The sequence below is a fragment of the Primulina tabacum genome, chromosome 2, assembly GCF_025594145.1.
Source record: "Primulina tabacum isolate GXHZ01 chromosome 2, ASM2559414v2, whole genome shotgun sequence".
In the NCBI taxonomy this organism is placed as follows: domain Eukaryota; kingdom Viridiplantae; phylum Streptophyta; class Magnoliopsida; order Lamiales; family Gesneriaceae; genus Primulina; species Primulina tabacum.
In genome coordinates this window covers 19998301-20142479 of record NC_134551.1, presented here as the reverse complement: position 1 = coordinate 20142479, position 144179 = coordinate 19998301, and positions in this window count along the sequence as shown.

Genomic DNA, 144179 nt, shown 5'->3' with positions numbered 1-144179 from the left:
ACAGTGCGCTGCTGACAATATTTGTTGTTTCAACTTTGAAACATCTAGCACTACAATACGGTTATTCACATACAGGACAAAATCATGTACCTGATATTCAGACTGATGTCTTGATCTAACCATCTGAATTGACTGCTGTATATTCTGATCTGTTCTTTGAGCTTCTTTGATTTTCATAATCAAATCTGGCTCAACTTGAATCGTGGCAGGTCTTAATGGTCTACTATCTGTGTCAAATGCTAAACCAAACAAACAACAATCTTCAACTAAATTCGAAACACCTATCGTCGATAAGGATAGGGCACAAACCTTTCGACTCAGTGCATCTGCTGCTGCATTTAATTTCTCTGGATAGTCCTTGATCTCGCAATCAAAATCTTTCAGTAGATCAAGCCATCTACGCTGCCTCATGTTCAACTCTGACTGAGAAAACAAATACTTCAGGCTTTTATGGTCAGAGTAAATCTCTAATTTCTCACCATAAAGATAATGACGTCAAATCTTTAAGGCAAATACGATAGCCGCCAATTCAAGATCATGAATGGGGTATCGAATCTCGTGTGGCTTCAGCTGTCTAGAGGCATATGCGATCACATGACATCGCTGCATAAGAACACATCCCAGCCCTCTGTGAGATGCATCACAATATACAACGAAATCGCCAGTACCTGAAGGAATCATCAAGACAGGTGCACTGGTCAGCCTCTTCTTCAATTCTAAGAAGCTAGACTCACAATCCTCAGACCACACAAATGGTGCATTCTTCTGTGTCAACTGGGTAATCGGCTTTGCAATACTGGAGAAATCTTTGATGAATCGTCTATAGTACTCTGCTAGACCCATGAAACTGCGTATCTCAGGCACCGAAGTCGGTCTCGGCCAACTGATCACAGCTTCCACTTTACTCGGATCCACGGAAATACCATCTCCAGATATGATATGACCCAAGAAGACAACCTGTCTCAGCCAAAACTGTAATAACCAAGCCTGGTGTACGGTACGGTTTAAGTTTTCTTAAGTTTATTGACTACTTGGTCAAGTTTAGGTATAGTTTGGATGTCAAGAGTTTCGATTTATGATTTATAGTATGGTTGGTTATAGATTATGTGTAGTGCTTTTGTAGCGGCGTTACGATTAAATTCATGATAATTCGTATGTTGAGCCAATTGGTATGAGGCCAATTGAAATGGTTAGATAAGACATAGAGGTGTAACTTTCTTATTTTGAGTTTTGTTCAAATCATTGTGGAAGGTAAGCCAAAAGTGCCCCGAAGTGTTTCGTGTGTTTCGACGTTCCTCCAGTGACACATGTTGGGAGAATGGGCATAACGTTTTACTCAGACGTCCAATTGATCTGAAATTTTGAGGGATTCAAGAGAAGACATAGAGCTACAACTTTGTAGTTTACCACTTTTCCAAATTATGAAGGGAAGAGGCGTTTCAGAAGCGATCTTTGGAGTGGCAGTGCGCAGAGTGCGCGCCCGAGCGGGAATAAATGTCCGCCCGGGCGAGCCTACTTCGAAAATTTTGGATTTCTGGCCTAGAGTTCTGCGCTCGGGGGGAAAAAGATGTCCGCCCGAGCGGCCAGCTATTTTTTAAAAGCGTGTTTTTGGAGTTTTAAGTGCTTATATACAAGTGTTGCTCCATTTCTCTCATTTCTCACCTCTCATTTTCGGATTTCTCTCCTTGGGAAGGCTAGGGTTCCTTATTTCTTTCACTTCCTATCTTCGATTCAAGCTTTTAGTTGGTGATTTGAGTTAAGATCGAAGTTCTCCTTGGTGCTAGGAAGCTAAGGTAAGCTTTTGGTGTTGTTATTTCTTGGTTTTGGAAGAGAGATGATATGGGTTTGTTGTTTATGTTGGTTTTATGGATTATTTGGCATGGGTTCTTGATTATAGAGTTGATGATGGTGTTATATACATGGTTTATTGTTGTAGGTTTTGTACCAAGATTATAGATTCAAGGTGTTCTTGTGGTTTGTAAGTGGAATTTCATTCTTGTGCTCACATGATTATATATGTATTGTGTTTCAAAGGTTTTATTGTGTTATTCCCTTCATTTGATTCACTATTATGTATTGATACCTTTGTTGTATATTGTGGAGGCAATTGATGTCTTAACTTTGAGAAGGGAATACAAAAGAGAAAGAATATCAAAGTGTTTGATGAAATATCCCAAAGAAAGAGTTTAAATGTTTTATGGATTGATAGATACATAGTCAGAGATTGCTTGCAATTAGTTGATCAACGACCATAGGCTTATATCCCTCAGAGTTGTCGATTTATATCGATGGGAAAAGAGCACCACAGACAGAGTTACTATTGATATCAATCTACCGTAGTAAAGAGAAATACCATCTCATTGTTATGATGTTGCTACGATATACATGTTTCAGAGTTGATGGTATTTTATATTTTCAAAGCCATGTTTTACAGAATATACTATGTATCATTGCTATGTAAGAGTTCCACTTGCTGAGTTTTATACTCATTTCAGTTATTTCATGTGATGCAGATAAGAGCGACGGACCAGGACGTTGATTGTGGCCCGGAGTCATATGCATACGAAGTTGGAAGGAAGATGTTATTTTGCAAGTATTTTTAGATCATGATCATAGGAATGATATTTTGTATTTTGTTATATCATTTGAATGATCATTTATTTACTTTTAAACATCTTATGGTGATGTATTTTAAAACCTTCCTTCATTTTATAAGAAAATTTTAAATTCCGCTGCTATTTTTATTGTTAACGGGTCGAGGTGTCACATTTAGTGGTATCAGAGCACCGTTCTTCGGACCAATGCATATGACTTCGTCTACTTTCAACTATCCGTGTATGTTTTCTTTTGCATCTATTCATTGTTATTTATTGATTTGTCTTTTGTGAGCACATTGTAGAGTATGCCTCCTAAGCGTAAGGCGTCAGAGGGTGAGGATAGTTCTTCCTCGAGAGTTGTCGACGAGTTCGGCAAGTTGCTTAAAGAGCAGGCCAAAGTCCATAGCGAGATTATTCAGCAGCTGCTTCGATTGCAAGGAACAGGACAGGGTAGAGGCCCAGTGAGAGGCCAAGTAGCTCAGGCAGTTGGCACTGATGCCGTCTTTTCTGCTTTTAAGAGAATGGATCCACCGGAATTCGCAGGTAGCACTGATCCGTTAGTGGCTGTCGAGTGGGTCAAGGCGCTTGAAGCAATCTTCGACCATCTTCAGAATGAGGATAAAGACAGGATCAGCTGTGCAGTATTCATGTTGATAAAGGCTGCACGTATCTGGTGGAATGCCACTAAGGTTGGTGTCGATGTTTCAGCTTTGAAGTGGCAAGAGTTCACAGACCTGTTCTATGACAAGTACTTTCCCGACGCACTTCGAGCTAGGAAGGTGACTGAGTTTCTGGAGCTTCGACAGGGAGGCATGAACGTTGATGAGTACATTCTCAAGTTCGAGGAGGGTTGTTTATTTGCTCCGTATATTGCTTCAAATGACAAAGATAAAGGTGCTCATTTCATTCGAGGCCTTAGAGCTGAGATCAGGAGAGATATCAACATGTCCAAGACTGTGACTTTCAAAGAGATTGTGTCTAAGCGTTGTTGGCCGAACAAGACGAGAAGGATATCGCCAAAGAGAGGCAGGAGAGGCATCAAGCTGTTGCTCAGAGAGGCCAGGGCTCGAATCAAAGAGGCAAGGATCGTTTCAAAGGGAAGGGCAAGATGGAATCGAGTCCTAGACCACCGCCAGTTCCAGTTGATCCTGAGAAGCCGCTGTGTCCTAAATGCAGCAGACATCATCGAGGAGAGTGCAGATTTGGCACTCATATGTGTTATCGTTGTGGCACGGCTGGCCACATTGCTAAAGATTGTCCAAGGGGAGCGAGCAAGGATAAGGTGCAGGGTCGCATCTTTACGATGACCAAGGAAGGTATAAACCATGATTCTTCTGTGATCTCTAGTACTATTTTAATTTCAGGCAGAGTAGCTACGACATTGATTGATACTGGTGCTACTCATTCTTTTATGTCTGAATTGTTTTTGAGATCTTTGGGTATAGTTCCTTCTGTTCTTTCCCTCCAGTTCAATGCTGTTTTGCCTTCGGGAGATGTGTTGTGCCCGACATCGATTGTGTATGCGTGCTCTGTTCAAATTCATGGGCGTATGGTTTTTGCTGATTTGATTGTCATCCCGATGGTTGCATTTGATGTTATTCTTGGCATGGATTGGCTATCAACCTATCGTGCAATGATTGATTGCGTTGCTAAGACGGTGACTTTTGCAGATGATGGCAATAGGGAAGGTATGCTCGCCAGTGCAGGTACTTTGCTGGTCCTTCTTTTTATTTCTTGTCTTGAGGCTGAGAAGTTTCTGTGTAGAGATTGTGATGTGTTTCTGGCTTCGATTGTGGATATGGATAGAATGGTTAAGTTGAATATTGATGATATTGATGTTGTGAGAGAGTTCGCTGATGTGTTTGAGGATGATGTGCCGGGTTTGCCGCCGGACAGGGATGTTGAGTTTGTGATTGATCTAGCTCCAGGTACGGTTCCTATTTCTAAGGCTCCGTATAGGATGGCTCCTACCGAGATGAAGGAGTTGAAGATGCAGTTGCAGGATCTTTTAGACAAAGGGTTTTATTCGACCGAGTTCTTCGCCTTGGGGAGCTCCGGTTCTTTTTGTCAAGAAGAAAGATGGGTCGTTGCGACTGTGTATCGACTATAGGGAGCTCAACAAAGTGACTATCAAGAACAAGTATCCGTTGCCACGGATAGATGATTTGTTTGACCAACTTCAAGGTGCTACTGTATTTTCGAAGATTGATCTTCGGTCTGGCTACTATCAGTTGGGTTAGGGAATCTGATATCCCTAAGACAGCGTTCCGGACCAGGTATGGTCACTATGAGTTTCTTGTGATGTCTTTTGGTCTGACCAATGCTCCTTCAGTTTTCATGGATCTGATGAACCGTGTGTTCAAGCCGTATTTGGATAGCTTCGTCATTGTCTTCATCGACGACATTTTGATTTATTCCAAGACCAGACAGCTTCATGCAGAACATCTCAGAGTTGTTCTTCAGTTGTTGAGAGAGAAGAGGCTGTATGCTAAGTTGAAGAAGTGTGAGTTCTGGTTGGAGCAGATTTCTTTTCTAGGCCATGTTGTTTCGAAGGATGGTATAGCTGTTGATCCAGCAAAGATTGAGGCGATTCAGAAGTGGCCTATTCCTACCACTGTCTCAGAGGTACGCAGTTTTCTTGGGTTGGCAGGTTATTATCGTCGTTTCATCTCAGATTTTTCTAAGATTGCCCTGCCGTTAACCAATCTGACGAGGAAGACTGTGAAGTTCGAGTGGTCCAATGATTGCCAGAGTGCATTTCAAGAGTTGAAGGACAAGTTGACGACAGCTCCTATTCTTTCATTGCCCAGTGGTTCAGAGGATTTTGTTGTGTACATCGATGCATCGAAGAAGGGTCTTGGTGCAGTGTTGATGCAGCGTGGTAAGGTCATTGCCTATGCTTCTCTCCAGTTGAAAGACTATGAGAAGAATTATCCGACGCATGATTTGGAGCTAGCAGCTGTGGTTTTCGCCTTGAAGATTTGAAGACATTACTTATATGGCGAAAAAGTGTGAAATTTTCACGGACCACAAGAGCTTGAAGTATCTGTTTTCCCAGAAAGAGCTCAACATGCGACAGAGGAGGTGGTTAGAGCTTGTCAAAGACTATGATGTGACGATCAGTTATCACCCGGGGAAGGCGAATGTAGTCGCTGATGCTTTGAGCCGTAAATCGAGTTCTTCCTTGAGTTCGATGATTCAGAAGCCGTTGTTGTTGGACTTGCAGCGAGAGGAGATTTCTTTGGTAGTCCCTGGAACCATTGCTCGCCTTTCAGCGTTGGTCATTCGGGCTACATTGACGGACAGGATCCGTAGAGAGCAGACTGTTGATGTTCAATTGACAGAGATGAGAGCTAGAGCAGAGGAGAAAGGTAACTCAGAGTTTGGGGTGAATGGAGATGGTTTGGTGACTTTCAGAGGCCGTATTTGTGTTCCCGCTGGTGATGATATTCGGCGAGACGTCTTGACAGAGGCACATACCGCACCATATTCGATACATCCAGGCAGCACCAAGATGTATCAGGATCTTCGTAGACTCTACTGGTGGCCAGGTATGAAGAAAGACATTGCCATGTTTGTTTCTCAGTGTCTAACTTGTCAGCAGGTGAAGATTGAGCACCAGAGACCTGCTGGGACATTGCTATCTTTGCCGATTCCTCAGTGGAAATGGGAGCATATTACGATGGATTTCGTGACTGGTCTTCCCAAAACGCAGAAAGGTTTTAACTCTATTTGGGTTATTGTCGATCGATTGACCAAGTCAGCGCATTTTCTCCCAGTCAAGACGACGTATTCCATGAACCAGTATGCCGAGGATTATATAGCAGAGATTGTTAGACTTCACGGTGTCCCTGTGTCGATTGTGTCTGATCGTGACCCTAGATTTACCTCAGAGTTTTGGAAGAGTTTGCACAGAACTATGGGTTCACGGTTAGCTTTCAGTACAGCATATCACCCTCAGAGCGACGGTCAATCAGAGAGAGTTATTCAGATTCTAGAGGATATGCTCAGAGCTTGCACTATTGATTATTCTGGTAGCTGGGATTCTAAATTGCCTCTTGTGGAGTTCACGTACAATAACAGTTACCAGGCGACGATTGGGATGGCACCGTACGAAGCACTTTATGGCAGGAAGTGTAGATCTCCCTTGTATTGGGATGAGATTGGTGAGAGGAGGATGTTGGGTCCAGATTTTGTCCAACAGACTGCTGATGTAGTTGCTGTTATTAGAGACAGGATGAAGACAGCGCAGTCGAGACAGAAGAGCTATGCAGATGTGCGTCGTAGGCCGTTGCAGTTTGAGGTTGGCGACCATGTGTTTTTGTAGATAGCACCTCTTAAGGGTGTGATGCGGTTTGGCAAGAAGGGAAAGTTGAGTCCGAGATTTATTGGTCCATTTGAGATCTTGGATAGAGTTGGTGATCGAGCTTACAGATTAGCCCTACCGCCAGATCTTGACAGAGTCCATAATGTTTTTCACGTATCGATGCTCAGGAAGTATATTGCGAATCCTTCCCATGTTCTTCGCCACGAGCCATTGGACTTGACGCCGAATTTGACGTACCAAGAGATTCCGGTTCAGATACTGGACCGCAAGGTTAAAGTTTTGAGGAACAAAGATATCGGCATCGTTAAAGTCCTTTGGAGGAATCATTTGATTGAAGAGGCCACGTGGGAACCAGAGGATGAGATGAGAGAGAAGTATCCTGAGTTGTTCGTGCAGTAACGTCAATTTCGAGGACGAAATTCCTCTAAGGAGGGGAGATTGTAATAGCCAAGCCTGGCGTTACGATTAAATTCATGATAATTCGTATGTTGAGCCAATTGGTATGAGGCCAATTGTAGTGGTTAGATAAGACATAGAGGTGTAACTTTCTTATTTTGAGTTTTGTTCAAATCATTGTGGAAGGTAAGCCAAAAGTTGCCCGAAGTGTTTCGTGTGTTTCGACGTTCCTCCAGTGACACATGTTGGGAGAATGGGCATAACGTTTTACTCAGACGTCCAATTGATCTGACATTTTGAGGGATTCAAGACAAGACATAGAGCTACAACTTTGTAGTTTACCACTTTTCCAAATTATGAAGGGAAGAGGCGTTTCAGAAGCGATCTTTGGAGTGGCAGTGCGCAGAGTGCTCGCCCGAGCGGGAATAAATGTCCGCCCGGGCGAGCCTACTTCGAAATTTTGGATTTCTGGCCGAGAGTTCTGCGCTCGGGGGGAAAAAGATGTCCGCCCGAGCGGCCAGCTATTTTTTAAAAGCGTGTTTTTGGAGTTTTAAGTGCTTATATACAAGTGTTGCTCCATTTCTCTCATTTCTCACCTCTCATTTTCGGATTTCTCTCCTTGGGAAGGCTAGGGTTCCTTATTTCTTTCACTTCCTATCTTCGATTCAAGCTTTTAGTTGGTGATTTGAGTTAAGATCGAAGTTCTCCTTGGTGCTAGGAAGCTAAGGTAAGCTTTGGTGTTGTTATTTCTTGGTTTGGAAGAGAGATGATATGGGTTTGTTTGTTTATGTTGGTTTTATGGATTATTTGGCATGGGTTCTTGATTATAGAGTTGATGATGGTGTTATATACATGGTTATTGTTGTAGGTTTGTACCAAGATTATAGATTCAAGGTGTTCTTGTGGTTTGTAAGTGGAATTTCATTCTTGTGCTCACATGATTATATATGTATTGTGTTTCAAAGGTTTTATTGTGTTATTCCCTTCATTTGATTCACTATTATGTATTGATACCTTTGTTGTATATTGTGGAGGCAATTGATGTCTCAACTTTGAGAAGGGAATACAAAAGAGAAAGAATATCAAAGTGTTTGATGAAATGTCCCAAAGAAAGAGTTTAAATGTTTTATGGATTGATAGATACATAGTCAGAGATTGCATGCAATTAGTTGATCAACGACCATAGGCTTATATCCCTCAGAGTTGTCGATTTATATCGATGGGATAAGAGCACCACAGACAGAGTTACAATTGATATCAATCCACCATAGTAAAGAGAAATACCATCTCATTGTTATGCTATTGCTACGATATACATGTTTCAGAGTTGATGGTATTTTATGTTTTCAAAGCCATGTTTTACAGAATATACTATGTATCATTGCTATGTAAGAGTTCCACTTGCTGAGTTTTATACTCATTTCAGTTATTTCATGTGATGCAGATAAGAGCGACGGACCAGGACGTTGATTGTGGCCCGGAGTCATATGCGTACGAAGTTGGAAGGAAGATGTTATTTTGCAAGTATTTTTGGATCATGATCATAGGAATGATTTTGTATTTTGTTATATCATTTGAATGATCATTTATTTACTTTTAAACATCTTATGGTGATGTATTTTGAAACCTTCCTTCATTTTATAAGAAAATTTTAAATTCCGCTGCTATTTTTATTGTTAACGGGTCGAGGTGTCACAAAAACTCACACTTTGACAGTTTCGCATATAATCTTTAATTTCTTAGTGTTTGCAACACAATTCTTAAATGATTGGCATGCTCATTCAGATTCTTAGAGTACACCAAAATATCATCAATAAAAACAATCACAAACTCATCTACATACCTCTGAAAGACACGGTTCATTAGTCCCATGAACACCGCTGGAGCATTCGTTAAACCAAAAGGCATGACAATAAATTCGTAATGTCCATACCTGGTTCGGAATGCTGTCTTTGGTATATCAATATCTCGTACTCGCAGCTGGTGATATCCAGATCTCAGATCGATCTTGGAATAGATAGATGATCCCTGCAACTGATCAAATAAGTCGTCGATACGAGGCAAAGGATATTTGTTCTTTATCGTTGCCTTGTTCAGCTGCCTGTAATCTATACACAATCTCATAGAACCGTCTTTCTTGCGCACGAATAGCACTGGAGCACCCCAAGGAGATACACTGGGTCTGATATATCCCTTGGCTAGAAGATCTTCTAATTGTGCTTTCAATTCTTTCAACTCTATAGGCGCCATCCTATACGGAGCTCTAGATATAGGAACGGTACCTGAAATAAGATCAATACTAAAATCTACCTCTCGAGCTGGAGGTAACCCTGGAATCTCGTCAGGAAATACATCTGCAAACTCCCGTACTACTGGCAAATCCGCCAATGCCGGGCTCGATTTCAGTAAATCTACTGAATAAATAAGGAACCATTCTGCTCCTTGTTGCAACAATCTACTCAAAGTCAGAGCAGATACTAAGAGAATCCGAGATCTGGAACCCTTACCGTAGAATTTCCACTCTTCTGTCATTTCAGGTCTGAATCTGACAATCTTGTGAAAACAATCTACGGTAGCTCTGTACTTAGTCAACATGTCAATCCCGGCAATACAATCAAAATCAGATAAACCATGTACAACACATTCTAAATCAATCTCATGCCCTTCAAACTGTAGTAAGCAATGTCTAACTGAAGTCACAGATATCAGACCACTTCCCAACGGAGAAGAAATAGACACTACAGTAGACAATGACTCTACAGGCAATGCATGTGTCAATGCAAAACGTTCTGATATGAATGTATGTGATGCACCTGTATCTATCAATACATATGCAGGATAACCGCAAAGAAAACAGTTACCTGCAATTACATCGTCTGGTGCATCTTGGGCTTGCTCTTCCGTCAATGCAAACACCTGAGCTTGTTGTCTGGGAGGTTGGCTCATTGTCTGGCCACCTCTGGCTCTAGGCTAGGACTGTGTAGGCGGCGGTTGGAAGGAATGAACAGACGAAGATTGCCTTACGGGCTGAGTCACTGATATTGATGACCCTGCACTCTGAAATCTCTGGGCACCTCTCTGGGGACAGACTCTGGCGAAATGTCCCTGTTTCTTACATATGTTACATCTGCCCATCACTCCTTGACACTGCTCTGTGGCATGTCGGCCCCCACAAGTAGTGCAATACACACCTGTCACATCTGTACTCTGGCCAGGACCTCTCTGTCTTGACCCACTGGAGCTCGACGAACTGCTCCCTGATCTCTTAAACTGCTTACCCTTAACTTTCAAAAAATCCTTCTTGCCACTACTACTGCTTCCACTATCAAATCGAGGAGGAGGTGGTGGAAACTGTGCGGCAGGCTGTGGCGGTCTCTGACCCTGAACACTATAGGAAGCTCCTCGCTGCCTAATCAAGCCAGCCTCTGCTCCGCTCCCTTCGCTCGATTCAGCGCATCAGAAAAGGTATTAGGTCGTCCCGTGTTCACCAAAGTAAAATATCCGGGTTCAAAACCATTTATGAATTGATCGACGACCGCCTCGTCATTTCCTGCCACGTGTGGCGCAAATCGGAGCAAAGAAAAAAACTTGGCAACACACTCTTCTATGTTCCACTGCCCCTGTCTCAAGTTGGCAAATTCGTTTCGATACGACACTGGAAAGAAACGTTGATAAAATTCATCTTTAAATACTTTCCAATTAATATCGATACCTCTAGAGCTCGTTTCGCTGTAAGCCACCAACTTTTTGCCACTTCGTGTAATTGATGCCCAATCAACTTCACTCTCCGTTCGTCTGTATAAGCCAGAGATTCAAACAACATCTCTATATCGTCTAACCAGCTCTCACAATCCACTGCATTTTCTGTGCCCTTCAAGGTAGGTGGATGGAATGATTGAAATCTCTTCAACAAAGTCTCCATCGGTGTCGCAGTAACATCCATCTGAGTACCTGACGTACTACCTTGTTCTAGCACTTGATCTGCAGCTGGTTGTGGTATTCTTCTAGGCGGCATATCTGATTATCAAACAGATTAGGATACAATCTATACAATCTGTCTCAGCCCTCCTCTGATCATATACCTCTGATCCAGAATCGGTTCTGATTCAGTCTTTACAAGTATATGCTGTAAATCAACTCAGATACAATACAACATATAATAAGGAAAGCATTAAATCATGCTAGCACATCAAAAGCAAGGAATAAGACTCGATCTACCCCGCTTATTCTATTCTATCTCAGTCTACAGAACCTACTGCTCTGATACCACCTGTTGTGGGGACCCGGGTTCTAACTCAATTCTTTTCAGGATTAATCGGATCCTTGTTCAAAAATACGGGTCAAAATTTTGCTTTTAACATTAAATCAAATGTTTACAACTCAAGCACAAGATAATTCTATATTCATTTCATTACAACAAACATAATATACATGCCTCGTTTTATTCATATTCTATATTCATTTCATTGCTGCACTGAGGTCCTCGGGTGCCACTACTGCCGACCCAAGCTGGCTCACTGGTCCCCGCCCTCGGCCCTGGCTCATCAGTACCTACAACAATCAAGTCTAGTGAGCCTAAAGACTCAGCATGCATATATCGTAGGTAACGAGTAAATACTGAAGTAAAATATGCATGGGATAAAATATCATGTCATGAGGCATGCTGAAAATAATCTGTACTGAGCAATTATAATACGTGCATAACTGAACTGATAATCACAGTAAAAATGTTTGCTCCTTGGAGCCCTGTACTGAAATAACTGGTAAAATTTTCTGTTGAGATTATGTTTTACGCCTGTGGCCACTGCACTAAGCTGAACTGATCGGTAACTGGCTACCGGGGAGGCTGAAACTGAACTGAGCTGGCCGGTCACTGGCGACCGGGTGGTACCATACTGAACTGATCGCTCACTGGCGACCGTATAAAATAACATTCCAACATAGTGAATGAACCACAAGCATATCGCATAAATCTCAAAAATAATCATTTTCTATTTAATGCACGTAAAATAATTAACTGGCATAATGAAAATTTCCCGTAATTTTACCAACTGGATTGGATTGGATCGTCCCCAAGCTCGCTGCAACTTAACTGTGCCATGAAAAACATGCAAATGTTAAACTTGACCAACTATGCAATTTACGTTCAAAAGATGCGACTATGACGCCTAATGACTTCGCATTTAATCATGACCCGAGCCAACCTGAACCGACCCTGAACCGACGTATAGTCATGATTAAAATACGCTGAAAAATCATAAAATAATGTTCCTAAAATGATAGGGTCGAATCTAGGTGGAATGGAGGCCAAAACACAAAACGCTCTTTCGAGAGTCAATTTGGCACATCGCACCGTAAATTCTCGTACGACCTCAAAATGAACCGAATCACAAACGGTCGAAAACATGACCTTCCCAACTCAAAGGGGCACTGTCCAGTCCAAGGCCATAGGCTAAAAGCCAACCGAGTACTCGAACGACGCCTTTGAACAGCAGCATACTTGCTGTCAAAAAAAAAAAAATACAGCAGCTGCGCACTTGTTTTCCTTGTGTCGTTTTCGAGGCTATCGGCCATTGGGGCTTGAACCGCCGACCAAACCTCTCACCAACATCCCAAGGAATGATATGAACCATGGCTAAGGGCCCTAGGCCAGCCACAATCTTCACCATTCCAGCAACCAACCGAGAAGTTCCACCGAGAGCGCATTTGATGCGCGTGTGGTGTGATTTGCTTGCTTGTTGTCTCGTGTCGTTCCATTGGCCATTTGATTGACCATGGCACGACCTAGACATCTAGGGGCATGGTATGAACCGTGGCTAAGGGCCATAGGCCAACTAAGATCCATACCAAGCAACAAAGGAACGAACCAAAAGCTGTCCAACCGAAGTAGCCGAAGGGGTATAGGGGCTGTTGTGATGTTTTGATTAAAAAACCGATGAGCCATGGACCCAGCCACCAAAAGGGCGACTTAGTCACGTCTTAGACTTGCTAGGGGAGTGATCTAACCAGGGCTATAAGCCCTAGGGCAGCCAAGATCAAATCAAATCCCCTTGACATAAAACTGAAATTTCGAAAAGCAAAAATGGTAGAATTGAAGTTGCTGTCAAATTCTGAATTTCCAGTGACAAAGGGCTTGAACGAACGGACCAATATGACTCTAATGCATCCTATTACGTGTCTAAGAGTCACCATGGGAGCCTGGAGTCGATCCCTAACCTGAAACTACCAAAACTCAGAAAAACGTGAGGTTGCCAAGGAAGGTGCCGAAAATCTGCAAGTATTTTCTAAAAGTTCTTTGATGAATATTTCGGTTTTCATGATAAAAATCATGCACATGTGATATTAAAAATTCAGTATATGCCTGATTGAGGTTTTGAAAGAAATCTAGATATGCCTTGATTCGTTTGATGGAAAAACGAAAGGATGCGATGACTCGGCGCGGAGGAGACGGAGTGGCTGGCTTCTCTACCTTTCTTGTACTCGATTTCTCTCCCTTATTTTCCTACTGGATTCCCACGGCTCTCAGCTTAAAAAGTTCACTCAGATTTCGAAAAAAAAGAGAGGGGAAAAATGGTTAGGAAAGTCCTCGGAGAAAGGGTGCAAGATATAAGGAATGAATCAAGACTAAGTCCACTCTCCTTTGAAATTTGAATTGTGGTTTGCTATCAAATCTTCTTGGAAGCTTCTAGGAGGGGTGGCCGATTATTAGCTTGTTTTCTAGTCTAGGATATGTCCATTAATTAATTAAATTGTGCTCCCAAAAATCCTAGAATTATCCTACAACTTACATGCAAAGAAATGGTCAAAAGGTTGATGAGTTGGCAATTGAGTTGCCTAGCAACTATGGGGCCGAAATTATGCTAATAAAATGAGTGGGAAGTGTTGGTTATCTAGTCAACTAATAATCCTTGAAAGCCTTATTAATCCTTTAAATAATTTAGTGAGCTAATCCCTTAATTAAATAACTTAAATGAGTTCATTTCTTAATCACCTCAAATAATTAAATTAAATCCTTAAACCTCCCTTTCTAACTTAAATGAACTTAGTTGCATGCTAAATTAACTTCTGGAAATATTTCTCGAATCTTAAATTCTATCTCAAAACTCCAACTCCGGTCCGGCCTCACTGAAATAACTGAAATGCTAAAAATCAAACTACTGAACTGAAATAATAAAATAATTAACTTCAAAGAAATGCATTTAAAATAATCATGCAATGAAGTCAATTAAATTTAAAAATCTAGAATTATGTATGGCTTATACGTAGACTGATTTACGAGTTCTACATCTAGTATGTGATTTGGTTGGGAAACTCAAATTGAATCTCATTTGAGTTGTGTCTTCCCCAAACAAAACATGAATTATACCTTTCGTCGCACAACCTGTGTCGTAGTCAAAGTTTCGAAGACGAATCTGTCAATACCAAATATCTTCTTGTAGCTAGTGATGTGAGGAACTCAAAACCAAAATCGGATTAAAGTTTGGATGTAAAAATCTTGTACAAGCTAGCTTCAAAAGTGAAAGAACTGTCCTTTTCCTTGATCCCTTCTCCCTCTCGATTCTCAGCTGTCCAGGAGAGGAAATGAAGACACATAATATATATATCTTGCATGTTGAGGGGCAAGTGTCATATTTTTCAAGTAACACGTATGACCGCGGGTGCGGTAGTTCATGAACCGCGGCTGCGCTCAAGCTTCGGCGGTCCATCCACATTTACATAAACGTCGACCGCGGGTGCGGTCAGTTCTGCACCGCGGGTGCGGTGTCATTTCTGTAAATAATCTCCAACTCTCTGTCCATCAACCGCGGGTGCACTCTTTCTTGGACCGCGGGGTGCGGTGACCCCACTGTAAAATGGCCAACTTTCTGCCTATCCACCGCGGGTGCGGTGCTTCTTTAGGCGCGGGTTGCGGTCTCTTTCTTCAAGCAACACTTTTATTTTTTTCATTTTAGCCACATACAATCTAGGGCATTACAATCGAGGTATAGTCATTACTTGGAAAATCTTTAAGACTGAATTTTATCAAAGATTTTTCCCAGTATCGTACAGGAAAGACAAGGGAGCAGAGTTTGCTAATCTGAGACAGGGTCAGTTGAACATTGAAGAGTATGTGGCCAAATTCTCTACCTTGTTGCGTTTTACTCCGCACGTTGCTGATAATGATGAAGCTGTTGCTGATCAGTTCATCAATGGGTTGAATCCTGAGATCTTTACATTGGTAAACACTGGAAGACCAAATAATTTTACTGATGCCCTGTATAGAGCAAAAGGAGCTGAAGCTGGCCTGATAAGACAGAAATGAGCTTCGTATGTTCCTCCAGTACCAAAACATCAACCATCTTCCCCTCAGTTCCAACAACCCCCTCCTAGATTTGATAGCGGCAGTAGAGCAGCAGCGGAAAGAAAGATTATTTGAAAGCCCGAGGAAAACAGTTCAAAAGCCAGGAAGTAGTTCATCTAGCTCCAGTGGTTCCCGACAGAGCCAAAGTTATACAGGGGCTTATTGCAGAACATGTGGAGGAAGACATCCCACAGAGCAATGCCAAGGAGTATCTGGTAGTTGCAACATCTACAGACATCAGAGACATTTTGCTAGAGTGTGTCCACATAGAGGTTCCCAGAGATCCCAGGGAGCAGAATCATCTGGATCAGTGGCTCAGATTGATAGACGATCATCTGCTGTTCATTCCATCTAGCCACCGACTACTACTCAGTCACAGCAGAGGCCAGGAGGAAGCCAGACTGTTAGCCAGCCTCCAAGACAGTAGGCCAGAGTATTTTCTTTGACTGAAGAGCAGGCACAGGAAGCACCGGATGATGTTGTTGCAGGTAACTGTTCTTTATGTTGTTATCCTGCTTACGTATTGATTGATACGGGTGCATCCCACACTTTTATTTCTGAGCGATTTGCATTGATTCATGCATTTCCTGTTGAGTCATTATCTGATGTAGTATCTGTCTCTTAACCTTTGGGGAGAGGTCTTATATCAGTGAATTATGTGTAACGTTGTATGCTACAGTATGGCGGGCCTGAGATTGAGTTAGATTGTATTGTACTTGGGTTGTATGATTTTGACTGCATTATTGGTATCGATATGCTGACCAAGTACAGAGCTACCGTAGATTGTTTCCAGAAGATTGTGAAATTCAGACCTGAGATGGCTGATGAATGAAAATTTTACGATAAGGGTTCTAGATCGAGAAATTCCTTTGATATCTGCGTTATCTATGACTCGATTATTACAGAAAGGAGCAGAGGGATTCCTTGTGTATTCAGTAGATATACTGAAATCGAGCCCATCATTGGCTGATTTGCCAGTGGTATGTGAGTTTGCTGATGTCTTCCCATATGAGATTCCGGGTTTGCCTCCAGTCAAAGAGATAGACTTCAGCATTGAATTGGTATCAGGTACAGTTCCGATTTCTAGAGCTCGGTACAGAATGGCACCGATTGAACTGAAAGAATTGAAAGAGCAGTTAGAAGATTTACTGGCCAAAGGTTACATCAGACCAAGTGTTTCTCCTTGGGTTGCTCCAGTACTGTTTGTGAGAAAGAAGGATGGTTCAATGAGACTCTGTATTGACTATCGGTAACTGAACAAGGCTACGGTAAAGAACAAATATCCTTTGCCTCATATTGATGATTTATTTGATCAGTTGTAGGGTTCTTCTGTTTATTCCAAGACCGATCTGAGATCGGGATACATCAGCTGAGAGTCAGAGAATATGATATTTCGAAGATTGCTTTCAGAACCAGGTATGGCCATTATAAGTTTATTGTCATGTCGTTTGGTTTAACCAATGCTCCAGCTGTATTTATTGGTTTGATGAACCGTGTATTTCAGAAATATCTTGACGATTTTGTGATTATCTTTATCGATGATATTCTGATTTATTCCAAGAATATGATTGATCATGCTGAACATTTTAGCAGGATATTACCGTCGATTCATTAAAGATTTCTCGAGCATTGCTAAGCCTATTACACAACTGACTCAGAAGAATGCACCGTTTATTTGGTCAGAAGAATGTGAAGCCAGTTTTCTAAAACTGAAGAAGAGATTGACCGGTGCTCCTGTATTGACTATTCCATCACGTATTAGTGATTTTGTCGTTTATTGTGATGCTTCTCACAGAGGATTGGGTTGTGTTTTGATGCAGCGAGGACTTGTCATTGCCTATGCCTCGAGACAACTGAAGCCACATGAGTCTCGCTACCCAATTCATGATCTTGAATTGGCAGCCATCGTATTTTTGCAAGGAAGATTTGGCGACACTATCTATACGGTGAGAAGTTTGAGATCTATTCTGATCACAAGAGTCTGAAATATCTTTGTTCATAGTCTGAATTGAATATGAACCAACGAAGATGGCTTGATTTATAGAAAGATTTTGATTGTGAAATCAAATACTATCCGGGAAAATCCAATGCAGCAGCTGATACAGTGAGTCGAAAGGTATGTTCCTTATCCTTATCGACGATTGGTGTTTCAAATTTGATAGAAGATTGCTGTCTTTTTGGATTGATATTTGAGACATATTGTCAACCATTGAGACTCTATGCTGTTCAAGTTGAATCGGAGCTGATTTTGAGAATTAAAGAACCTCAGAAAGTTGATCAGAATATTCAGAATTCGATTTCGATGGTCAGAGCAGGGCATCGATCAGAATATCAGGTTTGTGATAGCGTGTTGTATGTGAATAATCGTCTTATTGTGCCAGATGTTTCAGATTTGAAACGACAGATATTTTCAGAAGCGCATAGTAGTCGATTCAGTATTCATCCTGGTGGCAGAAAGATGTATAATGATTTGAAAAGACAGTTTTGGTGGAAACAAATGAAGGCAGATATTGCAGAGTGTGTATCAAAATGTCTGAATTGCCAACAGGTGAAAGCCGAAAGAAAGAAACCAGGAGGTCTGTTAAACAGCTTGTCTATTCCTGAATGGAAATGAGATCACATTTCTATGGATTTTGTGACGAAGCTACCATGATCCTCCCGAGGTTGTGATGCGATTTGGGTCGTGATTGATAGATTGACCAAATCAGCATGTTTTATTCCGTACAAGATTATGTACAGACATGACCAGATGGCAGATATTTATGTCAGAGAAGTGGTCAGATTGCATGGAGTGCCAAAGTCGATATCAGACCGTGATCCTCGGTTTACTTCGTACTTTTGGCACAGTTTGTAGCAAGCTCTAGGTACTAAGTTGCACCTGAGTACCGCATATCACCCACAGACTGACGGACAGTCAGAGCGGACTATCCAGACATTGGAAGATATGCTTAGAGCTGTAGTGCTAGATTTTGGCACTAGTTAGCAAGAATCTTTGCCACTTTGTGAATTTTCGTACAACAACAGCTATCAGACGAGTATAGAGATGGCTCCATTTGAAGCGTTGTACGGCAAAAAGTGCAGATCCCCTCTTTATTGGGATGATATCTCCGAGGTACCTGAGATTGGGCCTGATATGATTCGAGATATGACAGAAAAAATGAAGCTGATTCAGAAAAGAATGAAGACAGCTCAAGACAGATAGGCCAAATATGCTAATGTTCGTCGTCGACCGTTGGTATTTGAGGCAGGAGACGGAGTATTTTTGAAGATTTCTCCTTTCAGAGGTGTTGTCAGATTTGGCAAGAAAGGGAAGTTGTCTCCACGATATATAGGGCCATATGAGATTCTTGAGAAGATAGGAGATCGTGCCTATCGACTCGCCTTACCGCTTTCTTTATCTGGAACACATGATGTCTTTCATGTATCTTTATTGCGGAAGTATCTTCCTGATGCATCTCATATTCTTCAGCTAGACGAAGCAGAACTTGATGAGACGCTGAGTTATTTTGAAAAGCCGATTCAGATTCCTGATCGTAAAGAAAAGCAACTCAGAACGAAGACTATTCCGCTTGTGAAAGTTCAGTGGAGTCGTCATGGCATCGAAGAAGCTACTTGGGAGGCTGAATCAGACATGAGACAGAAATTCCCAGATTTATTTCGTTGATGTGAGTCTCTTTATTTAGCTTCTGTATATCTCCTTCTTGTATCTGATTTGATTGCCTGTGATTTCGGGGACGAAATCAGATTTTAGAGGGGGAGAAATGTAATGCCCGAGATTTTATTATTGTAATCTGAAATGATTAATTGATGATTTGATATGATTATAGATGGAAAGGAACAGACCGGGGAAGACGTGATAATACATGAGATATGTGCGAGGACTGAACCCCTCGCGCATATGCTCGAGGCAGGCAGAGAACCTCACGTATATGCGTGATGTGACCCGCGCATATGCGTGAGCATGGTAGATAACCTCGCGCATATGCACGAAGAGAGGACGCACATATGCGCGAGCAGAGGAACGCTTGATGCCGAGAGCAGTAGGTCTCGCGCATATGCGCCGAAGGAGGTCGCGCATATGCACGAGACGTGAAGAATGAAGAATGATGCCACATGTCTCGAACATGCTAGATATATATATCAAAAACGATTTTGTCCCTCAGAATTCAAGAAAGACACGAGAATAGTTCTAGGGAATTTTGTGTTTCTTCAAATACTAGACTTGTGATTTTACAAGATCCATCCGTTAGAATTTTGATCTGAGTTGATTTTCGAGCTCCTCTCGACAAATTCTTCAGAAGGACGTAAGTTTTAGTACTTTCTGATATGATCTGAAAATATGATATAGAAAAAATCCTGATATTATTGTTATTATCTATTCCTGAGATTGTTATAATTGTATAATTGAAACCAGATCGAAGAACGGATACCGTTTGAATTTTTTATCATTTTCAGATTTGAATTTGATTGAAATTATACAGATTTGATATCAGATTGAGTTTGTTATCGACTATGAGCTATGATTTGTATCTGTTGATTTCTATTGCTGGGTATATCGAGATTGTGCCGTTCTGCCGTTGAAACAAAATTAGATTGAGTTCTGATTATATCCAGTATTGATTGAGTTGTATATTGATATTGTACTCCTCAATATTGTCATTGCCAGATTTAGTATTGACAGATTCGAATTCGAGACTTCGACTCCGTCAGATTGACAAAAGAAAGGTATAAATCAATGTTGAACCGGAAAGATACGACTCGAGTTAGATTCGATTTGAGTTTCCCAAAACCACATACTTTATTTATTGCATTGATGTTTGCAATTCATGAGATTGATATGCTTAGTCTATTGATTTATAGTAAAGCATGTATAAAGTTTGGGCAGATGTGCCTAGTCTTTGGCAGAGCAGTCAAGACACTGACTTTTGGTGTATCGATATTGCTTAGAAGTAGATCAACTTCTATCACTGAGATTTGATACAGAATGCCAAAGTCTGAGTTAGACCGGGATCTCTAGATTAGAGAAGAGTCGAGTCTGAGATTATGAGTCACGAGTTTGATTTACAGTTTTATATCAATTCATGTCTTTCAGATTGTGATACATGTTATTGATAGCTGTTTCATGCTTGTATATATGTTTATATGATTGCATGTATACGTTGTTTATACTGGGAATGTATTTCTCACCAGAGTTATCCGGCTGTTGTTGTGTTTGTATGTGTGCATGACAACAAGTGAGACATGATCAGGGTCAAGAAGAGGGTGAGAGATAAAGATTAGCGTGGAGATCCGGACTTAGAAGTAGATTTGACTTTCAGCACTTGATGTAGTTGTTGAGCACTAGTTGATCTGAACATATGTTGTACAAGACTTGTACTTTACTTTCGATGTTTATATCAGATTGATTATCATATGTTGCGCACTCATGTATTTAAAAAAAAAAGAATAATTTAGACCCAAATTAATTAACTGATCCTAATGATGATTAAGAAAATGAATTAGGTTCGGGTCACCACAGTCGTCTTCACTGGCAAGAAGTGCGCCGACTTAGTGAGTCGATCCACTATAACCCAAATAGCATTGGATCCCCTGACTGACCTCGGCAATCCGACAACGAAGTCCATCGTGATATTCTCCGACTTCCACTCGAGGATAGGGAGTGGCTTAAGCATCCCTGCTGGCCTCTGATGCTCTGCCTTCACCTGTTGACAAGTGAGACATTAAGACACATATCGACGGATATCTCGCTTCATACCTGGCCACCAATACAGAATCTGCAAATCTTTGTACATCTTAGTACCTCCTGGATGAATAGAATACGGAGATGCGTTGTGGAGACCCGGAGGCTAATTCATTTTCTTAATCATTATTAGGATCAATTGTAACAATTAAGTAAACTGTGTCATAATTTTTTTAAAAAAATGTTGAACACTATATGAGTCTACAAAATCTATAATAAAGTAGGCCCATCTTTTAAAAATCACAAGATAAGTTAAATATCTACAACATGATCCATAGTACAAGTCTAGTACAAAAGTAAATCATAACAAACTATTATTCATTCACTACATATCAAGTGATGAAAACAACTCTCTTTCTGGGTCCGAATCTCAACTCTAATCTCAATCTCTCATCATCTTCTCGATCTTGATCCTGTCCCACCTATTGTCATGCACACATACAAACAATACAGCCGGATAACTCCGGTGAGAAATATATTCCCAGTATAAACAATGTTTATATGCAATCATATAAACAAATATAAAAGCATGGAACAGTTATCAATAACATGTATCATAATCTGAAAGACATGAATCGATATAAAACTGTAAACCAAACTCTTGACTCATAATCTCTGACTCGACTCTTCTCTAATTTAGGGATCCCGATCGAATAAGAACGCAACAGTCTCCCACCTGCTCTCTCATCTAGATGGTCGTACGTTCTTATTTCCAGACTTTGGCATTCTATATCGAATCTGTAGAATAGGAGTCGATCTACTCCTAAGCACATCGATATCTCCAAATGCCCAGTGACTTGACTTTGGCATTCTATATCAAATTTGTACAATAGGAGTCGATCTACTCCTACGCACATCGATATCACCAAATGTCCAGTGACTTGGCACCTCTGCCAATGACATGGCACATCTGCCGTAGACTAAATACAAACTTTGCTATAAATCAATAGACTAACCATATCAATCTCATGAATTGCAAACATCAATGCAATACAACAAAGTATGTGATTTTGGGAAACTCAAGTCGAATTTAACTCGAGTCGTATCTTCCCGGTTTAACATTGATTTATACATTTCTTTTGTCGATCTGACGAAGTCGAAGTCTTGAATTTGAACCTGTCAATACTCAATCTGGCAATGACATTCGAAATATACAATATCATCATTCTATTCAAAGCAATACTGGATATGATCAGAACTCAATCTAATTCTGTTTCGACGGCATAACAGCACAATCTCGATATACCCAGAAATACAATATCAACAGATATCAATCTCAACTCATAATCAATCGATAAACACAATCTGCTACCAAATCTGTATATTCTCAATCAATTCAAATCTGAAAATGATAACAATTTCATACGGTATCCGTTCTTCAATATGATTTCGATTATACGATTTCTAATATCTCAAGAACACCAAACATCAATCATATCTAATTTCTCCCCTATCACCATTTCGAATCATGTAAGAAAAGGAAGAACACTTACATCCTGTCGAAGCCTTTGACGAGAGGAATACGTAATTAAAGTCGGATCGAAAATCAGACGGTCGAATCTTGTACAAATCAAATTCCAATATCAAGAACTTGAAAACTTCTCCAGGGAATTGTCTCGTTTCTTTCTCGAATTCTGAGGAAATGAAGTTATTTGATATATATATCATGCATGGTAAGGGACGTGTGGCTCATTCTTGGTTCAGCACGTCTCGCCTATATGCACGAGACCTACTGGTCTAGGCATTCTGAGTTCTTCTGCTCGCGCATATGAGCGCCCTATCTTCACGCATATGCGCGAGACCTACTGTCTCGGCACTTAGGAATTTTCCATGCTCGCGCATATGCGCGCCCTGTCTCGCGCATATGCGCGAGGTTCTCTGTCCTGATCGCCCATATGCGCGCCTCGCGCATATGCGCGAGGTGTTCTGTTCTCGCACATAAATCATGTCTTCTCAAATCGTGCCTCGGAGTGGTCCTTATATAATCACATCATTCATTATCAATAATCTCAGATTAACAGAATAAAAATCTCGGTCATTACATGCGTGTGACTCTCTCAAAATATCCTCTCTGATCGAATCAACACTAGGCACCCACATTCTACCTCTGTATCTCACCATACCATCGGACACTGTGTAAAGTACACTGCCCTTGGCTTCGTCTTTCAGCCTCCATTTCTGCAACTGCTCATCTAAAGGCTGTCCCCTACGGATTCGTTCTAGCAAATTGGATTTGAGTGTCAGATTAGATAGTCTAGGAGCTCTGCCCTTGGGATAAACCTCTAACCCAAACCTCTGGATCTCCGATTGAAGAGGTCTTTGTACTGGCAACTGTGCGATGACTTCAACCTTTCGGCTCAAGGCATCTGCCACAATGTTAGCTTTCCCTGGATGGTAGCTAATCTCGCAATCATAGTCTTTCACCAATTCTAACCAACGTCTCTGTTTTAAATTCAGCTCTTTCTGCATTAAGAAATACTTGAGACTCTTGTGGTCAGTAAATATCTTGCATTTCTCGTCGTACATAGTAGTGTCTCCAAATCTTCAGGGCAAAGACAACGGCGGCTAATTCTAAATCATGAGTCGGATAATTCTTCTCATGCACCTTCAACTGTCTAGAAGCATAAGCTATCACCCGACCATGCTGCATCAACACTGTGCCTAACCCGAGCTTAGATGCATCGGTGTATAGTACAAAATCTCCTTTTCTAGTTGGCATGGCTAACACTGATGCTGAAATGAGAGCTTGATTCAGGTATCAAAGCTCCTCTGACATTCATCGCTCCACTCAAATTTATCATTTTTCTTAGTCAGTGAATTGAGCGGTACTGCTATTGTAACATCCCAGATTCGATGACTGTACTCACTGTATCAAGACGAGTCTTTCCAGTGTGCTTATGTCCTCACTCACACGCACCCTGAGAAACTTACCAGGAGGTCACCCATCCCAAAATTTTCCCAAGTCAAGCACGCTTAACTTTGGAGTTCTTATGTGATGATCTACCGAAAAGAAGATGCATCTTCGTGATATGAGTAGTACCAATCAATTCTGTTATGCCTTCTTCAACTGTACAGTTCATTACATTGAACAGTCTAGGAATCCCTCTCATTCCTGTGTGGAATCGGTTCATTCATGTTGCCTCCACCTAGAAGCCTGCCAGGAGCCGCTCATTGTCCGTGCAACTGATGGTACTGGCGATCACCCCCCGCCCTCTACAGTTGGTATTGAGCCGACCTCTCTTAGTACGGTGTGGTTCGGGGACGAACCAAGCGGAAGCTGGTGGGCATGTAAGGCCCGGGGCCGAAGAGGGCGGGGGGTGATCGCCGGTGCCATCGATTGCACAGACAATTAGCGGCTCCTGGCAGGCTTCTAGGTGGAGGGAACATGAATGAACTGACCCACACGAGAATGAGAGGGATTCCGAGACTGTTCAATGTAATGGACTGTACAGTTGAAGAGGGCTTAAAAGATTTGATTTGTACTACTCATATCACGAATGTGCATCTTCTTTTCGGTAGCTCGTCACATAAGAACTCCAAAGTTAAGCGTGCACGACTTGGGGCAATTTTGGGATGGGTGACCTCTTAGGAAGTTTCCCAGGGTGCGTGTGAGTGAGGACATAAGCACGCTGGAAAGACTCGTTTTGATACAGTGAGGACAGTCGTCAAATCTCGGACGTTACAGCTATAGACGAAAATCCCTGAATAAACTTACGGTAGTAACCGGCTAAACCCAGAAAACTGCGGATCTCTGAAGCATTCTTCGGTTCAACCCAATCCTTAACAGCCGCTACCTTAGCTGGATCCACCTCAATACCGCTGTTAGATATTATGTGACCCAAAAACGCTACCTTCTCCATCCAGAATTCGCACTTACTGAACTTCGCAAATAACTTGTGACTCTGCAGGATCTGCAAAACTATGCTCAAATGTTGGCTGTTCTCCTCATGGCTCTTTGAGTAGATTAGAATATCATCGATGAATACTATGACGAATTGATCAAGGTAAGGTTGAAATACTCGGTTCATGAGGTCCATGAAAATAGCTGGAGCATTCGTCAGTCCAAATGGAATCACTAAGAACTCGTAATAATGCCCATACCTGGTTCTGAAAGCTGTCTTATGAACATCGACGTCCTTCACCTTCAGCTGGTGGCACCCCGATCGAAGATCTATCTTAGAGAACACTGTAGATCCTTGCAACTGATCGAACAAGTCCTCGATCCTTGGAAGTGGGTATTTATTCTTGATCGTTACCTTGTTCAGCTCTCGGTAATCGATACACAGCCACGTGCTCCCATCTTTCTTCTTTACGAAGAGTACTGGTGCACCCCATGGTGAGAAACTAGGGTGGATGAATTCCTTGTCAAGGAGCTCCTGAATCTGCTGTTTGACTTCTAGCATCTCAGCTGGAGCTAAACGGTACGGTGCCTTGGAGATTGGCATTGTGCCTAACATAAGATCAATGGGGAACTCTACCACTCTTTCAGGTGGAAGGCCTGTGAAGTCATCTACAAAGACGTCAGGAAAATCCCTGACCACTGGTACATTAGTTATAGACGGAGTGGGTGCGTCAGGTACGGCAACAACGCTGGCCAAGAAAGCCTGCCACCCTTTGTGAATGAGTCTCCGCGCCTGCATGCAAGAGATCATGCGAGGATAACTCTTCCATCTAGCCGGCTCAAAGAGAAACAGCTCCAAACCCAAAGGTCTTACTAACACCGACCTTTTCTGAAAGTCGATAAAAACTTTGTTATTCGTCAGCCAGTCCATTCCCAGAAAGATATCAAATTCTGGCATCGGCAAAACAATCAAATCGGCATACACTAGGTGGCCCTGCAGTTCCAGATCGATGTTTCTGACCACGCTAGTAGCTGACAATTCTTCCCCTGTTGGGACTGTCATTGAGTAGCTCACGTCGATTCCAATAGACTTGACGTCTAGGTGACTAGCAAACGTCTCCGAAATAAAGGAGTGGGTGGCTCCTGAGTCTATCAGGGCCTTCGTGGCTAGTCTCTTTATGAATATATTTCCTGAGAGACGTTAGCACAACACAAAACTTATCTCCTCAAAATTCTAACCTTAATCTCAGGCATAGAAGAAATTTATTTCGCATGACACCCTAAAATATTACTAGCACACTATTAAACCCAAATGAAATTCCAACACATGCATAGCCAAGTAATACGATGCCTAATTAAATAGTTTACCAGTCAATAACTTTGTGTCTGGGTTTGCCTCCTGAGCATGCATGGCGAACACTCTTCCTTGTGTCGGTTGCCTCCACTGTGGGCACTCCTTCAGCATGTGGTCACTTGCTACGTACTTGAAACATTTACCTGACCCATACAAACACTGTCTCGGGTGCTGGCGGTTGCATTTCGGGCACATCGGGTGCTCTCCCCGCCTCTATGGCGCCTTCTGATGTGGCATAGGACCCTTGCCCTTTGGCGGTCCCTGATAAGGCTTTTTTCCTGGCTGCCCCTGGAACAGCCTCTTAAAATGAGGTCGTTGCTGCTGCTACTGTGGAGCCAGATAGGGCCTCTTGCCCTGCCAATCAGCCTCAATATCCATCTGATCCTGCTCCGCAGCCGAAGCTCTAGACACGGCAACTGCGTAAGTAGTAGGACCAGCTACTCGGAAATCTTGACGCAAGATCGGCCGCAACCCATCCATGAAATGCCTCAACTTTCCCTGGACATCATTAGCTATAAGGAGCACAAATTGACACCCCCTTTAAAACATCCTGACAAACTCTGTAACACTGCTGTCTACCTGTCGCAGTGTCATGAATTCCCTGTTCAGTCTGGATCGTACTTCTTCTGTGAAGTACTTGGACTAGAATACCTCCTTAAAGTCATCCCAAGAAAGGGTCTGCAAGTTCGCTGCCACGGACACACTCTCCAACCACAGTCTGGCATCCCCGGTCAGTAGAAATGTGGCACACCTGACCCTATTTGCATCTTGCAACTCCATAAAGGCAAAAATCCCCTCGATGGATTTAATCCATCCTTCTGCTCTCATCGGGTTAGTGGTCCCCGAGAACTCCTTTGGGCTCATCCGCCTGAAACTCTCGTATACTGCCTCTGGTCTGGGCCTAGCCCCTACATCCACCATCGCCTGGTTCCCCGCAAACTGTGCGAAGAACTGAGTCATTCCTGCAAGCATATGTGCCTGCATATCTGGCGGTGGAGGATGTGGAGCATCTCTACCCTCCTCTCGAGCCTCTCTATCTTCATCCCTAGCTTCCCGGTTATTTATGCGTCTAGGAGGCATACTGTTCCAACAATTTACCCAACACGTAAACCCCATATGCATGAACATGATATCAATAGTATAAGATGCACGTAAATCGAACTTAAAACATGGACATGCTGAAATCATGACTTAATGCTTAGTACATAACATAACTCATAACTTTAAAACTTACAGACTTGAGGTGTGACTTTGTGAGCTTCTTTCGACTAGCAGTAGGCATAACCCTTTACAATAACACCGATCTGATACCAACTGTAATGCCCCAGATTCGACGACTGTCCTCACTGTATCAAGACGGGTCTTTCCACCGTGCTTATGTCCTCACTCACACTCACACGCAACCTGGAAAACTTCCCAAGAGGTCGATTCATCAGATTCACTTGTGTGTCAATTTGTGCAGGATGCTATGAAGGACCCATAGGAAGCTACGCCTCACCATTGAATTGAAGGAGGATGAACTTGATGAAGAAAAATCTGCAAGAATGGCATACTGTAATGCCAACCATCAATGGAAGAATCCAGAAAGGAGATCAAAGAGATTTGACCCCTCAGAAGTCAAGGATTGAGGAACCGCCAACACGTGAGCTAAAACCACGGCCTCCACACCTGAAGTACGTTTACTTAGAGCGTACAAAGCTAGCACCTGACAAGCGCATCACGTCGAGAGAATTCAAAGAAGGTGAAGCGGTTCTGCTATACAACTCCAAGCTGCGCCTGTTCCCTAGCAAGCTCAAGTCAAGGTGGACGGGCCCTTACATGATCACCAAGGTGTTTCCCTCGGGAGACATAACTGTGAGAGATGAAAAAAATGAGCCATTCACAGTCTATGCTCAACGACTGAAGAAATATTTAGGTGGCACAGGGGAACGACAAATTGGAGTCACTCGATTCCAAAACAATCAGAACTGAGGGAAACCTGCAATCTAGCTCTCGACTATAAATCGAGAACTAATTTCTTTCCCTCTCTAATCGTTTTAATTTTCTTTCTTGTACTTTTGTTGAGTTTTACAGTTTCAGTATGACTATCTTCAGCAGGGGGATGCAGCCAGAGTGCCACCACCGGAGGACGACGAGGAGGAACCTTGATCAGGGAAGTTCACTGTTTCCCCTTCTTTGCATTTCCATTTTCTACTGCTTTATGTTTAATTTCTAATTATTGTTTCATTTGGGCATTTATTTTGCATTTGTTTCTGTGACTGCATTAATGTTTGCATTTGTGTGTTTTTTTCTTTGGTGCAATGGGGACATTGCACACACTTAGTATGAGGGGGTCGGTTAGTATGTGTCTCGCATGTGAGTCAGTTGATGGTGAAACAAGTAACTTTGTAGCCAATGATGATTTTGGGCTAAATGAACTGCATGTTGCTTAGTCTTATCACTCGTTATGAATCCCCTGGTGAATTGAAATTTTTTTATGCACATTTAGTGGATTTTGATAATGGTGTCGATGACAGTTAAGTTCAACAATAATCTGTGAGGGGAACTGGAGAAACATAAGACGCGAGTAGAACTTGAATGAATTTCTATTGAAACGAGTGACCGACCAGTTGCATGAACTTGAGTAGAAAATCAAAAGTATACCTCAACTACCCTTCATCCCACTCATGCATAGGACCTAAAAATTCTCCTCTAGGCCAGATAAATAAACATACCCTATATTCCAAGCTCAGGAAGTACGCATGAGAAACCTATGCACCTGAAAAAAAAATTAATAATAATAATAAAGAAGGATGTAAGGTGTAGGGGAGCCAAAAAGGGATGAAATCCTATCCCAATGCTAAAAAGATAGAGATGTAAGGCGTTGAGGAATGTCAGAGAAAATTTCTGACAAAGGCATAGTGAAAATGATCTACGTACTCCCAATCTTTTTGAACCACGTGAGCATTTATGGCTATTAACTCCCTACATTTTGATGTTCAACAATGAAACTCTACCACTTTTTGTGTTTACTGGTTGGTCCAAAATGGAAACAGAACCCAGGAAAGATAAACTTGAGTGGACTTTTTGATTTGGCGACCCACATGATTTTCGAATAAAACTGTCAGAAACACAAGCTAGAAAAATCCACAGCACACACGACCATACTTCTTGGAAAAATACAAATGTTTTGTGAGGTTTTGAAAATGGGTATTAATAGATGTTGTGTTTTGACTAATTGGATGTAGTTCACAAACCCGCTGAGGCAGGAGATGTCAGTTTGCTACTTCGCCATCAATCTAGTTATTTTAATACGTTCACTTTGTGTTTGTTTCATGTTTTGGTTGTAGTCTGTAACCTATTTTGCTTGAGGGCAAACAAAACGTTAGTATGAGGGGGTTGATAGACGTGGTTTTTACATGTTTTATTGCATTAATTTGTGTGTGTTTGCATTGTGCATGCGTACATTTCATTTACATTTTGTTTATTTTAGAGTAAACATTTGCATTTGATCATGTCTCACTTGTGTCTCACAAATTTGCAGGAAAAATGACAGGGAAAATCGAATCTGGAGCAAAGTACGCAAGCCAAGAAGAAAATGGCAGAAAGGCTGGCGCCCGAGCGGTAGAAAATTACCGCCCGGGCGCGAGAGGTGAATAGCTAAGATGATGTCCAGAAAGTATGGCGCTCGGGCGATAATTTTCTACCGCCTGGGCGCGAGATTTATCTTCCGAAGAGCCAAATTACAGAAGATGTGGCGCTCGGAGCGGTAATTTTCTACCGCCCGAGCGCCACCTATTTTTGGAAAAATATCTTTGCCGATTCCTTACCTTAGTCTTGGGATGTGGATGATGTGGGAAGGATTTTTGGAGTTTTTGAATCATTCAGAATTCATTGGAGCAGCCGCCACAAGCTTGAAGAGAACTTTGCGCTTGGAGTGAAGATTCAAAGATTTCCGGGCGTCGTTCTTCGCAATTTTCGTCAAATCTAGTATTTCTTACTTAGTTTTTATTTTTAAACATTGTTGTTTATGTCTATTATGAATTCGAGTATCTAACTTACATATTTTTTGGGATTTAAGGGGATACTACCCCGAACTTTGATTTAAATTAATTCACATATCGATTTCTGATTTATTCTTGATTATATTGTTGCTTTATCGTGTTGTTAAAGCGTAGCTAACTTAAATAAAAATTTTATATTGCGAGTGAGTTCGAGAGAATAACTTGTGATAGGAACGAGTAGTATAATCCGTGGATCAACAATTTACATAGATATATGAAATTGGATACGCGCCGATAGTTATAGTCCTAAGGGTCGAAAACTAAGGGATTTCAAAGATCGACATGCAATTCGCTCTTGATAAATAATTAAAGACATTTAATTACTTCATTGAGTAAAATTAGTTTGGCATAGCTCTAGAGAGAGTGTTCAATTGAATAGGAAATCCTGTCGGAAGCATAGAGTAATTATCGAACGAATTAATAAATTAAGAGGGGTAGGTGAACCGAAATTCCCAACAAATCCATTTTTCATTGAATTTTAAATCAACCATTTTTAATATTATATTTCATTATTTAATTATTGAATCTTTTTTATTTTCATATTTATTCGAGCATAGTAGTACTAAACCAGTCAAACAAATTTTCGTTGCGAAAGATTTGTTAACTGAAAATAATAATTGTCAAATACAGTCTTCAGTGGAACGATACTCGTACTCACGTACATATTACTATTACTTGACATCGTGCACTTGCGATTAATTTTTGAGCATACAAAATCATATTTTTATTAAGTATTCTACAGTGTAAGTTTTGCTCGATCAGTTTTTCAAAATAACTCAGAGTTTCATCAAGTCCTGTCTCGTCTGGCTGAAGAACATGAGAAGTATCAGGAAGATTTTTCCTCAACATAGATACATGAAAGACGTCTTGTATACCAGATAGAGAAGGAGGAATAGCGAGTCGATAGGCACGAGTACCTATCTTCTCAGGAATCTCATACGGCCCAATATAGCGAGGAGACAATTTTCCTCTTTTGCCAAATATGACAATACCTTTGAAAGGAGAAATATTCAAAAATACTCTATCTCCCTTGCTCAAACTCTAATGGTCGACGTCGAATATCTACATATTTGGCCTTTCTATCCTGAGCTGTCTTCATTCTATGCTGAATCAGCTTCACTTTCTCAGTCATATCTCGAATCATATCAGGTCCAAGTTCAGATACCTCATATATCTCATCCTAATAAAGATGGGATCTGCACTTCTTGCCGTACAACACTTCGAATGGAGCCATCTCTATACTCCTCTGATAGCTGTTGTTGTACGAAAATTCACAAAGTGGCAAAGAATCTTGCCAACTAGTGTCAAAGTCGAGCACTACAGCTCTAAACATATCCTCTAATGTCTCGATAGTCCTCTCTGACTGTCTGTCTGTATGAGGATGATATGCAGTACTCAAATATAATTTCGTACCTAGAGCTTGTTGCAAACTGTGCCAAAAGTGTGAAGTAAATCGATGATCACGATCTGATACAATAGACTTAGGCACACCACGCAATCTGACCACTTCTCTGACATAAATATCTTCCATTTGGTCGTGTCTATACGTCATTCTGTAAGGAATAAAACATGCTGATTTTCTTAATCTATCAATAACAACCCAAATCGCATCGCAACCTTGGGAGGATCGTGGTAGCTTCGTAACAAAATCCATGGAAATGTGATCCCATTTCCATTCTGGAATAGATAAGCTATGCAACAGACCTCCTGGTTTCTTCCTTTCTGCTTTCACCTGTTGGCAATTCAAACATCTGGATACAAACTCTTCAATGTCTGATTTCATCTATTTCCACCAAAACTGTTTATTCAGATCATTGTACATTTTTCTGCCACCAGGATGAATACAGAAACGACTATAGTGAGCCACTGTCAAAATCTGCTGTTTTAAATCTGAAATATCTGGTACAACAAGTCGATTATTCACATATAACAGATCATCACGAACCTGATATTCTGATTGATGCCCTGATCTGACCATCAAAATCGAGTTCTGAACATTCTGATCAACTTTCTGTGCTTCTTTAATTCGAAAAATCAACTCTGGTTCAACTTGAATTGTGGGGACCCGAACCTAATTCGTCTTCTTAATCATTTTTAGGATCATTTAATTAATCTGGGTCTAAATTGTTTTTAAAAATACATAAATGCGGAACATAATGAAGTCAGTCTGATATAAATATCAACAGTAAAGTACAAGTCCTGTACAAAGTACATTTGTTTCGAACTAATATTCAGTCACTACATCAAGTACTGAAAACCCATCTACTCTAAGTCCGGATCTCCACGCTAAACTTGAATCTCTCATCCTCTTTGAGACCCTGATCCTGTCCCACCTGTTGTCATGCATACATGCAAACACAACAACAGCCGGATAACTCCGGTGAGAAATACATCCCAGTATAAACAACGTATACATGCAATCATATAAACAGATATAAAAGCATGAAACAAATATCAATAACATGTATCATAATCTGAAAGACATGAATCGATATAAAACTGTAAATCAAACTCTGGACTCAAAATCTCTAACTCGACTCTTTCCTAATCTAGGGATCCCGGTCTAATTCAGACTTTGGCATTCTGTATCGAATCTCCGCAATAGAAGTCGATCCACTTCTACGCAACATCGATACACCAAAAGTCTGGTGTCTTGGCGGTTCCGCCGAAAACTTGGCAAATCAGCCAATAACAAGGCATATCAGCCCACGGACTTTCGCATTCTGTATCGAATCTCCGCAATAGAAGTCGATCCACTCCTACGCAACATCGATACACCAAAAGTCTAGTGTCTTGGCGGTTTTGCCGAATACTTGGCAACTCAGCCAATAATAAGGCACATCAGCCCACGACTAGGCACATCCGCCCGTGACTCAATATATGCTCTACTATAAGTCAATAGACTAAGCATATCAATCTCATGAATTGCAAATATCAATGCAATAAAGTAAAGTATGTGGTTTTGGGAAACTCAAGTCAAATCCAACTCGAGTCGTATCTCCCCGGTTCGACATTGATTTATACCTTTCTTTTTTCGGTCTGACGAAGTCGAAGTCTCGGATTCAAATCTCTGTCCATACTCAATCTGGTAATGACAATGTCGAGGAGTATAATATCAATATACCACTCAATCAATACTGGATATAATCAGAACTCAATCAAATTCTGTTTCAATGGCATAATGACACAATCTCAATATACCCAGCAATACAAATATCAACATATACAAATCTCAACTCATAATCGATAACAACTCAACTTGATATCAAATCTGTATAATCTCAATCAAATCAATTCTGAAAATGATAACAAATTAATACGGTATCCGTTCTTCAATCCGGTTTCAATTATACGATGACAACAATTTCGGGAACAGATTATATCCATTATATCAGAATTTCTTCCATATCATAATTTCAAGTCATATCAAAACATGATAAAAATTACGTCCAGTTGAAGCTCTTGTCGATAGGAACACGGTACTGAAGTCGGATTAAAAATCGGACGGACGGATTTTGCTCACAACTCGAATTCTAGCTCTGAAGAAGTTTGGAGGATTTTGGCTCGATTCTTTCTCTCTTCAGCTGAAGAAATGAAGATTTAAATATATATCAAGCATGTTAAAAGGCAAGTGGATCATTCTTGGTTCAGCACGTCTCACGCATATGCGCAACCCTCCTTGGCGCTTATGCGCGAGACATTCTGTCTCGGCGCGTGTCTTTTCGGCAGCTCGCGCATATGCGCGCCCTCTCCCGTCGCATATGCACGAGGTTCTCTGCCAATCTCGCGCATATGTGCGGGTCCTTGTTGCGCAAATGCGCGATGTTCTCTTCCTAATCCGCGCATATGCGCCCGGCTTGGTCGCGCATGTGCGCGAGGTTCATTCCTCGCACAAAATTCAAGTCTTCTTTCTTTCTTCCTCGGTCTGATCCGTTCCGTCTATAATCACATCAATTAGCAATAAATCATTTCAGATTACAATAACAAAACTCTCGGGCATTACATTTCTCCCCCTCTAAGATCTTTTTTCGTCCCCGAAATCACAGGCAATCAAATCAGATACAATAAGAAATGGAGAATAGAAGTTAAATAAGAAGACTCACATCAGTGAAATAACTCTGGAATTTCTGTCTCATATCTAATTCAGTCTCCCACGTAGCTTCTGCAATGCCTTGACGACTCCACTGAACTTTCACAAGCGTTATAGTATTCGTTCTGAGTTGCTTTTCTTTACGATCAAGAATCTGAATCAGCTTTTCAAAATAACTCTGTGTCTCATTAAGTTCGGCCTCGTCTGGCTGAATAATATGAGGCAAACCCGGAATCTCATCTGGGAAGACATCAGTAAACTCACATACCACTGGCAAATTAGCCAATGATGGGCTAGATTTCAGTACACCAACTGAATACACAAGGAAACCCTCTTCTCTTTTCTGTAATAATCGAGTCATAGATAATGCAGATATCAAAAGAATTTTAGATCTAGAACCCTTACCATAAAATTTCTACTCATCAGCCATATCAGGTCTGAATCTCACAATCTTCTGGAAACAATCTACGGTAGCTCTATACTTGGTCAGCATATCAATACCAATAATGCAGTCAAAATCAGACAACCCAAGTACAATACAATCTAACACAATCTCATGCCCGTCATACTGTAGCATACAATGTTTCACAGCATTCACTGATATCAAACCTTTCCCCAAAGGAGAAGAGACAGATACTACAGCAGATAAAGACTCAACAACCAATGCATGAATCAATGCAAATCGCTCGGAAAGAAATTGTATGAGATGCACCCTTATCAATCAATATATAAGCAGGATAACCACACAATAACAGTTACCTGCAACAACGTCATATGGTGCTTTTTGAGCCTGTTCTTCAGTCAAAGCAGATACTCCGGCCTGCTGTCTCGGAGGCTGGCTAATAGTCTGGCTTCCTCCTGGCCTCGACTGTGACTGAGCAGTAGTCGATGGTGGATGGAAATTGTGAACTGCTGATGATCGTCTATCAATCTGTGCCACTGATCCAGATGATTCTGCTCCCTGGGATCTTCGGGAACCTCTCTGTGGACATACTCTCGTAAAATGTCCCGGCTATTTGCAGATGTTGCAACTACCATATACTCTGTAGCATTGCTCTGTGGGATGTCTCCCTCCACATATGCTAAAATAGACTCCGGTATAACTCTGGCTCTGTCGTGAACCAATTGAGCTGGATGAACCACTACCATACTTCTTAAACTGTCTTCTTCTGGCTTTAAAATGGTCTTTCTTCTTCCCAGTGCTACTATCACCACTCTCAAACTCACCAGATGTCTCAGTGCCCTTCAGAGTCGAGGGTTCAAACAAATGAGAGCTCTTCAGTAGTGTTTCCATCGGTGTTACTGTATCATCCATCGGATTATTCGAGGTACTTCCCTGTTCTGGGATTCTTCGAGGTGGCATGTCTGATTACCAAAAGGATTAGTAACCATATACAACAAATCTGTTTCAGTCCTCCTCTGATCATCTTACTGCTGATCAAGAATCGATTCTGATTCATTCTCAATAACAAATGTTTCCAATCAAATCAGATATTAAGGTAAACATGTATTTCAAAGCAGTAAAACATCACAACATAATGCAATGCAAGCATGGCAAAAGTAGGAAAGAAAACTCAATCTACCCCGCTCACAAGCTTCTATCTCAGTTTAAGGAACCTACTTCTCTGATACCACCTGCTGTGGGGACCCGAACCTAATTCGTCTTCTTAATCATTATTAGTATCATTTAAATAATCTGGGTCTAAATATTTTTTTTAAAATACATAAGTACGGAACACAATGAAGTTAGTCTTATATAAATATCAACAGTAAAGTAGAAGTCCTGGACAAAGTATATTTATTTCAAACTAATATTCAGTCACTACATCAAGTACTGAAAAGCCATCTACTCTAAGTCCGGATCTCCACGCTAAACTTGAATCTCTCATCCTCTTTGGGACCTTGATCATGTCCCACCTGTTGTCATGCACACATACAAACACAACAACAGCCGTATAACTCCGGTGAGAAATACATCCCAGTATATACAACGTATACATGCAATCATATAAACAGATATAAAAGCATGAAACAAATATCAATAACATGTATCATAATCTGAAAGACATGAATCGATATAAAGTTGTAAATCAATCTCTAGACTCATAATCTCTGACTCGACTCTTTCCTAATCTAGGGATCCCGGTCTAATTCAAACTTTGGCATTCTGTATCGAATCTCCGCAATAGAAGTCGATCCACTTCTACGCAACATCGATACACCAAAAGTCTGGTGTCTTGGCGGTTCCGCCGAAGACTTGGCAAATCAGCCAATAACAAGGCATATCATCAGCCCATGGACTTTCGCATTCTGTATCGAATCTCCGCAATAGAAGTCGATCCACTCCTACGCAACATCGATACACCAAAAGTCTAGTGACTTGGCGGTTTTGCCGAATACTTGGCAACTCAGCCAATAAAATAAGGCACATCAGCCGACGACTAGGCACATCCGCCCGTGACTCAATATATGCTCTACTATAAGTCAATAGACTAAGCATATCAATCTCATGAATTGCAAATATCAATGCAATAAAGTAAAGTATGTGGTTTTGGGAAACTCAGGTCAAATCCAACTTGAGTCGTATCTCCCCGGTTCGACATTTATTTATACCTTTCTTTTTTCGGTCTGACGAAGTCGAAGTCTCGGATTCAAATCTGTCCATACTCAATCTGGTAATGACAATGTCGAGGAGTATAATATCAATATACCACTCAATCAATACTGGATATAATCAGAACTCAATCAAATTCTGTTTCAATGGCATAATGACACAATCTCTATATACCCAGCAATACAAATATCAACATATACAAATCTCAACTCATAATCGATAACAACTAAACTTGATATCAAATCTGTATAATCTCAATCAAATCGATTCTGAAAATTATAACAAATTCATATGGTATCCGTTCTTCAATCTGGTTTCAATTATATGATGACAGCAATCTCGGGAACAGATAATATCCGTTATATCAGGATTCCTTCCGTATCATAATTTCAAGTCATATCAAAACATGATAAAACTTACGTCCAGTTGAAGCTCTTGTCTGTAGGAACACGGCACTGAAGTCGAATTAAAAATCGGACGGACGGATTTTGCTCACAACTCGAATTCTAGCTCTGAGGAAGTTTGGAGGATTTTGGCTCGATTCTTTCTTTCTTCAGCTGAAGGAATGAAGATTTACATATATATCATGCATGTTAAGGGTCAAGTGGCTCATTCTTGGTTCAGCACGTCTCGCGCATATGCGCGACCCTCCTCGGCGCGTGTCTTCTCGGCAGCTCGCGCATATGCGCGCCCTCTCCCGGCGCATATGCGCGAGGTTCTTTGCCAATCTCGCGCATATGCTGACTCTTAGAAGAGTTCCATGCTCTACAGTACTGCGGATTCCACCACTGAGGCCGAATACATTGCTGCATCAAATGCAGCAAAGGAGGCTGTTTGGATAAGGAATTTCATCCAAGAGTTGGACGTCGTTCCTATGGAGTTGCTCCTGTCCCGGTGTTGTGTGACAACAAGGGAGCTATAGCTCAAGAAAAGGAGCCAAGGTCTCATCAGAAGTCCAAACATGTATTGAGAAAGTACTACATCCTTCGAGAGATTGTGGAAAGAGGAGAATTCTCGATTGACAAAGTCGGCTCCGCAGATAATGTTGCTGATCCACTAACTATGCCTTTACCTGGACCATTATTCGAGAAGCATCGCAAATCGATGGGTTTGAAGCATATGGGTAGTTAGCTCTAGTGCAAGTGGGAGATTGTTAGAGTAGGCGCCCGTCGAGCCAAGTGTTGGCCGAGTGTTTACAATGAAATTCTATGTATAAACAATCTTTATTTTAATAATATTTGAATTTATTATTTTGGCACTTCTTTATCTGTATACCCATGCTAGTTGCATAGATAAAGTCCTTGAATATACAAATAGTAAAAAGAATATGAGATGCTCATATGATGAGTATCATGAAACTCATATTTGGAATACTGTATATTCTAAACAGTTCCTAGTCGATTCAGCCGCCGCAAAAAAGGATATAGGCCGCTCGAGTTCGAGACTAGTATCTGCGATGTGAGTACCATGTTTCATTGGTAGGGGACATTCTGATGTCCGAGCATGCAGATAGGTGCTCCATGTAGAGTGCACTGAACAACCCTCCATAAAGTACTTTCCAAGTGGTTCTCACTTATCGAGTGGAAAAGTCCTAGTTTATGGTTGTACACCATTAGTCCTTATGACCCGGGACAACATTGAGACTCTATGTGCTAGCATTGCACTTTGACTTGTTTACCGACTCTCAAGGGGTCATCAGGTGGCAAGGTTGGGTGTTTTGTCGAAACATATAGGAGTCGATGCATTGTAGTCGTGGATTAACCGCTTACCTTCGGGTATGGATATCCTATGTGTTCTCATGTATGTGTAGTATGAAATCTCTAATCAGAGTATGGTGGTAATTATGAAAGGGGTTTCATAGATTACACCATCGATGCAACTACGACATGACACATAGTATCGATTCATTGACAACTCTCGATATACCAATGGTTGTCGAATCGGTCGGGATATATGAGTTGAAGGGACCGTACTGTACGCTAACCATAATTGAATGGTTCTTGCAGGCACTATCATTTAATACCTGGGGAATCATATAAGCGATGCTGCTAGGCGTTTAACATGATTAATTGGGTACTATCAGACTTGAGTTCTGACGTTCTTGTTATCAAGGAGTTGATAAGTAAGAATGGAAATTGGGGTATGCTCGTATAAGGACATGTTTAGTCCGAATCACATGGAGATGTGAACCCACGGCTACTTGTATCAATGAACCATTGAAGGCCACACAAGTACTAGCTTTCTAGATCCCGGTTAGAAGTAAAATAGTTCAATGTGTTGAACGGCTTATAAAGGAAGTTCATAAGCGTAAGGATAAATAGAAGTATGACTTCTATGAGGGAAATGTAACTTTTAATTTGTGGAAGTGTTCCTAAATTAAAAGTTAGCCAAACTAATAATGTATTTGAAAATTGTGATTTTCATAAACATTTTTATGGACTAAATTAAATTAATTCAAGTGTTGAATTAATTTAACACTAGTGGACCTAGTAGAGTCCAAATAATTATATTAATTCAAGTGTTGGATTAATTAAATAACATTGGGCCTTGTGGAGCCCAATTAGAAATAATTATTAAACTAGTGGACTTGACTAAAATCAAGTAAAGTTTTAAATGGACTCAAATGTGTTTGAGACATTTAAATAAAGTCCATGGGCTTTGTAATAGTTACAAGTCCAAGTCACATTGCATGCTTTGGAGGTGAAGAGTTGGGGAATACTTTTTATTAAAAAATTGCATAGCATGCTAAAGGTGGTCTATCTACTTTTTCATGGACCAAGAAAACATCTTCCCTTCACTCCTACACATTAAGTTGGCCGAAATTTTGAGGACTTTTTCTCCTCATTTTTTTCTCCATTTTTTTTCTTCAATTGTTGAGGAAACAATACACTTCTCTTTGAAAAATCCTCTTATTTTTCTAGTGCAAAATAAGAGGGGATCTAGCTAGTTGGTGGTGGGCTTAATATTTGAGTAAGGAATGCTCAAAGGAGGAGAGCTTGTAGATTTGTCTTGCCTTTGAAGAGCCAAGTTGTTTACAACTTGGTTGGAGCCATTACATCAATCTTTGAGATTGATAGGTATATCTTCTAAACACACTATGAATGTCATATTTTGTGTTTTTGCATTTGCTACACAACTAGTATTGAGGTGCTCGAAATTTTATGCTAGAAAATATGAATTTCGAAAATTTTGCAGCTTCCGTTGCCTTTCGAGAACCTAAAACCGATCCCCTTTCAAAGGTTGGGTGTTTTGTCGAAACATATAGGAGTCGATGCATTGTAGTCGGAGATTCACCGCTTACCTTCGGGTAAGGATATTTTATGTGATTTCATGTATATGTACTATGAAATCTCTAATCAGAGTATGGTGGTAATTATGAAAGGGGTTTCATAGATTACACCATCGATGCAACTACGACATAACACATAGTATCGATTCTTTGACAGCTCTCGATATACCAATAGTTGTCGAATCGGTCGGGATATATGAGTTGAAGAGACCGTACTGTACGCTAACCATAATTGAATGGTTCTTGCAGCCACTACCATTTGATACCTAGGGAATCATGTAAGCGATACTGCTAGGCGTTTAACATGATTGGTTAGGTACTAGCAGACTTGAGTTCTGACATTCTTATTATCAAGTAGTTTATAAGTAAGAATGAAGCAATTGTGGTATGCTCATATAAGGACATGTTTAGTCCCGAGTCACATGGAGATATGAACCTACAGCTAGTTGTATCAATGAACCATTGAGGGCCACACAAGTGCTAACTTTTTATATTCCGTTGAGAAGTTAAAATAGTTCAATGTGTTGAACGGCTTATAAAGGAGTTTATAAGCGTAAATAAAAATAGAAGTATGACTTCTATAAGGAGAATGTAACTTTTATTTGAGATAGTGTTCCTAAATTAAAAATTTGCAAAATAAATAATGTATTTGAAAATCATGATTTTCATAAACATTATTATGGACTAAATTAAATTAATTCAAGTGTTGAATTAATTAAACACTAGTGGACCTATTAGTGTCCAAATAATTAAATTAATTCAAATGTTGAACTAATTAAATAACATTGGGCCTTGTAGAGCCCAATTAGACATAATTATTAAACTAGTGGGCTTGAGTAAAATAAAGTAAAGTTTAAATGGTCTCAAATGTTTTTGAGACATTTAAATAAAAAGTTCGTGGGCCTTGTAATTGTTACAAGCCCAAGTAAAAAGCATGCAAGGGAGATGAAGGGTTGGAGGCTAGTTTTTCAACATCCAAGGCATGGCATGCACATGCTCACTTTTACTTTTTCATACACCAAGATTAACAATCCACCCTCTATCGTCCAAGGCATATGGCCGAAATTTTAGAGTGATTGTCCCCCCAATTTTTGTTCTTCAATTGTTGAAGAAAAACATTCCCTTCTCAAAGAAAAATGCCTTACATTTTTTAGTGCAAGTGTAAGGTGGATCTTCTTATTGGTGGTGGGCTTGATTTTGAGCAAGGTGTGCTCTTGGAAGCTTGTAGATCAATCTTGCCATTGAAGAGCTTAGTTGTTTGACAACTAAGTTGGAGCCATCATCAATCTTTTAAGATTGATAGGTATATCTTTAAAACACCCTATGTATGATATTTTGTGTTTTATTGTATTTGCTACACACTATAGTGTTAAAGATGCTTGGTTCTTGTATGAAAATATTTTTGAAACTTCCGTTGTGCAAGCAAGCATCGTAAACGATCCTCTTTCAAGTGGTATAATGAGCTATGGTCACTATTTTGTGTAGCATATACAGGATATTATATTGAGGTCAATTTCTAACCGCATGAGACAATCAAAACGACAAATCGAAGGCCGGTTTTTGGGGCGGTTTTGGGCAGCAAGTTGCTGCCCATTTCGGGCAGCTTGGGCTGCCCGAACAGCCCCTTGCTTTTAACAAAAAAAAAATTATGTGCATGTTGGCCGGAATCCGGCGATGGAGTTTCGGCGAAGACGATGACTAATAGGGTTTTCAAAAGTGTTTTGGAATATCAAAGTGTCATGGGCCTTGAGTTGTTGGGCCATTGTATGGTTGACATATTTTGTGAAATTTAAATGGTCCAAAATGTTTTTGGTGAAAAATGAGTTTTTGGGCTTTTAAGTTTAAAATTACAAAATTTGCAAATATTTTCTCATGAAATAAATATTTTAAGTTGGACTTTAAATATTTATAGTAAATGGTGATTTACAAGAAATTCGGTTATAAATAAATTAATTAGAAAGTAGACAAAGAAGTTTGTATACTTTGTTAATTTTGTTTATAATCGTGACGGTTAGTGATTGGATCAAGATATATAATATTGGATGAATTGATTATTGTGATAATTAATTGATGGTGTATGATATGTGATATTATGCATGAAGAATGATCAAAAGCCCAAGCCCAATTTGCTAGGTGTATAGGTGTATGCTAAGATATTTTGTGTTGAATGATTGTAATAATTATCAATTTATAAAATATGCTTGGTTTATGGCCGGTTCTCACCCCATGAGATGTATCCCTATTTGTCATGGATATTTATTAGTAAATATTAGTATAGTGGAAGATCAAGATTGGAAGATGGTGGCCTTGATGATTATGAAGATCGAAGACATGTAAATATTGGAGGCTTATGTAAAAGTTGCATTTGCATCCCATGCATTTCCCTAGGATTGGACCTAGGCCCGTGCTTAGCTCACACATGCCATTAGTATTGGGGTAATTGATCATCCTTGTTTTGTTTACTGTTTGTAACATATGCATGATATGTTATAAATAATGAGTATGTGCATTATTATTATGATAATAACAAAGTTGCATGAATCCGGCAAACATACGATCAAACATGGCGATGTTTGATCGGTGCATGATGAACGCTACCTGTGTTCGGGGCTCGGCTCATATTATTGTGGGGGCCCTGGACACCGGAATGCTGTGACATCAATTGACATGGTGATGTGAACTGCGTGGAACTCCCATGATTTTGGCCCATATTATTGAGGGAACTCATGGCGACCGTCCATTATGGTTCAACATCGATGGGTAAGGCTTGACACGTAAAGATAAACGACATCATATTATTGGATCCTAAAAGACAAAATTTTACGTAGAGGGTTGCATGGTGGTGCGATTGAAAACTACCTCTGAGGAATTATGGTTGACTGATATTATTCGGGATCATAATTGCTAATTGGACCTTACGTATCTACTGAGGAAAGGAGTTTTCCGTTTTCACTAGAGGGTAGTGAAAAATGTCATAACAGTGGGAGCGAAAATTTATGAAGTAAAAGTCCATACTTTTTATCTTACTGAATATTTTAAAATAGTCATTGCCATTTATCTGCTTTAATTTTCAGTACAAATTTGACAATGTCTTCGATTCGCAACCCATTATCTGCAATACTCGACAAACACATATTAACCGGACCTAATTACCTCAATTGGCTAAGAAACCTGAAAATTGTCTTGAATTCGAAAAGGATAGCATATAAACTTACTGAGTCGCCCCATGTTGAGGCTCCGACTAGCTGCACTCCTGCGAAATTGTAGACTTACAAGGATTAGTGTGACCATGACTTGCGAGCTAAGTGTTATATGCAGACTTGTATGAATGATGAGCTGTAGAGGCGTTTTGAGGATGCAAAAGTGCTCCTGACATTCATTTGCATCTCAAGGAGCTCTTTGGTGAGCAGACTTGAAATCTTAGGCATGCTACCGTCAAGGAGCTAATCACTTTACGCATGCGAGATGGGGCTTCGGTCCATGAGCATGGCCATAAGATGATTGGGCTCGTGGATAAGCTCATTGGCATGGATCTTACGTTGCCTTCGGAATTGACCACCGACGTGTTGCTCTTATCGCTGCCTAGCTCATTTGATCCTTTTGTGGTGAATTTCAACATGAACAAGCTAGAGCCTACCCTTGAATATGCTTGTTACGTTTGAAGCCACCATCAAGAAAGAGAAGTCGGTTCTTTAAGTGGGCTCTTTATCTGGTACGAAGACTGGTCCACCTGGAAAGGGAAAGACTCGTTCTTTCCAACGTCCCAAGAAGAACGTGACCTTGAAGAGGCAAGCTCCAAATCCCGTTGTGGCAGCCACACCAGTAAAGGCTGACAAGACTGGTGATGTTTGTCATCACTGCAATAAGCCTGGACATTGGAGGCGTAACTGCAGAGAATATCTTTCCTAAAAGGGTTCTGGAAATGATATGTTCTATATTGAAGTAAACATTTCAATTAACCCTACTTCTTAAGTATTGGATACCGTCTGTGGCTCACATCTCTGTAATGATTTTCAGGTGATGGGAAGAAGTAAGAAACTTAGGGAAGGTGAGACCTTCTTAAGGATGGGCAATGGATCGTAGGAGATGTTTACTTGATTTTGAATAATGATTTTAAGTTGATTTTAAGAGATGTTTTGTTTGTACCTGATTTGGTGAAAAACATTGTTTCCATTTTTATGCTTGATAAAGATGGATATTCTTGTTTATTTAGCAAATGTGTTTGCAACATTTACAAGAATGAATGTTTACTTGGTACTGGAGAACTTGAAAACGTTCTCTATAACTTAAAATTGAAAAATATTCTACTAAACAATGTCCAAGCAATAACAACAAACAAGCGAAAGCAAGATACTCTTAATACGGCACAATTATGGCATCCTCGATTAGGACATATTTCCCTAAGAAGGATGAACAAGCTACTGGGAGTGGGCATGTTTGACATGCCTACTTCATCATCTTTATCGATGACTTTTCGAGGTATGTGTATGTGTATTCGATGAAATACAAGTCTGAAGCCTTTGAAAGGTTCAAAGAATTCAGAAGTTAAATAAAAAAACAGTTTGGACGAAGCATCAAGTCACTTCGATCGGATCGAGGTGGTGAGTACTTGAGTGCCGAGTTCCAAGAGTATCTTAGGAGAATTGGATTCTCTCGCAGTGGGCTCCGCCTGCTACACCACAGTTGAATGGTGTTTCGGAGCGTCGTAACTGGACTTTGTTGGACATGGTTCGGTCTATGATGGGGTTCACGGAGTTGCTGCCATCCTTTTGGGGATATGAGCTTGAGACAGCGGCACTATTGTTGAACAATGTCCATTCAAAGGCATTTAATAGGACACCATATGAGATATGGATGGGTAAACCTCCCAAATATTCTTATCTTAGAATATGGGGATGCCCTGCTTATGTGAAGCAGGTAGTGGGAGATAAATTGGATAGTCAATCCATTTTATGTTACTTTGTGGGATATCCAATGAATTCAGTTGAATATTATTTCTATCATCCCTAAGAAACAAATGTGTTTGTTTCTAGGAATACAAATCTTTTGGAAAAGGAATTTCAATTGGATAGAAAATAGGAGATGATAGAACTCGAAGAGGTTCGAGGTTAAGACACCCACAATTAAAGAACCCATATCCGAAGAGCCAAGAGAGGAGATACAAGCTCCTAGAAGATCTGAGAGAGTCTCGAGAACACCTATGAGGTATGGTCTGCTTCTTGAAGAGGGTCATGATGAGCCTAACCATGGATGTGATCCTAGGACCTTCAAAGAAGCGTTATCCGATGCTGATTCATCCAAGTGGCTTGAAGCAATGGAATTTGAGATTAATTCCATGCATTCGAACTAAGTGTGAAATCTTGTGGATCCACCCGAGGGAACTTTTCCCATAGGGTGAAAAATGATTTACAAGAGTAAACTTGAGGCAGATGGGAAGGTATTGAACTTCAAGGTGCGATTGGTGGCAAAAGGATATATATATTTTTATTAAAGACAAGGAGTTGACTTTGAGGAAACCTTTTCTCCAGTTGCATTGTTCAAGTCTATAAGGATATTATTAGCTATAGCTTCATGGTATGACTATGAGATATGGCAGATGGATGTCATGACATCTTTTTTTAATGGGGATATTAAGGAAGAGATTTACATATCTCAACCTGAAGGGTTTACATCTATCAGAAGTGAGCATATGGTATGCAAACTTCAAAGATCTATTTATGGTCTAAAGCAGGCATCTAGGAGTTGGAACCTCAGATTCGATAGTACAATCAAAGAGTTTGGTTTTATTAATAATCTTGAGTAACCCTGTGTGTATAAGAAGGTTAGTGGGAGTGCTGTGACATTCCTTGTGCTTTATGTTGATGACATTCTACTTATTGGGAATGATGTAGGAATGTTGCAATCAACTAAAATATGGTTAGCGAGTAAGTTCTCGATGCAGGACTTTGGTGAAACATCTTTTGTATTGGGAATACAGATCTATAGAGATAGTTCAAGAAGATTGCTTGGTTTCACCCAGTCCACATACACTGATACCATCGTGAAGCGGTTCTCGATGGATGAGTCTAAGAGAGGACATCTATCGATGTGTCATGGCGTGTCCTATCCAAGTCTATGTCTCCCTATACTGATAAAGAGATAGCGGCGATGACAAGCATTACTTATGCATCTGCGATTGGTAGCATCATGTATGGGATGATATCTACATGTCCTGACGTGGTTTTTGCACTAAGTATAGTGAGTAGATATCAATCGAACCCTTGTCTTCCACACTGGAAAGCTGTGAAAGACATCCTCAAGTAATTGAGAAGAACCAATAAGTTGTTCTTGGTTTATGGGGGTGGAGAACTGAAATTAGAAGGATATACCGACTCTAGCTTCCAAAGCAACATCGATGACTCGAAGTCAACCTCTGGGTTCGTATTCATGCTCAATGGTGCTGCTATCTCTTGGAAGAGTTTCAAGCAAGACAATACTGGGGATTTCACCACTGAGGCCGAATACATTGCTGCATCAGCTGCAGCAAAGGAGGCTGTTTGGATAAGAAATTTCGTCCAAGAGTTGGGCATCATTCCTAATGGAGTTGCTTATGTCTCGGTGTTTTGTAACAACACGGGAGCTATAGCTCAAGCAAAGGAGACAAGGTGTCATCGAAAATCCAAACACGTATTGAGAAAGTACTACATCATCCGAGAGATTGTGGAAAGAGGAGAAGTATCGATTGACAAAGTCGGCTCCGCAGATAATGTTGCTGATCCACTAACTAAGCCTTTACCTGGACCATTATTCGAGAAGCATTGCGAATCGATGGGTTTGAAGCATATAGGTAGTTGGCTCTAGTGCAAGTGGGAGATTGTTAGAGTAGGTGACCGTCGAGCCAAGTGTCGGCCGAGTGTTCACAATGAAACTCTATGTATAAAAAATCTTTATTTTAATAATATTTGAAATTATTGTTTGGGCACATCTTTAACTGTATACCCATGCAAGTTGCATAGAGAAAGTCTTTGAATATACAAATAGTATAAAGAATATGAGATACTCATATGATGAGTATCATGAAACTCATATTTGAAATACTGTATATTCTAAACAGTTCCTAGTCGATTCAGCCGCCGCAAAGAAGGATATAGGCCGCTCGAGTTTGAGACTAGTATCTACGATGTGAGTACCATGTTTCATTAGGAGGGGACATTGTGATGTTCGAGCATGCAGATAGGTGCTTCTGGTAGAGTGCACTTAACAACCCTACATATAAGACTTTCCAAGTGGTTTTCACTTATCGAGTGGAAACGTCCTAGTTTATGGTTGTACACCATTAGTCCTTATGACCCGGGACAACATTGAGACTCTATGTGCAAGCATTGCACTTTGACTTGTTTACCGTCTGTCATGGGGTCATGAGGTGGCAACGTTGGGTGTTTTGTCGTAAATATAGGATTCTATGCATTGTAGTCGGGGATTTACCGCTTACCTTCGGGTATGGATATGCTATGTGATCTCATGTATATGTAGTATAAAATCTCTTATCAGAGTATGGTGGTAATTATGAAAAAGGTTTCATAGATTATACCATCGATGCAACTATGACAAGACACATAGTATCGATTCTTTGACAGCTCTCGATATACCAATAGTTGTCGAATCGGTCAAGATATATGAGTTGAAGCGACCATACTGTACGCTAACCATAATTGAATGGTTCTTGCAGGCACTATCATTTGATACCTAGGAAATCATGTAAGCGATGCTGCTAGGCGTTTAACATGATTGGTTGGGTATTATCAGACTCGAGTTCTGACGTTCTTATTATCAAGGAGTTGATAAGTAAGAATGGAGCAATTGGGGTATGCTCATATAAGGACATGTTTAGTCTCGAATCACATGGAGATGTGAACCCACGGCTAGTTGTATCAATGAACCATTGAGGGCCACACAAGTGCTAACTTTCTAGATCCCATTGACAAGTTAAAATAGTTCAATGTGTTGAACGGCTTATAAAGGAATTTATAAGCGTAAATAAAAATAGAAGTGTGACTTCTATAAGGAGAATGTAATTTTTAATATGAGGAAGCGTTCCTAAATTAAAAGTTGGCCAAATAAATAATGTATTTGAAAATTGTGATTTTCATAAACAATATTATGGACTAAATTATATTAATTCAAGTGTTGAATTAATTAAACATTAGTGAACCAAGTAGTGTCCAAATAATTAAATTAATTCAACTTTTTCAACATCCAAGGCATGGCATGCACATGCTTATTTTTACTTTTTCATACACCAAGAAAAACACTCCTCGCTCTCTCCTCTAAGGCATATGGATGAAATGTTAAAGTGAATTTCCCCTCAATTTTGTTCTTCAATTGTTGAAGAAAAACATTCCCTTCTCAAAGAAAAATGCCTTCAATTTTCTAGTACAAGTGTAAGGTGGATTTTCTTTGTTGGTGGTGGGCTTGATTTTGAGCAAGGTGTGCTCTTGGAAGCTTGTAGATCAATCTTGCCATTGAAGAGCTTAGTTGTTTGACAACTAAGTTGGAGCCATCATCAATCTTTTTTTTAAGATTGATAGGTATATCTTTAAAACATCCTATGTATGACGTTTTGTGTTTTATTGTATTTGCTACACACTATAGTGTTTAAGGTGCTCGGTTCTTGTATGAAAATATTTTTGAAACTTCCATTGCGCAAGCAAGCACCTTAAACGATCCCCTTTCAGGTTGATCATCCTTAGAGGGAGGAGCTGTCGCTGGCTCAGTTGATTCGGCAACTGGTTCCTGGGTTTGCTCTGGATCTGTATCTGATTGTTCAGCTTTCTCTTCAGATGAAGGACTCGGAGCATTTGCTGGAATAATCAACTCCTGATCCATTTCCCAACTCTTGATCTGCATCTGTAGTGATCTAAGGTCCGTGACCAGTTGATCATGAACTGCTTTGTCATTGAAAGCTATGGGACTGGTTGGATCATAATTTTGACGGAGCTGAGCGATCAGTTGGGCGAGTTTCTTGACATGCACCAAATCAAGGAAATATGTCTTCCTTTCCAGTGCTTTAACAATTGATGCAGCTTTGACCACCTTCAAAAACCACATTATCCCAAGCAATAAATTTCTTCAAAACTGCTTTCTTCTATTAATGCTTCGTAAAAATTTCAGTTCGAAATCTAACCCACTCATTGTTGGTTTAAAGATTTGATTCAGCAAATTCATTGACCTCGTTCCAAATCAGATCGATGTGAGTTTGAATTGAGTTAGTTGGTCGGGGCTCTTCGGTCAACTTTCCCTTCCCTTTTGGGTCTGTTAGGACAAGAGAGATACTCAGTCCTAATGCAGTTACATCTACTTTCTTCTTGATAACTACTCATTTTGGTCTAGCAAATGGGAGAGTAGTTGGAATATTTATGGAGATCTTTGGAGCTTGGACTCCTGCTGATTTTTTCTTATCTCTAGACTTGGTGATAATCTGTATGGATGGATCATTTGGTGGAGTTAACTGATCCTCAGTTGAAGACTCGACTGGAACTGTCCTTGGAGGTATGGCGCTGATAGGTTGTTCAGCTCCAGTCAGTGTCAATCGATCAGCTAGGATTGTGTTCAGAACAGCTGCTGGTTTGTTCCTGAGAGTTCTTGGCTTCTTCGGGATTTTGGGAGAAGGAGTTTTCTCAGAATCAGTATAACTAACAATTAGTTTCCGTTTGATTGTTTTTTTTGAGTTGACTTCTGGACTGATTTGGGAGCTTCCTGTATCCCAATCTCCTTCTTCACTTTGATAAACTGCTCAGGTAATATGTCCAGCTTGACCTTTGGCAGCTGAACACTCTTGGCATTGAAAATATTGAATTTGGATGACTTCTCAGACGAGTCATTCACCAAACCTTGTTTCTTAACAGATAGATGAGTTGTACCACATATCCCGTGGACTATTTGGATGTTTGAATCATGTTTTTTGGGATGGAAAATAGATGGCTGACCAATTCAGTCTTCCTCCAACCATAATCACAGTGATTATCTGGAACTTTTCCAAGGTGAGAGGAGCAAATGAACTGGCTTTAGAAAGTAGTTCCTTGGCCACGATGTCAGCCAACAGCTGAATCTCAGGCTTTAGCTCTTTCTTCGGATCTGAGAACTTGATCTTCCGTCCTTCTGCAAATAACATCGTCTGCATTTCCTCCACATCAGATGTTTTGACCTCAGAGATATTTTCCAGGCCTTCTGAAGGCGGTTGGAAAATATTGCTTTAAGAATCTTCATCAAATGGTCAGCAGTTGACCGTTGATGGTTGTATTGATTTTGCCGTCAGCAGAGATGAAACCATTGTCATATAGATTTTGAATCTCTTTGGGATATATTTCTTGAGACAATAGTCCCATAAAGTTCTTCAGTCCATCTACTTCTAGTTTGAGAAAGACAGCCTTGATAGCTTCGTCTTTGACAGACAGAACTGAGTCAAAATCAATAGCCATTGCGTTGAGAATGTACGCTGGGACTTAATTTTCCATTGCTGATAGTTGGAATTGTTTGAGTAGGTGCCCGTCGAGCCAAGTGTTGGCCGAGTGTTCACAATGAAACTCTATGTATGAACAGTCTTTATTTTAATAATATTTGAAATTATTATTTTGGCACATCTTTATCTGTATACCCATGCTAGTTCAATAGATAAAGCCCTTGAATATACAAATAGTAGAAAGAATATGAGATGCTCATATGATGAGTATCATGAAACTCATATTTGGAATACTGTATATTCTAAACAGTTCCAAGTCGATTCAGCCGCCGCTAAGAAGGATATAGGCCGCTCGAGTTCGAGACTAGTATCTGCGATGTGAGTACCATGTTTCATTGGTAGGGGACATTGTGATGTCCGAGCATGCAGATAGGTGCTCCTTGAAGAGTGCACTGAACAACCCTCCATAAAGGACTTTCCAAGTGGTTCTCACTTATCGAGTGGAAACGTCCTAATTTATGGTTGTACACCATTAGTCCTTATGACCCGGGAAAAAATTGAGACTCTTTGTGCTAGCATTGCACTTTGACTTGTTTACCGACTCTCAAGGGGTCACCAGGTGCAAGGTTAGGTGTTCTGTCGAAACATATAGGAGTCGATGCATTGTAGTCGGGGATTCACCACTTACGAAGGGTATGGATATCCTATGTGTTCTCATGTGTATGTAGATTGAAATTTATGATCAGAGTATAGTGGTAATTATGAAAGGGGTTTCATAGATTACACCATCGATGCAACTACGACATGACACATAGTATCGATTCATTGACAACTTTCGATAAACCAATGGTTGTCGAATCGGTCGAAATTTATGAGTTGAAGGGACCGTACTGTACGCTAACCATAATTGAATGGATCTTGCATGCACTATCATTTGATACCTAGGGAATCATGTACGGGATGCTGCTAGGCGTTTAACATGATTGGTTGTGTACTATCAGACTTGAGTTCTGACGTTCTTGTTATCAAAGTGTTGATAAGTAAGAATAGAGCAATTGGGGTATGCTCTTATAATGACATGTTTAGTCCGAATCACATGGAGATGTGAACCCACGGCTAGTTGTATCAATGAACCATTGAGGGCCACACAAGTACTAGCTTTCTAGATCCCGTTGAGAAGAGAAATAGTTCAATGTGTTGAACGGCTTATAAAGGAGTTTATAAGCAATAGTGGACCTAGTAGAGTCAAAATAATTAAATTAATTCAAGTTTTGAATTAATTAAATCATATTGAGTCTTGTAGAGCTCAATTTAAATAAATTATTTAGCTAGTGGACTCGAGTGAATTCAAGTAATGTTTAATTAATCTCAAAAATGTTTGAGATAATTAAATTAAGTCCATGGGTTTTTAATTTGTTAAAAACCATATAATATATGTATGCATGGGAGGTGAAGGGTTGGAGACTACTTTTTGGGTTATCAAGGCATGGCATGCAAAAAAGGTTTTTTTGCTTTTAGCTTTTTGCAAGTCCAAGACAAGTCTCCCTTCCCCCTCATTCACAATGCAATGGCCGAATTTTTGAGTAGTTCTCTCCTCCATTTTTCTCTCATTTTTTTTCTTCAAGTGTTGAGGAAAGAAAATAATTCTCATTGAAAAATCCTCTTAGTTTTCTAGTGCAAATTAAGAGGGGATCTACCTAGTTGGTGGTGGGCTTAATAGTTGAGCAAGGATTGCTCAAAGGAAGCTTGAAGATAGTTTCTACCATTGAAGAGCTAAGGTGTTTACATCTTAGTTGGAGCCATACATCAATCCTTGTGATTGATAGGTACATTTCTTAACACACTATGAATGTCATTTTTTGTTTATTGTATTTGCTACACATTAAATCAAGGTGGCCGAAAATTTCTTATGAAAAATAAAAATTTTAAACTTCCGTTGCGCTTCCGGTCACCGTAACCGATCCCCTTTCAAGTGGTATCCGAGCTATGGTTACGATTTTGTGTAGCAATTACAAGATATTATATTGAGATTGATTTCTAACCGCATGAGACTAATATTTTGCATCGAATCAAGGCCGGTTTCGGGGGAATTATGGGCAGCAAGTTGCTGCCCATTTCGAGCAGCTTGGGCTGCCCGAGGGGCAGCCCGAAATGGGCAGCTAGGGCAGCCCAAGGGGCTGTCCGAACAGCCCCAAGTTTTTAATAAAAAAAAATTTTTTTTCGTAAGTTTGCCGGAATCCGGCGACGGCGATGACGACTAGGGTTTCCAAATGTGTTTTGGATAATCAAAGTGTCATGGGCCTTGATGTTGTTGGGCCATTAGATGGTTAACATATTTGTGAATTTTAAATGGACCAAAATGTTTTTGGTGAAAAATGAGTTTTTGAGCTTTTAAGTTTAAAATTACAAAAGTTGCAAATATTTTCTCATGAAATAAATATTTTAAGTTGGACTTTAAATATTTATAGTAAATGGTGATTTACAAGAAATTCGGTTATAAATAAATTAATTTGAAAGTGGACAAAGGTGTTTGTATACTTTGTTAATTTAGTTTATAATCGTGGCGATTAGTGATTGGATCAAGATATATAATATTGGATCAATTAATTATTGTGATAATTAATTGATGGTGTATGATATGTGATATTATGCATGAAGGATGATCAAAAGCCAAAGCCCAATTTGCTAGGTGTATGCTAGAATATTTTGTGTTGAATGATTGTAATAATTATCAATTTATAAAGTGGGCTTGGTTTATGGCCCGTTCCCACCCCATGAGATGTATCCCTCTTTGCCATGGATATTTATTTGTAAATATTAGAATAGTGGAAGATCAATATTGGAAGATGGCGGCCTTGATGATTATGAAGATCGAAAACATGTAAATATTGGAAGCTTATGTAATAGTTGCATTTGCATCCCTTGCATTACCCTAGGATTGGACCTAGGCCCGTGTTTAGCTCACACGGGCCATTAGTATTGGGGCGATTGATCATCCTTGTTTTGTTTACTGTTTATAATATATGCATGATATGTTATAAATAATGAGTATGTGCGTTATTATGATAATAACAAAGTTGCATGAATCCGGCAAACATATGATTAAACATGGCGAGCTTTTGAATAAAATTAATGATGAGACCTTTCAAAATTAAAAACCCTCATTTTGAATAAGATTCAAAATTAATATCAAGCACGAAAAGGGGAATTATAAATTTGTTTATAATTTCCATGTCTTCCATCGACAATGGGTGCATGATGAACGCTACCCGTACTCGGGGCTCGGCTCATATTATTGGGGAGGCCCTGGGTGACGGAAAGATGTGACATCCATTGACATGGTGATGTGAACTACGTGGAACTCCCATGATTTCGGCTCATATTATTGGGGGAACTCATGGCGACCGTCCATCAAGGTTCAACATCGATGGGTAAGGCTTGACACGTGAAGATGAACGACGTCATTATTATTGGGTCCTAATCCAACGTGAGACAAAAGTTTACGTAGAGGGTTGCATTGTGATGCAATTGGAAACTACCTTTTTGGAATTGTGATTGGCTGATATTATTCGGGATCATAATTCGCTAATTGGACCTTACGTACCTACTGAGGAAAGGAGTTTCCGGTTTCACTAGAGGGTAGTGAAAGATGTCAAAATAGTGGGAGCAAATATTTATGAAGTAAAAGTCCAAACTTCATATCTTACTAAATATTTTAAAATAGTCATCAACATTTATCTGTTTTTACTTTTCAGCACAAATTGACAATGTCTTCGATTCGTAATCCGATATCCGTAATACTCGACAAACACATATTAATTGGACCTAATTACCTCACTTGGCTAAGAAACCTAAAAATCGTCTTGAATTCGGAAAGGGTAGCTTATACACTGACTGAGTCGCCCCCTGTTGAGGCTCCGACTGACTGCACTCCTGAGGAATTGCAGGCTTACAAGGAATGGTGTGACCATGACTTGATAGCCAGGTGTTATATGCTGACTTCTATGAATGATGAGCTGCAGAGGCGTTTTGAGGATGCAAAGAGTGCTGCTGACATTCATTTGCATCTCAAGGAGCTCTTTGGTGAGCAAACACGGCCTCTTAGGCATGCTACCGTCAAGGAGCTGATAACTTTGCGCATGCGAGATGGGGCCTCGGTCCATGAGCATGGCCTGAAGTTGATTGGGCTCGTGGACAAGCTCGTTGGCATGGATCTGATCTTGGCTTCGGAGTTGACCACCGACGTGTTGCTGTTATCATTGCCTAGCTCATTTGATTCTTTTGTGGTGAATTTCAACATGAACAAGATGGAGCCGACCCTTGAGGAGTTGGTGAATATGCTTGTTACGTTTGAATCAACCATCAAGAAAGAGAAGTTGGTTCTTTATGTGGGTTCTTCATCTGGTACGAAGATTGATCCACATGGGAATGGAAAGAAGCGTTCTTTCCAACGTCCCAAGAAGAACGTGCCCTTGATGAGGCAATCTCCGAATCCCGTTGAGGCAGCCAGACCAGTTAAGGCTGACAAGACTGATGATGTATGTCATCACTGCAAGAAGCCTGGACATTGGAGGCGTAACTGCAAGGAATATCTTGCCCAGAAGAGTTATGGAAACGGTATGTTCTAAATTGAAGTAAACATTTCAATTAACTTTACTTCTTGGGTATTAGATACCGGTTATGGTTCACATCTCTATAATGATTTACTGGTGATGGGAAGAAGTAGGAAGCTTAAGGAAGGTGTGACCTTCTAGAGGATGGGCAATGGAGCAAGAGTTGCTGCCAAAGCTATTGGAGATGTTTACTTGCTTATGAACAATGATTTTAAGTTAATTTTAAGAGATGTTTTGTTTGTATCGGATTTTGTTAAAAACATTGTTTCCATTTCTATGTTGATAAAGATGGATATTCTTGTTTATTTAGCAAAGGTGTTTGCAACATTTACAAGAATGAATGTTTGATTGGTACTAGAGAACTTGAAAACGATCTCTATAACTTAAAATTGAAAGATATTCCACTAAATGTCCATTTAAAGGCAGACACCATATGAGATATGGATGGATAAGCCTCCCAAATATTCTTGTCTTAGAATATGGGGGTGCCCTGCTTCTGTAAAGCAGGTAGTGGGAGATAAATTGGATTGTCGATCCATTTTATGTTACTTTGTGGGATATCCAAGGAATCCAGTTGGATATCATTTCTATCATCCCCAAGAAACAAAGGTGTTTGTTTCTAGGAATGCAATCTTTTTGGAAAAGGAATTTCTATTGGATAGAAAAAGGGAGATGATAGAACTCGAAGAGGTTCGAGAGACACCCATGAGGTATGGTCGGCTTCTTGAAGAGGGCCATGATGAGCCTAACCATGGGTGTGATCCAAGGACCTTCAAGGAAGCGTTATCTGATGCCGATTCATCCAAGTGGTTTGTAGCAATGGAATCTGAGATGAATTCCATGCATTCGAACCAAGTGTGGAATCTCGTGGATCCACCTGAGGGAATTGTTCCTATAGGAGGTAAATGGATTTACAAGAGGAAACTTGGGGGCGGATGGGAAGGTATTGACCTTCAAGGCGCGATTGGTGGCAAAAGGATATACTCAAAGACAAGGAGTTGACTTTGAGGAAACCTTTTCTTCAGTTGCAATGTTCAAGTACATAAGGATATTGCTAGTCATAGTTGCATGGTATGACTATGAGATATGGAAGATGGATGTTAAGAAAGTCTTTCTTAATAGGGATATTAAGGAAGAGATTTACATGTCTCAACCTGAAGGTTTACATCTATCGGAAGTGAGCATATGGTATGCAAACTTCAGAGATCTATTTATGGTCTAAAGCAGGCATCTAGGAGTTGGAACCTTAGATTCGATAGTACAATCAAAGAGTTTGGTTTTACTAAGAATCCCGAGGAACCCTGTGTGTATAAGAAGGTCAGTGGGAGTGTTGTAACATTCCTGGTATTTTATATTGATGACATTCTAATCATTGGGAATGATGTAGGAATGTTGCAATCAACTGAGATATGGTTAGCAAGTAAGTTCTCGATACAGGACTTGGGTGAAGAATCTTTTGTATTGGGAATACAGATCTATAGAGATAGATCGAAAAGATTGCTTGGTCTCACCCAGTCCACATACATTGATACCATCGTGAAGCGGTTCTCGATGGATGAGTCCAAGAGAGGATATCTACCAATGTGTCATGGCGTGTCCCTATCCAAGTCTATGTCTCCCAAGACTGATGCAGAGACAGCGGCGATGACAAGCATTCCTTATGCATCTGCAGTTGGTAGCATCATGTATGGGATGATATCTGCACGTCCTGACGTGGCTTTCGCACTAAGTGTAGTGAGTAGATATCAATCGAACCCTGGTCTTCCACATTGGAAAGCTGTGAAAGACATCCTCAAGTATTTGAGAAGGATCAATAAGTTGTTCTTGGTCTATGGGGAGGAGAACAAAAATTGGAAAGCTATACCGACTCTAGCTTCCAAAGCAATATCGATGACTCGAAGTCAACCTCTAGGTTCATATTCATGCTCAATGGTGCTGCTGTCTCTTAGAAGAGTTCCAAGCAAGACAGTACTGCAGATTCCACCACTGAGACCGAATACATTACTGCATCAGATGCAGCCAAGGAGGCTTGTTTGGATAAAAAATTTCGTCCAAGAGTTGGACGTCATTCCTAATAGAGTTGCTCCTGTCCCGGTGTTGTGTGACAACACGGGAGTTATAGCTCAAGTAAAGGAGCCAAGGTCTCATCAGAAATCCAAACATGTACTGAGAAAGTACCACATCCTCCGAGAGATTGTGGAAAGAGGAGAAGTGTCGATTGACATAGTCGGCTCCGCAGATAATGTTGCTGATCCACTAGCTAAGCCTTTCCCTGGACCATTATTCGAGATGCATCGCGAATCAATGGGTTTGAAGCATATGGGTAGTTGGCTCTAGTGCAAGTGGGAGATTGTTTGAGTAGGTGCCCGTCGAGCCAAGTGTTGGCCGAGTGTTCACAATGAAACTCTATGTATGAACAGTATTTATTTTAATAATATTTGAAATTATTATTTTGGCACATCTTTATCTGTATACCCATGCTAGTTGCATAGATAAAGCCCTTGAATATACAAATAGTAGAAAGAATATGAGATGCTCATATGATGAGTATCATGAAACTCATATTTGGAACACTGTATATTCTAAACAGTTTCTAGTCGATTCAGCTGCCGCTAAGAAGGATATAGGCCGCTCAAGTTCGAGACTAGCATCTGCGTGTGAGTACCATGTTTCATTGGTAGGGGACATTGTGATGTCCGAGCATGCAGATAGGTGCTCCTTGAAGAGTGCACTTAACAACCCTCCATAAAGGACTTTCCAAGTGGTTCTCACTTATCGGAGTGGAAACGTCCTAGTTTATGCTTGTACACCATTAGTCCTTATGACCCGAGACAACATTGAGACTCTATGTGCTAGCATTGCACTTTGACTTGTTTACCGACTCTCAAGGAGTCATCAGGTGGCAAGATTGGGTGTTCTGTCGAAACATATAGGAGTCGATGCATTGTAGTCGGGGATTCACCGCTTACCTTCGGGTATGGATATCCTATGTGTTCTCATGTGTATATAGGTTGAAATCTCTGATCAGAGTATGGTGGTAATTATGAAAGGGGTTTCATAGATTACACCATCGATGCAACTACGACATGACACATAGTATCGATTCATTGACAATTCTCGATAAACCAATGGTTGTCGAATCGGTCGGGATATATGAGTTGAAGGGACCGTACTGTACGCTAACCATAATTGAATGGTTCTTGCATGCACTATCATTTGATACCTAGGGAATCATCTAAGCGATGCTGCTAGGCGTTTAACATGATTGGTTGGGTACTATCAGACTTGAGTTCTGACGTTCTTGTTATCAAAGTGTTGATAAGTAAGAATGGAGCAATTGGGGTATGCTCATATAAGGACATGTTTAGTCCGAATCACATGGAGATGTGAACCCACGGCTAGTTGTATCAATGAACCATTGAGGGCCACACAAGTACTAGCTTTCTAGATCCCGTTGAGAAGAGAAATAGTTCAATGTGTTGAACGGCTTATAAAGGAGTTTATAAGCGTAAGGAAAATTAGAAGTATGACTTCTATAAAGGAGAAATTAGTTCAATGTGTTGAACGGCTTATAAATTAGTTTATAAGCGTAAAGAAAAATAGAAGTATGACTTCTATGAGAGAAATGTGAATTTTAATTTATGAAAGTGTTCCTAAATTAAAAGTTGGCCTAGTGAATAATGTATTTGAAAATTGTGATTTTCATAAACATTATTATGGACTAAATTAAATTAATTCAAGTGTTGAATTAATTAAACAATATTGGACCTAGTAGAGTCAAAATAATTAAATTAATTCAAGTGTTGAATTAATTAAATCATATTGAGTCTTGTAGAGCTCAATTTAAATAAATTATTTAGCTAGTGGACTCGAGTGAATTCAAGTAATGTTTAATTAATCTCAAAAATGTTTGAGATAATTAAATTAAGTCCATGGGTTTTTAATTTGTTAAAAACCATATAATATATGTATGCATGGGAGGTGAAGGGTTGGAGACTACTTTTTGGGTTATCAAGGCATGGCATGCAAAAAAGGTGTTTTTGCTTTTAGCTTTTTGCAAGTCCAAGACAAGTCTCCCTTCCCCCTCATGCACAATGCAATGGCCGAATTTTTGAGTAGTTCTCTCCTCCATTTTTCTCTCATTTTTTTTTCTTCAAGTGTTGAGGAAAGAATTTGAAGAAAGAAAATAATTCTCATTGAAAAATCCTCTTAGTTTTCTAGTGCAAATTAAGAGGGGATCTACCTAGTTGGTGGTGGGCTTAATAGTTGAGCAAGGAGTGCTAAAAGAAAGCTTGAAGATAGTTTCTACCATTGAAGAGCTAAGGTGTTTACACCTTAGTTGGAGCCATACATCAATCCTTGTGATTGATTGGTACATTTCTTAACACACTATGAATGTCATTTTGTGTTTATTGTATTTGCTACACATTAAATCAAGATGGCCGAAAATTTCTTATGAAAAATAAAAACTTTAAACTTCCGTTGCGCTTTCTGTCACCGTAACCGATCCCTTTTCAGGAATATCTGCGAGAAAACGCTTTGAGGATTGATTTGCTCTGAACATTGTAATGTGCGTAGGCAAAACTGAAATGAAGCAGGTTCAAGTACATATTTGCGATTGTTCAAATTTTTGGACACGTGTCATCAGTCCAAGATAAAATCGTGTGTTCGTACGTTGAAAATATGAACAGAAGTCTAAGGGACCACATGTGCCCACGTTTTAAGTTGCTGATCAGTGAATAACATTAATTAAATGCATGATTTTAGCAGTCACATCACTTAATATGGAATAGTTTATAGCTAACCAATTAACTTATGGATAAGATCAGTTATGTCAATAATTGATTGTTCAGTTCAGAACTGAATCTCTTCAGTTGAAGACGTACCGACTTGTAATGCCCGAGATTTTATCCTGTTAATCCGAGATTATTGATTTATAATTTGATGTGATTGTAGAAGGACCACTCCGAGACCAGATTTGGAAAAGCATGAGTATTGTATGTATGAAATCCAGCAGGTATCGCGCACATGCACGGAGACGAGGCGCGCATATGCGCGAGAAGCAAGTGCCAAGGCAGAAGAGAAACCGAGAGAGCTCCAAGAGAAACCGAGAGAGCTCCAAGAAAAATTCTCAAGTTCTTCCTTGAATCTTAGAATTGATTTGCGCAAGATCCGACCATTTGATTTTCGATCCAAGAATAGTTTCATGTTCTTCTCGACAAGAGCTTCAAAAGTATAGTTTGTATTGAAGGTTTCGAAGAATGATCAAAGCCAGATTGAGATTTGAATCAACCAAGATCTACGAAAAGAAAGGTATAAATCAATGTTAAACCGGGAAGATACAACTCAAGTAAGAGATAGCTTGAGTTTCCCAAAACCAGATACTTTATTGTAATTTCTTTGATGTATTTGCAATTCTTGAGATTGATATGCTTAGTCTATAGAGTTATAGCAAAGCATGCATTGAGTCTTTGGCAGAGGTGCCAGGTCACTGGACGTTGGTGTATATCGATGTGCTTCGGACTAAATCGACTCCTATTGTAAAGATTCGATATAGAGGGCCAATGTCAGGGAATAAGAACGTATCACCATCTAGCTGGGAAGAGTAGGTGGGAGACTTGTTGCGTTCTTATTCAACCGGGAATATAAAAGAGTTTGATTTATTACTTGTATCGATTTATGCTTTCGTAGACTACAATGAATATTGTTCTCCATATGTTATATGCTTTTGTTTATGTTTATATGAAATGCATGTATACGTTGTTTATACTGGGAATATATTTCTTACCGGAGTTATCCGGTTGTTGTTGTGTTTGTATGTGTGCATGACAACAATTGGGACAGGATCAGGGTCGAGAAAAGGATGAGCAATCGAGATTAGAGTGGAGATCCGGGCCTAGAAGTAGATTGGGCTTCCAACACTTGATATGTAGTTGTTGATCCCTAGTTGTGGTGATGGTATATTGTACAAGATTTGCACTTTTGATCTTGTTGTAGGTATTACACTTGATTTTGTGATTCAATAAGATAATGCATAACTTCTTGTAGTATTTGGTACACTTGAATATAAAGTGTTCAACTTTAAAAAAAAAATTTCGACCTAGTTTAGTAATTGATCCACTTAATCCCAAAGAAGATTGAAGAAATGAATTAGCGTCCGGGTCCCCACACCAGGTGGTATCAGAGCTGTATGTTCCTTAGACTGGGAGAGAAGCGAGTGAGCGGGGTAGATTGAGTTTTCTTCATGCTTTTGTGATGCTAGCATGTTTTATTGCTTTTGAAAATACATGTTTACCTGATAATCTGATATGATTGGTAACGTGTATTATTGAGAAATGAATCAGAACCGATTCTTGATCAGAGGTATGATGATCAGAGAAAGCCTGAGACATATCTGTTATATTTGGTTACTAACCCTTTTGATAATCAGATATGCCTCCTCGAAGAATCCCAGAACAGGGTAGTGCTTCTACAAATCCGATGGATGTTACAGCGACACCCTTGGAAACAATGCTGAAGAGGTTTCAGTCATTTAAACCGCCGATTTTAAATGGCACTGAGAATTATATTGATTGTGAGAGTTGGCTTGATGATATTGAGATGCTGTTTGATTCCCTTGACTACACAGATGAGCAAAGAGTTAGACTGATTGGGCATCAATTGCATGATTTTGCAAAAAGCTGGTGGCTCACGACTAAGAGAGCGTTGGAGCATCGAGGTACAGTTATTACTTGGAAGATCTTTAAAGCTGAGTTCTATCAACGATTCTTTCTAGTATCGTACAGAAAAGACAAGGGTGCATAGTTTGCTAATCTGAGACAGGGTCATTTGAATATTGAAGAATATGTGGCCACATTCTCTACCTTGTTACGATTTGCTCCTCATGTTGCTGAGAATGATGAAGCAGTGGCTGATCAATTCATTAATGGGTTAAATCCCGAGATCTTTACACTAGCAAATGCAGGGCGACCAAATAATTTTGCTGATGCTTTGAATATAGCAAAAGGAGCAGAAGCAGGCCTGATCAGGCAAAAAGAAGCTTCGTATGTTGCTCTAGCACCAAAAAAGCAACAACCATCAGCTCAGTTCTACCAACCCCCTCCCAGATTTGATAGTGGTGGTAGCAGCAGTGGAAAGAAAGATAATTTGAAAGCCCGAGAGAATTAATTTAAGAAGTCTGGTAGTAGTTCATTTAGCTCCAGTGGTTCACGACAGAACCAAAGTCATACAGGGGTCTATTGCAGAACTTGTGGAGGAAGACATCCGACAAATCAATGCCAAGGAGTGTTTGGTGGTTGCAATATTTGTCGACAACAAGGACATTTTGCCAGAGTCTGTCCACAGCGAGGTTTTCAACGATCTCAGGGAGCAGAATCATATGGATTAGTGGCTCAGGCTGATAGACGATCACCTGCTATTCACTCTTTTTGGCCACCCACTACTCAGTCACAGCCGAGGCCAGGAGAAAGCCAGATTGTTAGCCAGCCTCAAAGACAGCAGGCCAGAGTTTTTGCATTGATTGAAGAGCAGGCCCAGGAACCACGTGATGATGTTGTTGCAGGTAACTGTTCTCTTTGGGGTTACTTTGCTTATGTGTTGATTGATACCGGTGCATCCCATACTTTTATATCTGAATGATTTGCATTGATACATGATTTGCTTGTTGAGTCATTATCTGCTATAGTATCTGTCTCTTCACCTTTGGGGAGAGGTCTTATATCAGTGAAATCTGTTAAACATTGTATACTGCAGTATGATGGGAATGAGATTGAGTTAGATTGTATTGTACTCGGTTTGTCTGATTTTGACTGCATTATCGGTATTTATATGCTGACCAAGTACAGAGCTACCGTAGATTGTTTCCAGAAGATTGTAAGATTCAAACCTGAGATGGCCGATGAATGGAAATTTTACGGTAAGGGTTTGAGAGCTCGAATTCCTTTGATATCTACTTTGTCTATGACTCAATTATTACAGAAAGGGGCAGAGGGATTTCTTGTGTATTCAGTAGATGTACTGAAATCGAGCCCTTCATTGGCAGATTTGCCAGTGGTATGTGAGTTTGCTGATGTCTTTCCAGATGAGATTTCGAGTTTGCCTCCAATCCAAGAAATAGACTTCAGTATTGAATTGATACCAGGTACAGTACCTATTTCTAAAACTCCATACAGAATGGCACCGATTGAACTGAAAGAATTGAAAGAGCAGCTAGAAGATTTACTAGCTAAGGGGTACATTAGACGTAGTGTTTCTCCTTGGGGCGCTCCATTATTATTTGTCAGAAAGAAAGATAGTTCTATGAGAATGTGCATTGACTATCGACAATTGAATAAGGCTACGATGAAGAATAAATATCCTTTGCCTCGTATTGACGATTTATATGATCAGTTGCAGGGTTCTTCTATTTATTCCAAGATCGATCTGAGATCTGGATATCATCAACTGAGAGTCAGAGATTCTGATATATCGAAGACAACTTTCAGAACCATGTATGGCCACTATGAGTTTATAGTCATGCCGTTTGGTTTAACGAATGCTCCAGCTGTATTTATGAGATTGATGAACCGTATATTTCAGAAGTATCTTGATGACTTTGTGATTATCTTTATTGACGATATTCTGATTTATTCAAAGAATATGATGGATCATGCTGAGCATTTGAGAACTGTATTGAAAATTCTGATAACTGAAAAATTGTATGCAAAGCTGTCTAAATGTGAGTTTTTGCTGAAACAAGTGATATTTTTGGGACACATTATATCTAAAGATGGTATTTCTGTTGATCCTAGCAAAGTTGAGGCTGTGATCAGTTGGCCTAGACTGACATCAGTGCCAGAGATACGCAGTTTTATGGGTTTAGCAGGATACTATCGTCGATTTATTAAAGATTTTTCCAATATTGCTAAGCCGATTACTCAGTTGACTCAGAAGAATGCCTCGTTTGTTTGGTCAGAGGCGTGTGAATCTAGTTTTCTAGAGTTGAAGAAAAGATTAACCAGTGCTCCTGTGTTGACTATTCCGTCAGGTACTGGTGATTTTATTGTTTATTGTGATTCTTTTCACAGAGGAATAGGTTCTATTTTGATGCAACGAGGACATGTTATTACTTATGCTTCGAGACAATTGAAACCACATGAGACTCGCACCCGATTCATGATCTTGAATTGGCTGCCATCGTATTTGCATTGAAGATTTGGCGACACTATCTATACGGTGAGAAATTTGAAATCTATTCTGATCACAAGAGTTTGAAATATCTATTTTCACAGTCAGAACTGAGAGCAAGAATACAAACCTAGAGGTTGGCTTCGAGTCATCGATATCGCATTGGAAGCTAGAGTCGGTATAGCCTTCCAACTTCAGTTCCCCACCCCTATAGACCAAGAACAATTCATTGGTCCTTCTCAAATACTTGAGGATGTCTTTCACAGCTTTCCAATGTGGAAGACCGTGGTTCGATTGATATCTACTCACTACACTTAGTGCGAAAGCCACGTCAGGACGTGTAGATATCATCCCATACATGATGCTACCAATTGCAAATGCATACGAAATGCGTGTCATCGCCGCTATCTCTGCATCAGTCTTGGGAGACATAGACTAGGACAGGGACACGCCATGACACATTGGTAAATGTCCTCTCTTGGACTCATCCATCGAGAACGCTTCACGATGGTATCAATGTATGTGGACTGGGTGAGACCAAGCAATCTTTTGGATCTATCTATATAGATCTGTATTCCCAATACAAAAGATTCTTCACCCAAGTCCTGCATCGAGAACTCACTCGCTAAACATATTTTAGTTGATTGCAGCATTCCTACATCATTCCCAATGAGTAGAATGTCATCAACATACAACACCAGGAATGACACAGCACTCCCACTGACCTTCTTATACACACAGGGTTCCTCAGGATTCTTAGTAAAACCAAACTCTTTGATTGTACTGTCGAATCTGTGGTTCCGACTCCTAGATGCCTGCTTTAGACCATAAAAAGATCTCTGAAGTTTGCATACCATATGCTCACTTCCGACAGATGTAAACCCTTCAGGTTGAGACATGTAAATCTCTTCCTTAATATCTCCATTAAGAAAGGCTGTCTTGACATCCATCTGTCATATCTCATAGTCATACCATGCAGCTATGGTTAGCAATATCCTTATGGACTTGAACATTGCAACTGGAGAAAAGGTTTCCTCAAAGTCAACTCCTTGTCTTTGAGTATATCCTTTTGCTACCAATCGCATCTTGAAAGTCAATACCTTCCCATCCGCCCCAAGTTTCCTCTTGTAAATCCATTTACACCATATGGGAACAATTCCCTCAGGTGGATCCACGAGATTCCACACTTGGTTCGATTGCATGGAATTCATCTCAGATTCCATCGCTTCAAGCCACTTGGATGAATCGGCATCAGATAACGCTTCCTTGAAGGTCCTTGGATCACATCCATTGTTAAGCTCATCATGGCCCTCTTCAAGAAGCAAACCATACCTCATAGGTGGTCTCGAGACTCTCTCGGATCTTCTAGGAGCTTGTATCTCCTCTCTTGGCTCTTCGGGAGTGGGTTCTATAATTGTGGGTGTCTCTCGAACCTCTTCGAGTTCTATCATCTCCACTTTTCTATCCAATAAAAATTCCTTTTCCAAAAAGGTTGCATCCCTAGAAACAAACACTTTTGTTTTTTGGGGATGATAGAAGTAGTATCAAACCGAATTCTTTGGATATCCCACAAAGTAACATAAAATGGATCAACTATCCAATTTATCTCCCACTACCTACTTCACATAAGCAGGGCACCCCCATATTTTAAGATAAGAATATTTGGGTTGCTTACCCATCCATATCTCATATGGTGTCTTATCAACTGCCTTTGAATGGATATTGTTCAACAACAGTGCCGCTGTCTCAAGCGCATATCCCCAAAAGGATGGCGGCAACTCCGTGAACCCCATCATAGACCGAACCATGTCCATCAAAGTCCGGCTACGACGCTCCGAAACACCATTCAACTGCAGTGTAACGGGCGGAGTCCACTGCGAGAGAATCCCATTCTCCCTAAGATACTCTTGGAACTCGGTACTCAAGTACTCACCACCTCGATCCGATCGAAGTGTCTTGATGCTTCGTCCCAACTGCGTCTCTACTTCACATCTGAATTCTTTGAACAAATCAAAGGCTTCAGACTTGTATTTCATCAAATACACATACTCATTCCTCGAAAAGTAATCGGTAAAGGTGATGAAGCAGGCATGTCCAAGCTTAGTGGTGACGCTAAGCGGACCGCACACATCGGTATTGTGGGGACCCGGGCTCTAACTCAGTTCTTTTCGGGATTAATCGGATCATTGTTAAAATATACGGGTCAAAATTTTGCTTTTAACATTACTCACATGTTTATAACTTAAGCAAAAGATAGTTCTATATTTATTTCATTACAACAAACATAATATACATGTCCTGTTTTGTCCATATTCTACAAACCAGTATTTAATTACAGTACATGTCAAAAGTACAACTACTAGTTCATCTGCTGCGCCCGTGATCACCACGCTATGTCCATCTCTCATCTTTGTCGCGACCCTGATCCTGTCCCACCTGTTGTTATGCACACATACAGACATAACAACAGCCGGAAACTCCGGTGAGAACAAATCCCAGTATAAAACATGTATGCATGCTGATACATAATCATAAATCATGAATGCAAGCAATAACAATGGGTTCCATAGTCTATGAAACCAATCTATATTAACATGCAATTCAAATCAAATCATGTCTTGACTCGACTCAACTCTAACACTAGAGATCCCGGTGTGAATAAGACGTCACTGTCTGTCACCTACCCTCCCAATCGGGGTAACTGTATGTCTTATTCCTAAAGTTCGGCCCCGTCTGTATCGAATGTCTACAATCAGATTGAATCTGATCCGAAGCGTCGATACCACCGAACGTCTAGTTTAGCAAATCTGCCAATGACTCTCCTATCTCAATGCTTGAATATAAATCTATAAACAAGACATAATCATAATCAAATATAAATAACAAATCTAGTATGTGATTTAGGGAAACTCCAACCAAGTATGATTCGAGTCGTATCTCCCTAATTCACATGAATTATACCTTTCTTGTCGTTGGAATAATTCGAAGTCTCGAAGTAGGGATATCGAACCTGTCAATCAAAATCTGAAATGACAATGTTGAGATGCACAATATCAAATCACAACTCAAACTAATACTAGTACGGTTCAATATCAAGTCTTGATACAATTCGACGGTATAACGACATAGTTTCTCGATACCGATCAATTCAAATCTCAACATATATATCCTCAACTCATAGTCAATACCATAACCATTTCAAACTCTGAAAATCTGCATAATCTCATGCACATATATGCTGGAATTTCATAAAAATTGTATATGACATCCGATAATCGATCCGTTTACGATTCTACGATGTCTATGATCTCAAGAACATATAATCACAAACATATCTGAATTTTCTCCACATGTCAACTTCAAAACATGGTGAAAAGATATAGAAAGTATACCATTTTGAAGTCCTTGTCAAGAGGACCAAGAATCTCAACTTGGATTAAAGTTTGGATGGCTAAATCTTGCACAAGCTCAATTCTAAAATGAAAGAAGCCTTTCACCTCTTTTTGGAATAACTCTCGGTTCCCTCCTCAGGAAATGAAGAAGAATGATTCAGCCCAAGTGGATATATATATATGCCATGTGTCAACATAAGAATCAAGGGTGGCTTTCTTGCACAGGGCACCGCGGGTGCGCTCCGTCTAGACCGCGGGTGCGCTTAAGCTTCGGCACCACTTTTCATTTTCCAACATTCGACGACCGCGGGTGCGGTGTCTTGTGGACCGCGGGTGCGGTCTTGCTTCGTATAAAATTTCCTACCCTATTGGCCATGCACCGCGGGTGCGGTACTTCTTCACCGCGGGTGCGGTGTCACTTCTGTAAATAATCTTCAACTCTCTGTCCATCAACCGCGGGTGCGGTCTTGTTCGTAGTGCGGGTGCGGTCTAGATTTTATGCAACACTTCATAATCTCATTCAGTGCTTCTCATTACATGTCATGCATACTCATATCTTCCGAATATCACATTAATGAAGACTAAAAAATCTCAAGCCTTACATTTCTCCCCTTCTAAGAAATGATTTCGTCCTCGAAATCGCAGGCCATCAATCATATTATAAATGAAAAACACTAAAATCAAAAGCTGAATAATTACTTACATCATGTAAACAACTCGGGATATTTCTGTCTCATATCTGCTTCTGTCTCCCAAGTCGCTTCTTCAGTGCCATGACGACACCACTGGACTTTCATTAGCGGAATAGTCTTCGTTCTGAGCTGTTTTTCTTTCCGATCAAGAATCCGTATCGGTTGCTCAGTATAACTCAAAGTCTGATCAAGCTCAGCTTCGTCAGGCTGTATGACATGAGAAGCATCAGGCATATATCTACGCAGCATTGATACATGAAATACGTCATGTATTCCGAATAGAGAAGGAGGAAGAACTAGTCGATAGGCTCAATCGCCAATCTTTTCAATTATCTCATAAGGACCGATGTATCTAGGAGACAACTTCCCTCGTTTGCCAAATCTGACAACGCCTCTGAAAGGAGAAATCTTCAAAAACACTCTGTCTCCTTGTTCAAATACTAACGGTCTACGTCTGATATTGGCATACTTCGCTTGCCTATCCTGTGCCATCTTCATCCTCTTCTGAATTATCTTTACTTTCTCAGTCATTTCACGAATCATATCAGGCCCAAGTTCTGGTACCTCAGATATATCATCCCAATATAGAGGAGATCTGCACTTCTTGCCATATAATGCTTCAAACGGTGCCATTTCTATGCTCGTTTGATAGCTGTTGTTGTACGAGAATTCACACAACGGTAGTGAATCTTGCCAACTAGTGCCGAAATCTAGCACTACAGCTCTCAACATGTCCTCTAAAGTCTGGATAGTCCGCTCTAACTGTCCATCTGTCTGGGGATGATAAGCAGTACTCAGGTGCAATGTCGTACCTAAGGCCTGCTGCAAACTGTGCCAAAAGTGTGAAGTGAATCGTGGATCACGATCTGATACGATAGACTTCGGCACACCATGTAATCTGACTACCTCTTTGATATAAATCTCATCCATCTGATCATGTCGATATGTCATTCTGTATGGAATAAAACACGCTGATTTGGTTAATCTGTCAATAATGACCCAAATCGCGTCACAACCCCGGGATGATCGTGTAGAACCCGTAAGTCAGTAGACGTATAAGCCATGCATAATTCTAGATTTTTAAATTTAATTGACTTCATTGCATGATTATTTTAAATGCATTTATTTGAAGTTAATTATTCATTATTTCAGTTCAGTAGTTTGATTTTTAGCATTTCAGTATTTTCAGTGAGGCCGGACCGGAGTTGGAGTTTTGAGATAGAATTTAAGATTCGAGAAATATTTCCAGAAGTTAATTTAGCTAGCAAGTAAGTTCATTTAAGTTAGAAAAGGAGGTTTGAGGATTTAATTTAATTATTTGAGGTGATTAAGAAATGAATTCATTTAAGTTATTAAATTAAGGGGTTAGCTCACTAAATTATTTAAAGGATTAGTAAGGCTTTCAAGGATTATTAGTTGACTAGATAATCAACATTTCCCTTTATTTTATCATGCATTTTTCGGCCACCCTTAGTGCTAGAAGATTCATTTTCCAACTCATCAACTTTGACCAATTCTTTGCATGTAATTAGTAGGATAATTCTAGGATTTTTGGGAGCACAATTTAATTAAATAAATGGACATATCCTAGTCTAGAATCAAGATAAATTTCGGCCACCACCTCCTAGAAGCATCCACCAACTCATTTGATATCAAACCATAATTCAAAATTCAAATTCAAAAGGGAGTGGACTTGGTCTTGATCCTTCCTTATATTTTGCACCCATCTTATCTCACTCCCCAACCATTTTCTCCCTCCCTCACCACCGAATGCAGCACCATTCAGATCCATTTTCAGTGTAGAAAAATCGTGAGTCTTAGCTAGAGGGAAGGCAAGAAAATCGAGTTCAAGAAAGGTAGACAAGAAGCGCTCCACCTCCTCCGTGCCGCGTCGTCGTTGTTTCGTTCGTTTTCTTTCGAAACGAAACCAGGCATGTCTAGATTTCTTTCAAACCTCAATCAAGTCATATTATTATTTATTTTTCAGTACAGGATCATGTTTTAGCAAGCAAAAACCGAGATACATGTCAAAATATTTTGGAACACACATGCAGAATTTCGGCTCTTCATGGCAAGCTTCACGATTTCTTTTGTTTTGTGAGTTTCAGGTATTGGATCGACTCCAGGCTCCCAAGGTGGCTTGTATACATGTAGTAGGATGCATTAGGACCATGTTGGTCCATTCAAACCAGCCCCATGCTTGCTGGAAATTCAGAATGACAGCAACCTCCCCATTAGTGCAGAATGTTGTTCGAAAAATTCAGTTTCTTGTCATGGAGGAAGGATCTGATCTTGGCTGCCCCAAGGGCCTATAGCCATGGTTGGATCACTTCCCTAGCAAGTCTAAGACGTGACTAAGTTGCCCTTTTGGTGGCTTGGTCCATGGTTCATCGGTTTTTAATAAAAGCATCACAACAGCCCCTATACCCCTTCGGCTACTTCGGTTGGACAGCTTTTGGTTTCGGTTTGTGTTTGCTTGGTATGGATCTTGGTTGGCCTATGGCCCTTAGCCACGGTTCATATCATGCTCCTAGATGTCTAGATCGTGCCATGGTCAATCAAATGGCCATTGGAACGACACGAGACATCGATCATAGCATAAACACTACACACGCATGCACGTTGCTCTCGGTTAGACCCTTCGGTTGAGTTTTGGTGTGATGCAGATTGTGGCTGGCCTAGGGCCCTTAGCCATGGTTCAAATCATTCCTTGGGATGTTGTTAAGAGCCTCTGGTCGGTGGTTCACTCCCCTAATGGCCGATAGTCTCGAAACCAATGCAAGTCTTGTAGTGCGCAGCTGCTGTATTTTTTTGACAGCAAGTATGCTGCTGTTTAGAAGCGTCGTTTGAGTTCTTGGTTGGCTTTTAGCCCATGGCCTTGGACTGGACAGTGCCTCATTGAGTTAGGAAGGTCATGTTTTTGACCGTTCGTCATTTGGATCATTTTTGTGGTCGTACGAGAATTTACGGTGCAATGTGCCAAATTGACTCTCGAAAGAGCGTTTCGTGTTTTGGCCTCCATTCCACCTAGATTTCGACCCTATCATTTTAGGAACATTATTTTATGATTTTTTCAGCGTATTTTAATCATGACTATACGTCAGTTCAGTGTCGGTTCAGGTTGGCTCGGAGTCATGATTAAATGCGAAGTCATTAGGCGTCATAGTCGCATCTTTTGAACGTAAATTGCATAGTTGGTCATGTTTAAGCTATTGCATATTTTTCATGGCACAGTTAGGTTGCAGCGAGCCTGGGAACGATCCAATCCAATCCAGTTGGTAAAATTACAGGAATTTTCATTATGCCAGTTAATTATTTTACGTGCATTAAATAGAAAATGATTATTTTTGAGATTTATGCGATATGGCTTGTGGTTCATTCACTATGTGGGAGTGTTATTTTATACGGTCGCCAGTGACCGATCAGTTCAGTATGGTACCACCCGGTCGCCAGTGACCGGCCAGCTCAGATCAGTTTCAGCCTCCCCGGTAGCCAGTTACCGATCAGTTCAGCTTAGTGCAGTGGCCACAGGCGTAAAACATAATCTCAACAGAAAATTTTATCAGTTATTTCAGTACAGGCTCCAAGGAGCAAATATTTTTACAGTGATTTCCAGTTCATTTATGCACGTATTATAATTGCTCAGTACAGATTATTTTCAGTATGCCTCAGGACAGGATATGTTCACTCATGCATATTTTAAATTCAGATTTTTACTCGTTAGATGCGATTTATGCATGCTGAGTCTTTAGGCTCACTAGACTTGATTGTTGTAGGTACTGATGAGGCCAGGGCCGAGGGCGGGGACCAGTGAGCCAGCTTGGGTTGGCAGTAGTGGCACCCGAGGACCTCAGTGCAGCAGTTGTTATGTTATTCCGCAAATAATTTTTATCAGTTGCTGGATATTTTTAAATCGTTGTTGTTGGCAAAACTTTAATTTTTTTCCGCTGCAATATTTTGAAATATTGAACTTGATTCACCAGTTATTTTATAAATGAGGCCATTTCAGTTCTTTTAAAAAGAAAAAAAAAATTTAATTTTCCGCAAATTTTCAAGAAAGGAGTTTTAGGCCCTTCACAGATCGAGGTAACTTCGTCACGAAATCCATGGAAATGTGATCCCATTTCCATTCAGGAATAGACAAACTCTGAAGTAAACCTCCGGGCTTCTTTCTTCCGGCCTTCACCTGTTGGCAATTTAAGCACTTAGACACAAATTCGGCAATATCTGATTTCATCTGTTTCCACCAGAACTGTGTCTTCAAGTCGTTGTACATTTTTCTGCTACCAATGTGAATGCTGAACCGACTACAGTGCGCTTCTGACATAATTTGCTGTTTCAAATCTGAAACATCGGGCACTACAAGACGGTTATTCACATACAGGACAAAGCCATGTACCTGATATTCATACTGATGTCCTGATCTGACCATCTGAATCGACTTCTGCACATTCTGATCAGTTCTTTGTGCCTCTTTAATTCTCATAATCAAATCTGGCTCAACTTGAATTGTGGCAAGTCTCAATGGTCTACTATCTGTGTCAAATGCTAAACCAAACAAACAACACTCTTCAACTAAATTCGAAACACCTATCGTCGATAAGGATAGGGCAAATACCTTTCGACTCAAGGCATCTGCTACTGCATTTGACTTTCCTGGATAGTACTTGATCTCGCAATCAAAATCTTTCAGTAGATCAAGCCATCTACGCTGCCTTTATTCAACTCTGATTGAGAAAACAGATACTTCAGGCTTTTATGGTCAGAGCAAATCTCAAATTTCTCACCATAAAGATAATGACGCCAAATCTTTAATGCAAATACGATAGCCGCCAATTCAAGATCATGAATGGGGTATCGAATCTCGTGTGGCTTCAGTTGTCTAGAGGCATATGCGATCACATGACCCCGTTGCATAAGAACACACCCTAGCCCTCTGTGAGATGCATCACAATATACAACGAAATCACCAGTACCTGAAGGAATCATCAAGAAAGGTGCACTGGTCAGCCTCTTCTTCAATTCTAGAAAGCTGGATTCACAATCCGCAGACCACACAAATGGCGCATTCTTCTGTGTTAACTGGGTAATTGGCTTCGCAATGCTGGAGAAATCTTTAATAAATCATCGATAGTACCCTGCCAGACCCATCAAACTACGTATCTCTGGCACAGAAGTCGGTCTCGGCCAACTGATCACAGCTTCAACTTTACTCGAATCAACAGAAATACCGTCTCCAGATATGATATGACCCAAGAAGACAACATGTCTCAGCAAAAACTCACACTTTGACAGTTTAGCATATAAGCTTTCATTTCTCAATGTTTGCAACACAATTCTCAAATGATTGGCATGCTCAGTCAGATTCTTAGAATACACCAAAATATCATCAATAAAAACAATCACAAACTCATCCAAGTACCTCTGAAAGACACGGTTCATTAGTCCCATAAACACCGCCGGAGCATTCGTTAAACCAAAAGGCATGACAACAAACTCATAATGTTCATACCTGGTTCGGAATGCTGTCTTCGATATATCAACATCTCTAACTCTCAGCTGGTGATATCCAGATCTCAGATCGATCTTGGAATAAACAGAGGATCCCTGCAACTGATCAAATAAATCATCGATACGAGGCAATGGATATTTGTTCTTTACCGTCGCCTTGTTCAGTTGCCGGTAGTCGATACACAATCTCATTGAATCGTCTTTCTTTCGTACAAAAAGTACTGGAGCGCCCCAAGGAGATACACTGGGTCTGATATATCCCTTGGCTAGAAGATCTTCTAACTGTGCTTTCAATTCTTTCAATTCTATCGGCGCCATCCTATACGGAGCTCTCGAAATAGGAACGGTACCTAGAATGAGCTCAATGCTAAAATCTACCTCTCGGACTGGGGGTAATCCTGGAATCTCATCAGGAAATACATCTGCAAACTCCCGTACGACTGGCAAGTCTGCCAATGCCGGGCTCGATTTCTGTAGATATACAGAATAAATAAGGAACCCCTCTGCTCCTTTTTGCAGCAATCTATTCATAGTCAAAGCAGACACTAAGGGAATCCGAGATCTGGAACCCTTTCCGTAGAATTTCCACTCTTCTATCATTTCAGGTCTGAATCTGACAATCTTGTGAAAACAATCTACGGTAGCTTTGTACTTGGTCAACGTGTCAATCCCGACAATACAATCAAAATCAGATAAACCAAGTACAACACAGTCTAAATCACTCTCATGTCCCTCAAACTGTAGTATACAATGTCTAATTGAAGTTACAGATATCAGACCACTCCCCAATGGAGAAGAAATAGACACTACAGTAGACAATGACTCGACAGGCAATGTATGTTGGCTCACTATCTGGCCACCTCTGGCTCTAGGTTGGGACTGTGTAGGCGTGGGCTGGAAGGAATGGACAGACGAAGCTTGCCTCTCAGGCTGAGTCACTGATGCGGATGACCCTGCACTCTGAAATCTCTGTGCACCTCTCTGGGGACAGACTCTGGCGAAATGTCCCTGTTGCTTACATATGTTACATCTGCCCATCACTCCCTGACAGTGCTCTGTGGCATGTCGGCCTCCACAAGTAGTGCAATACACACCTGTCACATCTGTACTCTGGCCAGGACCTCTCTGTCTTGACCCACTAGAGCTCGACGAACTGCTCTCTGATCTCTTGAACTGCTTACCCTTAACTTCCAAAAAATCATTCTTGCCACTACTACTGCTTCCACTATAAAATTGAGGAGGAGGTGGTGGAAATTGGGCGGCAGGCTGTGGCGGTCTCTGGCTCTGAGCACTATAAGAAGCTCCTCGCTGCCTGATCAAGCCAGCCTCTGCTCCCTTTGCTCGGTTCAGTGCATCAGAAAAGGTATTGGGTCGTCCCGTGTTCACCAAAGTAAAAATATCCGGGTTCAAACCATTGATGAACTGGTCCACGACCTCTTCGTCATTTCCTGCCACGTGTGGCGCAAATCGGAGCAAAGAAGAAAACTTGGCAACATACTCTTCTATGTTCCACTGCCCCTGTCTCAAGTTGGCAAATTCGGCCCCCTTGTCCTTTCGATACGACACTGGAAAGAAACGTTGATAAAATTCATCTTTAAATACTTTCCAAGTAATATCGATACCTCGATGTTCTAAGGCTCTTTTTGTGGTCAACGACCAGCTTTTCGCAACTTCTTGCAACTGATGCCCGATTAGTTTCACTATTCGCTCGTCTGTATAAGCCAGAGATTCAAACAACATCTCTATATCGTCAACCAGCTCTCACAATCCACTGCATTTTCTGTGCCCTTCAAGGTAGGTGGATGGAATGATTGAAATCTCTTCAACAAAGTCTCCATCGGTGTCGCAGCCACGTCCATCTGAGTACCCGACGTACTACCCTGTTCTGGCACTTGACCTGCAGCTGGTTGTGGTATTCTTCTAGGCGGCATATCTGATTATCAAACAGATTAGGATACAATCTATACAATCTGTCTCAGGCCTCCTCTGATCATATACCTCTGATCCAGAATCGGTTCTGATTCAGTCTTTACAAATATATGCTGTAAATCAACTCAGATACAATACAACATATAATAGGGAAAGCATTAAATCATGGTAGCACATCAAAAGCAAGGAAGAAGACTCGATCTACCCCGCTCATTCTATTCTATCTCAGTCTATAGAAACTACTGCTCTGATACCACCTATTGTGGGGACCCGGGCTCTAACTCAGTTCTTTTCGGGATTAATCGGATCATTGTTAAAATATACGGGTCAAAATTTTGCTTTTAACATTACTCACATGTTTATAACTTAAGCAAAAGATAGTTCTATATTTATTTCATTACAACAAACATAATATACATGTCTTGTTTTGTCCATATTCTACAAACCAGTATTTAAGTACAGTACATGTCAAAAGTACAACTACCAGTTCATCTGCTACGCCCGTGATCACCACGCTATGTCCATCTCTCATCTCTGTCGTGACCCTGATCCTGCCCCACCTTTTGTTATGCACACATACAGACATAACAACAGCCGGAAACTCCGGTGAGAACAAATCCCAGTATAAAACATGTATGCATGCTGATACATAATCATAAATCATGAATGCAAGCAATAACAATGGGTTCCATAGTCTATGAAACCAATCTGTATAAACATGCAATTCAAATCAAATCATGTCTTGACTCGACTCAACTCTAACTCTAGGGATCCCGGTGTGAATAAGACGTCACTGTCTGTCACCTACCCTCCCAATCGGGGTAACTGTACATCTTATTCCTAGACTTCGGCCCCGTCTGTATCGAATGTCTACAATCGGATTGAATCTGATCCGAAGCGTCGATACCACCGAACGTCTAGTTTAGTAAATCTGCCAATGACTCTCCTATCTCAATGCTTGAATATAAATCTATAAACAAGACATAATCATAATCAAATATAAATAACAAATCTAGTATGTGATTTAGGGAAACTCCAACCAAGTCTGATTCGAGTCGTATCTCCCGAATTCACATGAATTATACCTTTCTTGTCGTTGGAATAATTCGAAGTCTCGAAGTAGGGATATCGAACATGTAGATCCAAATCTGAAATGACAATGTTGAGATGCACAATATCAAATCACAACTCAAACTAATACTAGTACGGTTCAATATCAAGTCTTGATACAATTCGACGGTATAACGGCATATTTTCTCGATACCGATCAATTCAAATCTCAACATATATATCCTCAACTCATAGTCAATACCATAACCATTTCAAACTCTGAAAATCTGCATAATCTCATGCACAAATATGCTGGAATTTCATAACAATTGTATATGACATCCGATAATCGATCCGTTTACGATTCTACGACGTCTATGATCTCAAGAACATATAATCACAAACATATCTGAATTTTCTCCACACGTCAACTTCAAAACATGCTGAAAAGATATAGAAAGTATACTCTTTTGAAGTCCTTGTCAAGAGGAACAAGAATCTCAACTTGGATTAAAGTTTGGATGGCTAAATCTTGCACAAGATCAATTCTAAAAATGAAAGAAGTCTTTCACCTCTTTTTGGAATAACTCTCGGTTCTCTCCTCAGGAAATGAAGAAGAATGATTCAGCCCAAGTGGATATATATATATATGCCATGTGTCAACATAAGAATCAAGGGTGGCTTTCTCGCACAGGGCACCGCGGGTGCGCTCCGTCTAGACCGCGGGTGCGCTTAAGCTTCGGCACCACTTTTCATTTTCCAACATTCGACGACCGCGGGTGCGGTGTCTTGTGGACCCCGGGTGCGGTCTTTCTTCGTATAAAATTTCCTACCCTACTGGCCATGCACCGCGGGTGCGGTACTTCTTCACCGCGGGTGCGGTGTCACTTCTGTAAATAATCTTCAACTCTCTGTCCATCAACCGCGGGTGCGGTCTAGATTTTATGCAACCCTTCATAATCTCATTCAGTGCCTCTCATTACATGTCATGCGTACTCATATCTTCCGAATATCACATCAATGAAGACTAATAATTCTCAAGCCTTACAGGTATGGATCAAATCTAATAACCCTTTGGCTCGCTCCACATGGCCCTTAAAGGGAACTTTGGTCATCTTTCCTTTTAGGACATGATTCACAAGTCGTGAGAGCATTAATATCAGACATATCAAACATGCCTGCTCCCACTAGCTTGTTCATCTTTCTTAGGGAAATATGTCCTAATCGAGCATGCCATAATTGTGTCGTATTAAGAGTATCTTGCTTTCGCTTGTTTGTTGTTGTTATTGCTTGGACATTGTTTAGTGAAATATCTTTCAATTTTAAGTTATAGCGATCGTTTTCAAGTTCTCCAGTACCAATTAAACATTCATTATTGTAAATGTTGCAAACACCTTTGCTAAATAAACAAGAATATCCATCTTTATCAAGCATAGAAATGGAAACAATGTTTTTTCACCAAATCAGGTACAAACAAAACATCTCTTAAAATCAACTTAAAATCATTGTTCAACAATAAGTAAACATTTCCCACGGCTTTGGCAGCAACTCTTGCTACATTGCTCAACCTCAAGAAGGTCTCACCTTCCCTAAGTCTCCTACTTCTTCCCATCATCTGTAAATCATTACAGAGATGTGAGCTACACCTGGTATCCAATACCCAAGAAGTAGAGTTAATTGAAATGTTTACTTCAATATATATAGAACATACCGTTTCCAGAACTCTTATGGGCAAGATATTCTCTATAGTTACGCCTCCAATGTCCAGGCCTTTTGCAGTTATGACAAATATTAGCAGTCTTGTCAGCCTTTACTGGTGTGGCTGCCACAACGGGATTCAGAGCTTGCCTCTTCAAGGACACGTTCTTCTTGGGACATTGTAAAGAACACTTCTTTCCCTTCCCAGGTGGACCAGTCTTCGTACCAGATGAAGAGCCCACATAAAGAACCGACTTCTCATCTTTCATAGAAGCCTGCATATAACACTTGGCATTCAAGTCATGGTCACACCATTCCTTGTAAGTCTGCAATTCCTCAGGAGTCAGTCGGAGCCTCAAAAGGGGACGAATTAGTAAGTGTATACGCTATCCTTTCCGAATTCAAGACGATTTTCAGATTTCTTAGCCAATTGAGGTAATTAGGTCCGGTTAATACGTGTTTGTCGAGTATTACAGATAGCGGATTGCGAATCGAAGACATTGTCAAAAAGTATTGAAAAGTAAAACAGATAAATGTTAATGACTATTTTAAAATATTTAATAAGATATAAAGTATGGACTTTTACTTTATAAATGTTTACTCCCACTGTTTTGACATCTTTCACTACCCTCTAGTGAAAACGGGAAACTCCTTTCCTCAGTAGGTACGCAAGGTCTAATTAGCGAATTATGATCCCGAATAATATCAGGCAATCACCATCCATAAAAGGTAGTTTCCAATTGCATACCATGCAACCCTTTACGTAAACTTTTTTCTCACGTTTGATTAGGACCCAATAATATGACGTCGTTCATCTTCACGTGTCAAGCCTTACCCATCGATGTTGAACTTTAATGGACGGTCGCCATGAGTTCCCCCAATAATATGAGCCGAAATCATGGGAGTTCCACGTAGTTCACATCACCATGTCAATGGATGTCACAGCTTTCCGGTACCCAGGGCCCCCCCAATAATATGAGCCGAGCCCCGAGCACGGGTAGTGTTCATCATGCACCCATTGTCGATGGAAGACATGGAAATTATAAACAAATTTATAATTCCCCTTTTCGGGCTTGATATTAATTTTGAATCTTATTCAAAATAAGGGTTTTTAATTTTGAAAGGTCTCATCATTAATTTTATTTAAAAGCTTGCCATGTTTGATAGTATGTTTGCCGGATTCATGCAACTTTGTTATTATTATAATAATAACGCACATACTCATTATTTATAACATATCATGCATATATTATAAACAGTAAACAAAACAAGGATGATCAATCGCCCCAAAACTAATGGCCCGTGTGAGCTAAGCACGGGCCTAGGTCCAATCCTAGGGAAATGCAAGGGATGCAAATGCAACTATTACATAACCTTCCAATATTTACATGTTTTCGATCTTCATAATCATCAAGGCCGCCATCTTCCAATATTGATCTTCCACTATTCTAATATTTACAAATAAATATCCATGGCAAAGAGGGATACATCTCATGGGGTGGGAACGGGCCATAAACCAAGCCCACTTTATAAATTGATAATTATTACAATCATTCAACACAAAATATCCTAGCATACACCTAGCAAATTGGGCTTGGGCTTTTGATCATCCTTCATGCATAATATCACATATCATACACCATCAATTAATTATCACAATAATTAATTGATCCAATATTATATATCTTGATCCAATCACTAACTGCCACGATTATAAACTTAATTAACAAAGTATACAAACACCTTTGTCTACTTTCTAAATAATTTATTTATAACCGAATTTCTTGCAAATCACAATTTACTATAAATAATTAAAGTCCAACTTCAATTATTTATTTCATGAGAAAATATTTGCAACTTTTGTAAATTTAAACTTAAGGGCCCAAAAAATAATTTTTCACCAAAAACATTTTGGCTCATTTAAATTTCACAAATATGTTAGCCATCCAATGGCCCAACAACTCAAGGCCCATGACACTTTGATATTTCAAAACACCTTTCGAAAACCCTAGTCGTCATCGCCGTCGCCGGAGCTCCGTCGCCGGATTTCGACCAACAAAATTTTTTTTTTAATTTTTGAGGGGGACGTTGGGGCGGCCCTTGCTGCTCGTAATGGGCAGCCCGAGCTGCCCGAAACGGGCAGCAACATGCTGCCAGAAATTTTCCACCAAAATGCCTTGATTTTGTTGAAAAAATTTCATCTCATGCGGTTAGAAATCGACCTCAATATAATATTATGTATATGCTACACAAACTAGTACACTTAGCTCTGATATCAATTGAAAGGGGATCGGTTTTAGGTGCTCGAAAGGCAACGGAAGCTCCAAAATTTTCGAAATTCATATTTTCTAGCATAAAATTTCGAGCACCTCAATACTAGTTGTGTAGCAAATACAAAAACACAAAATATGACATTCATAGTGTGTTTAGAAGATATACCTATCAATCTCAAAGATTGATGTAATGGCTCCAACCAAGTTGTAAACAATTTGGCTCTTCAAAGGCAAGACAAACCTACAAGCTCTCCTCCTTTGAGCACTTCTTGCTCAAATATTAAACTCACCACCAACTAGCTAGATCCTCTCTTATTTTGCACTAGAAAAATAAGAGGATTTTTCAAAGAGAAGTGTATTGTTTCCTCAACAATTGAAGAACAAAATGGAGAGAAAAATGAGGAGAAAAAGTCCTCAAAATTTCGGCCAACTTAATGTGTAGGAGTGAAGGGAAGACGTTTTCTTGGTCCTTGAAAAAGTAGAGAGACCACCTTTAGCATGTCATGCAATTTTTTAATAAAAAGTATTCCCCAACTCTTCACCTCCCAAGCTTGCAATGTGACTTGGGCTTGTAAGTAACTATTACAAGGCCCATGAACTTTATTTAAATGTCTCAAACACATTTGATTCCATTTAAAACTTTACTTGATTTTACTCAAGTCCACTAGTTTAATAATTATTTCTAATTGGGCTCCACAAGGCCCAATGTTATTTAATTAATCCAACACTTGAATTAATATAATTATTTGGACTCTACTAGGTCCACTAGTGTTAAATTAATTCAACAATTGAATTAATTTAATTTAGACCATAATAATATTTATGAAAATCACAATTTTCAAATACATTATTTATTTGGCCAACTTTTAATTTAGGAACACTTCCACAAATTAAAAGTTACATTTTCCTCATAGAAGTCATACTTCTATTTATCCTTACGCTTATAAACTCCTTTATAAGCCGTTCAACACATTGAACTATTTTATTTCTCAAAGGGATCTAGAAAGCTAGTACTTGTGTGGCCCTCAATGATTCATTGATACAACTAACCGTGGGTTCACATCTCCATGTGATTCGGACTAAACATGTACTTATACGAGCATACCCCAATAGCTCCATTCTTACTTATCAACTCCTAGATAACAAGAACGTCTGAACTCAAGTCTGATAGTATACAACCAATCATGTTAAACTCCTAGCAGCATCACTTACATTATTCCCTAGGTATCAAATGATAGTGCCTGCAAGAACCATTCAATTATGGTTAGCGTACAGTACGGTCTCTTCAACTCATATATCCCGACCGATTCGACAACCATTGGTATATCGAGAGTTGTCAATGAATCGATACTATGTGTCATGTCGTAGTTGCATCGATGATATAATCTATGAAACCCCTTTCATAATTACCACCATATTCTGATCAGAAATTTCATACTACACATACATGAGAACACATAGGATATCTATACCCGAAGATAAGCGGTGAATCCCCGACTACAATGCATCGACTCCTATATGTTTCGACAAAACACCCAACTTTGACACTTGATGACCCCTTGAGAGTCGGTAAACAAGTCAAAGTGTAATGCTAGCACATAGAGTCTCAATGTTGTCCCGGGTCATAAGGACTAATGCTGTACAACCATAAACTAGGACTTCTTCACTCGATAAGTGAGAACCACTTGGAAAGTACTTTATGGAGGGTTGTTCAGTGCACTCTACAAGGAGCACCTATCTGCATGCTCGGACATCACAATGTCCCCTACCAATGAAACATGGTACTCACATCGCAAATACTAGTCTCGAACTCGAGAGGCCTATATCCTTCTTAGCGGCGGCTGAATCGACTAGGAACAGTTTAGAATATACAGTATTCCAAATATGAGTTTCATGATACTCATCATATGAGCATCTCATATTCTTTCTACTATTTGTATATTTAAGAACTTTATCTATGCAACTAGCATGGGTATACAGATAAAGAAGTGCCAAAATAATATATTCAAATATTATTAAAATAAAGATTGTTTATACATAGAGTTTTATTGTGAACACTCGGCCAACACTTGGCTCGACGAGCACTTACTCTAACAACCTTGCCACCTGATGACCCCATGAGAGTCGTTAAACAAGTCAAAGTGCAATGCTAGCACATAAAGTCTCAATGTTGTCTCGGGTCATAAGGACTAATGGTGTACAACCATAAACTAGGACGTTTCCACTCGATAAATGAGAACCACTTGGAAAGTCCTATATGGAGGAGGGTTGTTCAGTGCACTCTACTAGGAGCGTCTATCTGCATGCTCGGACATCAAAATGTCCCCTACCATTGAAACATGGTACTCACATCGCAGATACTAGTCTCAAACTCGAGCGGCCTATATCCTTCTTTGCGCCGGCTGTATCGACTTGGAACTGTTTATAATATACAGTATTGCAAATATGAGTTTCATGATACTCATCATATGAGTATCTCATATTCTTTCTACTATTTGTATATTCAAGTACTTTATCTACGCAACCAGCATGGGTATACAGATAAAGATGTGCCAAAACAATAAATTCAAATATTATTAAAATAAAGATTGTTTATACATGGAGTTTCATTGTGAACATTCGGCCAACACTTGGCTTGACGGACACCTACTCTAACACAACTAACACCTTCAGTTCCTCCATCCTCTACAACAGATCTTCAGCTCTACACTGATGCTGAGTTATCATTGGCGAACATCGACAAAGTCATACAATCAGTCGCCACTGATACTCAGCTGAATATTTTATCTACAATAGCAACTGAAGAACCAAACGTGACTAAACAACCAGCTGTAGAGGCTATTTTGAACAAAAACTGAAGAACCAGTTCAGTCGGCTGCCATGACTGAACAAGAAGTTCTAGCTGGCACTGACGTGGCTCAGATGCACATGGAACATATTGAAGAAGTGAAAATTGAACAGCCAGCCACAGTTTCAGTTGTTCAACCAACTGAAGAACCAGCTACAGTCTCAGCTGATAAGAAAACTGACGAGCCTTCCAACTTAACTGATCCTCCGAATTTTTCTTTCCGCTAGAACAGTAGCATGAAGCAATACTAGAAGAAGTTTCAGAAATGGTCACTGTTGTGACTAAATCAAATGATAGAGCCTTGGTAATTTTTCATCAAGAAGACAAGGAGTAGGAACCTGAATCCTCTGCAGGTTTGTCTTCTATTATATCAACGGACACTGAATCCATGATCGAAGAAATTCAGCCCAACATTCACGATGTGATCTCCTCCATCTCTGAGTTCAAATCAACTCAGCTGCTGCATATTTAAAGATTGATTCTATAAAAGAAAAGACTCTCAAGAGTTTACAACGTCACGAAGGATATTACTTCATTATTTTTTCCAAATAGATCAGTTCAAGAAGGACCGAGTGATGATTCAAGCTTATTTCGAAGCTCAATAAGTATTCACAAACCGCTTGGATTTTCTTCCGAATGTTGTCACAAAGAGAATGGATTTGTTGCAAGAAGATATAGTGCACGCATTATCAAATGTCACTTCGGAAGTCTGTTTTTTATCCAGCAGAGTTGACAAGTTTGACAAAAAAGGGGAAGAAGATCATCAGACGCAATCCAAAAAGAGACCCAGTCAAATGAATGATCAAGGACCAGCTGATAAAAGAGCAAAGATATAAAGAGATCCTCATTAGTTAGAAGACATTCTTCTTATTCTTATTCAGTTAAAGTGTTTGGATGATTTTTAATCAGAAGATTCTTTTATTCTTTCATTCTCTGTACGAATCTGTACATTGAAAGATGTGTCAATAAAAGATTATTTTATCTACAAAGTATTCAGCTTTATCAGTTCACATTTTCTAACTTTTGTCAAACACCTAAAAGGATGAAATTTTTGGAAATTTAATTTCGGAGTTTGAAAAACTAAGCGTTAAAGATTGAACAACAAATCATGAAAACTAAAGGCAACTGAACTGAAAGTTTCTGATAGTTGCCCGAACTGAAGATTAATAAGTATCAAGACAATGGAACTGATATTAGCTAACTAAAAGCTGTGCAGATAACTGAACGATCATTTTAGAGCTGATCAGTTAGTCAACCATCAGCTTATCCTATCGGCTCATCAGTTTTACACGTCTTCAGTAAAAAAGACGTAACCCAACAACCAACAGATTGTACAAAGAGCAACAAGAACACCGCATTTCAGAAATGCTACAGTGTACGAATGTCAGAGGAATGTTGACATGGCTAACAACGGATATAAATATTCAAAATGCATTCATTGTAACTGTTGGAAGCAAAGTCTATAAATAGGCGAGAAGAGCAGCTGATAAAAATTATACAACGTATTCAATCAACCAAGCTGTTACTCTGCTGAAATCCTCACAAAGCTATCTTTTCATTGTTGCGACTTTGATTGTTGCACTCCCAAGAGCAGATTGTCAACAAGTAGTATAATTCGGTGAGTCCGAATATCGTATCCACAGGGAAGCTAAGGTAATTACAAGTCCACTACAATGTCTTTTTGTTTTTGTTTTTGTTTTTTTTTTCTTTAATGGTTTGAATCTTTAATTGGTAATTTTTAATTGTTCAAATTTTAATTTAAGTAGTTGAAATTAAAGGATCAACTCTTTGTATTTTAATAAAGTTAACATTAATGAACATTATTGAAATCCACTTAATAAAATGGTTCCAATATATATTAAATAATCATATTTTTATTATGTTATATATTATTATCTTATAAGTACATAATATATACCAAAACTTGTAAATGTTGTCAAGTATTTATTGTGCTATATATATATTACTAAATAATAAATCAAGGCATCCACTTTAAATGGTTGGTAAAACCAAACAAACATTTAAATGGTACCAATAAATTAATATTATGATATAATCATATAATAAATCAAGGCATCCACTTTAAATGGTTGGTAATACCAGACTAACATTTAAATGGTTCCAAAATTTTAGTGTAACATATAGCAACAATAAATCAAAACTCCCACTTATAAGTAGGGTATAATAATACTTAAAGAAATAAATATAACATAAACAATAAATAATGATTAAATAATATAAAACATAGATTCTTACCTTTTACTAACCTTATTATCATGCCAAGAGTTTCACCTTTTCATCTCAACTTTGGGAAGTTAGCTACTCATTATTCAAAGTGTAAAACTTTGAATATGAATTTAACATGCTAATTATATTTAAATGAATAAATAAAGGAAAAACAAAGAGAGAAATATTATGAACTCAAAGGTTTGTTCATAAAATGAGAGATATCTCAATACATTACAATGTACCCCTATTTATAGCCAAATTTGGGGAGACAACCACAAATAAAATATTATTTTTTACACATAAGTCTTCATTGGTGTTCCAAAAAATTAATATTTTAATACACATCACTTTTGAAAATCTTCCCATCTGAATTTTTTTCTCCACATAAAATAAAACATGTAGATATCTGAGTTGTTTGAATTGTGATATTTTTTTTTAACCATTTGACAAAGTAATTTGAGAGATATGGTCAAAATACTAGAGCATGGTAAAACACCACTTCTTTGGTAACTTTAATTGTTGCTTAATTTGATCCCACATGTGAGAAGATTTTTATCTCATGCTTGCCACCAATATTGTAGATATTAACATCAACTTTCTACAGGTCCAAGAATCATCTTAATCCCATTTGCAACGCCAAGTTTATTCTTGTTTTATCGAACCTGTAAAAAATAGTAAAAACTTATAATTACACAACAACTTATATTTTATACAATTTATTATAAAACATATAATATTTAAACATTTAATAAAACAAAAACTATATATTTATATTATAAAACATTTAATTAATATACAATTTTTTATCTTTATCACACTCCCCAACCAGCTTATTGCTAGTCCCTAGCAATTTAAGCGTTAATAGCAACACAAAACATATTGATTAATTTAAATTGAAATATAATCAGAACTATCCAAGTGTTTAAATTAAATTTGAAAACTGTCAAAGTAATATCAAGATCATTATAATTATAATTTATGAAATAATATGAACTGATTAATTTAAAGCTTATTTTCAGGTAGTTAAATGTACATGGCCTTCAGAAATTCCTACTAAGAGTCTCAACTCCATATCCTCCCAGGTTAATAAGTGTTTCAATTTATGGGAATGATTTCTCTCATGGAGTTGGAATACAGATAAATGCTCAGGAAAATGGTTTACAGAATGCAGACAGACAAACGAGCCAAACTAATCAAAAGATAGGAAATCCATAGATTCAAAATCCAGTTGTTCTTATTATATATTTTTTTCCTGATTTTTTATTTTTTTTACATCATGGAATCAGACTAAGTTTATGCTTCTTGACCACATATTTATTTAATTTGTACAATGTATTTCTCTATTTCTTTCTTTTTTTTATTTTTTATTTGTATTTTTATGAGAGATAAATGGGTCGCAGCATATAATTTAGAAATTACATAAATCTTCAACATCTTTTTTTTTTCTTTTTTTTTTCAGGAAATATCAATTTTTTTTTTCAAAATAAGAACACAAGATCTAAACAATAGATAGCCTCTCTGATGATCAATAAAGGCTCGCAAGCTGTTTTCTCAATCCTCTTCATTCACTCACAAAATATGTGTGAGTTTAAAAAAAAATTAGGCACTCTTATCAGGTATATCTTGGGCCATATACTTTAATAACTGATTTTATCACAATGGTTAATTATTCAAAAAGATTTCATAAATCATATTTTTATAATGATCAAAATATTAAAATTGACTTTTTTTTTCAAATAAAAATTTAAACATCCTTAGATAGATTATTACAATTTCTAATCTAAACATTTCAAACATGTAATGTATGATATTTTTGCAAAAATTACTAAGATACAAACAATGAACATGTTTTTATTTTAAAATAATTTTACATGTTTTTATTTTAAAATAAATTTTTTTAATTATTTTTTTAATTTTTAAGTTTGTTCTCCCCCCCAATCAGAATATGACATTGTCCCTAATGTCAAAATAACTATTAATAAAGAGTACATAATGAAAGAGATATCACCTGGAATTTTATTGAAGATAACAAACTTCAACAAACGCAAACCAATCAACGATTTTTGAATCAATGATCCAACTTTCTTTTCTTACTGCTTGATTGCGAACAATTGATATTTGTTATCATTGGATCAGGCTTATGAACAAAAGCTTCCAAATCATCAATTAATTGGTCGGCAGTCGAAGCACAGATGAGCATTCCGTCGTGAATTTTCTGAAATGAAATTAATTTTCCTCTGGTTTTACGTCCAGAAACGGCTTCAATGCTTTCTATGAGTCGAGAATATGCTTCCCATCCAATTTTCTTATAAATTGGCAAACATGGTCTTTTTTAGTCGGATTCCCAAGACTATGACGCTCATCTTGAAATTGTTTCCATAAACGGAGAAGTTCAATTTGCACATGTCCACTAGAATGCGTCTCAAGAGTCAATAAGATGTTATCTAAAGATTCCTTACTCAGCCCATTCTTAATGAAACCAATTTTATTTTCTCTGTTATCGGAAACACATCCCAAAGATCTGCATCGTTTGTCACAAGTCAGTCCATCTTGCACACTTACGACAAACTCCTAACCTTTTGGCCCTTCGTTTTTTTCGCATAAGTGCTTTTTCCTAATCCAGACAAATACCGAATGAGCAATGATTGTGGAACATCTCCTCCTAATCGGACCTTAGCTTCAATTACAAGACGAATATCCTCTGGAATTCCTTTTTGCATTAACAATCTCAATCTTTCACACCTACCTGCATAAATTTTTCTTAGAACATTTTCAGAAACAGAAGGAAAATATTTACAAATTTTTGAGAGATTTTCATCCATTTTGAAAAGAAAAGAAATGATTTTTTTTTATTTTTGTATCAGCAATTGTGGGAAACTAATTTAACCGACTATGAGAGTCACGGAGTACCGTTATCCACCATTTAACCGGGAAAATAAAAAGATTAAAGAAACCTGAAATAAAAACAAACAAAATTAAATGCAACATAAAAATTTAAGGATCAGAAAGGGAAATAAACTCTTCCTAAAAGATTTTATTTCCAAAAATGGTTTAAGCCTTTGTCCATTCACTTTAAAAACATCACCATTTTTAGTATTTTCAATATCCACAGCTCCATAAGGATACACATGCTTTACAACATATGGGCCTGTCCGTCTTGATCGTAATTTTCCTGGGAATATGTGAAGTCGAGAATTATAAAGCAAAACTTATTTACCAATCTCAAAAGATTTTCTAAGAATTGTTTTATCATGAAATGATTTGATTTTTGCTTTATAAATCCTTGAATTCTCATATGCATCATTTCTGAGTTCATCAAGTTCATTAAGTTGCAATTTGCGCAATTTGTTGCAATCTCCACGCTTGAATTAAAAGTTTTGATCGCCCAATAAGCTTTATGTTCCAATTCCACAGGCAAATGGCAATGTTTTCCGTAAACCAACCTATAGGGAGACATATTCAATGATGTTTTATAAGCTGTTCGATATGCCCAAAGTGCATCATTAAGTCGCAGAGACCAATGTTTTCTATTTGAGTTAACAGTTTTTTCCAAAATTTTCTTTATCTCTCTATTAGCTAATTCAACTTTTCCATTTGTTTGAAAATGATAAGGAGTAGTTACTTTGTGAGTAATACCATATTTTTCATTAATGAAGCAAATTGTTTATTAACAAAGTGAGTTCCCCCATCACTTATCATGGCTCGAGGAATTCTAAATCTACTAAAAATATTTTCTTTCAAAAATTTGATGACGATTTTATAATCATTTGTTCGACATGGAATTGCCTCTATCCAATTGGAAACATAATCAACTGCAACTAAAATATACAAGTATCCAAACGACGGTGAAAAAGGTCCCATAAAATCAATTCCCCAACAGTCAAATATTTCAATTTCAATGATAGGATTCAAAGGCATCATGTTTCTTTTTGAAATCGCACCCAATTTTTGACAATTTTCACAGATCTTTCAGATTTCGTGGGTGTCTTTAAACAAAGTGGGCCAATAAAATCCACACTGCAAGATTTTTGCAGCCATTTTCTTTGAAGAAAAATGTCCTCCGCATGCTTCTGAATGACAATATTTAATGACACTACTTACCTCATTGTCGGGTATGCAACGTCGAAAAATTTGATCTGGACAATACTTGAACAGATACGGATCATTCCAATAAAAGTTTTTTACCTCATTCAAAAATTTTGTTTTATCTTGGGAACTCCATTGCGGTAGAATTTTTCCTGTCACAAGAAAATTTACTATGTTAGCAAACCAAGGTGTAGTAGTAACTGAAAATAGATGTTCATCAGGAAAATTATCGTTAATTGGTGTCATTTCACAAGATGATCCTGTTACTAGTCTCGATAAATGATCGGCTACGACATTCTCGGTTCCTTTTTTATATTTGATCACAATGTCAAATTCTTGGAGCAACAAAATCCATCGTATCAGTCGTGGCTTTGCATCCTGTTTGGTCAACAAATATCTAATATCAGAATGATCAGTAAACACAATAGTCGTTGATCCAATCAAATAAGAACGAAATTTATATAATGCAAATATTACAGCAAGTAGTTCTTTTTCAGTTGTGGAGTAATTCATTTGAGCATTGTTTAAAGTTCTACTTGCATAATATATCACGTAAGGCTTACCGTTTCTTCTTTGACCCAGTGCTGCACCTACTGCATAATCACTCGCATCGCACATGATTTCAAATGGTAAAGACCAATCAGGAGGTTGCATGATAGGAGCTGATGTTAAATGTCGAATGATTTTATCAAAAGCATTTTGACAGTCTTGAGTCCACTCAAATGCAGTGTCTTTTGTTAAGAGGTTACAAATGGGTTTAGAGATTGAACTAAAGTCCTTTATAAACCTCCTATAAAATCCAGCATGTCCCAAAAATGAGCGAAATTCTTTAATGGTTTTTGGAGGGGGTAAATTGGCAATGACATCAACTTTGGCTTTATCAACTTCAATTCCATGAGATGACACGACATGCCCAAAAACAATCCCAGAAGTAATCATGTAATGACATTTTTCCCAATTTAAAATAAGACCTTTTTCCTCGCATCTTTTTAAAACTTTTTTCCAAATTTTCAAGACATTTATCAAATGTATTCCCAAAAACAGTTAAATCATCAATGAAAATCTCCAAACAATTTTCAACCATGTCGCTAAAAATGCTTAGCATACATCTTTGAAATGTTGCTGGGGCATTGCATAATCCAAATGGCATCCTTCTAAATGCAAATGTTCCAAAAGGAACATGTGAATGTAGTTTTATCTTGATCTTCGAGTGCAATGAAGAATTTGGTAATAACCTGAATATCCATCAAGAAAACAGTAGTATGGATGACCTACTACTCTTTCTAAAATTTGATCCAAAAATGTTAATGGAAAATGATCTTTTCTAGTGGCGTCATTTAATTTTCTATAATCAATACACATCCGCAACTAGATGGGATTCGACTTGTTAACAATTCACCTTTTTCATTTTTTATCACTGTGATGCCAGATTTTTTTGTAACTACTTGTGTTGGGCTTACCCACTTACTATCAGAAATAGGGTAGATAATCCTAACATCAATTAGTTTGAGAACTTCAGTTTTCACATCTTTCATGTGTGGTGTAAGGCTTGAGATTTATTAGTCTTCATTGATGTGATATTCGAAGATATGAGAATGCATGACATGTAATGAGAGGTACTAGATTTATTAGTCTTCATTGACGTGATATTCGAAGATATGAGTATGCATGACATGTAATGAGAGGCATTAAGTGAGATGAAATTATGAAATGTGGCAAGAAATGAAGACCGCACCCGCTAGAGCTACCCCCGCGGTTGATGGACAGAGAGTTGGGACATTTTTACAGTAGCCACACCGCACCCGCGGTACCAGAAAGAACGCACTCGCGGTGCAGCTACAGTAGGGTCACCGTACCCGCGGTAAAAATAGGACCGCACCCGCGGTCGACATTTATGAATTTTTTGAAAGGCATGCCGAAGCTTGAGCGCACCTGCGGTTGAAAGAGACCGCACCCGCGGTGTTGCATGCGAGAAATCCACCTTTGTTTCTTATGATGACACATGGCATATATATATATAGAATTGTGCTGAGTCTTCATTTTGAGCATTCCAGCAGACCAGCAACGAGAGAGAAAGAGATTTCCGAGCTTTCCTTTCAACTTTATCACTTGGTTGTGTAAGATTTATCCATCCAAAGTTTAATCCAAGTTGAGATTCTTGTTCCTCTTGACAAAGGCTTTAAAAGGGTATATTTTTGATATCTTTTCAACATGATCTAGATTCCATGTGTTGAAAGAATTATAATATGATGGTTATATTGTGTTCTTGACATATTGAGCATAGTATATTCGCAACCGGATCGATTATCGGATGGCGTATGCTATTGATATGAATTTCAGCATATATTGTATATAAGATTATACAGATTTCAGAAGTTATGTATGCTTTTGATGAAGATTATGAGTTGTGGATATGGATTATGTTGTTATTGAGTTACCGGTATCACAAGATTATGCCGTTGTACCGTCGAGGGGTATCGAGATTTATTATTGATGCATATATGTATTGAATGGAGTTGTATCTTGATAGATTACATCTATACATTGCCATTTCAGATTTGATTGACAGACTTGATATTCGACTTCGAGATCTCGATTGATTCCAACGACAAGAAGGTATAATTCATGTGAATTCGGGAGATATGACTCGAATAAGACTTTGTTGGAGTTTCCCAAAATCACATACTAGATTGTTGTTTATGTTTGATTACAATTATGCCTTGTTTATAGATTTATATTCAAGCATTGAGATAGGAGTCATTGGCAAACTTGCCAAACTAGACGTTCGGTGGTATCGACGCATAGGAGCAGACTTACTTCGATTGTAGACATTCGATACAGACAGGGCCGAAGTCTAGGAATAAGACGTACCGTTACCCCGATTGGGAGGGTAGGTGACAGACACTGACGTCTTATTCACACCGGGATCCCTAGAGTTAGAGTTGAGTCGAGTCAAGATATGATTTAATTTGAATTGCATGCTTATATAGAATGGTTTCATAGATTATGGAGCCTATTATTATTGCTTTCATGCATGATTTATGATTATGTATCAGCATGCATACATGTTTTATACTGGGATTCCTTCTCACCGAAGTTCCGGCTGTTGTTGTGTCTGTATGTGTGCATGGCAACAGGTGGGACAGGATCTGGGTCTTGACGAGGATGAGAGATGATAGAGTTGGTGATTACGGGCGTAGAAGGAGATTACTAGTGATTCTTACTAGACTTGTACTACTTGTGATTTGTAGTTGGTATTGAACTCTAGTTTGTATGGATATACTAGAACAAAACATGTACTTATGTTTGTTGTAAATAAATAAAGAAAGATCTTATGCTTAGTTTATATACATTTGATTTAATGTTAAAAGCAAAAATTTGACCCACATTTTATAATAAAGATCCAATTAATCCCAAAAGAATTGAGTTAGAGCCCGGGTCCCAACAACAGGTGGTATCAGAGCAGTAGGTTCTGTAGACTGAGATAGAATAGAATGAGCGGGGTAGATCGAGTCTTCTTCCTTGCTTTTGATGTGCTAGCATGATTTATTGCTTTCCCTATTACATGTGGTATTGTTATCTGAGTTGATTGCAGCATGTATTTGTAAAGACTGAATCAGAACCGATTCTGGATCAGAGGTATATGATCAGAGGAGGGCTGAGACAGCTTGTATAGATTGTGTACTAATCAGTTGAATAATCAGATATGCCGCCTAGAAGAATACCACAACCAGCTGCAGGTCAAGTGACAGAACAGGGTAGTACGTCAGGTACTCAGATGGACGTTACTGCTACACCTATGGAGACGTTATTGAAGAGGTTTCAGTCATTCCATTCCCCGACTTTGAAGGGGACAGAGACTGCAGTGGATTGTGAGAGCTGGCTAGACGATATAGAGATGATGTTTGAATCTCTTGCTTATACAGATGAACGAAGAGTGAAACTTATTGGGCATCAATTACAAGAAGTGGCGAAGAGTTGGTGGCTTACAACGAAACGAGCATTGGAGCATAGACCTATCGATATTACTTGGAAGGTATTCAAAGATGAATTTTATCAGCGTTTCTTTCCAGTCTCCTATCGGAAAGACAAAGGGGCAGAATTTGCCAACTTGAGACAGGGGCAGTGGAACATAGAAGAGTATGTTGCCAAGTTTTCTTCCTTGCTCCGATTTGCGCCACACGTGGCAGGAAATGATGAAGCGGTCGCCGATCAATTCATCAATGGTTTGAATCCGGACATTTTTACTTTGGTGAACATGGGACGACCCAACACTTTTTCTGATGCACTGAATAGAGAGAAAGGAGCAGAGGCTGGCTTGATTAGGCAGCGAGGAGCTTCCTATAGCGTTCAGAGTCAGAGACAGCCACAGCCTGCCTCACAGTTTCCACCACCTCCTCCTCGATTTGATAGTGGAAGCAGTAGTAGTGGCAAGAAAGATTCTTTGAAAGCTAGAGGCAAACAGTTCAAGAGATCAGGGAGCAGTTCGTCGAGCTCCAGTGGGTCAGGACAGAGAGGTCCCGGCCAGAGTACCGAGTATACAGGTGTGTACTGTAGTTCTTGTGGAGGCAGGCATGCCACTGAGCAGTGTCAGGGAGTCATGGGCCGATGCAATATTTGTAGACAGCAGGGACACTTTGCCAGAGTCTGTCCACATAGAGGTGCACAACAAGCTCAGAGTATTGGGGCATCTGGTTCAGTATCTCAGCCGGAGCGGCAAGCATCATCTGTTCATTCCTTCCAACTGCCACCTGCACCGACTCAGTCCCGAGCCAGAGGTAGCCAGACAATGAGCCAACCTCCCAGACAGCAGGCTCGAGTGTTCGCACTGACAGAGGAGCAGGCCCAGGATGCGCCAGATGATGTGATTGCAGGTACTGTTTTTTTTGCGGTTATCCTGCATATGTGTTGATAGACACAGGTGCATCCCATACATTCATTTCTGAACATTTGCATTGACACATGCATTGCCTGTCGAGTCATTGTCTGCTGTAGTGTCTATTACTTCTCCGTTGGGAAGTGGTTTGATATCTGTGACTTCAGTTAGACATTGTATACTACAGTTTGAGGGGCATGAGATTGATTTAGACTGTGTTGTACTTGGCTTATCTGATTTTGATTGTATTGTCGGGATTGACATGTTAACCAAGTACAGAGCCACCGTAGACTGTTTTCACAAGATTGTCAGATTCAGACCTAAAATGACAGAAGAATGGAAATTCTACGGTAAGGGTTCCAGATCTCGGATTTCCTTAGTTTCTGCTCTGACTATGATTAGATTGTTGCAGAAAGGAGCAGAGGGGTTCCTTGTTTATTTTGTAGATCTAAATAAATCGAGCCCGACATTGGCAGATTTGCCAGTAGTACGGGAATTTGCAGATGTATTTCCTGACGATATCCCAGGGTTACCCCCAGCCCGAGAGATAGATTTCAGCATAGATCTTGTGCCAGGTACTGTTCCTATATCTCGAGCAACATATAGGATGGCGCCGATAGAGTAGAAAGAATTTAAAGCACAGTTAGAAGATCTTCTGACCAAGGGATACATTAGTGTGTCTCCTTGGGGCGCTCCAGTACTTTTTGTACGAAAGAAAGACGGTTCAATGAGATTGTGTATCGACTACCGGCAACTGAACAAGGCGACGGTAAAGAACAAATATCCATTGCCTTGTATCGATGATTTATTTGATCAGTTGCAGGGATCCTCTGTTTATTCCAAGATTGATCAGAGATCTGGATATCACCAGATGAGAGTTAGAGATGTTGATATACCGAAGACAGCATTCCAAACCAGGTATGGACATTATGAGTTTGTTGTCATGCCTTTTGGTTTAACGAATGCTCCAGCGGTGTTTATGGGGTTGATGAACCGTGTCTTTCAGAGGAATTTAGATGAGTTTGTGATTGTTTTTATCGATGATATTTTGGTGTATTCCAAGAGTATGACTGAGCATGCCGATCATTTGAGAATTGTGTTGCAAACGCTGAGAAATGAAAGATTATTTGCTAAACTGTCGAAGTGTGAGTTTTGGCTGAGACAGGTTATCTTCTTGGGTCACATCATATCTGGAGACGGTATTTCTGTAGATCCGAGTAAAGTTGAAGCTGTGATCAGTTGGCCGAGACCGACTTCTGTGCCAGAGATACGCAGTTTCATGGGTCTGGCAGGGTACTATCGACGATTCATTAAAGATATCTCCTGCATTGCGAAGCCGATTACCCAGTTGACACAGAAGAATGCACCGTTTGTGTGGTCTGAGGATTGTGAGTCTAGCTTCATAGAGTTGAAGAAGAGGCTGACCAGTGCACCTGCCTTGATGATTCCTTCAGGTACTGGTGATTTCGTTGTGTATTGTGATGCATCTCACAGAGGGTTAGGATGTGTTCTTATGCAGCGAGGACATGTGATCTCATATGCCTCTAGACAGCTGAAGCCACACGAGACCCGATATCGATCTTGAATTGGCGGCTATTGTCTTTGCATTGAAGATCTGGCGTCACTATCTTTATGGCGAGAAATTTGAGATCTACTCTGATCACAAGAGCCTGAAGTATCTGTTTTCTCAATCAGAATTGAATATGAGACAGCGTAGATGGCTCGATTTGTTGAAAGATTTTGATTGCGAGATCAAGTACTATCCAGGGAAGTCAAATGCAGCAGCGGACGCCTTGAGTCGAAAGGTATGTGCCCTATCCTTATCACCGATAGGTATTTCGAATTTAGTTGAAGATTGCTGTTGTCTGGTTTAGCATTTGATATAGATAGTAGACCGCTACAACTTGCTACGATTCAAGTTGAGCCAGATTTGATTATGAGAATCAACGAAGCCCAAAGAACTGATCAGAATGTGCAGAAGTCTATTGATATGGTCAGATCAGGACATCAGTCAGAGTATCAGGTACATGATTATGTTCTGTATGTGAATAACCGTATTGTAGTGCCAGATGTTCTAGAATTGAAACAACGGATTATGTCAGAAGCGCACTGTAGTCGGTTTAGTATTCATCCTGGTGGCAGAAAGATGTACAATGATTTGAAGACACACTTCTGGTGGAAACAGATGAAGGCACACATTGCCGAATTTGTGTCAAAGTGCTTGAATTGCCTACTGTAAAGGCCGAGAGAAAGAAGCCCGGAGGTCTACTTCAGAGTTTATCTATTCCTGAATGGAAATGAGATCACATTTCCATGGATTTCGTTACGAAGTTACCACGATCATCCCGGGGCTGTGATGCGATTTGGGTCATTATTGACAGATTGACCAAATCAGCTTGCTTTATTCCGTACAGAATGACGTACCGACATGATCAGATGGTCGAGATATCAGAGAGGTGGTCAGACTGCATGGTGTGCCAAAGTCGATCGTATCAGATCGTGATCCACGATTCGCTTCACATTTTTGGCATAGTTTACAGCAGGCGTTAGGTACGACATTGCATCTGAGCACTGCTTATCATCCCCAGACAGACGGACAGTCAGAGCGGACTATCCAGACCTTAGAGGATATGCTGAGAGCAGTAGTGCTAGATTTTGGCACTAGTTGGCAAGATTCACTACCACTTTGTGAATTCTCGTACAACAACAGCTATCAGACGAGTATCGAGATGGCACCGTTTGAAGCGTTATATGGCAAGAAGTGCAGATCTCATCTGTATTGGGATGATATATCTGAGGTACCAGAACTTGGGCCTTATATGATTCGTGAAATGACTGAGAAGGTGAAGATTATTCAGAAGAGAATGAAGATGGCACAGGATAGGCAAGCCAAATATGCCAATATCAGACGTAGATCGTTAGTATTTGAGCAGGGAGACAGAGTATTCTTGAAGATTTCTCCTTTCAGAGGCATTGTCAGATTTGACAAGCGTGGAAAGTTGTCTCCTTGATATGTCGGTCCGTATGAGATTCTTGAGAAGATTGGCGATCGAGCATATCGACTTGCTCTTCCTCCTTCTTTATCTGGGATACATGACCTTTTTCATGTATCGATGTTGCGTAGATATATGCCAGATATTTCTCATGTCATTCAGCCTGAAGAAGCCGAGCTTGATCAGACTTTGAGTTATGTTGAAAAACCGATACAGATTCTTGATCGGAAAGAGAAGCAGCTCAGAACGAAGACTATTCCGCTTGTGAAAGTTCAGTGGAGTCGTCATGGCAGCGAAGAAGCGACTTGGGAGACAGAAGCAGATATGAGACAGAGACATCCCGAGTTATTTACATGATGTGAGTATTTTTTCAGTTTGGATTATATTGCTTTTTATATATGATTTGATAGAATTGCCTGCGATTTCGAGGACGAAATCATTTCTTAGAGGGGGAGAAATGTAAGGCTTGAGATTTATTAGTCTTCATTGATGTGATATTCGAAGATATGAGAATGCATGACATGTAATGAGAGGTACTAGATTTATTAGTCTTCATTGACGTGATATTCGAAGATATGAGTATGCATGACATGTAATGAGAGGCATTAAGTGAGATGAAATTATGAAATGTGGCAAGAAATGAAGATTGCACCCGCGCTAAGGAAGCTACCGCACCCGCGGTTGATGGACAGAGAGTTGGGACATTTTTACAGTAGCCACACCGCACCCGCGGTACCAGAAAGAATGCACTCGCGGTGCAGCTACAGTAGGGTCACCGTACCCGCGGTCGACATTTATGAATTTTTTGAAAGGCATGCCGAAGCTTGAGCGCACCTGCGGTTGAAAGAGACCGCACCCGCGGTGCTGCATGCGAGAAATCCACCTTTATTTCTTATGATGACACATGGCATATATATATATAGATTGTGCTGAGTCTTCATTTTGAGCATTCCAGCAGACCAGCAACGAGAGAGAAAGAGATTTCCGAGCTTTCCTTTCAACTTTATCACTTGGTTGTGTAAGATTTATCCATCCAAAGTTTAATCCAAGTTGAGATTCTTGTTCCTCTTGACAAAGGCTTCAAAAGGGTATATTTTTGATATCTTTTCAACATGATCTAGATTCCATGTGTTGAAAGAATTATAATATGATGGTTATATTGTGTTCTTGACATATTGAGCATAGTATATTCGCAACCGGATCGATTATCGGATGGCGTATGCTATTGATATGAATTTCAGCATATATTGTATATAAGATTATACAGATTTCAGAAGTTATGTATGCTTTTGATGAAGATTATGAGTTGTGGATATGGATTATGTTGTTATTGAGTTACCGGTATCACAAGATTATGCCGTTGTACCGTCGAGGGGTATCGAGATTTATTATTGATGCATATATGTGTTGAATGGAGTTGTATCTTGATAGATTACATCTATACATTGCCATTTCAGATTTGATTGACAGACTTGATATTCGACTTCGAGATCTCGATTGATTCCAACGAGAAGAAGGTATAATTCATGTGAATTCGGGAGATATGACTCGAATAAGACTTGGTTGGAGTTTCCCAAAATCACATAATAGATTGTTGTTTATGTTTGATTACAATTATGCCTTGTTTATGTTAGAGTAGATGCCCTGCAAGCCAACGGTTGGCTAGGGATTTTATTGACTCAGTTGTAATAAACAATCTTTATTTAATATAATTTAACTTTTTATGGTTTTGTTATACTTTATCTGTATACCCATGCAAACAGCATAGATAAAGTCCTTGATTATGCTTTAATACAAATGAATCGTAATTCGATGTTGAAACTCATTTGTAGACACTGCATATTCTAAATTCGTTCCTAGTCGATTCAGCCGCCTAAAACAGGGATAAAGGCCGCTTGAGCTCGAGACTAGCATCTGTGATGTTGTGTACTGCGTTTCTTGGTAAGGGCATGGAGATGTCCAAACATGCAGATGGGTAGTCATATGATGATTATACCGAACAAACGTCCCTCGGACTTTCCAAGTGGTTACATTCATCGAGAGGATAAGTCCGTGGTTATGATTGTACACCATTAGTCCTTACGACCTGAGACAACACTGAGGCTCTATATGCTAGAGCTGTGCTTTAACTCGTTTACGGTCTCCAGGAGAGTCATCAGGTGGCGAGGTTGGGTACAGTTGCGACACATATAGGAGCCAGTGCATTGTAGTCGGGGATTCACCGCTCACCTACGGGTGTGGATATCCTATGCGATCTAATGTAATAATAGTGCATGGAATCTCTGGCCATAGTATGAGATGTACGTTGGAGAAGGAGTTCTCCAATAGTACACGCGATGCCACTATTATAGTTATCACATAGTTATCGAATTATTATGCAACCCTCGATGAACCAATGGTTGCAGATTCGATCGGGATATATGAGATGAAGGGACCGTACTGTACGTTAATCATAATCGACTGGTTCTTGCAGGCACTATCAGTGATACCTAGGGGATCATGGGGCGATGCTACTAGACGCTCTTATCCATGATCCGATGGGATGCAATCAGAAATGAGTTCTGACATTCTTAATCAAGGTGTTGATGAAAAGAATGAGGCTAACTAGGGTAAGCCCGAATAAAAGATTATGTCCTGAATCACAATGAGTTGTGAACCCACGGCTAGCTGTATCCCTGAACCATTGAGGGTCACACAAGCCACTGGAACGTTTGTTCCCGTTGAGAGAATAAATTCAAAGAGTTGAATTTATAGTAAATTCAAGGAGTTGAATTTATGATAATTAAATTTTGAGAAAATAAATTCAAAGAGTTGAATTTATAAGATAGTAAATTCAAGAGTTGAATTTATGAAATTTGGAGATAATAAATTCAAGGAGTTAAATTTATAAAATTTGAGAATTTAATTTATTAAACTCAAATGTTGGATTTATTAAATATTAAATTTTGGAGGTGATAGAAATTCAAGGAGTTGAATTTATAATTTAAATAATAAATTCAAATGTTGAATTTATAATGTATTTAATTTATTAAGCTCAAGAGTTGAGTTGATTAATTAATAAAATAAATATGGTGGATAATATGTTTAATGGGCTTGTAGGAGTACAAGTCCAACATATTAAATAATTAAAGTTATTATAGGCCTTGATTAATGGATTAAACTAGTGTGACTAGCCCAATTAATTAATCAAGCCTATTAAGGTTAATTATGGAATTTAGGTCAAGATTATTGTGTTTAAGGAAATAAATATATATTGACCTAGCCTACACCAATTCAATGGGGATTCACGAGAGGCACAAAAAATTCCTCCATAATATTTTGGCCACTTTTTCAAGAAAAATAATTTTGAGTCCTCTCTCAAAATCTTGATCTCAACGTAAAAACTTCTTTCAAATATTCTAGTGCTATTTGAAAGAGGAACAAATCTTCTGGTCATGGACCTGATTAGAAGAAAGGAGTCTCTTGAAGAAAGTTCGTAGGGATTCATCAAGAGCTAGATCCGTCATACCGAATCAGTTGGTGCCATGTGTTTTATTCACAAAAGGTATAACTTTTAAACGCCCTATGTATGTTTAAGTTAAAATCATACGAACGTCCAAACATATTTTAATTGTCAAAATAAAATAAAATTTTTAAACTTCCGCTGCGTTTGGGCGTGTAGAAATGAGATCCAACAGTGGTATCAGAGCCAAGTTTTTCTAAATCGTTTGATTTTGATATTGAATAATTTATTTCTAACCACACAAGAAAATTTTCCAGAAAATTTAGCACCACGAAAATTTATTTTTTTCAGATTTTCGAAAAAAAAAAAAATTAAATCTGCCCGGAACTGTTCCGGGCAGTCCGTGCGCGCTGGGCCGCGCACGGCAGCGCGCAGGCGTCCTGCGCACAGCGCTAGCGCATGCGTCGGACGCCTGTGCGCACCGCGCTAGCGCAGGCGTCCGACGCCTGCGCACGGCGTCGGCGCGCCTGTGCGCAAAGGGCCACTGCCGCTGCCCGAAACTTTCGGGCAGTGGACGGGCGGCTGCCCGGGAGCGTCTTGGGAAGCGCGGTGAATAATGGGCTTGAATTGTTTGGGCCTAGGGTGCGATTTTCTAATTTCTCAAATTTTTGAGCAAAATTGATATTTTTGAAAATTGGTTCAATTTTTATTTTGAAAAATTGATTTTTAGAAAATTAATAATTTTCTTGTGAAATAAATAATTAAAATATGATTTTAATTATTTATGGTAAAAATGAGTTTTACAATAAATCAATTATTATTGATTTATTTGGAAATTAAATAAAAGAGTTTATTTAATTTATTAAATTCTTTAATAATTGTGGTGGTTAGTGATTAAATTATTAGATATATGATTGATCGGGTAATTAAATTTGTTTAATTAATTGATGTTAATATTTGATATTAAATGCGTGAAGGATGATCGAGAGCCTTGACCAATGTGTTACGTGTATGTTAGGATATTTTACTGTTTTATTCGTTTTGTTAATATTTGATATTATTAAAGTGGGCCTGGTTTATGGCCCGTTCCCACCCCATGAGATGTATCCCTTATGTGTCATGGCTATTTAAATGTAATTATTAGAAATAGTGGGAGATCAAGACTGGAAGATGGTGGGCTCGATGATCAAGATGAAGACATGTAAAATATTGGAAGCTTTTGTAATCATTGCATTTGAATCCCTGCATTCACCTAGGTTTTGGACCTGGATCCATGTTTGGCTCACATGGATCTAATAGTGTTGGCAATCGATCATCCTTATTTATTGTTGAATGTCATATTATGATATATGTGATATATAGTATGCAAGCTAAAGTGTGATGTGCTCGCTTTTACAGTCAAATGAACTGTAGGGACAGTTTGAGGAAATTTTGAATGCTGCTGACATTCGAATGCACGTGCAAGAGTTGCATGGTGCATGAAACTATGCACACCACTTTCAAGGAGCTCATGACTACACGCATGCAAGACAGGGCTTTGGCCCATGAGCATGGTGTGCGTATGACTGAGCTTATTAAGAATGTGATGGGCCTGGAATATGTGATTCCTAATGAGTTACTAGATAACATCAATTTGTTGTCTTTCTCATCCTCATTTGACGGGGTTATGATGAACTTCAATTTGAATAAGATAGATGATAGCCTTGAAGAGCTAGTCAATACGCTTATAACTTATGAGATCACCATAAAAAAAGGGAATTGTTATTTTTCTTATGGCCCTCTCGTCAGACGAAAATGGCCCACAAGGTAAGGGAAAGAAACGTTCTGCCCCTCAGAAGAAAAACAATCCCAATAAGAAGCAAATTCTGAAAGACACTTAAAAGGCCTATAAAGCCCGATAAGTTAGAACATATTTATTTCACTGCAAGAAGTCCGGACATAAGAAATTATATGTGCCAGAAATGTTCTGGAAATGATGAGTGAATGTCCAAGTAAATATGATTTCAACAAAAAGAAGTAGATGATCCAGATCCCACACAAATATGGCATGCTAGACTAGGTCATATTTCTCAAAGAAGGATGCACAAGCTAGTGGGAGAAAGCATGTTTGACTTGTCAGACATAAATTCTCTACCTACTTGTAAGTCCTGTCTAAAAGGAAAATTGACCAAGACTTCATTCAATGAAAACGTGGAACGTGCACATGGTCTATTGGATTTGATCCACACAGACATTTGTGGTCCGCTAAGTGTTAGCACAAAATATGGGCAATCCTACTTCATTACCTTTACTGATGACCATTCGAGGTATTGGTATGTTTATATGATGAAACACAAATCTGAAGCATTTGAATGGTTCAAAGAATTCAGATCTGAAGTAGAAAACCAGCTAAAAGGAAGTATTAAGGCATTTCGATCTGATCGAAGTGGAGAATACTTGAGTGATGAATTTTTGGGTTATCTAAAAGAGAATGTGATTCTCACAGTGGACTCCACCAGCAACACCACAATTGAACGGTGTTTCTGAATATTGTAAGCAAACCTTGTTGGACATGGTTCGATCAATGATGAGATTCACTGAATTGCCTACATTGTTTTGGGGCTTTGCACTTGAAACTGCGGCAATGTTGTTGAATAATGTTTATACTAAAGCAGTGGATGAAACACCATATGAGATATGGATTGAAAAAACTCCCAAATATTCTTACATGAGAATATAGGGATGTCCTGCTTACGTGAAGCAGACAGTGGGAGACAAATTGGATAGTAGATTCACTTTGTGCTACTTTGTAGGATATCCAAAGAATTCTGTTGGATATTATTTCTATCATCCCAATGAAGCAAAATGTTTGTTTCAAAAAATGCCACTTTTCGGAAAAGGAATTTCTATTAGATAGAAAAAGCAAGATGATAGAACTTAAAGAAATTCAAGATACTCCCTCAACTATAGAAGTTGAACCCATTTCCCAAGAACCAGTAGTTGAAGTACAAGCTCCTAGAAGGTCTGATAGGGTTATTAGACCACCTGCAAGATATACGCTTCTTCATGAACAAGGCCATGATGGCTTGAAGCCATGCAGTCAGAAATGGACTCTATGTATTCAAACCAAGTCTGGACATTAGTGGATCCACCTGAGGGAATCGTTCCCATAGGATGCAAATGGATCTACAAAAGAAAGCTTGGGGCGGATGGGAAGGTAGTGACCTTTAAAGCAAGACTGGTTGCAAAAGGATATACTCAAAGGCAAGGAGTTGACTATGAGGAAACCTTTTCACCAGTTGCTATGTTTAAGTCCATTAGAATACTACTAGCCATAGCAGCATGGTACGACTATGAGATATTGCAAATGGATGTAAAAGACTGCATTCCTCAATGGAGACATCAAAGAAGAAATTTATATGTCTCAACCCGAGGGATACACATCAGTAGGAAGTGAGCATAAGGTATGCAAACTTCAGAGATCAATATATGGTCTCAAGCAGGCATCAAGGAGTTGGAACCTCAGATTTGATAGCACTATCAAAGAGTTTGGTTTTGCAAAGAATCCTGAGGAACCATGTGTGTACAAGAAAGTTAGTGGGAGTGCAGTGACATTCCTAGTACTTTATGTTGATGATATCCTGCTCATTGGGAATGATGTAGGATTACTGCAATCAACTAAAAGTATGGTTGGCCAGTAAATTCTCCATGAAGGACATGGGTGAAGCATCTTATGTATTAGGAATACAGATCTATAGAGATAGATCGAAGAGGATGCTGGGACTCACCCAAGCAAATTATATCGATACCATTCTTAAGCGATTCTCTATGGAAGAGTCCAAGAGAGGATACTTACCAATGTGTCATGGTATTACTCTATCTAAAGCTATGTGTCCCAAAACTGATGAAGAGATAGAGATGATGACACGTATTCCATATGCATCGGCTATTGGTAGTATTATGTATGGTATGATATCGACACGTCTTGACATTGCTTATGTTTTGAGTGTTACAAGCAGATATCAGGCGAACCCTGGTCCAATGCATTGGAAGGCTGTGAAAGACATTCTTAAGTACTTAAGAATGACTAAGAATTTGTTCATGGTCTATGGGGGTGGAGAATTAAAATTGGAAGGCTACAGTGATTCTAGCTTCCAATGTGATGTAGATGATTCGAAATCGACCTCTGGTTTTGTATTCATGCTTAATGGTGCGGCTGTCTCTTGGAAAAGTTCCAAGCAAGACACCGTTGCGGATTCCACCACTGAAGCTGAGTACATTGCTGCATCTGCTGCAGCGAAAGAGGCAGTTTGGATGAGGAATTTTGTCCAAGAGTTGGGCGTTATTCCTAATGGAGTTGATCCAGTCCCGGTGTACTGCGACAACACTGGTGCCGTTGCACAAGCAAAGGAACCAAGGTCTCATCAGCGATCCAAACATGTACTGAGGAAATTTCACATCATCCGGGAGATTGTGGGAAGAGGAGACATATCAGTTGAAAGAGTCCCCTCTGCAGAAAATGTTGCTGATCCACTTACAAAGCCTTTGCCAGGACCATTGTTTGAAAAGCATCGCGAAGCAATGGGATTAAGGGTAGTTGGCTCTAGGGCAAGTGGGAGATTGTTAGAGTAGATGCCCTGCAAGCCAACGGTTGGCTAGGGATTTTATTGACTCAGTTGTAATAAACAATCTTTATTTTAATATAATTTAACTTTTTATGGTCTTGTTATACTTTATCTGTATACCCATGCAAACAGCATAGATAAGTCCTTGATTATGCTTTAATACAAATGAATCGTAATTCGATGTTGAAACTCATTTGTAGACACTGCATATTCTAAATTCGTTGCTAGTCGATTCAGCCGCCTAAAACAGGGATAAAGACCGCTTGAGCTCGAGACTAGCATCTGTGATGTTGTGTACTGCGTTTCTTGGTAAGGGCATGGAGATGTCCAAACATGCAGATGGGTAGTCATATGATGATTATACCGAACAACCCCCCCTCGGACTTTCCAAGTGGTTATCATTCATCGAGAGGATAATTCCGTGGTTATGATTGTACACCATTAGTCCTTACGACCCGGGACAACACTGAGGCTCTATATGCTAGAGCTGTGCTTTGACTCGTTTACCGGCTCCAGGAGAGTCATCAGGTGGCGAGGTTGGGTACAGTTGCGACACATATAGGAGCCAGTGCATTGTAGTCGGGGATTCACCGCTCACCTACGGATGTGGATATCCTATGTGATCTAATGTAATAATAGTGCATGAATCTCTGGCCAGAGTATGAGATGTACGTTGGAGAAGGAGTTCTCCAATAGTACACGCGATGCCACTATTATAGTTATCACATAGTTATCGAATTATTATGCAACCCTCGATGAACCAATGGTTGCAGATTCGATCGGGATATATGAGATGAAGGGACTGTACAGTACGTTAATCATAATCGACTGGTTCTTGCAGGCACTATCAGTGATACCTAGGGGATCATGGGGCGATGCTACTAGACGCTCTTACCATGATCCGATGGGTGCAATCAGAAATGAGTTCTGACATTCTTAATCAAGGTGTTGATGAAAAGAATGAGGCTAACTAGGGTAAGCCCGAATAAAATATTATGTCCTGAATCACAATGAGTTGTGAACCCACGGCTAGCTGTATCCCTGAACCATTGAGGGTCACAGAAGCACTGGATCGTTTGTTCCCGTTGAGAGAATAAATTCAAAGAGTTGATTTATAGTAAATTCAAGGAGTTGAATTTATGATAATTAAATTTTGAGAAAATAAATTCAAGGAGTTGAATTTATAAGATAGTAAATTCAAGAGTTGAATTTATGAAATTTGGAGATAATAAATTCAAGGAGTTGAATTTATAAAATTTGAGAATTTAATTTATCAAACTCAAATGTTGGGTTTATTAAATATTAAATTTTGGAGGTGATAGAAATTCAAGGAGTTGAATTTATAATTTAAATAATAAATTCAAATGTTGAATTTATAATGTATTTAATTTATTAAGCTCAAGAGTTGAGTTGATTAATTAATAAAATAAATATGATGGATAATATGTTTAATGGGCTTGTAGGAGTACAAGTCCAACATATTAAATAATTAAAGTTATTAATGGGCCTTGATTAATGGATTAAACTAGTGTGACTAGCCCAATTAATTAATCAAGCCATTAAGGTTAATTATGGAATTTAGGTCAAGATTATTGTGTTTAAGGAAATAAATATATATTGACCTAGCCTCCACCAATTCAATGGGGATTCACGAGAGGCACACAAAAATTCCTCCATAATATTTTGGCCACTTTTTCAAGAAAAATAATTTTGAGTCCTCTCTCAAAGTTTTGATATCAACGTAAAAACTTCTTTCAAATATTCTAGTGCTATTTGAAAGAGGAACAAATCTTCTGGTCGTGGACCTGATTAGAAGAAAAGAGTCTCTTGAAGAAAGTTCGTAGGGATTCATCAAGAACTAGATCCGTCATACCGGATCAGTTGGTGCCATGTGATTTATTCACAAAAGGTATAACTTTAAATGCCCTATGTATGTTTAAGTTAAAATCATACGAACGTCCAAACATATTTTGATTGTCAAAATAAAATAAAATTTTTAAACTTCCGCTGCGTTTGGGCGTGTAGAAAACCGAGATCCTAATAGTTTATAGATTTATATTCAAGCATTGAGATAGGAGTAATTGGCAGACTTGCCGAACTAGACGTTCAGTGGTATCGACGTATAGGAGCAGACTTACTCCGATTGTAGACATTCGATACAGACAGGGCCGAAGTCTAGGAATAAGACGTACCGTTACCCCGATTGGGAGGGTAGGTGACAGATAGTGACGTCTTATTCACACCGAGATCCATAGAGTTAGAGTTGAGTCGAGTCAAGATATGATTTAATTTGAATTGCATGCTTATATAGAATGGTTTCATAGATTATGGAGCCTATTATTATTGCTTTCATGCATGATTTATGATTATGTATCAGCATGCGTACATGTTTTATACTGGGATTCGTTCTCACCGGAGTTCCTGCTGTTGTTGTGTCTGTATGTGTGCATGGCAACAGTGGGACAGGATCTGGGTCTCGACGAGGATGAGAGATGATAGAGTTGGTGATTACGGGCGTAGAAGGAGATTACTAGTGGTTCTAGCTAGACTTGTACTACTTGTGATTTGTAGTTGGTATTGAACTCTAGTATGGATGTACTAGAACAAAACATGTACTTATGTTTGTTGTAAATAAATAAAGAAAGATCTTATGCTTAGTTTATATACATTTGATTTAATGTTAAAAGCAAAAATTTGACCCACATTTTATAATAAAGATCCAATTAATCCCAAAAGAATTGAGTTAGAGCCCGGGTCCCCACATGTGGATTTAATATCCTTTGGGGTTGTTGAGATGTTTTTGCATTTTCTTCTAAGTGAATTTTGTGAAGTGCAAATTAGTGGATTAATGCCCTTGAGATCTTTTAGTGTCCAACCAATTGCATTTTATGTCTTTTAAGCATATCAACTAATTTACCTTCTTGATCACTTGCTAGTTTGGAAGAAATTACCATCGGATATGTTTCATCTTCTCCAAGAAATGCATACTTCAATTTTCTGGCAAGGGTTTTAACTCCAATATGGGTGGTTCGTCTTGTTTCATATTTTGCCTCAAATTCTTTCTCTGATCCTGGTAACGAGTGATACCTGATAAAATCATTAAGATCAATTTAATATTTTCTTTAACAGTTTCAATTGAACAAATATCTAATTGATCACGAGTACTCCCTTCTTGAATGTTTTTTTCCACAAGAGTTTCAATAAGATTTTCATCTTCACTTTCATCTCCTTTGTCATGTGGTGCTACAAAGAGTAAAAACATTGAGCTCCAAGGTCATGTTACCAAATGACAACTTCATTATTCCATTCCTGCAATTTATAAGAGCATTAGAAGTTGCTAAAAATGGACGACCCAGAATTACTAGGAATTGCATTACAAGCTTCGATAGGTTGTGTATCTAAAGCTATGAAATCGACAGGATATACAAATTTATCAACTTGGACCAACACGTCTTCTACAATACCTCTTGGCACTTTAACAGATCTATCGGCAAGTAAAAGTGTTACCGAAGTAGATTTTAACTCACCTAGATTGAGTTCTTGATAAACTTAATATGGAAGTAAATTCACACTAGCTCCAAGATCAAGCAAGGCTTTTTAATCTTTCGTTCTCCAATAATACATGAAATAGAAGGACAACCAGGGTCTTTGTATTTCAAAGTATTATTATTTTGAATGATTGCACTTACTTGTTCGGCTAAAAAAGCTTTCTTTTTCACATTCAATTTCTTTTCACAGTGCACAAGTCTTTCAAAATTTGGCATATGATGGTACCTGTTTTATTGCACCTAATAAAGGAATATTAAATTTTACTTGTTTAAAAATATCATATATCAGAATTCAAATTTGATTTTTTTGTATTTTTCAATGCATGAGGGAATGGTGGTGACACTGTCTGTTGAACCTCCTCTTCGCAAGTTATGTGATGCAAACGTGGTTGATCAAGCACCAAAGAAAGCATGAGAGTCGTTGGAGTTGCCCGAAGGACCTATAACGAGGGGAAGAAGTAAGAAGTTTAAAGATGCACTTCAATGACTCATGATGAGCTATCAAGGAAGTCCTAAAAGTTGGATGTCTAAATTAGAGGAGGTTGGGAATCATGGGAATAATATTGGAGGTTTTTGGAATGTTATTCAAGTGCAATTGCCGAAGGTGGAGCGCACCCGCGCCAGTTCAGGGACTGCACTCGCGGTCCATGATAATCAAATTTAAGAGAATATTGCCGAAGCTATACCGCACCCGCGGTCAAGCAAGGATCGCACCCGCGGACGGCAAGCGCACCCGCGCTCCTACAATGACCGACTCGCGGTCCTTTTATTCGAACTTAGCCGAAGCACACCGCAACCCGCGGTCCAGTATGCAGGCGCACCCCGCGGTCTATTGTCAACTTCCGTGTCAAAGTTGCTAGTTATCTTCTTTAATGCTTTCTACACTACTTTTTATGGGTTTTATTAATTATATAATGCATTGTAATGACCAAAAACGAGATTATTGAAGATTGATATCAAATACATTGAGTTCTCTCAATTTTCAAAGCTTTTAGCTTTGTTCTTCACAGGAAGAAAACCAAATCAAACTTATCAAAGATTTTCATCTTTGTGGCGATTGTCTATTGTTCTTCGCACGGATTGTCAAAAACAAGTTCTTTGAATGTTCGTTTGAAATTCAATTGTTTTATCGTTGATATTTGTTGCTAAGTTATAATCGCTTAGAGGTGAATATCACAAAATCGTTACTTGTTTCAAAAGATCGGGACAAAATAATCGTTCCTTGTTGTTATTAAATTGAGGGTGCGATTATATATTCGTGCTTGCCTTTCATTCGTACGAGGATTTGTATCATTTGGTATCAGAGCTTTGGCTCATTGAATTCAAGTAAGTATCGTTGTTGTTATTTTTCAGATCTGTCTCAAATTTCATTCTGTTTTCAGATCTGTGGTATCCTTTTGTTTCTATTGTCATATCTACCAAAAACAAAAACAAAAATTTGTTCTGTTTCAAGTTTTGTGTTATCCTTTGTTCTATTTTAAGATTTGCGTTATTTCTATCATCTTTTGATAATCCAGAATTCCCGAAAAATTTGTTCTGTGTATTCTGTCGTTCTTGTTTTTGTGCAATCCATGTGAAACAGTTGCAAGTGTTCACAAGTTGAATCTTGTTAGTTTGATAAAATATATATATATATATATATATAAAGATTGAGCACACCTTTGAGAGAACTATCAAATTCTAGTGGAAAACATTTGAGTGCGAGTGTTTTTTTTCTTTTGGAGTGATCGTGAGAATTTGGGTGAGGAAAATCTTTTATTTCTACTAACATTTTATTGCAGGTACAAAATCTGAAATTAAAATGGAGAGGGAAGTAGGAGAGAGTTCGAACCAAGGGTTATCTAAGGTTCAAATGGAGGCGTTATTTGGGCATTTTAGTACAATGTTGAGGGCCGAGTTGGATCCTTTATATGAGAGGTTGGATAGGCTTGAAGTTAGTACGAGTGAAAATAAATCTAAGCCTAAAGGTTTGGGTATAGTGGATGAAGAAGAGAATGATTATGATTTGGAAGGAGAAGAGGAGAGCCAAAACGAGAATTGGGGTAGAAGCGGAAGAGGTAGAGGATTTGGTAGGGGAAGAAGAGAAGCCTTACGTGGTAGGTACGATGATGGGAATAAGGAAGATAATAACATAGGTAGCATTAAGATGAAAATTCCGTCGTTCCATGGTAAGTCGGATCCAGAGGCTTATTTAGAATGGGAAAAGCGAGTTGAATTTGTGTTTTATTGTCACCATTATTCCGAACAAAATAAGGTTAGGTTGGCCGTGGTTGAATTTGTTGATTATGCACTTATTTGGTGGGATCAATTAGTGACCACTAAGAGAAGATGCAATGAGAGGCCTATAGAAACTTGGGCGGAGATGAAAAGCGTAATGAGGAAGAGGTTTGTACCAAATCACTACTATAGAGAAATGTTTAAGAAGTTACAAACTTGAGACAAGGTGTGAAGAGTGTTGAGGACTACTATAAAGAATTGGATGTAGTCATGATTAGAGCAACATAGATGAGGATAGTGAGGCTACTATGGCTCGTTTTCTGTGTGGTTTGAACAGGGAAATTCAAGACCAAGTGGAGCTTAGACATTACTTGGATCTAGATGAAATGGTGCAAATGGCGATAAAAGTGGAGCAACAACTCAAAAGGAGAGGAGTTGGTCGTACCACACAAACTGGGAATACATCAACACCTTGGCGTTCCAACGTTGTTAAACGTGAAGAAAGCAAGGTAGTGGTCAAGCCCAAAGTTGACATTAAACAGGAGGCGCCTATGCAGGGAATGCAAGGTAAACCTGAAAACTCCTATTAATCGTTCTAGAGATATTAAATGTTTTAGGTGTCAAGGAATTGGACATATTGCTAGCCAATGTCCCAATAAAAGGGTGATGGTGTTGAATAATTATGGGGAGGTATGAATCTCATAGTGAGGGAGATGATGGAGAGGATGAAGATGAGATGCCTGCATTAGAGGATCTTGATGAGGGATATGAAGCAGTTGTGGGTGATGCATTAAGTGACTAGGCGTATCATTATGCCCAAGTCAAAGAAGAGGAGACGAATCAGCGGGAAAACTGGTTCCATACTAGATGTTTTGTCAGTGGCAAAGTTTGGCAACGTTATTAGTAGATGGAGGGAAGTTGTATCAATGTTGCTAGTCTTGAGATGGTTGAAAAATTGAGCTTGCCTACTTTGAAACATCCTCAACCATATAGGCTACAGTGGTTGAACAGACTGTGCTGAAGTGAAGGTGAACAAACAAGTTTTGGTTGCATTTTCGATTGGGAAGTATGTTGATGAGGTATTGTGTGATGTGTACCAATGCATGCTTGTCATATTTTGTTAGGAAGACCATGGCAATATGATAGGCAAGTGACCATGAGTGGGTTTAGAAATAAATATTCTTTTGTACTCAAGAAAGAACCCATTGTTTTACTTTCTTTGTCCCCAAAACAAGTGTTGGAGGATCAATTGAAAAAAAAAAGAGAGATGAGGCCGAAAGAAAGAGTGAATTAAAAAGTGAGATGGCCTTTGAAAAGAAAAATGAAATGGCTAAAAACAAAAGTGATAAAAAAATTGAGATAGCCATACAAAAGAAAAATGAGGAAAAAAGAAAATGAGAGGAAAAAGACCAAAAGAAAATATATATGGTCCAAAAGAGTGACATGAAACAATTGCTGCACACACATGATACACTTGTGTTGATTCTTTACAAAAGATTCTCTTTAACACAAGTGATATAGCCGGAAATCTTCCGAGCATTGTTGTTTCCCTTTTGCAGGAGTTTGATGATATATTTCCGGAGGAGCTACCTCAAGGAATACCACCATTGAGGGGGATTGAGCACCAAATTGATTTTGTGCCCGGAAGTGCATTACCAAATCGTCCAGCGTATAGAAGCAATCCGGAGGACCAAGGAGCTTCAACGGCAGGTAAGTGAATTAATAGATAGGGGTTTCGTGCGTGAGTCCATGTCTCCTTGTGCTGTACTTGTTTTATTAGTTCCTAAGAAAGATGGCTCATGGCGTATGTGTGTAGATTGTAGGGCAATCAATAACGGAGGACGAACAGTGGCGTATTTTAGTGAGAAACTCAATGGGCAGCGCTAAAACTATCCAACGTATGACAAGGAGTTGTACGCGCTTGTGAGGACTTTGGAGGTGTGGCAACACTACTTGAGGCCTAAAGAGTTTGTGATTCACACGGATCATGAGTCTCTTAAGCACCTTAAGGGGCAGCAGAAGTTGAACAAGCGGCATGCCAAGTGGGTTGCATTCATAGGTACATTTCCCTACATCATCAACTTACAAACAAGGTAAGGAAAATGTAGTGGCTGACGCATTATCACGGAGGTACGTATTAATCTCTACATTGGAGTCGAAAATCTTGGGATTTGAACATATGAAAGAGTTGTATTTGTTGGATGAGAATTTTAAGGAGATATTTGAAACATGTATGCATGGTCCACATGACAAATTTTATTTGCATAATGGGTTTTTATTTAGAGAAGATAGATTGTGCATTCCTAAGTCATCAATTCGTGAGTTACTTGTGAGGGAGGCACATGGTGGTGGTTTGATGGGGCACTTTGGTGTGGCTAAAACTTTGAGTTGTTTGCATGAGCATTTTTATTGGCCACATATGAAACGTGATGTTGAGCGTGTTTGTGAAAAGTGCTTACTTGTAGACAAGCTAAGTCTAGAACACAACCACATGGATTGTATACACCACTTCCCGTCCCTAGTGAACCTTGGGTTGATATTTCTATGGACTTTGTTTTGGGGTTGCCTAGGACAAAGAAGGGGAGAGATTCTATATTTGTTGTTGTGGATAGATTTTCGAAGATGACACATTTTATTGCTTGTCACAAAACTGATGATGCATATCACATTGCGGATCTATTCTTTAGAGAAGTCGTTAGGTTGCATGGCATGCCTAGGACTATTGTTTCGGACCGTGATGTTAAATTCTTGAGTTATTTTTGGAAAACGTATGGACTAAACTTGGCACAAAATTGTTGTTTTCTACTACATGTCATCCTCAAACGGATGGACAAACTGAAGTTGTTAATAGAACTCTATGAACACTTTTGCGTGCTATACTCAAGAAGAACTTAAAGAATTGGGAGGATTGTTTACCCTTTGTTGAGTTTGCTTATAATTGTTTGCATGCATTCTACTACAAATTATTCGCCATTTGAAAATTGTATATGGTTTTAATCCTTTGACTCCATTGGATTTGATGTCTCTACCTGTGAGTGAAAGGTTGAACATGGATGGAAAGAAGAAAGCTGAATTCGTTAGAAGTTTGCATGAGAAGGTCAAGGATATCATCGAGAAGAAGAATTTACAATACACGAAGCAAGCCAACAAGGGAAGGAAAAAGATGGTTTTTGAAAAGGGAGATTGGGTGTGGTTGCACTTAAGGAAGGAAAGATTTCCAGAAAAAACGACGTTCAAAACTCTTACCTAGGGGTGATGGACCATTTCAAGTGCTTGAAAAGATCAACGACAATGCCTACAAATTAGACCTACCAGGTGAGTATAATGTCAGTTCTACTTTTAATGTTAGTGATCTTTCGTTGTTTGATGTAGGAGATGATCAAGATTTGAGGACAAATCATTTTCAAGAAGGGGAGAATGATGCAAACGTGGTTGATCAAGCACCAAAGAAAGCATGGGAGTCGTTGGAGTTGCCCGAAGGACCTATAACGAGGGGAAGAAGTAGAAGTTTAAAGATGCACTTCAAGGACTCATGATGAGCTATCAAGGAAGTCCTACAAGTTGGATGTCTAAATTAGAGGAGGTTGGGAATCATGGGAAAATATTGGAGGTTTTTGGAATGTTATTCAAGTGCAATTGCCGAAGGTGGAGCGCACCCGCGCCAGTTCAGGGACTGCACTCGCGGTCCATGATAATCAAATTTAAGAGAATATTGCCGAAGCTATACCGCACCCGCGGTCAAGCACGGATCGCACCCGCGGACGGCAAGCGCACCCAGCGCTCCTACAATGACCGCACCCGCGGTCCTTTTATTCGAACTTAGCCGAAGCCACACCGCACCCCGCGGTCCAGTATGCAGCGCACCCGCGGTCTATTGTCAACTTCCGTGTCAAAGTTGCTAGTTATCTTCTTTAATGCTTCTACACTACTTTTTATGGGTTTTATTAATTATATAATGCATTGTAATGACAAAAAAACGAGATTATTGAAGATTGATATCAAATACATTGAGTTCTCTCAATTTTCAAAGCTTTTAGCTTTGTTCTTCACAAGAAGAAAACCAAATCAAACTTATCAAAGATTTTCATATTGTGGCGTTTATCGATTGTTCTTCGCACGGATTGTCAAAACAAGTTCTTTGAAGGTTCGTTGAAATTCAATTGTTTTATCGTTGATTTTGTTGCTAAGTTATAATCGCTTAGAGGTGAATATCACAAAATCGTTACTGTTTCAAAAGATAGGGACAAAATATCGTTCCTTGTTTGTTATTGAATTGAGGGTGCGATTTATATATTCGTGCTTGCCTTTCATTTGTACGAGGATTCGTATCATTATGGGTTCCACATCCTTACCCTTTGGAGTTGATTTATCATCATCTTCACAAGGTTCAGGAGTGGATTTTTCCACAACCTTACCACTTCGAAGGGTAATAACAGATTTTACCTGATCCATCGGTTGAGTTCCAGAAGTTCCAGTTTGTGAATGATGATCCTTGGGATTAGGCTGTGGTTGTGAAGGAAATTTACCTTTTTCATGATCATTAAGTGCATATGCAAATTTAGCAAGAGTATCTTTCAATCTGTCATGGTTTGAGCAGTTTGAGTATTGATAGACTCTTGCTTTGGCAATGAAAGAATTCACTAAATCTTCCAAATTTCTTTTAGGTGGAGGAACATAGGTGTATAATTTTGAAAATTTTTGTTGAGTTTGAAAATGTGGTTGCGGAAATTGTGCAGCATTATCATTCCTCCAACTAAAATTTGGATAATTTCGCCACCTGGATTGTAATTTTGAGAAAATTGTTCAAAATTTGGCCTTTTGAAATTGTTAAAACATTGACTCGTTCATGGAGACATTCTTTAAAAAGAGGGCAAAGTGGGACAATCTTTTGTAGAATGATCACTTGTATCACAGATATGACACGCAATTTCTTGAATAGCTTTTAATTGACCATTTTTTTTTCAATTCAAGTGCCTCAACTTTTCTTGCCGAAGAGGTAAATCTAGCTTGGAGATCATGTTCATCTTTGAGGGTGTACATACCTCCATCAGATGTGGGAGATTGAATCTTGTTTGATGGTTCGATTATACCTATAGTGTCCCCAATTTTGAGCATTTTCAGCTAATGAATCGAGATACTCAATTGCCATCATTGGATCTTTATCTTCAAATGTTCCATTACACATAAATTCAACCATTTACCTATCTTTAGGTGTTAATCCTTATAAAATTGAGAAACAACTCTCCAAATTTCAAAACCATGATGTGGACAAAGATTAAGCAATTCTTGTATCTATCCCAACACTGATAAAAAATTTCTCCTTGTTTTTGAATGAAAGTGATGATTGCCTTTTGAAAGAATTTGTTCTATGAGATGGAAAATAATTTTCAAAAATTGTTGTTGCAATTCATCCCAAGTTCGAATGATCCCGATCTAAGATTTTGTAGCCAAGTTTTAGCTTTATCTTTTAAAAGAAAAAGGAAAAAGCTTAAGGTCGAATGGTGTTCATGCTACAATTTAGATCATTATATGGTTTGCAACACTTTTTCAAACTCTCGTAAATGCATGTATGGATTTCAGAATCTAAGCCATGAAAATTGTGTAAAAGTTGGATAATATCAGGCTTAAAAATTGACATGAGATGCATCAGGGGAAAACTAGACATGAAGTGCACTAGTACGTGTAGGATTCATGTGATCTCTAATTGGTCTTTGTCTATCATGATCATCTTGCGATTGAATTTCATCTTCATTTTCTTGGATGGGTTCTTCCGCCATGTTTTGTTAAAATACAGAGTTATTTCGAATGAGTCGACCACTAAGTGTACGTGACCAATGCTCATGCAAATGCAAATGGAAAAGAATAAAACATACAAAAGCAATAAAAATTCAAATAAAGAAAAATAAACAAAATTAAATAGAGAAATTAAATTATACTTCCCCGGCAACGACGCCAAAAACTTGTTGCGACTTTTTGATTGTTGCACTCCCAAGAGCAGGTTGTCAACAAGTAGTATAATCGGTGAGTCCGATATCGTATCCACAGGGAAGCTAAGGTAATTACAAGTCCACTACAATATCTTTTTGTTTTGTTTTTGTTTTTTTTCTTTAATGGTTTGAATCTTTAATTGGTAATTTTTAGTTGTTCAAATTTTAATTTAAGTAGTTGAGATTAAAGGATCCACTCTTTGTATTTTAATAAAGTTTACATTAATGAACATTATTGAAATCCACTTAATAAAATGGTTCCAAATATATTAAATAATCATATTTTTATTATGTTATATATTATTATCTTATAAGTATATAATAATACCAAAACTTGTAAATGTTGTCAAGTATTTATTGTGCTATATATATTTGTAAACACTAAATCAAGGTTCCCACTTTAAATGGTTGGTAAAACCAAACAAACATTTAAAAAGTACCAAGAAATTAATATTATGATATTAATAAATAATAAATCAAGGCATCCACTTAAATGGTTGGTAATACCAAGAAATTAATATTATGATATAATCATATAATAAATCAAGGCATCCACTTTAAATGGTTGGTAATACCAAACTAACATTTAAATGGTTCCAAGAATTTAGTGTAACATATAGCAACAATAAATCAAAACTCCCATTATAAGTAAGGTATAATAATACTTAAAGAAATAAATATAACATAAACAATAAATAATAATTAAATATATAAAACATAGATTCTTACGTTTTAATAACCTTATTATCATGCCAAGAGTTTCAACCTTTTCATCTCAACTTTGGGAAGTTAGCTACTCATTATTCAAAGTGTAAAACTTTGAATATGAATTTAACATGCTAATTATATTTAAATTAAGAAATAAAGGAAAAACAAAGAGAAAAATATTATGAACTCAAAGTTTTGTTCATAAAATGAGGGATATCTCAATACATTACAATGCACCCCTATTTATAGCCAAATTTGGGGAGACAACCCAAATAAAATATTATTTTTTACACATAAGTCTTCATTGGTGTTCCAAGAAATTAATATTTAATACACATCACTTTTGAAAATCTTCCCATCTGAATTTTCTTCTCCACATAAAATAAACATGTAGATATCTGAGTTGTTTGAATTGTGATATATTTTTTTAACACTTTGACCAAGTAATTTGAGAGATATGGTCAAAATACTAGAGCATGGTAAAACTGCCACTTCTTTGTAACTTTAAGTGTTTGCTTAATTTGATCCCACTTGTGAGAAGATTTTTATCTCATGCTTGCCACCAATATTGTAGATATTACATCAACTTTCTACAGGTCCAAGAATCATCTTAATCCATTTGCAACGCCAAGTTTATCGTGTTTTGTCGAACCTGTAAAAAATAGTAAAAACTTATAATTACACAACTTATATTTTATACACATTTATTATAAAACATATAAATTAAACATTTAAATAAAACAAAAACTATATATTTATATTATAAAACATTAATTACACAACCCTCGCTCATAATTTTCCTCGCAACGACGTACAAGATATAATGTGCGGCATTTGCTTGTTTCTTGTCGCCTCAAAGACAAAAGATCTGCCACTGGTGCGGTCGAATAGACACTGTCCTATGTCCGAAATCTATCGCAAGCTCCATTCCACTGATAACCAATCCATACGAAGTAGAATATCGAATTCAGGCATAGGATAACCAATAAGATCTACCCGAACCAAATCTTTATATAAACGAAGTTCCAAATTCTTCACAATACTGTAGTGAGCATTTGATCATCAGAAGGAATAGGAACTTTGAAACCCAATCCCATATCCGCAGGTGAAATATCAGTCTCTAACGAAGTCTCAGATATGAAAGAGTGTGTAGCTCCCGAATCCAGCAATGCATAGGTTAGCTTGTGGGACCCGGACGCTAATCTCTCTTAATCATTTTGGGATTTAATTAGCAATTAGATAAATAGGTCTAAAATTTTTTTTTCTTTCACAATGCAAGGGCGGAAAACGTAATGGAATTTAATTAATATACATATCAGTATAAAAATACAATTCTGTACAATACACATTCAGACTAGACTAAGGTTCAACTACTAGATTTCAAGTGTTACAACCATATCTACAACAAGTCCGGAATCACCACGCTAACTTGTCCTCTCTCATCATCTTCTTGACCCCGATCATGTCCCACCTGTTGTCATGCACACATACAACAAGACAACAGCCGGATGAACTCCGGTGAGGAATAAATCCCAGTAGAAACATGTGTACATGCCATGTTACTTAGCAGCGTAAAAGACATATCACTACATGTATCATAATCTGACATTGCAAATCGAATCAAATTGTAAATAAAACATGAATTGTAATCTACGAAACATAATTTATACAATCTGTAATTCACTCATGACTCGGCATCTCAGACTCGACTCAATCTCTCATCTAATCTAGGGATCCCGGTGAATAAAAACATAACAGGTCTCCCACCTACTACTAACCGGTCGCGGGTGGCGGTACGTTCTTATGTCTGGATTTGGTCTAGTCTAGATCGACTAATCTGTATAGAGATGCTATTTGTATCTGAAGCATCTCGATATACCAGACGTCCAGTATCTTGGCATGTCTGTCCAAGACTAACCCTATTCTGACAATGTGCAATGGGCCGTGACTCCTTCTGTCATAGTCTAGCCCCTCTGTCAGTGACTCTCACTCAATAGCTCTCTGCTTTCTACTTTCTAATTCAATAGAATAAACATAATCATTAAAACACAAAGGTATAAAAACAATACCATACAAGTATGTGGTTTAGGGAAACTCGAGTTAAATCTAACTCAAGTCGATCTCCCAGTTAACATCGATTTACCTTTCTCTCGATCTGACGAAGACGAAGTCTTGAATTCAACTCTGTCCATACCCAATCTGGCAATGAAAATATCGAACAGGCACAATATCAATATATAAACTCAATTCAAACCTGTGTCTGATCAATACTCAAATCAAAATACAATCTGATCAATGTCAATCGACATACAGTTACAACACTACAATCTCCATCAATCGTAAATCTGATCAATATCAATCTACTGATGTTTTGCCGGCATAACACAGTCGGATAACCACGTCAATCTCAACACATCACAGATATACATACAAGTCATAATCGCTATCAATATGAATCATAATCTCAATTCTGTACAGTCTCGCAATACCGGCAATCAATATCAGTATATTCGAATCAACACTCATCTGATCCAAATCTGAATAATATCATAGACAGCGATACAGTATAAATCAGTTATCAATTCCAACACCTCATAATCGATAACAACATAGATATCAAATCGCTATAACACAATTGAATCACTCTGAAAATTCATAACAATTGCATAAACAGTCTATTCTTTAATCCAGTTTCGATTATACGATGTCTCTTGTCTCGAAACAACAATATGAATACTATTCATTCCATCAACTCATATTTTCAAATCATCTCAAAACGTAATAAACTTACGTCCTTGTGTAGCTCGTGTCGAGATGAACTCAGAATTGAAGTCGAATTCAAAATCGGACGGACGGATTCTCACAATTCACAATTTAACCTACGAAACAAGAAAGCTTTATCCCTAGAGAGTCTCGGCTCTTTTCTCTCTGAATTTCGAAAGAAGACATCATATATATTACTGCATGCAACACCAGGAAACGTGGCTTATTTTTCATGCTGCACGTCACACAACCGCGGTGCGCTCATTTTTGTACCGCGTGCGCTCAGTTACTGATACATCAATTTTCCAGAGCTTGGACCGCGGGTGCGCTCCCTTTAGTACCGGGGTGCGCTGCGCATATTGGATCACCTTCAAAAATTCAGAAGGAACGACGCGGGTGCGATGACTCTTGCACCGCGGGTGCGGTCCTGTCTCGGTAAATCCACCGCAGGTGCGGTCCTGTTCTTACCGCGGGTGCGCTGCCTCTACTGTACCAACACCAAAGTTTCAGAATGACAACCGCGGTGCGGTAAGGTTCCTGGGGCGGTGGGTGTCTTGTTGTCAGTAAACTCAAATTGCAACGTCGCTTCTCCATGTTTGTTCTTCCATTCCCTTTTTCATAAGACATAATAATCTCAAAAGTATCAACTAAATCGGGCATTATATCTGCACCTAGAATTAATATCCTCCCTGCGTCGGAAACGTTTTTAGATTTATTCGTGTTGAAGATTAAGGAATTTGTATCATTATTTTACCAAAATTTTATGAAGTTATTTATTGGACCATATTGTTTCTAGGTTTTAATAGCATTTTGACCCTTTAATTCTTTAAAATTTGCATTTTAGTCCCCAAAATTTGGAAAGTTGCTATATGACCCCTTAAATTTTCGGAGTTTCAATTTTTCAGTCACCTAAATTTTGTAAATTGCCTTTTGGTCCACAGAATATTGGAAATTGAATTTTGGCACTTAAATTTTTTGAAAATTGCATTTTTGCACCAAAAGTTTCGGAAATTACATAATAGTCCCTTAAGTTTTGATTACTTGCAATTTAGTCCCCAATTTTCGAAAATTTCTAATCATGCCCTTGGTTTTGAATATTCTCAATTTTAAGCCCTAAAACTTTCATTTGGAAATGCTTTCCTTCTTTGCATAATTAAGGCTCAAAATTCAAGTCCAATTCTATGGTTTCCATTGTCATTTCTTAATTCCAACTAAGAGCATGCAACCTAATTTCAACTAGATTATCCTTAATCCCAAATCAATCATAATAACCAATTTAACATTTCATGCAATAAAGGCCATAAAAAACGTTAAATAACTAGGTTATCAGTGATAAGGGTCGGGTCTGGCTCCTCTTTAGCCTCCTCAGCATGCATAACATAAGCTCTTCCCACTGTAGGTGCTTTCTTCTTTGGGCAATCCACAGCTTTATGTCCTTCCTCCTTGCATATGAAGCACCTAAATTTCCCCACATGCATTTTCCACAAGCTCTTACCTCAGCACCAGTTTTGGCCGTGCCGTCAGGGTCCGGTGAGTTTGTTCTGTATACCGATGCTTCGAAGCTCGGTCTTGGTGCAGTATTGATGCAGCATGGGAAGGTGATAGCTTATGCTTCTAGACAGTTGAAGACTCATGAGAAGAACTACCCTACCCATGATCTAGAGTTGGCCGCGTAGTTTTTGCCTTGAAGATTTGGAGGCATTATCTTTATGGAGAGAAGTGCCAGATCTTTACCGACCACAAGAGCCTCAAGTATTTCTTTACGCAGAAGGAGCTGAACATGCGTCAGAGGCGTTGGTTGGAGCTTGTGAAAGACTACGATTGTGACATTAGCTACCACCCGGGTAAAGCTAATGTAGTTGCGGATGCATTGAGCAGAAAAGTCGCAGTGATGGCTCATTTGACGATTCAAACCTCTTCATACTGAGATGCAGAGGTTTGATCTCGAGACTTATCCTCGAGGTAGAGTTCCTCTCTATCTACCTTGACCATTCAGTCTTCCCTTATGGACCGTATTCGCAGTGGTCAGTCAGCAGATGAGCAATTGGCACAGTGGAAGAAGAGAGATGAAGCCAAGGGCAGTGTCTTGTATTAAGTCAGTGATGGTATTGTGAGATACCGAGACAGGATATGGGTTCCTAGCAGTGATTCTATCCGAGCAGATATCTTATCAGAAGCCCATACGTCGCCGTACTCTATTCATCCAGGGAGTACGAAGATGTACAAGGATCTGCAGCTATTGTATTGGTGGCCTGGTATGAAGAAGGACATCAGACGTTTTGTGTCCGAGTGTCTGACCTGCCAGTTAGTGAAGGCCGAGCATCAGACCCAGGTTTGCTCAAGCCTCTCCCTATTCCCGAGTGGAAGTGGGAGAATGTACCATGGACTTTGTGACCGGATTGCCGAGGTCAGCCAGAGGATCGAATGCTATCTGGGTGATTGTAGATCGTCTTACCAAATCAGCGCACTTCTTGCCTGTTAAGATGACTTTCACCATGGTTCAGTATGCAGAGCTGTATATCCGAGAGATAGTCCGACTCCATGGTATTCAGTTTCGATCGTATCTGACAGAGATCCCAGATTTACTTCCTCGTTTTGGAAGAGTTTGCATTCGACTTTGGGTATACGTTGCTGTTTAGCACAGCTTTCCATCCGCAGACAGATGGGCAGTCGGAGCGAGTTATTCAGATTTTGGAGGATCTTCTTCGCGCTTGCGTCATTGATTTCTCAGGGAGTTGGGAGTCGAACTTACCATTGGTTGAGTTCACCTATAACAACAGCTTCCAGTCGTCTATAGGTATGGCTCCGTATGAAGCACTGTATGGCCGCAAGTGCAGATCTCCTGTTCATTGGGATAAAGTAGGAGAGAGAGCAGAGTTGGGTCCAGAGATTGTTCAGCAGGCAGCAGATGTAGTAGTCAGGATCCGTGATAGGATGAGGACTGCTCAGAGCCGACAGAAGAGTTATGCGATCAGCGGAGGAGAGATTTAGAGTTTGCAGTGGGCGATCATGTATTTGTGAAAGTGGCACCTATGAAGGGTGTCATGAGATTTGGGAAGAAAGGAAGCTCAGTCCGAGATTCATTGGACCGTTTGAGATCCTCGACAGAGTTGGGACGCTAGCTTATCGTGTGGCTCTTCCGCCGAATCTGGCCGGAGTACACAATGTCTTTCACGTCTCCATGCTGAGGAAGTACATGGCGAACCCTTCGTGTGCTGAACTTTGAGCCGTTGCAACTTACTCCAACCTGTCTTATGAGGAGAGACCAGTGCAGATCCTAGACCTGCAGGAGAAGAAACTTCGGAACAAGTTGGTTAAGCGAGTTAAAGTCAAATGGTTCAACCATTCAGAGGAGGAAGCTACGTGGGAGTCTGAGCCGGAGATGAGAGATCGATACCCCGAGTTATTCGGTGAGTTCTAATTTCGAGGACGAAATTTCTTTTAAGGGGGGAAGGATTGTAGAACCCTAAATCAGTAGACGTATAAGCCATGCATAATTCTAGATTTTTAAATTTAATTGACTTCATTGCATAATTATTTTAAATGCATTTGTTTGAAGTTAATTATTTATTATTTCAGTTCAGTAGTTTGATTTTAGCGTTTCAGTTATTTCAGTGAGGCCGGACCGGAGTTGGAGTTTTGAGATAGAATTTAAGATCCAGAAAATATTTCCAGAAGTTAATTTAGCTAGCAAGTAAGTTCATTTAAGTTAGTAAGGGAGGTTTGAGGATTTAATTTAATTATTTGAGGTGATTAAGAAATGAACTCATTTAAGTTATTTAATTAAGGGGTTAGCTCACTAAATTATTTAAGGGATTAGTGAGGCTTTTAAGAGTTATTAATTTAGTAAATAAACAACATTTCCCCTTTATTTTATCATGCATTTTCGGCCACCCTTAGTTGCTAGAAGACTCATTTTCCAACTCATCAACTTTGACCAATTCTTTGCATGTAATTAGTAGGATAATTCTAGGATTTTTGGGAGCACAATTTAATTAAATAAATGGACATATCCTAGACTAGAAAATAAGCAATAATCGGCCATCACCATTCTAGAAACATCCAACATAGATTTGATATCAAACCATAATTCAAAATTCAAAATGAGAAGACTTGGTCTTGATTCTTTCCTTATATCTTGCACCCACTTCCCTCACCCTCCTAACCATTTTTCCCCCCCTCTCCTTTTCGAAAATTCAGAGTGAAATCAGACCCCTTTTCAGTAGAAAAATCGTGAGCCATAGCTAGGGAGAAAGGCAAGAAAAATCGAGAGTAAAGAAAACAAGAGAAGCGCTCCATCTCCTCCGTGCCGCGTCGTCGTCGTTTCGTTCGTTTCTTTCGAAACGAAACCAGGCATGTCTAGATTCTTTCAAAACCTCAATCAAGTCATATTATCATTTATTTTTCAGTACATGATCAAGATTTATCATTTCAAAAACCGAAATTTTCAGTAGACAAGAAACGAAAATTCTGCACAGATTTTTTATCGACTTCCATGCTTCACGATTGGTATGTTTTGTTTCGATTTCAGGGATGGATCGTTCCAGGGGCTCGAGGCTGCATATGGACATGTACTAGGACATGTTAGGTCCATGTTAGAACGTTTATTTCAGTCCCATGCTTGCTGGAAAAACAGAAATGACAGCAACACCATTTGTGTCCCTTTTTGAGTTCGAAAAATTTCAGTTTTTATGTCAAGGGGTTGGATCTGATCTTGGCTGCCCTAAGGGCCTCTTAGCCATGGTTGGATCACTCCCCTAGCATGTATAAGACGTGACTAAGTTGCCCTTTTGGTGGCTTGGTCCATGGCTCATCGGTTTTTAATAAAAACATCACAACAGCCCCTATACCCCTTCGGCTACTTCGGTTGGACAGCTTTTGGTTCGTTTCTTTTGGTTGCTTGGTATGGATATTGGTTGGCCTATGGCCCTTAGCCACGGTTCATATCATGCTCCTAGATGTCTAGATCGTGCCATGGTCAATCAATGGCCACTGGAACGACGCAAGACATCGATCTAAGCAAAGCACTACACACGCATGCACGTTGGCTCTCGGTTAGACCCTTCGGTTGAGTTTTGGTATGATGCGGATTGTGGCTGGCCTAGGGCCCTTAGCCATGGTTCAAATCATTCCTTGGGATGTTGGTAAGAGTCTCTGGTCGGTGGTTCACGCCCCAATGGCCGGTAGTCTCGAAAACAACACAAGTTACACGGGTGTGCAGCTGCTGGAAATTTACAGCAAGTTGCTGTGTCGTTTAGAAGGCTCGTTTGAGTTCTTGGTTGGCTTTTAGCCCATGGCCTTGGACTGGACAGTGCCTCATTGAGTTGGGAAGGTCATGTTTTTGACCGTTCGTGATTCGGATCATTTTTGAGGTCGTACGAGAATTTACGGTGCGATGTGCCAAACTCTCGAAAGAGCGTTTCGTGTTTTGGCCTCCATTCCACCTAGATTTCGACCCTATCATTTTAGGAGCATTATTTTATGATTTTTCAGCGTATTTTAATCATGACTATACGTCGGTTCGGTGTCGGTTCAGGTTGGCTCGGAGTCATGATTAAATGCGAAGTCATTAGGCTCATAGTCGCATCTTTTGAACGTAAATTGCATAGTTGGTCAAGTTTAAGCTATTGCATATTTTTCATGGCACAGTTAGGTTGCAGCGAGCCTGGGGACGATCCAATCCAATCCAGTTGGTAAAATTACAGGATTTTCATTACGTCAGTTAATTATTACGTGCATTAAAACAAAAATTATTTTTGAGATTTATGCGATATGGCTTGTGGTTCATTCACTATGTGGGAGTGTTATTTTATACGGTCGCCAGTGACCATCAGTTCAGTATGGTACCACCGGTCGCCAGTGACCGGCCAGCTCAGTTCAGTTTCAGCCTCCCCGGTAGCCAGTTACCGATCAGTTCAGCTTAGTGCAGTGGCCACAGGCGTAAAACATAATCTCAACAGAAAATTTTACCAGTTATTTCAGTACTCCAAGGAGCAAACATTTTTACTGTGATTATCAGTTCAGTTATGCACGTATTATAATTGCTCAGTACAGATTATTTTCAGCATGCCTCAGGACATGATATTTTATCCATGCATATTTTAATTCCGATTTTACTCGTTAGATGCGATATATGCATGCTGAGTCTTTAGGCTCAATAGACTTGATTGTTGTAGGTACTGATGAGGCCAGGGCCGAGGGCGGGGACCAGTGAGCCAGCTTGGGTCGGCAGTAGTGGCACCCGAGGACCTCAGTGCAGCAGTTGTTATTTTATTCCGCAAACAATTCTTATCAGTCGTTGGATAATTTTTAAATTGTTATTGTTGGCAAAATTTATTTTCTTCCGCTGCTATTATTTTAAACATTGAACTTGATTCATCAGTCGATTTTATGAATGAGGCCATTTAAGTTCTTTTAAAAAGAAAAGTTTTTTTAATTTTCCGCAAATTTTCAAGCAAAGAGTTCTAGGGCCTTTTCAGTTGGTTTCAGAGCGGTGGTTCTGTATAGGGTTACACTACTACTAACCACGAGAAGCTCACGAAGCCACGCCTTCGGTCTGTAAGTTTTACAGTTCAGCATTTTATTTAAGGCATGAATTATTTTAATAGCATGCTTCCATGAAATAATTTCGACCGATTTTCAGCATTTCACTGTTCATTTAAAATAAATTATGGAATTATGCATGTTAGTTACGTATGAGTTATGTTGGAACAGTATGCCCCCTAGACGTCAAGTAGGACGCCCGAGAGGTAGTGGCGAGCACCTTCGCGAGGACGATGACGATCAGAGACAAAAGAGACAGACACCTCCTCCACCTCCACCACCGCCCCCACCTGACATGAGTGCCCAGATGCTAGCTGGGATGACGCAGTTCTTTGCACAGTTTGCGGGGAACGATGCTGTGGTGACTAGGCCGACAGGGCCAGAGGCTGTTTACGAGCGATTTGAAGATGCGTCCAAAGGAGTTTTCTGGGACGTCTGACCCCATGATTGCTGAGGGATGGATCAAATCCCTCGAGGTTATCTTCGAGTTCATGGAGCTGGGAGACGCAGATCGAGTCCATTGTGCCACCTATCTGTTCAGTGGAGATGCCCGCTTATGGTGGGAAGGAGTGTCAGTAGCCCTGACCTTGGCTACACTGTCATGGACACGCTTCACGGAGGTTTTATACTCCAAATTTTTGCCGAGGAAGTGCGCACCAGGTTGACCACTGAGTTCATGAGCCTGAGACAGGGACATGACGGTTACGGAGTTCATCCGTAAGTTCGAGAGGGGTGTCACTTTGTGCCCCTGATAGCGAATGATGCCAGAGCTAAGTTGATGCACTTCCTGGTGGGTTTACGGCCGATCTTGCGCCGGGATGTTAGGGTATCTGACCCTGCTACTTATGAGATTGCCGTCTCCAAGGCCTTAGCCGCAGAAGGATCTGCGGGATATCGAGAGGGATCGCCAGGGCAAGCGCCCAGTCCAGGCACCGCACCGCCCTCCTCCTCATCAGCATCAGCAGCAGAATAAGAGGCCTTTTCATGGACCGCCCAGGAACCGAGGCCAGCAGCAGCAGCAGCGGGGACGCCCAGCCCCGAGGACTCAGGAGCACCAGTCTGTCCCAGGTGCTCACGTCGCCATCCTGGAGCATGCATGGCTGCTCAGGAAAGTGTTTTAAGTGTGGCAGTCCAGGCCACATGTTGCTGCAGTGCCCTCAGAGGAATCTGCCTACCCAAGGCAGAGTTTTTGCTCTCCATGCCGCGGAAACCAACCCGGAGACTATGTTGTTGACAGGTACCTTTAAACTTTAAGTTGTTATTTGAATTCCGTGTTTTGGGAATCGGATTAGATTGAACTTAGAACTGTGATAGGATTGCATGCTCTACTCAGTAGTATTTTGGATTAAGTACAAGAACTTGACCATTATGTCTATAAGTTTAGTTCTTGTAGTGGATTCAACTTAGAGCTCCGCTCTTTCAGGGAGAATTTTTATATCTGGTTCCGCTACCAAGGCCTTGATAGATTCAGGGGCCACTCACTCGTTTATTTCGGAGGTCTTGCAAACTTTCTCAAGATCCAGACCATTGGGCTAGATACAGCCTTTTCAGTAGTGTTGCCGTCAGGCGAGGAGATGGCAGCCACCAATGTTATCCGAGATATAGACCTTGAGCTGCACGGTAATCTTGTTTATGCGGATCTGATTGTGCTACCGATGCCGGAATTTGACATCATCCTAGGGATGGACTGGCTATTGAGGAACAGAGTGTTGATAGACTTCCAGCGGAGATCTGTTCTTGTCCGACCGCCTGGAATGGAGCAGTTCTTATTTGAGCCGGACAGACACTTTCCTTTACCGCGCATTATTCCTTATGTTCAGGCTAGGAAGCTCATGCATAGAGGGTGTCGGGCATTTCTAGCGACCTTTTTATCTGTCCCCGAGGAACCCAGCCAGTCAGCCTCAGATGTTCCGATTGTCAGAGATTTTTAGACGTTTTTCCCGAAGACGTCTCTGGTATGCCACCCAGAGAGAGGTGGAGTTTTCCATTGAGCTTATGCCAGGTACGGCTCCGATATCCAAAGCGCCGTACCGACTAGCACCGACAGAGATGGCAGAGCTTAAGAAGCACAGGAACTTCTGACAAGGAGTTCATTCGCCCTAGCTTTTCACCTGGGGCGCGCCAGTCTTGTTTGTTAAAAGAAGGATGGCTCTATGAGGCTTTGTATTGACTACGGGAGTTGAACAGGGTTACAGTGAAGAATAAATACCCACTTCCGAGGATTGAGGATCTGTTTGACCAGTTGCAGGGAGCTTCGATTTTCTCCAAGATTGATCTGCGTCTGGTTATCACCAGTTGAGGGTGAGAGATGCTGATGTTTCCAAGACTGCTTTTAGGACTCGTTATGGCCACTACGAGTTCCTTGTGATGCCGTTCGGACTGACGAATGCGCCAGCGATCTTCATGGATCTCAGAATCGCGTATTTCAGCCGTACCTCGACAGTTTGTGATAGTGTTCATAGAACATTCTCGTCTACTCCAAGAATCGGGAGGATCACAGCAGCATCTGACCACAGTGTTGCAGACATTGCAGAAGCACAAATTATTCGCAAAGTTCAGTAATGCGAATTCTGGTTAGAGAAGGTGGCGTTCTTGGCCACATTGTTTCCAGCAGTGGCATTGAGGTAGACCCAGTGAAAGTTGCAGCAGTCAGAGATTGGGTTGTGCCTCAGAATGCATCAAGATCCGCAGTTTTCTTGGCTAGCAGGATATTACGGAAGTTCATTAGGGATTCTCTTCGATTGCCGTTCCACTCACAGCACTGACCAAGAAAAATGTGAAATTTGTGGAGCGAGGAGTGTCAGAAGAGCTTTGATACTTTGAAGCAAGCTCTTACTCAGCACCAGTTTTGGCCGTGCCGTCAGGGTCCGGTGAGTTTGTTTATACCGATGCTTCGAAGCTCGTTTGGCAGTTTGATGCAGCATGGGAAGGATAGCTTGCTTCTAGACAGTGAAAATCATGAGAAGAACTACCCTACCCATGATCTGAGTTGGCCGCCGTAGTTTTTGCCTTGAAGATTTGGAGGCACTATCTGTATGGAGAGAAGTGCCAGATCTTTACCGACCACAAGAGCCTCAAGTATTTCTTTACGCAGAAGGAGCTGAACATGCGTCAGAGGCGTTGGTTGGAGCTTGTGAAAGACTACGATTGTGACATTAGCTACCACCCGGGTAAAGCTAATGTAGTTGCGGATGCTTGAGCAGAAAGTCGCAGTGATGGCTCATTTGACGATTCAGAAACCTCTTCAGATGAGATGCAGAGGTTTGATCTTGAGACTTATCCTCGAGGTAGAGTTCCTCGTTATCTACCTTGACCATAGTCCCCTTATGACCGTATTCGCAGTGGTCAGTCAGCAGATGAGCAATTGGCACAGTGGAAGAAGATGAAGCCAAGGGCAGTGTTTGTATTAAGTCAGTGATGGTATTGTGAGATACCGAGACAGGATATGGGTTCCTAGCAGTGATTCTATCCGAGCAGATATCTTATCAGAAGCCCATACGTCCCGTACTCTATTCACCAGGGAGTACGAAGATGTACAAGATCTGCAGCTATTGTATTGGTGGCCTGGATGAAGAAGGACATCAGACGTTTTGTGTCCGAGTGCCTGACTGCCAGTTAGTGAAGGCCGAGCATCAGAGACCAGCAGGTTTGCTCAAGCCTCTCCCTATTCCCGAGTGGAAGTGGGAGAATGTTACCATGGACTTTGTGACCGGATTGCCGAGGTCAGCCAGAGGATCGAATGCTATCTGGGTGATTGTAGATCGTCTTACCAAATCAGCGCACTTCTTGCCTATTAAGATGACTTTCACCATGGTTCAGTATGCAGAGCTGTATATCCGAGAGATAGTCCGACTCCATGGTATTCCAGTTTCGATCGTATCCGACAGAGATCCCAGATTTACTTCCTCGTTTTGGAAGAGTTTGCATTCGACTTTGGGTACGAAGTTGCTGTTTAGCACAGCTTTCCATCCGCAGACAGATGGGCAGTCGGAGCGAGTTATTCAGATTTTGGAGGATCTTCTTCCGCTTGCGTCATTGATTTCTCAGGGAGTTGGGAGTCGAACTTACCATTGGTAGAGTTCACCTATAACAACAGTTCCAGTCGTCTATAGGTATGGCTCCGTATGAAGCACTGTATGGCCGCAAGTGTAGATCTCCTGTTCATTGGGATAAGTAGGAGAGAGCAGAGTTGGGTCCAGAGATTGTTCAGCAGGCAGCAGATGTAGTAGTCAGATCCGTGATAGGATGAGGACTGCTCAGAGCCGACAGAAGAGTTATGCCGATCAGCGGAGGAGAGATTAGAGTTTGCAGTGGGCGATCATGTTTTGTGAAAGTGGCACCTATGAAGGGTGTCATGAGATTTGGGAAGAAAGGAAGCTCAGTCCGAGATTCATTGGACCGTTTGAGATCCTCGACAGAGTTGGGACGCTAGCTTATCGTGTGGCTCTTCCGCCGAATCTGGCCGGAGTACACAATGTCTTTCACGTCTCCATGCTGAGGAAGTACATGGCAACCTTCGCATGTGCTGAATTTGAGCCGTTGCAGCTTACTCCGAACTTCTTATGAGGAGAGACCCGTGCAGATCCTAGACAGCAGGAGAAGAAACTTCGGAACAAGTTGGTTAAGCGAGTCAAAGTCAAATGGCTCAACCATTCAGAGGAAGCTACGTGGGAGTCTGAGCCGGAGATGAGAGATCGATACCCCGAGTTATTCGGTGAGTTCTAATTTCGAGGACGAAATTTTTTAAGGGGGGAAGGATTGTAGAACCCGTAAATCAGTAGACGTATAAGCCATGCATAATTCTAGATTTTTAAATTTAATTGACTTCATTGCATATTATTTTAAATGCATTTGTTTGAAGTTAATTATTTATTATTTCAGTTCAGTAGTTTGATTTTAGCGTTTCAGTTATTTCAGTGAGGCCGGACCGGAGTTGGAGTTTTGAGATAGAATTTAAGATCCAGAAATATTTCCAGAAGTTAATTTAGCTAGCAAGTAAGTTCATTTAAGTTAGTAAGGGAGGTTTGAGGATTTAATTTAATTATTTGAGGTGATTAAGAAATGAACTCATTTAAGTTATTTAATTAAGGGGTTAGCTCACTAAATTATTTAAGGATTAGTGAGGCTTTTAAGAGTTATTAATTTAGTAAATAAACAACATTTCCCCTTTATTTTATCATGCATTTTCGGCCACCCTTAGTTGCTAGAAGACTCATTTTCCAACTCATCAACTTTGACCAATTCTTTGCATGTAATTAGTAGGATAATTCTAGGATTTTTGGGAGCACAATTTAATTAAATAAATGGACATATCCTAGACTAGAAAATAAGCAATAATCGGCCATCACCATTATAGAAACACCCAACATAGATTTGATATCAAACCATAATTCAAAATTCAAAATGAGAAGACTTGGTCTTGATTCTTTCCTTATATCTTGCACCCACTTCCCTCACCCTCCTAACCATTTTCCCCCCCCTCCTTTCGAAAATTCAGAGTGAAATCAGACCCCTTTTCAGTAGAAAAATCGTGAGCCATAGCTAGGGAGAAAGGCAAGAAAAATCGAGAGTAAAGAAAACAAGAGAAGCGCTCCATCTCCTCCGTGCCGCGTCGTCGTCGTTTCGTTCGTTTTCTTTCGAAACGAAACCAGGCATGTCTAGATTCTTTCAAAACCTCAATCAAGTCATATTATCATTTATTTTTCAGTACATGATCAAGATTTATCATTTCAAAAACCGAAATTTTCAGTAGACAAGAAACGAAAATTCTGCACAGATTTTTTATCGACTTCCATGCTTCACGATTGGTATGTTTTGTTTCGATTTCAGGGATGGATCGTTCCAGGGGCTCGAGGCTGCATATGGACATGTACTAGGACATGTTAGGTCCATGTTAGAACGTTTATTTCAGTCCCATGCTTGCTGGAAAAACAGAAATGACAGCAACACATTTGTCCCTTTTGAGTTCGAAAAATTTCAGTTTTTATGTCAAGGGGTTGGATCTGATCTTGGCTGCCCTAAGGGCCTCTTAGCCATGGTTGGATCACTCCCCTAGCATGTATAAGACGTGACTAAGTTGCCCTTTTGGTGGCTTGGTCCATGGCTCATCGGTTTTTAATAAAAACATCACAACAGCCCCTATACCCCTTCGGCTACTTCGGTTGGACAGCTTTTGGTTCGTTTCTTTTGGTTGCTTGGTATGGATTGGTTGGCCTATGGCCCTTAGCCACGGTTCATATCATGCTCCTAGATGTCTAGATCGTGCCATGGTCAATCATGGCCACTGGAACGACGCAAGACATCGATCTAAGCAAAGCACTACACACGCATGCACGTTGGCTCTCGGTTAGACCCTTCGGTTGAGTTTTGGTATGATGCGGATTGTGGCTGGCCTAGGGCCCTTAGCCATGGTTCAAATCATTCCTTGGGATGTTGGTAAGAGTCTCTGGTCGGTGGTTCACGCCCCAATGGCCGGTAGTCTCGAAAACAACAAAAGTTACACGTGTGCAGCTGCTGGAAATTTACAGCAAGTTGCTGTGTCGTTTAGAAGGCTCGTTTGAGTTCTTGGTTGGCTTTTAGCCCATGGCCTTGGACTGGACAGTGCCTCATTGAGTTGGGAAGGTCATGTTTTTGACCGTTTGTGATTCGGATCATTTTTGAGGTCGTACGAGAATTTACGGTGCGATGTGCCAAATTGACTCTCGAAAGAGCGTTTCGTGTTTTGGCCTCCATTCCACCTAGATTTCGACCCTATCATTTTAGGAGCATTATTTTATGATTTTTCAGCGTATTTTAATCATGACTATACGGGTTCGGTGTCGGTTCAGGTTGGCTCGGAGTCATGATTAAATGCGAAGTCATTAGGCGTCATATTCGCATCTTTTGAACGTAAATTGCATACTTGGTCAAGTTTAAGCTATTGCATATTTTTCATGGCACAGTTAGGTTGCAGCGAGCCTGGGGACGATCCAATCCAATCCAGTTGGTAAAATTACAGGATTTTCATTACGTCAGTTAATTATTTACGTGCATGAAAACAGAAAATGATTATTTTTGAGATTTATGCGATATGGCTTGTGGTTCATTCACTATGTGGGAGTGTTATTTTATACGGTCGCCAGTGACCGATCAGTTCAGTATGGTACCAAACGGTCGCCAGTGACCGGCCAGCTCAGTTCAGTTTCAGCCTCCCCGGTAGCCAGTTACCGATCAGTTCAGCTTAGTGCAGTGGCCACAGGCGTAAAACATAATCTCAACAGAAAATTTTACCAGTTATTTCAGTACAGGCTCCAAGGAGCAAACATTTTTACTGTGATTATCAGTTCAGTTATGCACGTATTATAATTGCTCAGTACAGATATTTCAGCATGCCTCAGGACATGATATTTTATCCCATGCATATTTTAATTCCGATTTTTACTCGTTAGATGCGATATATGCATGCTGAGTCTTTAGGCTCACTAGACTTGATTGTTGTAGGTACAGATGAGGCCAGGGCCGAGGGCGGGGACCAGTGAGCCAGCTTGGGTCGGCAGTAGTGGCACCCGAGGACCTCAGTGCAGCAGTTGTTATTTTATTCCGCAAACAATTCTTATCAGTCGTTGGATAATTTTTAAATTGTTATTGTTGGCAAAACTTTATTTTCTTCCGCTGTTATTATTTTAAATATTGAACTTGATTCATCAGTCGATTTTATGAATGAGGCCATTTAAGATCTTTTAAAAAGAAATTTTTTTAATTTTCCGCAAATTTTCAAGCAAGGAGTTCTAGGCCTTTTCAATTAGCGTCCGGGTCTCCACTACAGGTGGTATCAGAGCGATAGATCCTTTAGACTGAGATAGAAGAGAATGAGCGGGGTAGAGTGAGTTTTCTTTCCTTGCATGTGATTGCTAGCATGAGATTTATTTTAATGTTGACTTACATTGCGTATGCTAGCATGACATTATGCTTTACTGATTTGAAATACATAGTTACCTGATTATCTGATTTGAGTTGGTATTATGTATTATTGAGTATGAATCAGATCTGATTCATGATCAGCAGTAAGATGATCAGAGAAAGATTGGAACAGATTTGTAGTATTTATCTAATGTTTTGATAAGCAGATATACCTCCACGGAGAATTCCAGAAAGGGTAGTACTCCGACTGAACAGATAGATGTATCAGAAAATCATATGGAAATACAATTGAAAATTTCAGGTATTTCAGCCGCCATTCTGAGTGGTACCGAGACGTCTGAAGATTGTGAGAACTAGTTTGATGACATAGAAATACTGTTTGATTTACTTAATTACTCAGATGAGCAGAGAATTAAACTGATATTCCACCAGTTACGAGAGACTGCCAGGAGTTGGTGGATTACAAGTAAAAGAATGTTAGAACAGACAGGTACAGTGATTTCACGGGAAATATTCAGAACTGAATTTTATCGAAGATTTTTCTCAGTTTCGTACCGGGAGGACAAGAAAGCAGAGTTTGAGAATTTGAGACAAGGTCAACTGAATATTGAAGGATATGTTGCTAAATTCTCTACTGTACTGCGTTTTGCTCCTAATGTAATTGGGAATGATGAAGCTGTAGCGGATCAGTTCATCAGAGGATTGAACTCGGAGATAGTTGCATTGATGAATATGCAGCGACCTTATCATTTTGCTGATGCCTTGAGTAAAGCGAAGAGAGCGGAGGCGAGTCTGATTAGACAACTAAAAAGGGTGTGTGCGATGCAACCCCAGATACAGAAATCGCCTTTCCGATTTGATCGCGGCAGTACGAGTGGAAAGCAAGATTTGCTGAAAGCTCGAAAGAAGCCATTCAAGAAGTTAGGAGCGGACTGAGTGGTTCGTCTAGCTCCAGTGGTTCCAGCCCAAGTTGTACTGGAGTATATTGCAGAATTTGCGGAGGGAGATATTCCATAGAGCAATGCCAGAGAGTGACTGGTAGTTGCCATATTTGTAGACAGCCGGGACACCTTGCTAGAGTTTGTCCGCAGAGAAGTCCCCGAAGATTTTAGGGAGCAGAAGACCGAAGAACAGACCCAGGGCACACTTGATGATATAGTGATAGGTACTGTTCTTTTATGACGATATTGCATATGTATTGATATATACTTATGCATTCCATATGATTATCTTTGACTGAATGACATTGAGATATGCCCTATCTGTTGGGTTTGGTTGTACTGTAAGTATTTATTCTTTATCTTTTGGGGAAATGTTGACATCAGATATTTCTGTGAAATAGCGTATACTACAGTAAGAGGAGAATGAGATCGAGTTAGATTATGATGTACTTGTGTTTTCTGATTTGACCACATTATTGATATTAATATGCTGAACAAGTACAGAACTATTATAGATTCCTTTCAGGAGAGTATAAGATTCGAACTAGATATGGTTGAGTAGAGATTTCACGGTAAGGATTCTAGATTCAGAATTCCTTTGATATTTATGTTGTCTAGGGACTCGATTGTTGCAGAAGGGAGCAGATGGCATCCTTATGTATTCAGTAGACATACTGAAATCGAGTCTAGCATTGGCAGATTTGCCAATGATGTACGAGTTGGCTGATGTTGCCAGATAAGATTTCAGATTTGCTTTATATCAGAAAGATAGATTCCAGAATTGAATTGAGACCAGGAGTTACATCTGATTTAGTGTTTCTCCTTGGTATATTTCAGTATGTTCAGAGATATTCTTATGATTTTATGCTCGTTGTATCTATGATGTTTTGATATATTTGCAGCATCTGATTGATTGAATCGAGTATCTGAAGATTAAATTGAATATTCTGAGAACTGTGATTATTGTATACAGAAATTTTCAGATATGAATCTTGCCTGAAACAGATTGTATTCAGAACATGCGATATCTGAAGTTAGTATACCGATTGATTTTGACACAGTTGAGAACAGAATCAGTGACTGAGAATGATACCGATATCAGGCATATCAGAAATATAAGGAATATCAGAAATATCAGAATTGTCAGAAATTTTTTTTTGTCTGAATTGGAAGATTATTTATACGATTGTTATTTTGTGTCTGCCCGAGTATTGTTATATTTTTACAGCACTGTTTAATACAGATCATTGTGAACCGTTGAGATTATATACAGATTATTTAAACTGAATTAGAGCTGAAGTCGAGAATTACAGCAGTTTAGAAATATAATCAGAATGTTCAGAGCTTAATTTCAATAATCAGAACAGAGCATCGATCAGAGTGACAGATATGTGATTTTACGGTATGAGAATGATTATCTTGTGATGTCAAATGTTTCAGAATTGTACAACAGAATTTGATATCGACAATCAGAACCGAATACCAGGTAGGTATTTTTCTTTAATTTATATTATTAACTGATTGTTTATACCAAATAGTTCGAATTGGAATTGACAGATAGTGTCAGAAGCGCACAGAGGTGGATTCAGTTGCATTTTGGTGACTGAGAATGTATAATATTCGGACAGACAGTTTTGATATAGACAGATTAAATCAGTTATGGCAGAATTTATGCTGAAATGTTGGCAAATTGTACTGAAATGTCTGAACCGCCAATAAATGAAGATAGAAAGATAAAGATTAGAAGAATTATTACAGAATTGGTATATTTCTGACTAGACATGGGGGGGGTATAATTCGATGAATTTCGTAATGAGATCACTATAATACCTTCCAGATTATGATATGATATGATTGTGATGGACATATTGTTCAATCTATATTTATTAGTTTGTACAAGATGACATACAAACATGACCAGATGACAAAGATCGATGTCAAAGAAATGGTCAGATTGATTAGAATGCAGAACTAGACTATATCAGATTGTGATTTTGATTGAGTTTGTGATTATGGCAGAACGTACCATGAATTCATTCCTATATTATCCACCTACTGACAGATAGCCAGAGTGTACTATCCAGATATTAGAAGATAATTATGGAGCTGTAGTGCTGGATTTTAGCACTAGTGATCTGATGTCTTGTCACTTTATGAATTACTGTATGATGATATCTATCAAACGAGTATTGAGATAGCCACAGATAAGACATTGTACATTGATTACTGAAGATTTCCGCTGAATGGGAATGATATTACGGTGACATTTGAGATTGAATTTGATAACAGCTGATGATATTGATTTGGTATGAGCTGTTGATTGGTATATACGGATGTTGTATAGCCAGTATTTGCAAGTAATTTGATCAGAACGGTTTGATATAATGAATTTTCTGAAGTAACCTCTATTATACATTCCTTCCTTATCTGATTTGATTGTCTGTGATTTCGAGGACGAAATCATATCTTAGAGGGGAAGAAATGTAATGCCCGAGATTTTACATCGTGTTAAATTACGATTATTGATTTTAATCGAGACAATTATGAAAGGGTAACCGAGACAAAATGAGATTGCGTGTGAGATTTGTTGTGCGAGGACCGTAGCTCTGGCGCACATGCGCGTCATGATGCGCGCACATGCGCAAGATGGACAGAAGGCCCGCGATATGCGCGAAGTGATGCCGCATATGCGCGAGCATATGTTACCAACGTCCAGAGAGCCTCGCGCATATGCGCGGAAGGCGTCGCGCATATGCGCGAGCTGCCGAGAAATGATGTGTGATGACTAGTAGGTCTCGCGCATATGCGCCGGTTGATGTCGCGCATATGCGCGAGACGTGTTTCTTGAATGAACGAGCCACGTTTCCTTGAGCATGCATGGTATATATATATATGTATTATATGAATTCATTTCATCATAAGAAGAATGGAAAAAGAGAGAACCGAGGAAGGGAAGCTCCAAATCCTTACGCCTTTTTACTTTAATCCGCCCGTCTGATTTTGAATCCGACTTCAGTACCGAGTTCCTATCAACGCAGGCTACAACTGGACGTAAGTTTTGTTACGTTTAGACATGTTCTGAAATTATGATGTTGTCAGAATTAAATGAAATTCATATATGATTATCTTGACATGTTAGACATCATAGAATCGAAGTCAGATTAAATAATAGAATGTTTATGAAATTGTTATTAATTTCATAGTTGAATTAGTTGAGATTCTATATCAGAGTTGTGTTATTATTCAGATTATGAGTTGTACTGATACTGGTTATGAATTCTGGTATTATAACTGTGGTGTTGAGATAGACGGGGTTATCGTGACTGTATTGTTATGCCGTCGAAACATCAGTAGATTGATATTGATCAGATTCAGTATTGATTGAGATTGATCAGATTCATAATGATTTCGATTGTATCGTGATATCATTTATGAATTAGATTGTACCTTGTTCAGATATGGATCAGATTATATACCGATTTAAGTATTGATCAGAACAGGTCTTGAATTGAGTTATATACTGATATGGTATTATATGATTGTCATTATCAGATTTGGATATGGACAGATTGGGATACGAGACTTCGTCTTCATCAGATCGTGAAGAGAAAGGTATAAATAAATGTTGATTCGGGATTGCACCACTCGAGTTAGGTTTGACTTGAGTTTCCCAAAATCACATACTTTACTTTATTGCATTGATATTTGCAGATTATCAGATTGATAGGTTTAGTCTATTGATTATAGTAGAGCCAGAGTTTGAGTCTAGGGCAGATCAGCCTAGCTAGGGCAGAACCGCCGAGTCTTTGTCAGAGCCGCGTAGACTCTAGACTTACGGTGTATCGATGAGCTTAGATGTAGATCGACGTCTATTGTAGACATTCGATACAACATACCAAAGTCTAAATTAGATCGGGATCCCTAGATTAGAATAAGAGATGAGTCGAGTCTTAGATATCGAGACTAGAACTTGATTTACAGATCCGTATTGATTTATGTTTCGTAGAATATGATTCATGTTTTATTTACAGACCGGTATTGATACATGTTGTTTGATTATGCTACATGTGATCAGATATAATTCATGCTTTTATATTAAGTCAGTTAACTGCATGTATACATTATTTATACTGGGATTTTTCTCACCGGAGTATCCGGCTGTTGTCTTGTTTTGTATGTGTGCATGACAACAGGTGGGACAGGACCGGGGTCAAGAAGATGAGAGAAGATGAGTTAGAGTGGTGATTCCGGACTTTGTAGACTTGGTTTAATACTTGAAATTTAGTAGTTGAACCTTAGACTAGTTTGAATAATTGTTGTACATTATTGTACTTTGATACTGAGATGTATATTAGTTAGATTATTACGTTCCGCACCGCATTTTCAAGAAAAAAAAATTTAGACCCTGTTTTATAATTGATTAATTAGTCCTAATGATGATTAAGAACATGATTAGCGTCCGGGTCCCCACAGTTTATGAGGATCAGAGAAGAGCATCGATCAGAGTAACAGATATGTGATAGAATCGTCTCTTTGTACCTAATATTTCAGATTGATATTACAGAATTCGATATCGATAGTCAGAACAGGGTGTTGATCAGAATATCAGGTAAGTAATACTGTCTCGTATGATAATAATGATTTAGTTGTGCCAGATATATTCAAATCTGAAATGACCGATATGGTCAGAAACGTATAGTGGTTGATTCAGTATCCTTTCTAGTAGCAGAAGAGGGGAAAAGGAGATTGGTTATATCGATTATCAATTTTTGAATAGAAATGGGAGTACCTTTCTATAGATTTCGTAATGAAACCACCGAAATCTTTTCAAAATTGTGATGCGAGGTGATTGTTGTTAATAGATTGCGTGAATTTGCATATATTATTTGTACATGAAAACTTACGGATATGACCAGTCGATGGAGATTTATGTCAGAAAAGAGGATGATGGTACTGAACGTCAAGGTTGATAATATCAGGCTATAATTTTCGTTTGATTTTGTACTTTCGGCAGAGTATACAATGAACTCTTTCACTTATCGTCTATAGATCGATAGATAGTTGGAGCAACTATCCTGATACTGGAAGTTATCCAGGAATAGTAGTGCTGGATTTTAGCACTAGTTGATACGATGTTTGTCACTTAGTGAATGATTGTACGACAATAGCTATCAGATGAATAATGAGATAGCTTCTCTCGAGGCATTGTACAATACGGATTCCAACTTTCCTTTATATAAGGATAATACCTCGGAGATACCTAAGATAGAATCGGATACGGTCAAAGATAGGGCAAAGAAAATGTAACTGATTCAGGAGAAAGTGAAAACAGCTCAGAATAAACAGACTAAATATGTCAACGTCGGATGGTGACGGTTGGTATTTGCGACTGAAAATAGAATATATCCTTGACTAGGTTAAACTGATTTGATAACAACTGATGGTATTGACTTGTTATGAGCTGTGGATTGGTATATACGGATGTTGTATAGCCAGTATGCAAGATTGACTCGGACAGGGTTATTCCGAAGGATATATATATATACTTTTTGAGTTATTATTCCAGTTTGGAATCAGAGATCCGTAAAAGACAGATATTTCAAAATGAAGATTATTCTGTGGTTGAAAACACAGTAAGATTGTCAGAATATCAAAGAGACTATCTAAAAGACAGAATCCGCTATGAGATTGAGATTTCAGAAGTGATTCATTGAGAGGAATTTTCGGGTTAAACTCTGTTATACATTTCTTCGGATGTATCTGATAGGATTGTCGGTGAGTTCGAGGACGAACTTATATCTAAGAGGGGAGAAATATAATGCCCGAGATTTTAGTTTGATACTTTTGAATTGTTATATATTATGAATAAGGCGATGGAAGAATAGACGTGGAGAAGCGACGTTGCAAATTGAGTTTGTTGACAAAGAGAGACCGCACCCGCGCCAAGAAGTAAACCGCACCCGCGGTGTAAGGGCAGAAAGTTGGATTTTTATTTCAATAGCCACCGCACCCGCGCTTAAGCTTCTACCGCACCCGCGCTTGGAGGGCAGTAGGGTACGTTTTTGGGGCAGAACGTGCACCGCACCCGTGGTACCAAAGGGAGCGCACCCGCGGTCCAAGCTTCTGGAAAATTTGATGTATCATCAGTACACTGAGCGCACCCGCGGTGCAAAAATGAGCGCACCCGCGGTGTGACGTGCAGCATGAAAAATAAGCCACGTTTCCTGGTGTTGCATGTAGTATATAAATGATGTCTTCTTTCGAAATTCAGAGAGAAAAGAGTCGAGAATCTCTAGGGAAATGCTTTCTTGATTTTGTAGGGTAAATTGTGAATTGTGAGAAATCCGTCCGTCCGATATTGAATCCGACTTCAATTCTGAGTTTATCTCGACACGAGCTACAAAGGACGTAAGTTTTATTACGTTTTGAGATGATTTGAAAATATGATGTTGATGGAATTGAATATGATTCGTATATGTTGTTTTCGAGACAATAGACATCGTATAATCGAAAACGGATTAAAGAACAGACTGTTTATGCAATTGTTATGATTTTCGGAGTTGATTTGATTGAGATTCGATATCAGATTTGTATTGTTATTGAGATTATGAGTTGTACCGATATTGATTATGAGTTCTGGTATTATATCTGTGATGTTGAGATTGACGGGGTTATCGAGACTATATTGTTATGCCGTCGAAACATCAGTAGATTGATATTGATCAGATTTACGATTGATGGAGATTGTATTGTTGTATTGTATGTCGATTGACATTGATCAGATTGTATTTTGATTTGAGTATTGATCAGAATAGGTTCTGAATTGAGTTATATATTGATATTGTGCCTGTTCGATATTGTCATTGCCAGATTGGGTATGGACAGAGTTGAATTTGAGACTTTGTCTTCGTCAGACCGAGAAGAGAAAGGTATAAATTAATGTTGAATTGGGATTGCACAACTCGAGGGAGGTTTGACTCGAGTTTCCCTAAATCACATACTTTACCTTATTGCATTGATATTTGCATGGACTTGATTTTATATGCTTGTTCTATTGATTTATAGAGAGCATGTGTTAGATGAAGATTAGATGAATTATCCT